The sequence below is a fragment of the Petromyzon marinus genome, chromosome 7, assembly GCF_048934315.1.
Source record: "Petromyzon marinus isolate PM22_M1 ecotype Great Lakes invasive population chromosome 7, UKy_Petmar_22M1.pri1.0, whole genome shotgun sequence".
NCBI lineage: Eukaryota > Metazoa > Chordata > Hyperoartia > Petromyzontiformes > Petromyzontidae > Petromyzon > Petromyzon marinus.
The window spans coordinates 13,849,731-13,993,909 of record NC_133673.1 but is presented as its reverse complement, the minus strand read 5'-3'; the positions used below and the strand labels follow the sequence as shown (position 1 = coordinate 13,993,909).

The 144,179-nt window shown below is 44.3% G+C and overlaps 1 protein-coding gene across 6 annotated transcripts; it reads right to left on the bottom strand.

The window, feature by feature from the left end:
- Window positions 1-31,629: 31,629 nt before the first annotated feature.
- Window positions 31,630-141,544, bottom strand: AMBRA1 (autophagy and beclin 1 regulator 1). Of its 6 annotated transcripts, XM_032949245.2 has the most exons (22): window positions 141,145-141,543; window positions 133,533-133,968; window positions 130,870-130,928; window positions 129,421-129,604; window positions 127,806-127,978; window positions 126,429-126,495; window positions 119,777-121,607; window positions 118,983-119,289; window positions 114,911-115,033; window positions 106,617-106,781; window positions 100,263-100,346; window positions 94,942-95,042; window positions 67,709-67,819; window positions 65,330-65,518; window positions 61,475-61,629; window positions 54,800-54,939; window positions 51,082-51,186; window positions 48,937-49,100; window positions 45,916-45,987; window positions 40,243-40,551; window positions 36,848-37,044; window positions 36,289-36,432 (listed from the first exon to the last, which is right to left on the bottom strand). In XM_032949245.2, the coding sequence occupies exons 2-22, from the start codon at window positions 133,665-133,667 to the stop codon at window positions 36,418-36,420; spliced, it is 4,686 nt and encodes a 1,561-aa protein (XP_032805136.2). In that variant the 5' UTR covers window positions 133,668-133,968; window positions 141,145-141,543; the 3' UTR covers window positions 36,289-36,417. The 6 variants fall into 6 exon arrangements, with proteins under 6 accessions (XP_032805130.2, XP_032805134.2, XP_032805133.2 ...); XM_032949239.2 differs by having other exon boundaries at window positions 31,630-37,044; window positions 141,145-141,544; XM_032949243.2 differs by lacking the exon at window positions 106,617-106,781 and having other exon boundaries at window positions 31,630-37,044; window positions 141,145-141,544.
- Window positions 141,545-144,179: the final 2,635 nt, after the last annotated feature.

Here is a 144,179-nt window from a genome sequence, read left to right as displayed (position 1 = left end):
AATTCTCTAACGAAAAGTGTCAAATTCACGTTATTTGTGACATTTGCTCTGGTTAAAGTTTGGACCTCCATGCTCCTGCGGATGGTAGCGGTGTTACATATGGCGTTCAATACATTTGGAAACAGGGGTTGGTGGATCGCGTCGAGATTTGTAGAACTCCCAAACCCTACTGGGCTGTGAGGTAACCATGGTAACAGCTATGGAGGACGTGGGTTCACCGAACCCGTCTGTGTGGACCATTCAATGTTTTTTTTTCATATTTTCGTCTACCCTGTACTCTGGTTTTCTACCCACTTCTTCACATGGAAATGGCCAAACATCTCGGAGTGTATGATAGGACTCAGGCTAAAGTACACCGAGGTCTTCCTAGATGAATACATTTCATGATAATAAAAAGGGGAAACGCGTGGATTCGGGGAACGTAAGCAGGTTATCGGCATTAAATAAAAAAAATAAGTGCCTTTGGCAGGGACACATCGCGTGGTCGTGGATGATGCTTGGAGCGGCAGTCGAAGAATGGAAGGCACGTAATCATAGTTCGGTTCCGGCCTCCAGCAAGGAGATGGAGCGATGTAATCAGCTTGTGTGCAGCTGCTAGGTGGACTATTACGTCGCAGGATCAAGAGAAGTTGGGGGACGGCATTGGGGAGGCATTCATCCAGCAGCGAATTCATCGTGGTGGATGACGATGAATTGTAGTGTGATTGTGTTACTCGAGTGAGCAGCGGTGTTGACACGTGTGGGTTAATTTTTTGTCGCCCCCCCCACCGCACCTCCGCTTAGCACGGTTGGCTACGTACGGTACAAAAAAAGTTCAACATACAAAGATCCCCATAAAGCCTTAACAGACTGTAGGGGCAAGGGCTGTTAACGAGCACCTAATAAAAGCCGGCACGGCACACGAGGGGGTGTGTGCCCAGCACCATGCCAGAGTGCCTTTGTCTCCCCAGTGGCGATGTTTACACACCGCACCAGGTACTCATTTGAGGCTGTGTCGACCTAGGGGAGGCCCAAGACCGTTTCAGATAATCGTCACCGGTGTTGGCCGTGAGCGGGAATCGAACCCGGATCGCCAGGTTCGTAGCGCCAAGTCACGCACATCATAAAAACACACACTACGAGATCACTCTTCGTCTTCTTCTTACCTTCAGGCTTTGGGACAATGGCTGTTAATGAGCATCTAATACGCATCCCACATTCAACCGTTCTCGTCCTAACCCAGTGCAAACGTTCACACGCCACACCTGTTGCTCATTTATTTTCGTCTCGCTCCCACAGAGTGTGAGACTCCCCCTCACCCAGACGTCCGTGTTGTCCACCCCCCCTGCCTCTCCGTGTTCGAGTCCAGGCTCAAGGACTTCCTTCCCCTAATTTACCTTGGCCCATGATTAATCCACTGTCTCTGTGCCCCAGAGAGCTGTACCCACCGTTTTTTTATTTTTTTGGTACAGCGCATTGAGATGCGGCCCCATTTTTAAATGCCAATATATAGATCGAAATGCGATTGTTAACAATGTAAGGTCAACCTCGGGGAGGCTACGCTGTGGTAGCAATGGTGTTGTTGTAGCGTGAGGCCCTGAAGTCTCAGCACAGTGAATGAGCAACTCTGCCAACTGACACCCACGCACAACCAAGCCTCTAAACAGACTGTTGGGGCATACACTGTTCGCGAGCACCTATTAAGGCTGCTGCGGTGCACGAGCGGGTAGCTGTCCAGCACCACGCCCGGCCGCCGTTGTCTCCGCAGTGCTGATGCTTATACACTGCAACAGGTAATCAGTTGGATGCGGAGTCGTCGACCTAGGGGATGCCCAGCACCGGTTCAGATATTCGTCGCTGATGTTGGCCGTGAGCTGGAATCGAACTCGGGTGGCCGGGTTCGTAGCGCAGTGTGTTAACCACTGCGCTGCCTGCTCTCCACACGAACTCGGACACGCACAAAACCGCACGGACACACACAGATACCTCTACACCTCCACACACGCAGACAAAGACCCCCCGTATAGCCGTAACAGACTGGCGGGGCAAGTGCTGTTAACGAGCACCTATTGAAGGCCGGCACGGCACAACGATGGGGTGCGTACACTGAACCACACCAACACACAGAAACCCACCCCCCATCCCCAAATAAAACCACACAACACACGGATGCCAACACCCACTAAACGACGCAGACGCTCACAAAGCCACGCGCGCGCAGACGCCTTGCGGTGGCTGCTGTGAAATTGCCGGGATTTGGCGTTGATGGATAACGGTGACATTTGTGCCGCCACCACCACCACCTCCTCCTTCTCCCTGGGAACAAGCGGAGCTGGGCTGTTGCGTCAGCGCTGCGGCCGTCACGCCCGTCACGCTCGCTCTCCGCAATGGATATTGCTTTGAGGGCGGTTATCTCGGCCAAGTCGCCCCGTCCGGGGGATATGAAAACAACCGCCGGCTCTCTTTTTTTTTACGTTTCCCGCGCTCCGTGAATCAGCGAAATGTCATTAAATCAAAATAGAGCCCTTGCCTCCCCCACCACCACCGCTCCTCCACCCCTCCTCACCACGACGCTCGACCATCTTCTGCTTAGATCTCACTCGCTGGTGCGCCCACCGCCACCCCAGACACCCAGCAAGGAACGCCACCCGCGTGCGTTCAGACGGCGCACGAGGGCAGGCCGCTTTGTTGGGTGCCTCGTTTCAGAAGTCGTTTTACGGAGCTCCTCCGATTTTCTTTGTTTGGCTCTAAAGGCGAAGTTATTCCATCTGCTCGCACCGAATGCGGAATCGTCGTTTTTCATCATCAAGCCATGGTCTGCCCACTGCTTGCTGAACGCCCGTGTCATCGCCGTCCTTCATTGGCTCTCGATGCCAAAAAAAATTCATCCAGCTCCTGCCTGGTGAGCTGAGTTCGTTCAGGCATCACTCGCCTTGACCTGAAATTGAACCTAGGTCACCGTGGCTCGTAGGAGCAGTGAAAGACCGAACGCAGAAGATTCCTTGAACATCCGCGAAGCTCGTGGTCCACCCTCAATCGCAACCGCATATGCCACGGGCAGTAGATGCGGATAACCTGATGCACAAATGGAAAAATAAAAATAAATTCTCTGGTCATCCGGAACAGACCGTACAACGCATAACGGCGCAATGCCCGATTGACAAATTCGAAGAAGGGAGACATCGCAGCGATGATACACTCCGCGGCTCCCTGACGCGGTTATCTGGCTTGGCCACCTTGCATGTGAAATTGTAAGTTGTAGCTCTGCGTCTACATCAGCCGCCGCACGTCGACAAGAAGAAGATAGCAATGTGCGCAAAAACCACCGCCGCACCGCTCGCACGCACGCCCGCAATTAGCAAATAGAAAATGCAGACGTCCGTCGCGAGCTTGTGCGGCTTGCACCCTTGACCTCCAGGGCAGCCGAAAGACCAAAAATGTCCTCTGCGGATTTGTATTCTCGCCCCCCCCCCCCCCGCATAGAAAGGGGAACAAACGCGGCTGACATGGGCATGGGGGGGGGGGCGTTTGAAGCTGCTGCATGGGGGGCTCACACGAGGCCCGCTTTAAACCCCCCTTTATCTGGCCTTGCCCCTCTCTCTCTCTCTTGTACTATATAAATAAGTAAACACATCGCATCTTTAAAAAAAAAACTATGTACGTTGAACTTTTTTCGCGCCGTACGTGGCCAACCGTGCTAATCGGAGGTCATCATCAGCCGTGATCAATCCACTGCTGGATGAAGGCCTCCCCAAGCCACCTGGCACCTGCACATGAGGCTGATGATTTCATAGCTCCATCTCCTCCCGTTGCCATACATTTACAATATTACCCATGTTTGATGACGAATGAAAATTTCAGGTAAATATTGTAATTTGGTAAATTTTATGATTCCCAATTAGTTTATTTTCGGTTAGATCGTCGTGTAGGTTTAAACGTTGTCTGTTTCACCATAAACCCTCGACCACCACAACCGACAAGAGCCAATCAAATTAAGTCGCCACGTGGGCAAATATGGCACCTAATTTTTTTTTCAACAAAAACCGGAGATGTTGAAAGGCCCCGAAGCAAAATCGTGACAATTTTATCCGACGTTTCGCTGGAGATTACATCTAGCATCGCTAGGTGTTAATGAAAGCTCAGCAAAGTCACGTAGTTAAAAAAATAAATTAAAATAAACCAAAAATGAAAACAACTAAATTTCATTTTTGTGTAATTTTATTATTTTTTTATTTTATTTTTTACCTGCGTGACTTTACCGAAAGAACCAAAGAGTATGGATCCTTGCAGTCACGAAAACTTCAAATCTAGAAAGCTCAGCATTTACGAGACCCTGAAACCTGTTATATATCCAGGGTGCTTCAAACAAATGTTAACACTTACACGGGACTATCGTTTTAATGGGAAAGGAATGAAAACACTGTAACATGATAACAAATATAATGTTAACAGTTTCAAAAAGTCAAAGAGTCTCCACTTGTTCGCCGTCATTGTCAACGCGTGCCTGGAATCTTCTCCAGGTGATCTCCAGAGCCCGGAGGCAGCACCACACTTCTTATGGTATTGTTGCAAATTCTCAGAAGTGTTGTATATAAAAAAAAATTGTAGCAGATTTATTTGAAGTCCATCACTTACGTGCGTGGGCTTTTTGAGCACCGCACATCCTGGGATGGAGGACATGTAGAAACATAATCACACTTGTATTTTTTTTTCAATTACTATCTCTTAAAAAAAAAACCCCAGCACAAAATGTACAACATAAACCCTTACAGACGGACCTGCGTAGGTCGTTGCCTGTGCAATTCAAATTATTATACGGACGTCAATCTGAAACATGAGACATTTTGGTTGACACGCATTCCCCTCGATCATTACGTTCCCAAAAATAATGAATTCTTAACCTATTTGTTTATGGCCCCCCAATGAACACCACTGCCCCCCCCCCCCGCGCGCGCCTCTTTCTCCCATCCCCTCGAGGTTGCAGTACTAAGGCCAGGATACATAGAGAAACCACATGTTCACGCCTATCGTCAACGCGCTGGTACTAATGCATTTCTTCCACGTTGTGTATTGACATTTTGTACCCACGCACTTTTGAAATTCATCCTGCACAATATCCATGCCACATCCCTCCCCCCCCGCCCTCGCAACTCTCCCGACATTCCCCGTGAAATCGACAGGGGTTGAGAAATGCCGATTTAGGCAACGATATAATTTTCATAGACGAGCGTTCTTGCTTTGCACGTGATCGTTCATGACAAACAACTGCGCGAAAATTAGTTCGCCTAAATGAAATAACTGTCACGTATCATAGCAGCCATACAAGTGTCCTTGTCTCGAAGGCTTCGTCTCGGCCAGATGCGCGCGCGCGCACGCACGCACGCTCGCCCACGCACGAGGAAGAATACAATCAGTGTGGGTTTTGTTTACGCTGTGCTTAAACCCCGCCACACACACACACACGCTGACTTGGGAGGGAGATAACACAAAAAACCCGCTAGAGCTCCGACCGTGCCAGCTGATAGCGGCTCCAGGGTTTGTTGTGTTAAGCCCACCTGGGCACTGCCAGCGAGCTGCAAGTGACGTATCGCAATGACCTTGCCGGCATCTGCGCGCCAGTCTATCATCCGGGAGGCATCGTTAACGCGTCCGCTTCGTGCGAACGGGGGGGGGGGTGGGGGTGGGGGTGGGGGTTTGACGCTCGCCTCCGTGGGCAGCGCAGAGAGACTCACGGTGGATCTTCCGTAATATCCATGGCGAGCGAGAGCTCTGCAAGCCCAACCCTGGACAAAATGGTGTTGTGACATCCCCATGAAGTCACACCTCCTCCTCTGCAAAAAGGATTTGTTTTTTATCTACACGAAAGCACAATACCGTGACGGCCAGCTGTGCGGTTAGTGGAGAGAAGCCCACGGGTAATCAGAAATTACAAAACATGTTTAATGCACGCTTACAAATTCATGATAAATCCGGAACACTGAAATATTATTAGAATTAAGAAGGGGGTGGGGGGTAAATAAAAACAAATATCAGTTCCATAATGTACGCATTGATATCCGGTCAGTCGAATCGTGGTCTTGAATGGCCACGATTCATCGGATCACGGTGGGGTAGAGGGTGTATCATTGTACCCCGTCATCAGCTTGTAATTTACACAAGCGGCAAATAACCGAAGTAGTGTGAACTTAATAAATATTAATCGATTAATCAATACATAGTTGCATATTCTAGGACATATGCAACGTTTATTCCACGCCGAGTAATGGCAGCAAAGACAGTCCTCCTCCCAGAGGCTGCACTGTTGTAGATTAAAGCACGCTGCCTCCGTTTACTAAACATTGCCTCCGACTGACCGGATATCAATGCGTACATTATGGAGAATCGATTGTCACTGCACAATTTGCATTGTTTTTAATTGATATTAATTTGTGAATCATTACAGGGTAAATGATACCGCAGCGGCTACATTTTAGGTGAAACGGAGCAAAGAAAACGTAGAATGAGAACATCAACAGCAAAAATAGATGGAATGGAGGAATTCCAAATTGAATCATGACCCCCGAATCGTGATAATTAATTCCGTCGTGAGCGGGGCGGGGGGGGGAGAGAGGCGACTCATTTACACGCCTCGTAATTAAACAATGACCCCGATTCACGACGATCCATTGAGTCGCTGGAGGGCGCACGAGGGGGGGGGTAAAGAGGGGGGGGGGGAAAGGGAACGTGGAATTGGCTATAATTGAGGTTGTTTTGAGTTAAATCGCGTAAATATCAATGCGTCGTTAAATCCGCCAACCCCCGACACAGCCGATTGGTAAGGTCGCGTAAACAAAATATGCAAAAATGAGTGACTGCTTCAGCACGCCGACGACGGTGTTGAAGAGTAAACCAACAGGATTTACAGTGCGGGGTGTGCTCTCCAACACACCGGTGTGCTGAACTTGTCACGAATTGCCATGTTTTGATTACGTGACAAACCTTACTAATTGGCTGTGTCGGATGGTGGCGGCTTTAATGACACATTTACGCGCTCTAACCTAAATAAAAAAACCCTCGTTTGGACAATATTGGTCACGAATGCTTTCGTGTGAAACTGGGGGGGGGGGGGGGGGGGGTGGGGGGGGTTAGCTGTATCCCTCTACATTTAAAAATCAAATCGTCGCGCAAAATCATGCAAATTTCATTGCATCGCCAGGGTGTGGTGGTTGGTGGTGGTTTGGTTGGTGGCGGTGGTGGTGATCTGAGTAGTGCATGAGCGAATTGTTTACATGAGTCACATGGCAGCGGTCACATTTACGAACCGGGCCCCCCCTTTTTTTTTGCTGCGGTGGCAATGCCCGCGGGTTTCCCCGGCCACGCGCGCCTCCCATCGCGTCTCGGTGAACGCGGGGGGCGGGGGAGGAGTGGGGGTCCGAGCCGCCATTGATCTTCGCTGCCCGCTTTGAAGTGCGACTAGGAGATTAAAATTTATTTTTATTTTTTAAGTCGTCGCCAGCCTCTGCTGCGAGCAAAAGAAAGACAAAAGCAGCGAGGGCGGAGAGGTACAGGGTAGAGGGGGGGGGGCACATCAAGGTGCCCATGCACTGCTTCCTCCACCTCGTCCCGCGTAATTGGTGTGGTTTAAAAGAGAGGAGAAGACCTTGCACCACAACAAGTTACATTTTTAATGCGCCCATAAATGTATCAAACGTCTCGGACGACGTGATCTCAGTTCCACCAGCATCGTCACCGCCATCAGCCATGGTCAATCAACAGTTGGATGAATGACCTCTCACGACGGTGTGATGTGATAATCCACCTCGCACCTGCACAGGAACTGATTTCAATGCTCCGTGAGCTCGGATTATAATAACAAAAATGAATGCATTTTCTGAATCGTTTGACCTAATTATTGTTAGCCCTTTTTAGCAATCTGCTGATGGATCGAAATTTACTTTACTCTGGTCAAGCAACTCCCATGACTCGCACATACTTCACGCTGGTCGTGTGCGGGTTGTTGAAAGTGACAGGTTCAGATATAATCTGCCACTGATGTTAGCTGCGGCTTCGAGAATGGAATTCAGTTCGCCAGGTGCATAGTGCAGCGAGCTCACCATTGTGCCACCGCTCCACCCAAACGTTGGATTGTGACTATTTAACTCTGCCTAAAATGTTATTCCCAATTGCGCTCTCATCGGCAGCGTGTCACAATTAACGAGGATATGCATTTATTCAGCAGCTAAATGCAACAGCATCTCGGAGTGATCTTACGGAGATTAAACGTTTATTTTGAACTCGAGCAGGGCAATGCGCTGTGCCGCGTGTAAGAGAATGGCCCCGCTAAAGGTGGTCTCATCGAAGTGATCACGACGTATTTGTTCCGTTTTTCTCTGTCCAGTGTCAATGTTTCCGATCCACCTCCGATTGTTGACTGGGGGAGCGAGGGGACGTCAACAGTTGTTGTTGTTGTCCTATGGATAGACTCACCCCTGCCCATAGAATCGTGGGATTTCCACCACTGGCTCACGGCTGTAAGACAGGCGATGGGCACTGCCTCAATGCTCATTTGAGCAGGAAACCACTGTTCTATATTATTTGGGTCTTTCGGTAAAGTAACGTAGGTTCAAAGAAAATAAAATAACAAAAAACTACGACGTTTTGATAGCAACACATACGTTCGTCATCAGGTTTTTTTTTGTTATTTTTGGTTATTTTCTTTGAACCTATCTACGTGACTTTACCGAAAGACCCAAAGAATATGAATTCCTGCAGTCACGAAAGCTTTAAGTCACTGCTCTATGTTTTTTAGTTTGTTGTCCTTCCCCTGCACCTCCGATTAGCACAGTTGACTACGTACTACGTATGGTGCGGAAGATGTTCAACGTACATACATACATACGTATGTCGCGGCAGGAAATGTGTACTGATTGAAAACGTTCTCCTTATGGCACATTGGCACACCGCTTTTCATAAACACATTTAATTTTTCAGACGCCCTTCTGTTCTCATTTCCCTCTTTCGTTTTGATCCAAGTCTGCCCATCATGAATGCCATAGCGACATTTACTACTATAATGAGCTAAGAATGTCTGTGTGTCCCGTGCGTGACGTCACTCCACGTCGGCCAGACCCCCTCATTAATAATCATGAACAAGTGACGTCCTCCACATTGATTCCCCCTCAATAGTAATTAGCGGGTGACGTCCCTCCTCAGCGTCAACTATACAAACCGCACTACGAAGGCAGAACCCTCACGTCACGCGATCTCCGTAACGCTATTGAGACAAAGAAGTAAAAAGGACGTCATGATGAGCAAGGGATCATAACCTTTAAAAGACTTTACAAATTGCACACGAATTGATGCAATGAATATATCACATCGCGGTATGCTTTTCACTTGCAAGTTTCAGATTAACTGAAATACACCCGTCCTTGGACGGGCAAAAGGCTAGTATATATGTATTGTATGCATAGGTACTTTATTGTTTTTGTCTGTGTCCTTGCAACATAACTTTTGTTTAGTAAACTTACTGTACGTGACTTTTATTTTGCTCAGATTTTTTAATCAATACCCGACAACCTCGAATGGCTCTTTAATCATTTCCTGTCGTGCTTTTTGGTTGTTATAAAGACCGTGTCGTCAGTGAGTCTGAGATTGTTTAAAAAAAATTCACCATTTTTATTTACGCCTATACCTCTGCAATCCAACTTTCGCCAATTATCTTCTTGTGTAATCCAGAACAGAAGATGGAGCCTTAATCGTAATGCATGGCAGTGACAGAATCATGAAACCAGCCGAGGAATGCCATGCAGACTCTGATAGCAAAAATAAATCAATCATATACACCGGAGGAAACAAATGATTGCTTTAGAAGGTTACAGATATCGTGCCCGTAAAGGTAACCACGGCCGTTTTCAAAACGAAACAATGGAAAGCTCCCAGACCAAATGGAATAACTGTGAACATTATCATAGAAGCTGGAACCAATATTATGACTCGTAGTTTTTTCTTTGCGTGAGACCACACGATTTGGCCAATCGTGTGTGTCGTTAGGACCCTCCATCACCCTGACAAGGCCAAGGAATTGAAGTTGTCACATCCGCAAGCATTTTAATGATGCACTAATTAATTATTGTTGCTCAGGCCCACCTCCTGTGAAAGCCGAAGAACAATTCTCGCTAGCGAATGTTTAACAATTAGAGACAATGTTTTCGCTTGAGACGACGTCAGGCATCGTCGGGACAAGATACACGAGGTGGAAAAATAAATTAACGAAGTCGGACTGAAATCTCGTATCTCAGGGTCACTAGTTTGAGGCTTATTAATGCGACACTTCTCCCGCCCCATCATAAATAACAATCAAATAATCACATTTAAGGCCCTTTGTCAAGTCCTCCCCACGCTGCGTCGAACACGGGGGTTTATTTGACCATTCTTCACCACGCTGGACGTGTGCGGATTATTTTCAATAGGGAAATGGTATGAAGTGTAAACTATCTGACGACCTGCCCCCAGGTTGCTTGCGTGCATGCTGATCGCGTTGGCTTCCACATATCATTCGTGCAGCCGGCAATGAGGGCCCAAATGAGCTGTGTGCGCGTGTCAACTTTAACGCGTAAGTGGCGGCTGTTTGAATTTCAAATGAAGTCGTTCATCTCCTGTTTATGGGGCCGCTCCTTGCGATTTCACCGTCATTTTCCGGGCGGGGGTCGGGGGGGGGGGCACGGCACCCGTTGTCCTCGTGCAGAATTAACCGCCGCATGGAAATCGGTCGGAAAATAAGGCCTGGAATTCAAGATGCATTTGATACCGACACACACATATGACTCATCATGAAAAATGTGCCCCATTCGGCACAGCAATGCACGCCCACACGCGTTGTTTTGTGATAAATATAGGCGGAAAATGAAAAAAAAAACAGCCGGATTTTCAACGATGAAATGCATCCACGCGGAATTTCTCGTTAAAATCACACGCAGGCCACGAGTGGATTGGCCTGAGGACATCATGAGGCTACAGAATTGACAGCAGGAAACTGGACTTTATCACGCGACGCAATTTCGCTTTGTGCACCCCCCCCCCCCCCCCAATGCCGGATTATCCTCGTAGCAAAAGTCGCTACACATGTAGCTACGGGCCCCGCACTTTCAAGGGGCCCCGCGTTAAATGCTTTCAAGCTTACAATTCCGGCTCAGTGATTCTGTACTTGCTCTATTACTATAGTACTATACTGCCTTCAACTTTTTATGAACGACTGGGTGTTTAAGGTTAGCGATTTGTCGTATTATCTGGCTGTATAGCGAATGAAAAAAAATGTGTTTTTATTTAGGTCCCCTTTAGAACATAATTATGCTACAGGCCCCGCACTGGCTTAATCCGGCACTGCCCCCCCCCCCCTCTCTCTTTTTTTTTGTAACGCATCTACTACTACCACCGCATAAAGTGAGGGAAACCTCGTCAGGTCACCTCTTTGTTTGTCTTCCAAACAGCCGCCGGGCACCGTCCCAAAGAAGGCCTAGCGGCACAACAGCAACGTTGCAATCGATGAGCGTGAACACCTTTTTTGTGAATTGAGCAAAGTTATTAAGAGGGACTTTGGGAAGTAAAAAATGAGAGAGACGTTGGCAGAGGGAATTCCAAAGTGGGGCAGTGCGAGGGAAGACTTGTGGCGTGTACGATGGTTGAACACACTGCGCGGAAGAGACCAAACGGTCAGCCTGCTAGGCTTGAGTCTAGCAGAATCAATAAGTGAAGTTCACGGGAAGAGAATACCATGATGGTACTGGCGGTAGAGTAATACGGAGGTGACTTAGCGCCCATGAGCAGGTGACCTGGAGTCAATCGGTGAATGCTGGATCGTCAGCCAATCGACCTGCTTTACGTTGAATTCTGTCCGATGCAGTGAGGTCTGCAACTGGTTGCTCCACTCACGATATGGCAACAGTATTTGGCCAGACTGAGCAGTTGCTCAGTTAGAGTTTTGGCACAGAAAAGAAAACCAAGCTTCTTCGATGCCTCTTTAGCCAGATAAACAACACAGATGTTCCATCACAGCAGGTCACATGAGATTATGCCAATGGATTTATATATATATGTTTAGCAAGGGCTTAATCTCTTTTTCGTGTCTCTGGTAGACTGAAAGACACCCACGACGAGTAGCTCGCATCTATAGCAAGAGGCATACTGGATGAGGTATGCCGGGTGCAGATATATTTCCCACGGAAATTCACGATTGTCTGGCCATGAGGACATTGGAATATCCAGAGAAAACTCTAACATACGAGGAGATAACACTCAAGGCTGCCAGCTCCTGGCTACCTTGCAGCCATTATTAAAAAATAAATTCTCGAGTAACAGGCTGATCGGTTTAACACGTAGGCTTTCGCGACCACTATTATTCATAATAAAGTATTTTTTGGCTTAGCAAGGGACTTGTCACGTAAACAAACGCCAATTGGTTACTACTTCAGCGCACCGGTGTGTTGGAGAGTAAATCCACGACATTTACAATTTGAGTACGACGTTTCGCTGGTAATTACATCCAGCATCATCGGGTAATTTGCCAGAATAGTGAATACTAATTGATGGTGTCGGGTGGTGAAGGGTTACTACACATTCGTATTTACGCGATCGAACCCAAAAAAACCTTTATTATGAATAGCAGACTGATGTTTGCAGATAACCTCCTGGGGCGATCCCTGTTCTTGTAATTTTTCCGGCCTGTTAATCTCCATGTGCCAGTGAAAACCATTAACAGTTTAACAACGAATTATCTTACTCTAAGAACGTGGATGGAAACAAAATCTCCCGAATGTATCTGTAGACCCTTTATAAATGAGTCCATATTATGTTCATGTATAATTTAAGGTATCATCTAACGCCACAATACGGAGTCATTATTTGTTTTGTCTTGTTTTTTTGCTTTGTTTTACAATGAATGCCTCCTTTTAGTGCTCCACTTGAATGGCAATTACTCGTGAACGGGACATTAACTGGCACGAATGTGGCCCAATTATGTTAGCAGCGTGTGCAGCTGTGGTACCTAGAATAATTCAAATGTTTCTTGAGTTTTCTCATCATGCTGAATATTTGCTTAACTATATAATTCACAGCTTTATCAGTCCACAGTTGTATGAAGACCTCCTGCGATGTCACGTCAGTCGCGAGGTTTTGTTTTGACCATACTTCACCACCACCATTCATTGTGGTGTTGGACACCCACCTCCTCGTCTGCCGTACCGGTCTTTATAGGCGCTCGCAAACAGCACTTGCCCCAACAGTCTGTGAAGGCTGTACGGGGGAATCTTTGTTGGTAAAGTGATTGGCGAGAAACGGTTCGGATATCGCTCGCCGCTAACGTTAGCTGTGCTCTTAAACAAAACGCGGGTTGATATTGCAGTGCGCCAACTGCTTGCAACCACCACTCCACCCCGATTGTTGAGTGTTGTGTAAGGTCGCACTCATTGCACATAAAGTGCTTGACACAACGCCTTGCTCATCTTGTCAAGGAGCATAAAACCAGCACGTGCACTCCGGTCATCATCACAGCAGCGGCTTTTGGCTCCGCCATCGAACAAAGACGGTCACAGCATCGCGCGGCACTTTCAGATGGGCTTCTGCGGCCGTCTGGAACGCTCTTCCTTCAAATATTAAGAGATCACTGAAGCTATGCACTTTTAAATCTATATTGAAAACTCGTTTCTTTAGAACTGTATTTTGGGATTAGTTTGTTGTCCTTCCCCCGCACCTCCGATTAGCACAGTTGGCTACATATTGTGGGACAGAAGTTCAACGTACGTACATACAATGGCCGTGCTATGTTATCAAAGATGCTGACCAATGAGACTGTTTTGACAATTACCACCACTCCATCCTTTCAACAGTTTTTTCCCCTTTGTCAATCTACTGCTAGATGAAGGTCTCCCCACCGCCCTTGTCAGTCGGGGGAGGGGGGGGGGTGTTTTATCATACTTCATCGCGCTGGGGCAGTGTACATGGTGATCCAGATGTCTTGTGATCCCCACCCCCCCCCCCCCCATTCAATTATCTGACTATATATTTTTAAAAGTAAGGTTTATTTAAAATAAAAATGAATATCAAAGGGGGGGGGGGGGTTGAGTAATGTCAGGGGTCAATTAATTGGGGGAGGTGGGGAGGCCACATGATATCTGGACCACCCTGTAGGTTGGTGACTTGCCTCCTTCTACCAGGCACGGCTGGAAATCGAACTCTGGTGGCTGGGCTCGCAGGGCAGGGGACTCGCCGCGACGATGCAAACATCGCGTAGGCTTTGGAGAGCAATCATCATCATCATCACTGGCAGGTGTGTCACCGGCAGAGCATTTACTCTGACCAAACTTTGGAAACTTGGCACGGCAAGGGCAAATTGTACCGGCAGACGTCTGTGCCAATGAGAGCGGAGTTTGTTAAATGCGTGCCGACGGACAGGGAGTGCGTGATCGCTCTATGGGGCCACCACCAACGTGACCCCTGTGCGTTTTGTGTGTGCGCTGGGGCCAAAGTGTAAAATGCAGGACGAGCGTCGCCACGGCACTTGTGCTAAGCGCGGTGCACGTTGCAGTGACCGCACCGTCACTTTGTGGCGAGTGGCGGGTGCTGCTGTAGTTGTAATGCACACATCATGACATTTATGTACAGTAAGTCAGTATTTGTAGTAAATATTGTGTTTCCTGGAACACTTCCTGTGGAAACCCAGAGGCTGTCTGGAGAAGATGGTGGTGACTCTAAGCATGTCGATCTCAGGAAGACCGGAGGCCCAAGCCAACCCAGAAGAGCTTGGGATTGGTGAGGCAGTTTTTTGGACAGGGCTCGGTATGGGACAACTCTCAAGTACTGCTGAGAAGCCAGCGGTCTGTGGCGTAGGACAGTCCATCTCGTGGTCAAACTCTTGGATCGAGGAAGGCGAGGGAATGTAAAGCAATGAAGCGGCGTATTTTTGCGCGTGTCTGCTTCACTCGAATGCAAGATCCTCACAGCTATGGCAGCACTGAGTCAGGAGAAAATTGATTTTTGTTGTTGTTGCAATGTCCTTATGGAGCAATTTTCTTTTATTTTAAAAAAAAATTCTGCCCCTGATAGTGTTTACCGGTCACATCTATCAATAAATGAAATGAAATCAAATTGTCCTTCATGTAAAGCCCGATGAATACTGTGCTTTGTGAAATCCCAATGTCTCTTGACAAGAGAGACCAGTGATAATAATAAGATACTGATAACACAAAGAGCAAAATGAATATAGCAGAAAATGTGAAATTACATTTTCCAGCACCACCGATCACAAATGTGGCACGCTAGTCAGGCGTTAATCTCACTCTCTTAATTGCCTTTTGCATGGATTTCATAATGCTGTAATTTAATTATCCAGGACAGCCCCCCCCCCCACCCCTTACAACGTCTGATGATTCATTTTAAGGAAGTTCCCCGCAATAGAAGCTTTACCCAGATGCTTCCCAAATGTCCTAAATTCCACACTTTGGGGGGCAGCACTTTCCCATACGCTCTACCACTGAGAATAATGATTGTTGCATAACAGTCGCATCTCTATTATTCATTCTCAGAGGTGGAATGTAGTCAGAAGTGCAGAACAAATCTTTTTTCGTGATGGTTTTTGCAGAGTAATTGGCGACCCGGCAGACAATTAACTCGCTCGACATGAGAACCTGGTTGAATCACGGAGGCGGCTGAAACCCGAATTCGAATCTAGCATCTCAGTAGCGCCGGCGAGGCAATCTGACCTCTGACCTCTTTGGCACCCAGTCAGCTCCCATAATATGAGCGCGCAAATGTGACACCGTGCAGTCAAAGAGATCCACACAGGCGGAACCGACTTGACTTCTGGCCCCATTTGCACTTGGTAAGAAACAGAACGGCTCAATGGTTGGCATGATAACATTAATTAACAATGTGATTGGGAATATTTCACAGTTTGCATAAAGAACATTCATTTATGTTTGCGAGCTCGCTTAACAACCGCCCTAATAATTGGGCCGAATGTTTCGTGTATGTGCAGCCTGATGAGCGCTAATGACCAATGCAGTGTCAGAGCTGATTTGGCCCCTAATTCACTTACCGACGGTGAGCAACCCAACGTATTATTTATTCCGGAATGAGATGTACTTATTAGCGATTAGGTTCTGGATCGTGCGGAATTACTCTCTTCGATACGAATTGTCTCGAATGTCTTGCCGTCGCCGTCTCTTCACACCTCAGGTCTAATCTTACAAGTCCATCTGCCGCACGAATCCATTTCACCTTCGCCTGACCTTTTGACCCCTCTCGGGACCTGGTGGCAAAATCTATAACTTTTCCTCTCCTGAGCCGCGTCTTATCTGGATGAATTATCCCAAAACACTGTTTATTCTGACAGTGGCAATTATCCGTCTGTCATGCCGGCCTCGCAAATTAGAGATGCTAAAGATCGGAGGGCAGTGGCGGCGGAAGGGGTGGGGAAGGAATTATATGTTTGGCTGAAGCCTGATATGGGACGTCAGCCCGAGCCTTTGCTCGTTGTCATGTCACGCAGAATTCCTCCTGCATGGAGTGCCGAGATTCGAGACCAAATTCGAAGAACGCTTTGATGCCCTTTCCACCCCCCCCCCCCACGATGCTTTCACGTACCTGAGACAGCCTGGTAGCTCAACTCTTCCACACTAGCCCTGCCCAGGAATCTATGTCAGGTGACTGGATTTTCACTATTACCGCTGTGTGTATATGTGTGTGCGTATATATGTATTATATAACAAAGATGAATATTCACCCTATAGCCTTTAACAGGCTGTTGGAGCAAGTGCTGTTAGCGAGCGCCTATGAAGGCCAGCACGGCACACGAGGGGGTGGGTGGCCAGTGCCACGCCCGGGCGTCTTTACCCATTGCTGGTGATTACATGCCACACCAGGGACTTATTTGAAGCTGAGTCGACCCAGGGAGAGGCCCAGAACCTGTTAATATAATCATCACTAATGTTGGCTACGAGTGGGGATGGAACTTGCGTCGCCTGGATCGTAGCGGAGCGTGCTAACCGCTGCACCACAGCTCCCCACGACACGCACGCACACACACACACATAGCACTTTGCACGCGCACAACAAACGCTTTGATGCATGGCGAGTGAAATTCGTGGAGCCATGGAATAGAAAAGCTGCTTCACCAACACGGGCAGAGCTGCGTAATGGCACGTCTCATCGTCATGAGCCATGGTTCAGTCCACTGCTGGACGAAGGTCTCCCCAAGCCGCGGCCATCATTTGCGATAATATCTCAGGATTCTCTCAGTTCTGCGATGTAACAATTCATCTAGGGCCTCCACGAGATTCCATCTCCTCGGTGGATAATCTTGAGGTTGTTCCATTCAATGGCTGCCACTCATTGTTCCTTTAGATTTACCATTGTGCCTTCTAGCGACGTGTTCTGCACAAGCCCACTTCTATAAAAGTAAGTATGATGGCATTAACCTGAGAATATTGTCTCATCCATATATATGTAAACACATTTACCGCACAGAAATACAGAATCATTCATTTATAGATATCCCACTGAGTTCTAATGACCCCTCTTACTCCTTCTTGACAGCTGATTGAATATTGTGACATCGACGGCTCCATATCTTACAGAATCAATCGGTCGCAGGTCTCGTCCGGGTGTGGCGGTCCTCAGGAGACATCGCGACGCCGCCCTGCCCTGCGCCCGACACCACGCCGAGTGCAGGCCGTCGAGATCACGATGTCTGCGACGGGCCTCAATCGTGCGCGTTCAGGTCAGCCTCGGCCTGCCCCTGGGCCGCCTTCTGTTACGAGGAGGGCCGTCGATGATCGCGCGCACAGCTCCGGTGTGATCAAGCCACAGACGTCAGCCCGGAACAATGTATCCACAGAGCCGGAGCCTCTGGTGCTCTGGCTACTATTTGAGACACCGGCTGATATGCTGCTGGACTTCGACATTTGTTATACGCTCGCCGAAGTTAATACGAATTCTCTGTTACAAACACCACTGGTCAGAGGCGGGCTGTTTTATTTACGGATGGTCTTATATGAAGACATCCTGCCTGCAAAGGAGAGTATTGCAAGATGGAATGAGTGCATTGAGATTGAGAGATGTGTAGAGGCTTTCAAAGAAATCCTGTTTGCCCTATGACTGTGCTTCCTATTATTTTCAGAAGAAAAAAAAATTCGGCCACGTGCCTGAGCAGTAGAGTGAGCAGCTCGCATTCCCAAAGGTTACGAGTTCAAATCCTGGTTTGTGGGTTGACCCAGTCCATCATCCCTCAGGGGTTAATGGAAATAAGTACCACCTTTTCGGCTAAGTCGACAATGGTCTTTCTATAGATATCGTCAGCCCCGCCATAGGAATGTGACATTTCCCCCATTGGCTGGAAGCTGTATATACGAGATGAACAACGCCTATTTTATCGTTATTTTATCGTGGGGTCGAACAATGGACAGTAATCTCACGTCAACCTCGACACGCACACACACACACACACATGGAAAATGCCGAGGTAGACAAATCCGCAGTTGGTAAAGAACAGGGCCTATGGGACATACGGAGGTTAGGGGAACCATGAAGTTGGCTGTTTATTCACTTAGCACCGAATACAATGCAGCACATTACACAATAACATAATAAGAACAAAAACATTACGTTAGCTTTACATACCTTTTAATATTAACGATGAGGATGATAATGAGATGATGGGGGAAGGGGTGGTAAGAAGGAGAAGGGGCTCAGTCCACCCCCCTCTACTTTTGGGTCTCTGAGCACGCCTATCTAACGCTTCCACTTTTCTCTGCAAACCCATAAATTTTCTTACTCTCTCGCGTTTTTTTCTCACCTTCGCCACTCTTTGCACCGTTCGGCGCCACGATTCATGGCAAAATTAATGTGAATGACCAACAAACAAGCAAATGTCGTTGCGATGCCACAAACAAGCAAGACGTCTGATACGTTTCGTAACGCCACGGGTGGCGCTGTGGCACAAGCTGTGCACCACGGCTCGGCAAAATGTGTTAATGGGTGTTGCGGGCACGTGCTTACCAATGGATACTCAAATTTCGAGGTCGCGGTTGTTGGTATACAAATAATAAACCGTGTATCCATAAATTCTGCGGTTGGCAAGTGTGCGGTTGGCTATTACGTAAAAAGTAAAAATAATCGAAATGCTAACCGAAAAAAATTGCCATTTTTTGCTTTATTTTTTTTTATTAAAAGTGAATTCCTGCTTTGCCTTTTGGCCGATTATGCTGTATATGACGTAAAAACTGTAAGTAAATTAAAAAAATCACGTGGAAAAATGGACATATGTGAAATAACAAGTGGGAAATTCTCTTATTTTTTCACGTGGAAAATGTATATACTAACCCATGTAATTTTTCGCAATGAAAAGTTCATTTCTGCATTGCAGTTTGGCCTATTATACTGTATATGATGTTAAAGGTTACAGATTTTCACTGTTTTCAGCAACAAAAAAATGGACATACTAATCCATGTAATTTTTTGCAAAAAATTCCTAATTTTATATATATTTCTTTGCAATTAAAAGTTATTTCTTGCATTGCATTTGGCCTATTATGCTGTATATGACGTAAATTTTTCACAATGTTTTTAGCTAAAAAAACATACCGATTTTTTGCAAGAAATGGCCACATTTTTATAGCTTTCTTTTTCAATGAAAGTTGAATTCCTGCATTACATATTTGCCTATTATGCTGTATATGACATAAAAAGTGTGAGTTTTAAAAACAATTCACGTGGAAAAATCGACATACATGTCATTTTTTGCTGAAAATGGCCCATTTTTTATAGCTTTAATTTTCAATGAAATGTTAATTGCTGCATTGGGTTTTCGCTTATTATGCTGTATATGACATTAAAAACTGTAAAAAAAATGTTCACGTGGAAAAATAAACATACTAACCTGTGTCATGTTTCGCAAAAATTACCCATTTTTATGGATTTATTTTTCAATTAAAAGTGGATGCCTGCATTGTATTTTGGCCTATGATGGTGTATTTGACCTAAAAAGTGTCAAATGACCCTATTTTTCGTATGGAAAATTACACATTATAACCTATGTAATTTTTCGCTGAAAATTATCATTTTTTCGCTGAAAATTGCCATTTCTTTGCTTTATTTTTCTATTAAAGGTTAATTCCTGCATTGCTTTTTCGATTATGATGCTGTACATGACGTGAAAAGTGTGAAACTTCGCTATTTTTTTGTATAGAAAAATATAAAAAATTACAGTTTTTATGGCTTTATTTTCAATGAAAAGTGAATTCCTGTATTGAATTTTGGCCTATTATGCTGTATATATCATAAAAAGTGTGACTTTTCACAATTTTTTTCCCATAGAAAAATCGGCATTGCCCTTTTTGGCATTAAATGGCCATTTTTATCGTTTTATTTTTCAATGTACTGTAATGTGAATTACTGTTTTACATGTTAGCCTATCATGCTGTATATGATGTAAAAACTGTAAAATTTCACAATGCTTTCACCTGAAAAAATGAACGTACTAACCCATGCCATTTTTCGCAAAAAATTACCAATTTTTTATAGCTTTATTTTTCAATGAAATGTGAATTCCTGCATTGGGGTTTGGCCTATAATGCTGTATGTCCTTATTTTTTCATATGGAAAATTCCACGTACTAACCTATGTAATTTTTCGCTGAAAATTACCACTTTCTTCAGTGAAAATTACCTCATATTTATTGTTTTATTTTTAATTGAAAAGTGAATTCCTACATCAACTTTTGACCTATTATTTGTATAGCTTCATTTGTCAATGAAAGTTGAATTCCTGCATTGCATTTTGGCTTATTATGCTGTATATAACATAAAAAGTGTGAGATTGAAAAAATGTTAACGTAATTTTTGATAGCTTTCTTTTTCAATGAAATGTGAATTCCTGCTTTCGGTTTTCGCTTATTATGCTGTATATGACGTAAAATCTGTAAATCAAAAAAAATATTCACATGGAAAAATGGACATACTAACCCATGTAATTTTTCGCAAAAATCTTTAAATTCTTTATAGCTGTTTTTCAATTAAACTTAAATTCCTGCATTACATTTTAGCCTATAATGCTGTATATGACGTAAAAAGTGTGAGTTTTAAAAAATACATTAACGTGGTATAATCGACATACTAACCTATGTAATTTTTGGCTGAAAATTACCAATTTTCAATGAAAAGTGGATTCCTCAATTGGGTTTTTGCTTATTATGTTGTATATGACTTAAAAAGTGTAAAATGTCCCTATTTTTTCATATGGAAAATTCCACGTACTAACCTATGAAATTTTTCGCTGAAAATTGCCGAATTTTTATAACTTTATTTTTCAATGAAAGTTTAATTCCTGCATTGCATTTTGGCCTATAATGCTGTACATAACATAAAAAGTGTAAGATTTAAAAAATGTTAACGTAATTTTTGATAGCTTTCTTTTTCAATGAAATGTGAATTCCTGCTTTCGGTTTTCGCTTATTATGCTGTATATGACGTAAAATCTGTAAATTAAAAAAAAATGTTCACATGGAAAAATGGACATACTAACCCATGTAATTTTTCACAAAAATGTTTAAATTCTTTATAGCTGTTTTTCAATTAAACTTAAATTCCTGCATTACATTTTAGCCTATAATGCTGTATATGACGTAAAAAGTGTGAGTTAAAAAAAGTTATTGGAAAAATCAACTTTATTTGTTGCTCAAAATGGCCATTTTTTAATAGCTTCATTTTCAATAAAATGTGAATTTACTGCTTTACATGTTAGCCTATCATGTTGTATATGACGTAAAAAGTGACATTTTCACGATGCTTTCACCAGAAAAAATTGACATACTAACGCATGTAATTTTTTCCGAAAATTACCAATTTTTAATAGCTTTAATTTTCAATGAAAAGTGAATTCCTGCATTGCATTTTAGCCTATTATGCTGTATATGACGAAAATGTTAGATGTTCACTATGTTAAATTTCGATTTAAAGCTTTCGTGACTGCAAGGATTCATCTTCTTTGGTTCTTTCGGTAAAGTCACGTAGAATGAGAATAAAATAATAAATTAATGAAATATAATAGCATCATAACATTCTCACGACGTTTCGGCCACAACACAAGTGGCCTTCTTCAGGTGAAAGGAACAGACCTGTCGGGACGACAGAGCTTCAATGAACGTTGTTAAGATTCGTAGCGTCTTTTAAGCTGGTTTAGAGAGGTGAGGCACCTTGACAAAGAGGTTTACATATAAAACAGGAGAATTTGGCATTGAAATAGCTGAGTGATTAGCTTGTGACTGGTCATAGAAATAGCTATGTTAAAGTCAAAGCCTACACATCCACAGATGCACCTAGTACAAATCAAACAGGATAATTTAGCATTGAAATAACTGAGTGATTAGCTTGTGACTGGTCATAGAAATAGCTATGTTAAAGTCAAAGCCTACACATCCACAGAGGCACCTAGTACAAATCGAACAGGAATATGAATTCCTGCATTGCCTTTTGGTCTATTATCGATATATAATGTAATCTATATAAATAAAAGGGAAATTTGTGAATGTGTGTCTGTTCAAAATGTTTAGCGTACTTCCCGACATGCAACAAACTTGAAATTTGTCATGTGGGTACTTTCCAGACTGTACACCATGCAAAAATTATAAAAATATACTTTTGTATTATTTTGGGGGGGGGGAGGGGGCGCAATAATGGATAAATTTTGCACGGCAAGTGAGCTGTGACGTCACATCTGTCATGTCACCCGCGGATGCGGAAGCGTCACGCAGTGTGCCTGCTGACGTCACCCCCCCAACCCTCCGCGAGTAAAGTGCCATCCAAATGTGTTGCAGATCTAAAGCGTTCATCGCGCGGCATTGCTTTATTATTTGAGTCGTTTACTGCCGTACGCACCCTGAAAGTTGCGTGTGTCTGCAGCGAACGCGTGTATGTGTACCTATGGACGCGTGCACATTTGTGTGTGTGGGGGGAGCGGTAGTGTAGTGGTTAGCATGCTGCGCTACGAATCCCGGTGACCCGAGTTCGATTCCTGCTTGCAGCGATTATTTTAACCGGTCCTGGGCCTCCCCTAGGTCGACTCAGCCTCAAACGAGTAACTCGAACTGTATATAACACAAAAAGTGTGACTTAAAAAAGTCACATTTAAAAATGGACATACTAACCCATTTTCATAGCTTAATTTTTCAATGAAAAGTGAATTCCTGCGTGGCATTTTGGCCTATTATGCTGTACATGACGTAAAAATTGTACATTTTCACTATGCTTTCTCCTGAAAAAATCGACATACTAATCTCAGTAATTTTTCGCTGAAAATGGCCATTTTTGGCTTTATTTTTCCATTAAAAGTGAATTTCTGCATTGATGTTTCGCTTATTATGCTCTCTATGACATGAAAAGTGGGAATTTTCATGATTTTCTTTGACCTGAGAAAATCAACATACCAACCCACGAAATTATTAGCAACAAATGGCCATTTTTTATAGCTTCATTCTTCAATGAAAAGTTACTTCCTGCATTGCCTTTTGGCTTATTATGCTTTACAGTGCACGATTACTCCAATTATTCTGACCACCGGAGTGGCCTTGTACTGTCAAAGAAAATCTAATCTTAGATATCTTCAATATATGCCCATTGGCGATGGGTCATAGGAACCCATGGGGAATCAGGTGAATTTGCAAAAAGGTTTCCTCTTTAAAGTGACAGATGGGAATTCAGAAACGATTGGAACCAAGCAAAAATAACATTATACTCTGTTGTTGTAATTCCTCCCCCCCCCCCCGCCAGAAATTACCCCGTTTGTGCCACTGGCGTCATGTTGTCACAAGACGAAGACCAATTTCGGATCTCTAAAAGAGAAGTGCAGCCCCTTTCTTATTGGAGAACGGCCCCGTGGAGACGGATATTGCTGACCTGCGTCTGAGATCTGATCCAATCATACAGAAGAGGGCAGCACCTCGCACTCACTCTGCATATGAAGGCAGGTTCACCGCATGAGAGTCAAAGTCGGAATTTCAGCTCGTCAAGCCAAATTAAGTGTAGAACCAAATGTTACGTGATGAGGTTTCTTTTGCAATGGTGGCCGGGCTGAGACTATAAATTAATTACACTTGAGAAACTCGATTCGAACCCAGGATCTCAACAGTGCCAGCTCAGCCGAACCAGCTGGCCCACCTAGAGATATTTCTTATTGTCATGTGCAGAAGACAATGCACCACTGCCAAATCACTGTAATTTTTTTACGTATTTATTCACAGACAAATTGGCGCTTTCCGAAACTCCCAACGTACATTTATATGGCACGCAATGCCATCACAAATCCTGCAACATATATTTATATGGCACACATGCCATGACTAAGCCTATTACGTATATGAAGGAAGCAGGTAATTACGAGGCCCACAGCAAACAACACATCATCAATGACTCAATGGTCGTGAGCAGGAAACCGCTGGGAGCTTGTGATCAATAATTACCCGGGAGGGGGGGGGGTTAATCTTCATCTTTTATTGTTTACGGCTTCGAAATAATGTCTCTTGCACCAATTAAGTCTCCAAAGCACACGTGTTGGTGGTGGCAGGTGACTGTCATACAAAGCAGGCACGGCAAGCACATGTAGAGGCGTGTATAGTGCACAGTAATCACATGTCCTTGCGTAGTAGTGTATAGTGCACGGTAATCACATGTCCTTGCGTAGTAGTGTATAGTGCACAGTAATCACATGTCCTTGCGTAGTAGTGTATAGTGCACGGTAATCACATTGTCCTTGCATAGTAGTGTATAGTGCACGGTAATCACATGTCCTTGCGTAGTAGTGTATAGTGCACGGTAATCACATGTCCTTGTATAGTAGTGTATAGTGCACGGTAATCACATTGTCCTTGCATAGTAGTGTATAGTACACGGTAATCACATGTCCTTGTATAGTAGTGCATAGTAGTGTATAGTGCACGGTAATCACATGTCCTTGCATAGTAGTGTATAGTAGTGTATAGTGCACGGTAATCACATGTCCTTGTATAGTAGTGTAAAGTGCACGGTAAGCATATGTCCTTGCAGTGAAGGGTTAGGTAGGAGGGATCATAGGATGTAAAAATATAGAGGGTCGTAGGATGTATGTGTTGGACTTCTTTTGCACCGTACGTAGCCAGCCGTGCTAATCCGAGGACGGAGTGGTTATGACGCTGTCCCTCTGAACTTGGTCCCTGAGTTCAATTTCCGGCCAGCATAGGTGGCAGATGATATTTGAATGCGCAGTGATCCGCCTCCTTAAACTAACCTGGACTGACCAGCGTCGTCAAGTATTGTCCATAAAACCCCCATGACCGATATGGCTTTGGGAGCTCTTCATACAGCAGTGGATTGACAAAGGTGGTGGTGCATTATAATTGTAAATTACAGACGAGGCCTAAATTACAGGCAGTAAGTGAAAACCACGGTGGTGGGTGTCCAGTCGACTTTGGTCACTGCGAAATTTACAAACGGTCAGTAATTAAAAAACTAAAGTAACCATGATCACGTCTGAGTCCATCGCACCAGACATGCTGATGAGACACTGAATGTCGAAACCGGTCCAAGAACAGGCTCGTATTTTAATCAATGCTACTGAAATTATGCACTCCCAGAACGTCTTGAGACTGATTTTGTTTCGTATGCGGAGAGACAGATATGCGAAGGAGAGGTATTGCCTGCTTATATACTTTGTTCGTAATAAAATAAGAAAGGTGACTGTAGCAGTTATGTATCCAACGTTGCAACTATCGCAACGAGTATTGCTCTGTAATGCTATGCCGCCTCACACTTGCATGACGCACGCACGGCAGAGCTCTTGTGGCCCGTGTTCACATTTTTCTAAACATTCCTTAAAATAGGTACTGCTGGTAGGGGGGCACTGGGGTTAGATATCTTCACAACTTTTGGACAGGGAGAAGCAATTCATATGCTCTGCCCCCGCAATTAATCCCCCCCCGCCCACCCGGCCCACTTGACATGACCGCCCATGGCTTTAATTGCCTCCCAACCTCGAAATTGTCCCCCTGGTGCCTGGGAGAGACGGGGGGTGGGGGTGGGGTAGGATGGGCGATGACGTTCGAGGGCCCATGCGGGCGCCGGTAGCCCGGCCGGATTTGCACGTCGGTCCGCGTTCTGCCGCGATCGAAGAGCCATGGACCCCGAGCGCCGTTTGCCTGCTGCGATGAGCCCGGCGTGGACAACGTGGCCGCACACCTTGAGCGCGATTGCGAAGAGCGTTAAGGACGAGCGGTGTGGTTGGCCCAACTCGAGGTCGATTCGCCGTCTCGCTGAAAACTGTCACCGACCGAGCCGCATCGCGCGCATACGCAGCGCTGTCATTACCCCGACGACGTCAATATTACTCCACAATGTGGATAATTAAGTCGAGGGGCCGTCAATGGAGAATGTTTTTTATTATTATTATTCATGCCTGCCACTTAGCCCGTCGTGCTAAATGCCTCTCTGCGTGCGGAGCACGTTGCGTATACATGACGCTGGTCACCGTCACACAATTGGGGTTAGGTACAAAAGGCGTCTTCATTATTCTGTTCCCAATCATAGTCGCGAACAATTGATGCGTATGCGATTGGAGGCCAATGGGTCTGGACTTCTTCAAGCCAGCTTTGTCTACATTTTTCAATAGGAGAATGATATCGGCGTCGGTTTACGATTGAGGTATTGGATTTCTGTGCAAAAATAATAATAAACGGTGCCGTGAGTTTTGTTACAACGGCTTACCCGGGTCTCCGATGATTCCCACGATGATTGGTCATGTTGAGAAGGGTAAGGTGATACGTTGTTTACAAAATATATTCGCACGAGGTTAAATACATTCCAGCACTAAACCGTTCATGAGGAAAATATAGTGTCAGCCATGCACACATTCTCATAGCACAAGCCACCGTGTAAATGTAAAAACAAAAAAAGGTCACTTGAATAATTGTGCAGGAAAAGTGATGTGAAAAATAGTTTGTGCAGGAGGCTGATGAGTTGTGTAAGATATACTTTATGTATATATTATGTGGAGAGACAGACACATGGAGATGTTTTTTTTAGCCCCTTAATGTTTTTAAATTTATATTGTTACCGTATTTTTGCGCAATATTAACTTCAATGTTGAAGATGTTACTCAATAACAAATTACATTCGTTGGACTAACAATACATTCTAAAACGAGAACAAATGAACTTGGTGACATCTTACCCACTTTCATTATGGTGAATATTTTTTTTCCCTTTCAAGCTATTATTTTCGAAAGTAATTCATACGCAACTTGTCTATGCAGTGCGTATTCTTATACAGCAACAAGCGCCATTCGCCACTCAGTGGCGGTGACGTCACCACGACGCTTGTACCAGGCTATGTGCACGTTGAGGCCACGTTAAGTGTCAAACGCCCGCTGGCACGAGGTCACGGGGCAGACCCAGGTGCCACAGGTCGACTGACTGAGATGACTGGCTGATGCACCACCTGTGCCCCCTAATGTGCCAACTTGCTGTGCTTTAGCCACCCGGCGCTCCGCTCGTTGTTGTGAGCGTCGCTTCTCCGCCCTCTGTTGTTGTTGGACGGCGACTCCCTGCAACTGCCCAGTAGCGTCCTTCACGAGCCTCCTCCACAGAGGCCGATCTTGACACCGCTGGTACCAGTCATCGGCAAGTCCACTCAGTTCCACATCATCCTTACCACATCACTCCATCTCTTCTCTCCGGTACAGCTATTGCAGGCTTCACGAACTACGTGGTCGAAATAGATGTTAAATAATGTGGGAGCCAGAGGACATCCCTGTCGCACCCCAAGGTGAACAGGGAGTGGCTCCGACTCCGGGCCACGTAGTTTTACCCGGGCCCGCTCACCATCATGAAGGTTCTTACTGATCGTGAGCAGAGGGTCAGGGACTCCGAAAGCACGAAGAACAACCCAAAGTCCAGGCCTACTGATGGTATCATAGGCCTTGGCCAGGTCAATAAAGAAGAGATCTAGGTCTTGTTGGAATTCCCTATACTTCTACTGTAGCAGACGGATAGAAAATATGGAATCTGGGCAGGACCGCCCTTTCCTGAAACCGCATTGGAGCTCCGCAAGCCTCTTCTCAGCATGCCGGGCAAGGCGATGTTGAATAATCCTTGCCAGGACCTTTCCCGGCACACTGAGGAGTGAGATGCCCCTGTAGTTGTCACAGTCTGTGCGTTCCACCAGGGCATCCTTACAATCATGCGGAACCCGTCCAGTGGTCCAGACTGTTGTCAAGATCTTCTTTGGTTCTTTCGGTAAAGTCACGTAGAATGATAATAAAATAATAAATTGATAAAATAAAATAACACAATAATATTCTCACGACGTTTCGGCCGCTTGTGTTGTGGCCGAAACGTCGTGAGAATATTATTGTGTTATTTTATTTTATCAATTTATTATTTTATTATCATTCTACGTGACTTTACCGAAAGAACCAAAGAAGATGAATCATTGCAGTCACGAAAGCTTTAAATCGAAATTTGTTGTCAAGATGTCATGTAGGGCAGTCTGTGAACAAACGCCACCCTCCCTCAGCATTTCGCTTGGGTGATCATCTCTGCCCGGTGCCTCTCCTGGTCTCGGACTCAGGATCGCCTTCAGTACTTCCTCAACAGATGGCACCTCAGCCAGCCACTCACAGGGGGTGACTTCTTCCAATATTTGAGGCACCGCAGCCTCAGCAGGGTCATCCCCACTTTGTCCTACGATGTTTTCCAGGCAGAGGGATTTCCCCTCCCCCAGGACCTCACAGAAATGCTCAGCAAATCTGCAAACCTGTTCCCGGGGGTCGGAGATTGGATCACCGTTCTTTCCCCTAATGATGGTAATAGGTGTGGCGCTGCAGGTTCTTTTTTTGATGGAGTTAAAGAGCGATTTGTGATTGCGGGCCATTGAGGAAGACCATCTGCTCAGCAACCCGCGACCACCACCCATCCTTGCAGAGCCTCACGGCTCTCTGAACTTCTACACACCCGCACGCCTATTTTGCACAGCGCGCGCGATAAGATAAACACTTGGCACCGGGCATTATTTAAGAAAATGTGGCCCGCGAAACTTTGTTCAGCCGGGTAAATCTGGCGGCGAGACTATTCTCGTGTAAATCAAGAATCGAGGTAGCAACTCTGCCTGTAATCTGTTTGCGGACTCTCCATGTCCCCGGTGGCACAAACTTCATCACAACTCCCGCGGAGGAACCCCTTCCCCGGGCAGGAGCGGGCCAAACTCATCTTCCGCGCGGCCGCCTTTGTCTTCCTTTCCGTCTTGGGCCAGCTCCACGCGTGCTCCCCCCCATTCCCCCCATTCCCCCCCCCCCCTCTCGGCGCTTACAGATGCGTTTTCACTGAAAGACATCACGGCGATAACACTTCGCTCGCTACTCCTGACGCGGTTATCTGGCTCGACCACTTGAATGTGAAATTGTCGTACTTCCTCTGCATCTACATCAGCAGCCGCCTGAAAGAAGGAGACTGTTTACGCAGTTGAACGTGCAATGATTCACCCGCCCCTTCCCTTGCGACTGCTGATTGTCGCAATTCAGGATCAAGATTTGAAGGTGCATTTTTTTCAATCATTGTTATAACCTGTATATATTTTCTTTACTTTATAAATTGTGTGTTCTTAAATATATGGCATTGTCGTTATTGCGACGAGTCAAGCACTATCGACGCGTGTGCTCTCCGGTTGCCTGGGTGAAAAGTGGCCCATGCCCTTGCCCAATCCCAGTCAGCTGGCTCCAAAACTCATTAAACGAATCGTGATTCAAGGTTTAAATCTTAGTGGGTTTTTTTTTAACAATGCGGTGAATTTAGTGGCCTCTAGTGGCTGGGGCGGTCACGTGAAACCCAAAATATATCTGGCCAGCAATGGAAGAGGAGGCCAAAGAAGACCGCTTCCATCAAGCAGTGATGTAATCAAGAAATTGCATAGGCTGCACATTTAGCTTTTTATACTAATCAAAAAGCATGCACGATTTCAATATACGCATCTCGAGTGGGGGAAAAAAGCAATTTTCTTAATCGATAAACGGACGCATCGTTACACCCGGAGTTGTCACGCAAACTGCTGTTGCATAACATTCGCAAAAGCATTGACTGGGTCACACATCGAGTTGCAGCAGTCGGTGGGAACCAGTGCCTGGGTCATGGTATTATGAAATGTCATGGCATACAGCTCTTTTTATAATATATATTTGTTGTCATGGTAAACAATAATAAAGGTGGCAATGCAGGCGTGTGGAAGGTGCATTAAATCTGAGCTCTGCTGGCGAGAGAAAGTCGCTGTGGTAATTGAAACGGGTATTTCTAACAACCTTGCCCTGGTGTTGTGTCCTTCTATTCTGTCCTTCCCGATGGCAGAATGTTCATGAGCTCAATGCCAATGTCGAGATCTGCTAGCCACGAATAGGGCTTCAGGAGAGTTCGTAGAGTTTTTTTCCTTCTATTTCTCCATCGAAAGGGAACAATAATACATTGGTTTAAGACATGGGCCGTAGTTTTTGAGTTGCATTGCCACACAATCGCACTGCTGTGGCTTGCCTTTGGTGAAGGGGGAGACGTTGCGCATCGGGCCTGTTGATGTTCTAATGCAGTTGATGGTTGCACCAGCGTCCTTGAGAAATGTCAAAGCCAGGAGGTGCGTTACTTGGATGCCCGCGTTCCTCCACTCTTGTGATATAGTGAATAGGATAACTCCCAAATGCCACCAAAATACACCCACATGAAATACCGTATTGTCCGGATTATAAGACGCTTTTGTAGTATAAAAAATACGCACAACAAAGTTGTGCTCGGTGAAAAGTCGCAGAAATCTGGTCACGCGCGAACATCTAAATTAGGGGACGCACCACCCCACTTTTCCTTTCAAATATGAGGGGGGGGGGGGGGAGTGCAAATTTTAATCGACGTCTGCACCATCGCTCCACGCTGATGAAGTCGCCTCTCGTGCAGGTGCCAAGTTGCATTTTTACATCGCCGGGCAGCGAGAGAGGGCAAATGTCGTGGAGGAGGCCTTCATTCACCAGCGTATTGATCATGCCTAATAATGATATTTCCGTGCCAAAAAAATACCAACTTTTTTGTCCTTTTTAAAATGCAATGTTTAAAAAAAACTATCAGTATCCATTTGAAGGAAACTATATTAGATACATGTAAACATTTCAGTCTGAAATTGTACGCACTGCCGTTTTAAGAGGCAAAGTGGCTTACATTTTCCAAGCTTAAAACATTGAAGACGTGTGAAAAAATCGAAAACATGTTTCTACAATTAATCTTAAAATGTAATGTTAACCGCTGAGCTACCATGGGCTTCGGCGGTAGCACATTTGCGGCTTGTTGAGGAGGTTCAAGATTGAAATCCAGCGACCACTCCCGATTAAATGCCGCGGTTGCATGAACCGTACAAATACTCCGCTGTCCATGACGTTAGAAAATCTCGCGGTGTCATTTGCCAGAGTAGTCTATGGGTTTGATGGTGTCGTGGAGGACAAAAAAAATTAAATTGCCCGCAAACGACTCAATTGGGATTGGACCCTGCTGGAAAAGACAGGAGCCTCTGGTGAGGCTTCCCGGGATAAACAGGCATTAGAAAACGATCATGAAGAAAAAAAATTCCAACACTCTTTTTCGGCCAGTCGTACAGCGCCATTTATTCAACTCATAAAACGATTGGGTTAACGAAACACAGCCATCGTGATATACGTTGCATATACATAATTTGGACACAATGTACATTACAAAACCAGCTCTTAGGTGGTTGTTAGACGTTATGTACATAGCTTAGCACTCACATTTATGACAACCAATGCTTTCCATTTGCAGGTGAATAAACGAAATTCAGAGCCAAATTGTTTCAGACACAAACATTTTTTTTTACCAGACTTGTGCAAAGCATGCCGGGACGCAAATATACATTACTGAGAGAGAAAAAAATCAGACTTTTTTCCCCAAGTCAGTAATTTCAAGTGTTGAAAAATAACTCTAGTCTCACCGAGCTGACTACAAGCATAATTTTAACTCCCCCCCCCCCACTCCACTACGAGCGTGGCAGTCTTTAAGGGACAATTTTAAACACGTCCACTTGTCAAGCCTCCCTTATTGTCCTATCGAAGATTGTGTTCCTCTTGTGAGACAAGGCAAGAGGCTCTCACCGCGGGCTGCCTTGGACCCACAAAACAAAGATTTGCCGATCACACGTAATAATGAAAAAATAAAAAAATCCCGGTTTTATGATGCAGTTGAGCTACGATGGCCCCTAATCAACAACCGGCCTCGAAGTTGTTTTCCCAACTTCTTTGGCCACAATTAATCCCGAATAGAACACCACGACCATGTGGGCTTTGTCTGGTAGAGGATGGCGATGGTTCAGTTGTATTTGTTTGCGTGATTTCTTTACCCTTCTTGTACGTTGCACTATCATGTTTTTGTATTGTTGTTACATTCTTACCCGCCCCGACTGGACATCTGTGAACAAGAGCTTTATAGCTCATCGGATTCCGCCAGTATAAATACTCTAATGTAAAGTACACTAGTGATGCGAAACTAATTTCATTTCTTTTACCCTCGTGTAACTGAGCATCGCACAGTTAAACACACTCCTGGCCATGTTCACTGGTTCTCATGCACAAAGTTAATTTTTAGTAATTTTTGAGTGATGCTGATTCTGACAATCTCTGACGAAAAATGGGCTGAGGCAAGACACATCACGAGAAGGGTTGATGGCCGACTGTTATAAATAACAATCAATGGAGGGCAGTCAACGAGTGGAAAGCGTCCTGGAGGACACCCACCGAGGAGATGGAATGATGAAATCACCTCGTGGGCGGTAGTTAGGTGGACTACGAACATCGCTGGATTGTACGAGATGGTGGTGGCTTGGGGTAGCCTTCATGCGGCAGTGGATCGAACATGGCTGGTGATGATGCACCTACGTCTCCTTCGCCTGAACCTCTGTGTGCCTCAAACAAACGACCGTCTGGTACACTCCCGATGGCTCAAGTAGGCCTGTGTGAGGCACAAGAGAAATGGCATTCTTTCTTGGCTGAACGTCGTTGCTCATCTTAAACGAGCTATTCAGATGATAGCAATTGCAAAACATTACATAGACGTAGGAATAATTGTAACTTTTGCATTTTGTGGAACTTAACGGCTTTTCAATTTGTTTCAGCCCGATTTAAATAGACAGGAAGCGTTGCTTTGATACCATCACAATGATCGTGACGCAGGTTTTGCAAGTGAACGGCCCTCGCTTTCACCGTTATTAGACTTTGCATTTCACGGTGGAATATTGTTTTTTTTCCGCGTGCACAAAATGTGAAATGTATCCTCTCCGTTTTAAAGTCCAGTAGAAATGCACATGCACATATAAAAAGAACGGTGAGCAAAAGGCCATAAGTGCTTTCGGTGGAACGTGCCACAGTCTTGAGGGTCCGGTGTTTCATAAAGAAGTCTGCACACGATAAATGCGAGACTCAATGTACAACCTTTCGCGTCAATAAGCATCGCGTGCAAATCAACTCATTCCGTGAGTGAACCTGTCATGACCATCACAGATTTGCGTGACAGTCCGATAAAAAAAAACGCTTCCAACACATCGTGAAGACCACCGCAGTCAAAACGTTGCCATGAACAACGCGGCAATCGAAACATGTTATTCACACTTTAAAACATTTGAGTAAGACACTTAAGTCTCGTGTTAACTTTCAGTTAGAAGTCTCTCTTAATTTGTATAATCTCCACGTATCATTTATATTATCAATGTTGAGCGAATTCACATTTTTAAAAATTTTAACCAAGGTATTCCAACCAACTTCACCTTCACTATATGCGTCTGGGTTCCGATAGCTCTACTGATTTGTTGGTAAACTTGCCATGTGTCTAAAGCACTGGTCTGAAGTGATCATGCTGTCATGTAGAGGCTTTGGCTTATTTTTCACAGGTAACATCCCAAAGCCACAGCTTGCTTTAGCCAAGATAAGGCCTGCAATAATTCACCCACTCTCTCCCGAGAGAGCCAATGAATTGTCATGTGTCTGGATCGAGATTCGATTCAAGAATTGAATAATTTGTATGCGTTGTAATCGATAAGAGGTTCACCAATTATTTTGTGGGGTAGTGGTTCATGCTGAACCACCACACTCGCCGCATATGGCCATGCTCTTATACATGCAGCCAACAACATTCAAAGCCGAGCATCGGTCAGCAGTGGTTTTTAACCTGTGATAAAAACAGGGAGATGCCAAGTATAAGATAACTGACGGGCCCAATTCTATCAAGTTTCACAAAGCCTCAAATGTATTGCTTTTGTGGATCGTGGGAGTGAAGACACACAGACACAGCACGCCCGTCAACTCCCGACACCCAGCTATGGGGCCATGCATTCACATGCCGGTCACGGAAGTTAACGTGAACAAAACTTGAGTTTAACGGGGTTTTATTCGATGCATTTGTGAAACCGCACAAGCCACCACAAATCTACTGAAACGTAATGCTGTAACCACAAAGTACTGTAAACAAGTGCCATTCGAGTTTTGTTTACATGTGAAACCGGGGTCAAACATCCAGCTCGCTTTACTTGATAACCAAACGTATACAACGATTAATTTCCACGAGTAATGCTTACAGAAAGTATCATGTGCAAGAAATATTATTTGTTGTATGTAGACGGTAATAAAATTAACTTTCAAAAACGATTTTAAAAATTATTAAACGTGGCGCACTTTTCAACGTTGCAAATTCAGCATCAGCCATAATTTACCCACTGCGGGGATGAAGGCCTCGCTCAACCCTATTATGGACTCAAACACAAGAGCGACGACCACCCTTTCTGATGAACACAACGAGAGAACGTTGCCACTCAACCCGTAAAAAGAATCTCCTCCGGCTTGAATCAACCCACGTTTGTACTTTGATGGGTTAGTGGAAAAGAACAAAAAACACACTTACAGATATGAAACAGTCGATGCAGTGGAGCAGAGCGGGGGGGGGGGGGGCTTGGGAGCGCTCCGAAATTACAAACACGCATTTGACCGTTTGCGCCACTGCGCTCGCGCATGTACCTGTTCGGTGGCTGACACGGGCTATATTAAATGCCTCCCTCTCACCCCCTTTAAATATTAACAGCTAAAGACGAAGGCTCTTTGTACATCGCGGGTGCATCGAGCGGCAAGGTGGCAGTGAAGTGCAAACGTAACATTCACAGAACTTGCTGCTGCCCTCGCTTCGGTCAATAAATGGAAGAGACTTTGCGCATCGTTAAATTATATTAGCACTGTATCATAATATGCACAATACAATGCTGTTTGCTAATGAAACACAGTGAAAGCACAAACTAAAAACAATAAAAATTGTCAGTAAAACAAAACCAGTGTCGGTTGAATTGTGTAAGGAAATCATCCCTACCAGCCTTAGGATATGCCAAGGCGAGAGGCACAACAAACTATTAGTCAGACAGGTCCATAACGGCGTTTCTGTTTGAAATGAGACCTTAAATGTACTTGTTTTCAGAAATGCCCTTTAACCCGCAAGTTTTCGCAACTATTGCCGGAATCAAAAAATTCCGCTTTGACGCCACATTCATTTATTCAACCTCAACATCACTTCGCTTCACCATTTTTACTTGTGCACGTCTGGGTGGGGCGGTGCGCCGTTGTGGTCAGCCTCGCATTCCTGCCGGAAGAGAAGCTGGCTTTTCAGGCCTCACCATTCCGAATACTGACTGAAGTACATGTCCTCGATGTGTCCGTCAATATCCTCCGCGCGCCCATCGTCGTCGTCGTCATCGTCGCCGCTCTCCCTGCCCGCAGCGTCCACCACGTTTATGGCCGGAGACTCCTGCTCGAGCGAGGAGAGCACGAAGCCCAGGCTCTCCCTGAGCGACGCCTGGCCGCCGCCAGCCTCCGAGCCGGCCGTGTCCGCGTCACTGAATCCCAGCCACTCGTCCGAGAGAGAGAAGTTGCTCTGCAGATCCGGCGGAAGTCGCTCGCGGAAACCGGCTTCGGCCGTCGCAGCTGCGGCCGGTGGTGGTTGCGGCGGCAGCAGCACCCTGTTGCTCTGCAACGAGCCGGATCTCTCGCCCGCGTCCGTGCCCGTGCCCGTGCCCACAGCGACGGACGAGCCGGCCGCAGCCTCTTCCCTTTCTTCTTCGTCGTCGTCATCGTCGTCGTCGCTTGTCGACTGGCCGATCACCTGTGGCGATCCGTCTTCGGAAGATGCGATGAGGTAGGGTGGGGGGGAGCTGGGAGGGTTTCCCATCTCCATCCCCAACGCGAGGGCATCGTACAGGCTTCCCGAGCCGACGCTCTCCGCTCTGGACGGCTCCTCGTCTGCTCGCAACGAAAGAATGAGCCGGGCTTCGACCGAGGCACCGTCGGACTGCTGGCTGCTGGACTGTGCAGCGAGGGCGGCCAGGCTCAAGTTGTCCGTCTCTGTCACAGTGATGGGAAAATGAAGCCCCGTGTCATTTTGGGGCAAAGCGATCGAGTGAAAGGCTTCCGCTTCCCTTACAGCATCAGTACGAGTCTCAATCACGCCGACGGCGCTGGCTGGAAGCGCGGCTAACAAACTGCTTGGGGGCTCCGCGTCAAAAACGGCCGCGACGGACGAACCGCAGTCGGTCCGTGCGGCGGCGGCAGCAGCAACGGCAGCGAGGGCGGAACGCAAGTCTGTGGCGTGCGGGGTCGGCACCGCAGCGACGTGGCCCACCGTCTCCCCGTCGGCGCCCGTGCTCGTCTGGGAGCTCGCGTTAATGACGTGGCTCACCACGATCTCGTTACCGAAGCCACCCATGGAAGCCATGGTGGTGACCCGGCCACGGGTCACCACAGCCGTCATGCCGCCCACCGTCAGTCTGTGGCATATCGCAGTGGCGTCCTCTCGGCCGGAACCCAGGCCGGCGTCCGACGGGGGACCGGAGCCGACGGTCACGGAGGGGGGCGGAATCGTCCCATGATCGGAGTCGGTCTGCGACACGGAATCCGAGAGGCCAGCGGAGCCCAGGGCTTGCCCAGCTGCACGCAGGATGCCCTCGGTGCTCGAACCTAAAAATAAACGGGAGAGAAAAAAAAAATATTGTAAAGCAGCATCCACAAATGTGTAAAATGCTTTGTCCATAATTAGCTCTCAGCTGAATCATTACTTTCATGATTCAATTAATTAATGGCTTAATGTGTTTCCGGCTTGATTTCCACTGTTTTTCTACATGCACCACCAGGCAGTGTGCGGTATCATTCGAGACTGCTGCTCGGCATCATTAAAAACACGAACGCAGTTGAGAAAGGTGGGTATGGCGCATTGCAGGTGTCATTTGATATGAGCCGAAGAAATGCTCGACAGTGGCTTGCTAGAGACGAGCACTCAGAGTGCCCTGTGCTGCGTGATGGCCAGGGTGCTAAGCTGCACGCAGTGACCCTTTTTAATGGGACACTGTGGCTTTTCCCGAAATAGCACTAACCTTTTGTAAGCTCCACTCACAGCCAAGCAAGAAACCACTGCATTCTGTTCGCCGTATTTAATTAAATAAGACAATAAGCATTCACCACTTCATCTCTAGAGAGACAAACAAATTACATTGTCCGTATCACTTTCAGTTTTATTTATCAAATTTCAGCAATGTATCGAGCGTAAATAAAAATGCCGCTAAAACTACAACAACAAAAAACGCTCACCAATATTTCAGAAAACATTACTTACTTCCATATCCGCAGGCTTCTCATAAAAAAGGACTCGTTTCGTCACACAAGTACACGGACCGCAATTTAAAAGCATGTTCATTCAAACTTGACCGCATTGTAACTGTGTCGGGTTCCCTTTTAATAAGTACCACAAAGAGCAGACACATCAATACACAATGTCAGCGCTCTGGGCTAGCACGCTGGCACAAGCACTGGAGTCTGATGGGAGGCGGGGAATTGGGGGGGGGGGGCGATGGGGGAGCTAGGGAGCGACACAGATCGTGCAAAGTGGGTAATGAAAAGTCACACCTCTCATGTGCCCTAAAACTTTTGCGAAGCTGACCGGCTGACCCAAATTGTCAAGCTTGCTTTTGGCTACGCCCAGGCGCCGTTGCTTTTTTAAAAGTCTGCGCAGTTAATGGAACACAACACAGCAGGAAAAAGCACTTCTACAGCCCAAGCCACACAAGGACCGCTATGAAGATTTTTTTGTTTCACGCGTGAACAAGATTTCCTCTCCCGCGGCAAGCCGAGTTTCTTGTGCAGTTAAGTAAGCTGGGATTAGAGCTGGCTCCGAGGTCATGAAGTACAAATTAATTAAGAGGCGCATTCTGTGAGTAAGGTCTACAAAAACACAACCTGGTTTCACTCGGCTTGCCACGTGCGCGACGCAGCGCTTGCGTGCGACACGAGCGGATGCTCAACGCGTGTCAGCGAGCCGTAAATCCCCATTATTGTACCTCGGTGACAGCAGGGCATTAAAGTGAGTTTACTTTAAAATGCCTTTAAATAACAATAAATTCGTATTGTGTATTAAAATTCATGGGGTACGAATAATACGCTGTCATGGAAACCCACACAGGATGCCTTGCAGTACGCCTGCATGAATGCAAGAAGAGGCTCCCAGTGGTGATGATTCATGGAGGCTGCTTAAACCGTTATTAATATTGATGGCAAGGACATTGATTTCCTTTTGAGCAGCACAAAAGCAAAACGTCTCGCAAAACCAAAGAAACGGTCTAATCGTTATCGGGAGCATTTTGAAAAACACTTACTGGAAACACTCACGTTGTGGCTAAAAATACACTCGAGAAGACAGGGCTTTAGTCTTGTTTGCATTTCACTGATAACTAAGAGCAAAACAAAAATATATTTTTTTCTCCTCGGTCAATATGTTAAACAACGTTTCCATTGAGAGCACACCTAGACCCTTTTGATACACTAAGACTGTGATGATGGTGATATTAATAAGTACGCTGATAGGATTGTCAAAACATTAGGCTAACAAAAAGACAGATTGCATGGCACACAAGTAGAATTGAAAGCTTTAATTGCAAACAAGCACACTGCGGTCAACAAGCATTGTTAATGTTCAATTGTTAAAGAGTTAACATATTTCATTGTTAAAGGCATTCAATATAGTTTTCTAAATTATCCATGGCGCTATCTGAAGTATATTTGAAAAATGGTAAAACATGGGAATTTCATTGATAATAGCGTGGTCTTCAGCAGCCTAAGCATCAAATCACTTCTCAAATCAATGTTTAGTGCCACATTCCAACGGGCCACTATGGGTGTCACAAAAGACACACTTGGAAAGGCCGAACCATGGTTCAGCGACGGAGCAGAACTGTCGGGGGCAAGTAAGAGCTGCCAACTAAGGTGGCAGTGAATGTGGTGTTTCATTGTACAAAAAGGAACAGTTTCCACTCCTGGGTTCCACAGGTATCACACGGTGGCCAAAAGGTTAAGGGGTCCCATGCCACGAGAAGGGGGGGGGGGGCGCAGGGGGCTTATGAAAGTGCCTAGAGGAAAAACTATTTTAATTATTTATTCTTGGTTCTTCGGTAAAGTCACCACGTAGAAGGGAAACAATAAAATAATAAAAATATAAAACAATAAAATTCTCACGACGTTTCGACTGTGGTGTTCACACCTGATGATGATTGCTTGTGTTGCAGTTGAAAAACCGTGATAATTTTATTGTTTTATATTTTTATTATTTTATTCTTTCCCTTCTACGTGACTTTACCGAAAGAAACAAGAATATGATTCCCTACAGTCACGAAAGCTTTAAACCAAAATTAATTTTAATTATGGTTACGTGGTTGAAAGGGGCTATACGCCAGTCGGCAGTTCAGAACGGTGGCGACATTGTGAACGCAGTACAGTAATTTGCCTCCGATGTTAACACATTGGGCACAGTGACTTCATTAGATCTGCGCCTTACAACTGGGCATCTGGCAAATGACCCCAAGTGAAAGTTTCAAGTAGTCTGGGCACAAACGATTTTAAAAGACGTCAAGGAGGCATTGTGCAGTGGGGGGAGCACAGTTATAGCTATTTCACACGTCGGCTTTAGCGACCAATATTATCCAAAATGAAGGGGTTTTTTTAGTTAGATCGCGTAAACATAAACGTGTCGTTAAACCCGCCACCGGCAGACACAGCCAATTCGTCAGGTTTGCCACGCAAACAAAACGTGCCAATTAGTTAACTCCTTCAGCACACCGGTGTGTTGCAGAGTAAACCCACGACATTCTACCTGCCTGCGGCGTTACAGACCTGCATCACTTGCAGCAGGAGGCTGCGGCGGTGGGGAATCGCTGCCCGTGGCGCGCTCCTGCCGGTACAGCGTGCCGTAGCTGTCGATGACATCCTGCACGGGTTCGTCCTGCCGGGGCGGAGAGGTCGCCCCCCCCGGCGGGGGCAAAAGCACCGACGGTGCCGGGGCGCCGCCGACGTCACCCGGGCCGCCGTCGGTTGGAGCGTTGTCCGACCGCCGCTCGTGTTCCGCGTGTGCGCTCTCGGCCGGCGCCACGCTGGGACGCAGGGCCCGCACTCCGCTAGGGCCCGGCCTCTCTCCGTCGTCGGCTTCGCGGTCGAAAACACACACGAGAGACAAGCGCAGCACAGCGAAAACAGTGCTCGTGTGAGCTCATAAGTTTGATTGGACGTGAAATTGCAAAGGTAGCATTCAAACGCTGGCAAGATCTCTGCAAATAGTACCAACATGTGTAATTAGTAAGCATTTTTCTGACATACAGTAACAAAGGCGAGTATAGAGGGATTCAAACTATGTCTTCGTGGACAATATAAATGGATGTGAGCATTATTAAGCTGACATCAAATAAAGTGCCACGGCTCTTCGCGAGCATAAAACAATGATCAAAAGAGCAATGTCCCAGAATGTCAGACTCCCATGAATAATGGTAGATCTTTATATTGTTCAGCGTCGATATCATAGGCGACTCAAACAATCAGACAGCTATATTCTTGGTTCTTTCGGTAAAGTCATGCAGAAGGGAAACAATAAAATAAAAAAATATGAAACAATAAAATTCTCACGACGTTTCGACTGCAACACAAGCAATCATCATCAGGTGTGCAGTCGAAACGTCGTGAGAATTTAATTGTTTTGTATTTTTTTTATTGTTTCCCTTCTGCGTGACTTTACCGAAAGAACCAAGAATACGAATCCCTGCAGTCACGAAAGCTTTAAATCAAAATCAGACAGCTATTTTATTTCTGCTTTGAAGCTTGATTACACAGGACATAAAATACATCCCCTGACTATTTAAGCATGTGTAGGGCCCCCAACAGAGCCCAAGTGTCGCAGCTCAGGAGGTGATAGGTAACGTTGCAAACACAACAAGCATGTCCTTTGCTTATAATGAGTGCGAGCTTCGTCACTTTTACCTGCAGATACTATTTTAAGCTGACAGCGGAACCCAATTGTGACAGCCGCCTAATGAACTAGGTAAGCACACATCGTGCTACCGGAGACAAAAACCATGCATCATGTTCACCATCAGGCGCACTACTGCAGTCGTATACAACGGGGTGAAATTATACTACGTGACAGCACAATAAAAAAAATTGTCCTCTCAAGGCAGAGACCTGAAAGCCATAATTGCTCTTGGTCACACAAGCACGCAATCCACCAAAATTGTTCCTCAAACAATTTGCCCGAGGCTATTTGCCAGGGTTGTTCCTTTTAATTCATGCATGAACAGGTAACGTGTTGGGGTGACATGCCGAGCGCTCTCACGGACCGTCACGCTTGCCTCTACATCTGAATTTCAAAAGGCAACGCAGACTCAAACAGCGCATGCCGACTAATTGCCTGCGGACCTCAGAAGACCCCGCACAGCCATCCTCACCTGCAGAACATCCGTCTACCGCTGTCGCTTCCAAATGTACGACCCGCGATATTACCGCATGTTGATAGAGCAACCCTTCATCAACCAAGACCTTCCAAACACAACTTCCGCGTGTAAGATGGCACAAAAAATGCCAATATAAAAAAATCACGACCCAATGGAACTGCCAAATTAAATATTTCTCAAACCAAGTCCTGCAAACGTTTGAATCTGGAGACAAAAGAGCTGCAAGTTATTTCTGGGCCCCCTAAGTCTGAAGTGACACAATCAATTCCCTGATCTTACATCATGTACCACATGCGCCATTTAGCCACGTGAAATGTCACATGCTCACAGTACTCAAAAGTAACGATGCTCCACATTATCACTTAAGTGTTAAAAATATAATGGGATTCTTGATAATTAGAGGCCACAAAGGATTTATAATCTGCCAAAGTTGTGAAAATGATGTAAGTACCTTCGGGAAATGAAATATGAGCTTTGGTACGTGAGGTGTATAGCCGAGTTTGAATAATAAATAGAACATATTGCAAGCAGTATTTGGTTTGGCTCTGGTACAGGGGGGTGGTACTTAGCAATGAATCACGTTGGTGTCTGTTATAAGCAATTTCAGCCTCTAACATGAGTCTTGTTAATTCTATCACCATTTCACATTGCATATGAATTCAAATACACCGGATACTTGGCAACACCCTGTCTGCCATCACCCAATGCATTTAAGTTCAGTGTCACACAGTGCACACAATGTTATAATAAAATAAAAATATAAAGTGCCCAAACTGATTAAATTCCTGTCTGCCATTTCTCTGCCACCACCACCGGCCTCTTGGGTGGTGCATAACTGTTTATAAAACGTAATTACAGACAATCAGGGAATCTATTGCGGTGTTCATAGCAGATGCATTTTACCTCGGCTGGATTAAATATGAATACAAACGGGGCCAAAACCCCTTCCAACGTTCAAATTGCTGGCAATAGACAGCACTGTGCCACCATTCCGATCAGCACGGTTGGCTACGTATGGTGCAAAAGAAGTTCAACACATATATATTCCCCGCAGCCACTGGTGAATCCCAGAATTACTCATTGGTTTTTTTTTCGGTAAAGTCACGTATGTAGGAATACCATAAAATTATATTAAAACAAATCAATCACGATGTTTCGACCGCAACACAGGCGATCTTCATCAGGTGTAAAAAAACAAATCACGGAGGTAAATACAACAAGAAGATGAGAGACGAGAATTCAACAAACCCAAGAAAAAATATGTGATGCACAACCAGTCAGGTCAACGACACAGTTAGACACTTACCTGGCAGACCACGAATTTCATATGTATTTCTGACTTGTACCTCGTATTTGTGCACTCTGTCTATGCTGGTATATTCAATCCAGTGGTTGAACACGAAATTTAACACTTCTGAAATTCGTGGTCCGCCAGGTAAGTGTCTAACTGTGTTGTTGACCTGACTGGTCGTGCATCACATATTTTTTCTTGGGTTTGTTGAATTCTCGTCTCTCATATTCTTGTTGTACTTACCTCCGTGATTTGCTTTTTACACCTGATGAAGATCGCTTGTGTTGCGGTCGAAACGTCGTGATTGATTTGTTTTAATATAATTTTATGGTATTCCTACATACGTGACTTGACCGAAAAAAACAATGAGTAATTTATGCAGTCACGAAGGCTTTAATTCTTTATGAATCCCAGAATTACCAAATGGTGGAAGCAGGGAACCTGTGAGCGGGTAAGGGAGGTGCGTGGGGGGTGGTACTGAGTGTGAGCCACGAGCACTCGAAGGCCTCCCCACCCCATCTGGACAAGTTCCTGGGTCTACATAGCAAGCACAGTCTTCAATTACCCTCTGCCAAGCGTTTAGAAACATTCTGGCTCCGAGCTGACAGGGGAAATACTAATAACATTTCACTTAATTTATTTACTGTGTAAAACAGAGCTTTATCATTCTCTAATGTTTTAATGTTGCCCTTTTTCTTTTCCCTCCCAGGGAATATATTAACGTATTCCAATTGCTGTGCCAGCATCACACCGGAGACAAAGGCGAGCAGTGGTTCACCGTGTCCGAATGGTCCCGGAAGATGACGTCACAGAACTATTCATGAAAAGTCACGTCAGCAGGCCTACGTGCCCACACAAGGACGCAACTTTTAAATATAGGCTTTGTAAAAAGTTTGCTGCATTTAAAAAAAAGAAAAATCAATGCTCTGAGTTGGAATAAGCCGAACTAAATCTAAACGAAAGGCAGCGTGATGAACCAAACGTAATGCGATAATTTTTCATACAACCAAAGGGTGACGGACTTGAAACCATGAAAGTTGCTTGCACACGTGGAAATCTGGTTGCTTATTTTTTTTCATGTATTATTATCGTTCACATTATTCCTATATCTTAAGAATACGGCGAACGCTGGAGAAGAAAAGTGGCATTACCACAGACTCGGTGCAACCAGCCTCAACTCAATGCGGGAACAACGTCTAAATGTGTTTGCGTGGTACGTGCATCCGTTGCAGGAAAATAATAACGCATGGGAGAGCGCCCATTGAACGACCTCACCCAAAAGCAGCCGTGAACTAAACGCCATGCCATGTTATGCAAGCTATTTGACTGTCCATCACAAATGACAAGGCTTTAAGTATTTTTTTTATTTCTCAAATGCCGAACGTGGTATATTTAGGGCACTCCATTTCATCCGCGGCTCAGACCCGCAGTCGTGGTATGATGAATGAATGGTGGCGCCTTTCAAGGGGTATATTAAGCGTGTGTGCTTTAAATATACTCTTCTAAACCAACACGCGTTAATGAAGGTACACAATGTACCTTGTAAAACTATCGAGGAACTGAACGTCATGTGTATGCATCTGTATTCAACGTGACGAATAAAACACCTCCCGCTGATGCATGGATGATCACCTTGCATGATCGTTAATTATTAATTCACACGTAATATCAGCCTGACAATAGCACTGCTGTGAGATGCCGACTCCTTATAAGGCAATAAGACTGAGAATTCAACAGTTGCGCCTCACAACACTAGGAAAGCCATACCAAGCAGCCTTAATGCGACCATTTGAATGTACTGCAATATATGAAACAAAGATGCAAGCTGTCAACATGCCGTATATCACCTAAAAAAAACTGTTAGGGGAAATACTGTTAGTGAGCACCTATTAAGCGCAGAACGGAGCATGAGTTGGTGGTGGCTTTAGCAACATGCCCAGTGCCTTTGTGTCCCCAGTGCTGATGTAAAAGCACACTACCAGATACTCGTTCAAGGCCGAGTCGATCTAGAGGAAGGCGCAGAAGTTCAAATATTCGCAAATGTTATCCATGAGCGGCAATTGAATTCAAACTGCTGGGTTCATAGCACCATGCATGCCGTAACCATTACACTACCGTAACCACTACACCACCGCTTGCCCCAAGATGTAACGCAAATGTACACACTCGTCCTATACTAAGCCCCGAGTTAAATCCACCGGGCAACCAAAAACGATTGAATGTGGTTGGGGCTATCGCTGCGCCCGCACCTGCTGCGGCCGTGCTCACGAAACACGTGCCAGTAAAAAATCAATACAGGTCACAGGAATCAACACCAGAGCATAGTCCAAGGATGTTTGAGCATCCCAACATGCCGAGACGACGCACACAGCTGTGTTTTCATCCTGGCAGAATGCCAACAATGCAGTCGCGAGGCCAATGTTCGATGCACTCTTTATATTTTCTTTCCCAACCCAATTTGCAGTAATGCATGACCTGTGCACGGCCCGTCTCAATGCTTGTTATTTCTTCTTAACGGCGCACGGTCCCATGATTCCAAGACGCCGGCTGCGAGGGGTGAAGGGGGGGGGGGGGCGTGCGTTGTTTCCAAGGAAACTTAACAAACTGCAGTGGTTCTTTGCTTCCCGGCGGCCAATGGGAATGGGGCAATGTGTGTGCCTTAGAGTGAAGGGTAAATAAAAGAAGACACTGCCACATAATGGAAGGCGATGATAATCATGTGAATAATAAGCCAATAAAACCCAGGGGAAAATGTAAATAAAATATATCTGTGCTTACAATTATTCAATGACTGCCACACAAATGGACAGTAAGATGTGGCACCAGGAGCTCGGAGGCCCCCTGCTAAAACTGCAAAATCAAAGGGAGAGGGGGCGAGAGATGGGGAGAGAAAGAGATTATGGGGAAGGAGCAAAGGGCAAGCCAATCTCAGTAGGATTAGGGGAAAAAAAATCTAGTGGGATCCCTCTCCATTAGCATCACTTACAGTCTCCAGCGCACTACCCACACCCAAACCCGCTGCCCCGTCAGCGCAGCACAGCACCCGCATATAAATTGAACCCGTCATTCGCCAACACATGGCTCGGGGTTTTCCTTTAGCTGCTCTTACGCTCGTCCACACGTAAACAAGGAAATAAACAATAAAAACAACCCCCCCTGCCCCCCCCCCCACATTTGCTCGTATAGGTACACGGAATTAAAACGCACAAACGGGGGGGGGGGAGCTGTCAAAGTTGGCGAATTCTGAAACTTTGCACGGCGTTGTCTTCGTACAATTCCAAAATATCAATCGTTTTGCAAATAATGCTCAGCAGATGCGCAAATGACCGGCATGATCAACAAAGCTTGGTCGAACAAACTAACAAAAGCGAGCTAAATGAAAGAAACATGCAATTAAAATTGACGGTGGTCAACCTCATAACAATAATGCACTGATGGTACGGGGGGGGGGGAGTACAAGTGAAGTCGTTGAAGTCGACTCGGCTCATTACCGCATTTTAAGCAGGATGCAATAATAACGCAAGTGGCAAACATCAAACATTTGAAAGGGCTGGACCCAACTCCTTTCATTTTCAGTTGCTGAAAACAGGCTCATTTATATTCAACGTAAGTTAAAAGAAAATGCGTTGATTTGTAATTGAAGGAGTGCTACTTCCCTGTCCTTTCATTACAACGGCTAGGGTGTTGTGCCAGTCAGTGATGGTTGGTTTTTCCATCACATCATTTCGAAGATTAATTTTTTTACAGATCTAACTAAAAGGGTCTAACTAAAAAATGGCAAAGGACTTGAAAGAGAGGAACTAGGGTATTTCATCACAACTATCAACAAAGTGGTGTTCGATACCATATGCATGCACGTATACTTACGTCCGCTCGGTTCACCGTGTCAAATTCACAGACTAATTCAGGAGCTTCGCTCTTGTAATTTACCAATTTGTGTTCCACAATGTCTTTTTGTTAATTAGTTTTGTTTACCCTGCATGTAGCCAGCAATACAAATGAGTGTGAAATACCCTATGTACTTCGTATAATGATTTTCAAATAATTGAAGTGGAACATGTTTAATCACCCAATAATTCTATTCTGCCCGGTTATCATAATTGTATTTTCATTAGTATATGCGACTTTCGCAGGTAAGTCGGATCTAATTATTTTATTACCATGATATTCTAACCCTATGATAATTATAGATGCTTCTGCTGTGCATACAAATTAAGTTTTTGTTTCTCTTGCATGAACGGCTGCTGAGACAATTGACCAAAAAGCGGCACAATTAATTGTGTGAAAGTGCACATTGCACGATATTACGTGCCGAATTAAAACAATCATCCACAAAATACTCAATTGAGATCACACATAGCAATCATTGCCCCCTACTGGCAGACGAATGCCCGTTTGGAGGCCAAGCGCCGAGTCACCATGTGCCTACAAGGACAGCTGCCACTTGGAGGGTGCCCTTTCAAATGTTTGAGAGAGGATGTGATATGACGTGCTCCGAGACATGTCACACGATAAACGGTAGGGTTGACATGAAGGGTCAAACAATCCATCGATGCATGGTTTCGCCGATATCCATTGTTATGCTCACGATATTACCCATCAAATATTACGCTTTCAGAATAATTATCAAAGCATATGCTTTACAATACAATCATGTTGACCACTGCAGCCAAGGCCACTATGTTTAACACACTAGGACAAAAAATATTCTTTAATGGAATCGCGACTCCAAATCGTAGCAATTCATAGAATTGTGTGGGTGACGAGAATCCTGACAAGACTAGTTGATGGCAAGTGTTTTAAGCGTGCCACGTTTTCATAAAACAATTAACCAGCAACCAAAACAGAAAACAATATATTGAGTACATTTATTATATTGATGTAGTTTATACTTAGTTTGTTTACATCGGTTTATTGTATGATAGTTGGGTAGTTGCAGTCCTTTAGCGTCAATATACTAAATGCATCTGTTGATATGTAAACTCTGACTTTAACATAGCTGTTTCCGTGATCAGTTACATGCTAATCCCTCACATTAACATCATGCTAATCTCCTAGTTACATGCTAATTTCTGACTTTAACACCCTGCTAATCCAACACTTTAACACAGCTATTTCAATGCTAAATTATCCTGTCGATATGTAAACTCCTTTGTCAAGGCGCTCTGCTCCTCCCACCTAGCTTAAAAGACGCTGCGAAGCTTAGCAGAGTTCATTGAAGCGCTGTCGTCCCGACAGTTCTGTTCCTTCACCTGAAGAAGGCTACTTGTGTTGTGGCCGAAACGTCGTGAGAATTTTATGTTATTATATTTTATTTTTATTATTTTATTTCCATTCTACGTGACATTACCGAAAGAACCAAGAAGAAGAAAACAAGCAATCTGCATAAAGTACTTAAATTATGCTTACGATTTTATACTCAAATCAAACCTAAATGAAGATGCCAAGCAGCTTCGCCCTATTAAGTGAAGGTCCTGGTCATCATCATCATCGAGGATGAATCCACTGCTGGATGAAGGCCTCCACGAGTCGTCGCCATCTCTCACCATCCTGCCAGGTAACAATCCCATCGAGCGCCTGCACACGAGCCGATTTTTGGCTCCATCTCTTCAAGAAGAAGTCCTGTTTCCTTATGCCTACAAAGTAATTGCTAACGTCGCTTTGCCCTACATCCTACTGTACCGTCCGCCATGGTTCGTGATATTGGGGGTCCCGGTAAAACTATACAACGGCGCCGATTAATGGACAACTCTGCAAGTGCCGAGAGTTGTGTCTCGTCGGCACACCTGCCGCGCGTACCGTGCTCGGCGTCGGTCTGTGTGCTGGCGCTGAGGAAGTGGCGCTGCGTCTGCGTTCCCTGAGTGGTCACGGACCAAGAGCCTGGTCCGCGTGGCTGCAGCCCGATGGCGCTCATGAGCGCCAACTCGCGGTCGGGCCTGAACGCATCCGACCTCGGCGCAGACCTGTGACGCACACACACAACATACACACGGCACTGAATCAGACGTGGCAACCGCTACGCGATGGCTCGCTCAACGCCTCGCCGAGACTCGCTGAAGCTTATAGGAAATGGATAAACGTTACATGCCGATGCGTGAAAATCGACGTGTCAGTATTTTTTTTTTAAACGTATGTGATGTAGAGAGCGCTTCTTAATCGGCGCAGTTCACACCAAATATCTGGACCGTGGTCTCTCAAACTCACAGGCCTCGCGATCCATCATGGTCCGCCATTCAAATACAGATTAACTCAATAATTGATTTGATTATTGGTTTGGCCACGTAATGATCTGGCCAAATTTAAGTCGTTAAGACCCTCCGCCACCCAACATAACAACACATTATTGTTTCAACACACGCACACCAAAGTATCCTGGAAAAATTATTCTCACAACCAAATTAGTCAACTAGATACAAGACGTTTTGTTTTGAACTACTTCAACCATCTTCTGGACAAGATCCAGGAAGGCAGAATAACTACATCACCTGACCCTGGCTTCCGAAAAAGTTGTCATGTCGTCAAGGAACAAAAGATTATTACATGGCCCAACCCTAAAATTTCATTAGAAATCGTAATCTTGGTTTCTAAAAACCTAAATGTCAAGTTCATAGGTTAAGCCTTTACACACTGCACGGCCTCATTATTGCTAAACAACAATGCCATGCCAAGTAGAGGGCACTTTTTAATTAGTGTGCTCTCTCAGTCACCTGAGACGCGCACACACACACGATCTCAATACAATTTGAACGAGGTCTGCACGTCACCTGTAACCCACAGGCACGTGCAAGATCTCAATCTTAATTTTATCGAGCTTTCCTGAAGCTCCCCATTCCACGCATGCGACCCCTCAATCTTGATTTAAAGCAGCGCTCGTGTTCGTTTCCAAAATGTGTTTCGCGATTATCGGGTGCGCACGGCCTGCTATCGGCTTAACTTGTATTAGAACAAAGGACACATTGGTAAACTTGGAGAGATGCACCGTGGTGGATCGTTAATGGTTTACCAAGGAACCACTACCACTTCGGAATAAACACTTAAATGTTGAGTGGCAGTGGCGGCGAGACAGCTGAAAAAGAAATTGTGTAGCCCATTAAATATTCAACCAAAAACCGATTCACTCATATAGTAGATATTTAACTTTGGATGTATATCCTCGGGTGTCCTATACAGGCATTATGAAGCTTTGTTCACGCGAAAATAAGACTTTAAGATTAGATTATGTCTTACATTACTGTGAACGCTGCACATAAAAAAAATCCTGACGCCATCGGATGGATTACCAAAATGGAAACAGTGATAATGTTTTATCAGTTGCTTTTCAAATGCCACGCAAAAGGAGAAATGTGAAGTCAATACCATAGAGTATAAAAAAGTGATTGTAGTAACGTCACTAGAGTACACTATAATGGCACACATGACCACGATTTTAATAAAATTATTTTATTGTTTTATTTTTATTATTTCCCTTCTACGTGACTTTACCGAAAGAACCAAGAAAATGAATCCCTGCAGTCACAAAAGCTTTAAATCGAAATTTCACGATTTTAATGTTATATTTATTGTTTCAGGCAGTCCATGATACGTAGCCTCCATAAAGCTAAGTGTTTTTTTGGGCAGCATATTTCTTTATTGCAGCCTGTACATATTCTATGCTGCCATAACTTTCTGTAGACCGGTTTTCATCCCTTATTCATTTTCAAATAAACCTCACAAAGTGATGTTATTTATTCCACTTGATATAACAAGCTCCCAGAAAGCTCTGACTGAATGCAAAAAAAAAGGTTTTTTTAAGCCATCAATCTTGCAAATCGAAGCGTTCATGTTATCCTCGGCCCTTGTGTTGAGCAGCGAGTAATGTCGGCCGTGAGATGCGCTCAGTGCGAAAGAGCCAACGGATGGGAACTTGTCGCGGCGATCATAACGACGACGGTGATGGGTGCTCACCCAGGGCGCACAGGCTCTCGACGGCTCTGTAACGAGTCCACGGCCTCTGACAGCGTGTAAAGATTGTCCCAGCCCACATCGCTAGTCAGGCTTGGGTCCACTCCGCTGGGGTGGGGCGGGGGAGGCAACCGGCAACGCACAATTGCAAATGACGACACACGGCACAGTCACAAAGTGCAGATACGCATCATATACAACCTGCAGTGCAACACGGGATACGCCACACGCGCTCGACGCACAACCGCAAGACAAAGTGTGGCCAGAAGTGTAAATCATATGCGGCACGTAACCCATCATAAATAACACACTACGTTGATGTTAAGCTCGCAACAGGCAGCTCGTAACACACAGCCACACAAATCACCATGTGACACGCAGCACTTAAAACCAAATAAATGACCATCATTCAGCGTAGCCCGAACTTTCCTTAAAAAATTTACAGAGAAAATTATTTAAATGTCTGCAACAGGTAATTAATTGAAAAAGGGTTACTTTTTTCCCATTTTTGGATTGGAAACAAAAGCTAAAAGCATTCTCCCCATACAAAGTTCAGAGGTCAAACCACCGCATGCCCCTAATGGAGTTGAAGTATGTCAGGCTCGTGCTGGACGCTAAACAAAAACGCAAACAAAGAACGCACATTTCACTTTGCCAATTACAAGCCTTCTAACTAAATGCACACATTAGAGGCAATCAGAACAATCGACAGAATTTTTTTGCCGGTAACACACGGCCATGCACCAAAACGCTGTGAAATTTGTTGTTCATCGTTTCACCCACTGCAATGAGCTGCTCTGTATTGTTTCATACCTATGAACATTACTGCCTTCATAAAAACGGTGAAACTCCTGTTATACATTTTAATTTCAAGCTTTCGTGACTGCAGGGATTCATATTCTTGGTTCTTTCGGTAAAGTCACGTAGAAGGGAAACAATAAAATAATAATATAAAATAAATTTCTCACGACGTTTTGACTGCAACACAAGCAATCACCATCAGGTGTGAAAACCACAGCAAGAAAATTTGAAAAAAGTGGCGTTTTTTTAAAACGTTAGCACCACGGAGAGCGATTTGGCAGTTATTAAAATGGACGAGTCCATCTATGTTCGGAAAAGAGGAGGGGGGAGACGAAAATAATGGATGCGGTCTGAAAGCCACCGTAAGCGTGAACACTCAATTAAGAGACCCAAAATGGTTTATCATATCCTTCCAATGATTGCAAAGCCAGAATCCATCTTCTTGGTTGAAATTGTCTCTGTTTGTATATGTGGATAGCCTCATGAATGAATCTCTCATGATAGCCAGATAGCTTGCAGAAAACCTCTGTCTTGGAGAAGTCAATGTCATGTGAGCCTACTGAATTATAACAGTGATCTGTCACGGCCGAGGTGTTGGTCCTACCGTGTTTTTACCCTGGCGTCTACAAACTAAGTTGCCTCTGTGGTGGTAGTTACATTGGAGAAACAAACGACATGTCTCGGACCGCATTCGTGAACACAAAGCAGACATGAAACATGGTAGGACCAACACCTCGGCCGTGGCAGATCACTGTTATAATTCAGTAGGCTCACATGACATTGACTTTTCCAAGAGAGGTTCTTTGTAAGCCATCTGGCTACCATGAGAGATTCGTTCATGAGGCTATCCACATATACAAACACAGAGACAATTTCAACCGAGAAGATGGATTCTGGCTTAGCAATCATTGGAAGGATTTGATAAACCATTTCGGGTCTTAATTGATTGTTTATGCTTACGGTGGCTTTCAGACTGCATCCATTATTTTCGTCTCCCCACTCCTCTTTTCCGAACATAGATGGACTCGTCCATTTGAATAACTGCCAAATCGCTCTCCGTGGTGCTAACGTTAAAAAACGCCACTTTTTTCAAATTTTCTTGCTGTGGTTTTCACACCTGATGATTGCTTGTGTTGCAGTTGAAACATCGTGATAATTTTACTGTTTTATATTTTTTATTATTTTATTGTTTCCCTTCTACGTGACTTTACCGAAAGAACCAAGAATATGAATCCTGTTATACATGTTGGTGTGGGGTGGAGCGTGGAGGAACCAATGGGACAGCATTTATTCGCTGAAATTATTCCGATTATCCACATGGTTGTCCGTAGTTCATACAATTTAATCTCTCTCGCGTCCAAATGCAACTTATCTCAAGTCAGTGGACTGTGTTAATTACGGCGAACAAAGAAGCATATAGAGTATATATAAAGATTAGAAAACAAAACTGCCAAAGGTAGCGATGAAGATAAAGGTCTTGGGATGGTCTGGAGCATGGACTTGAGGCCAACGAGTCAAGAGCACATAGTTGATGGCCTTGACTACAGTTGCCAATGTTCAAAAAGACCCATCAGGTTAAAATTAGGTTTTGCACTTAATGTGGCTAAACTTTCATCTCTTGAGAATTTGAACTATGGTTTGTTGTGTAATAAACAATCACGTCCTGTCGCAGGGTGGAATGGAAAGTTCTTCCCGCTGGTGTTGAGAACAGGGCACTTCAACAGAGAAACGTAACTTTTTCACATTTTCCCCCAAGAAAATCACGCTCACAACAACAAGTTGTGAAAATTCAAAACTTAGAAAAACCCATCTAGGAGAGTGTATACTGCGTTAATCGTTTCGACTCTTCTAAAGCATGCCTTCGGCTTTGACTTGGACACAATGGTAAAAAGTTGTGCATCCGAGGCGTTTGAATATGCAGCGCGCAACAACAATCTGCTCGAGCATTCTTCACAACGACCCGCGTGACACAAATCAGGTCATGCAGTTAGAATATCTGCAGACGACAAAGAATATATTTGAACTTTTTTTTTAGGAAATTCACCTTACGTATTTCCACCCCCTTCAACATTTTGAAACATTTTCATGATCCGAGGTCACAATTTGATTCCAGAATTGATTCTCTTTTGTAAGCAATGCGGTGAAGAATATAGTGCCTCTATTAGCTGTAGGGACCACGAGAATCAATTACATACAACACAGACGGATCGAAAATAATCGACTCTCACACGCATGATTTGATGCATGTATTGTGAGCATAAGAATCAATTTTCATTGACAAATCAATGCACAGTTACATGCCTACTCAGGAACCTATTTTTGCTGCTTGATGTATCTGCGTTGCTGTTTGTGCATTTTTTTTTTACCTGGGTCACCCCTGAAAGAGACTTCTTGTCTCAATGGGCTCTTAACTGGTGCAAAGGTAATCAATCAAAATGGAGTGTAGCAGACCAATGCATCTTACGAACACGAACAGCTCGATGTCCGCTTGCCTCCCCGACGCCATGCGGGTCACTAGGTTTTATTAGACTGTACTTCACACCGGTCCAGTGCAGGTTGGCAAAGGTGGAGAGCATACACATACAGTACAATAATAAAATCTGCTGCACCGCCGTCTGCCGTGCCAGAAGATAGCATTACAAAAGCGGGGCCACGTTCAACATATTTCCCCAAAATGGTTTAATGATTCGGTATAAACCCTGACATATTTGGTGCAGGCCTAACCCGACTTTCTTTCCACATGTTGACAATCGAAAATGAGCCCAAGGGACAAGAGGAGCGAGAGTGAGAGAGTTTGGTGGAAGGAGGAGTATTCAAGGTAGCACACAGTGTACAGTGCGAGTCAATGGGTGGGCGTACGACTGCATTGCGTTGGTGGGATGCTATGGGTTCGGAAAGCGGCGGGGGGGGGGGGGCTTACATGGGTCGGCAAATGATGAGGTCTCCCCGGTTGGTGCCGTAAGCCAGGCCCAGCCCCACGTCCGGAAGCCAGCGCGCCGAGTTGATGCTCACGTAGCGCCTCTGGTCGGGCGGCATCGGGTACACCACGTTGAACACCCGCTGTAGAGCAGAGAGGTGGCAGGGATCAATGACAGCGGCAGATACAAAACGACTCGAGTGCTATCGCAAATGCAAGCCACCGCGATTTGGTATGCAAAATCTTACGTGTGATGCGACACCATTGTCAGCAAAGGCGAGATAATTTAATCACTATTCACAAGTGTCTCGCTTATGATTTTAAAACGCGCAATAATGGAGATAAAGAACTAGAGACTCTACGATCCATTAAACGTTTATTGTTTGTTATTTTGCGACTTGTCAAGAAAACGAGCAGCAAATGACAAAGAAAATTTACCAAGGAATCGTCAAAATACTTCAACAATAAGAGTGAAAGATAAAAACAATGCTGAAAAACGAACATACGAAATACTACGTGTGTAGTTATGTCAACAAATGATCACTGCATACCAAGGAAATGGGACAAGTTGTGAATGACGTGCCAAATTTTGAACTGCACGTAAAGAAAGGCGTCCACACATTACATCACAGCATTGAACCCACAACGCAATTCTGCACACGACAAAAAAAAACTTCCACTCTCCTCACTATTATGCCCCGTCACTTTCGATGCCTGCAACGTTTCAAACACTCCTGAGATGCACGCAGTCGACTCGTTTTTGTCGGTGGATGTGCTCAAAAGTGTCCTCGCAAGTTTATTGTTTGGCTACTTTTTCCATTTCTGCAAAGAGATGAAAAGGCACTCCCTGCAAAGGGACACAGCCGGGGAAAGAGCTATCCGAGTTGCTTTAAAAATGGGGGCAGTGTGAGCTGCCAATCTTGCAGGAAATGCAGCCTTAAAGGCATCGGTCTTGTTCCTGTGAGCCAAGCATTATGGTGCCGCGTGCAGTCAGGGGTAGGTGGTAGCCAGGGGCGGTTAGTTTGCAGTGGCTAAAATATGTAATGCTTCGCTTCTCCGCGCGAGTCTCTCTCGCAGGATGCAACACCCATTTATTTTGGCGTCTCTCTGTACAGTTTTTGGGTGAACGCTACATTGCCCGTCCCCTTAGCCATTACTCCTCGGATCAAATATTTCTTGTTCATTTCACAACGGAAGAGGGCGGGGGGGGGGGTACCTTACCGAGTTCACCGATTGCCGATGCCTGCTTTGTATTGTGAAGGAACATCATTTAAGTAGTCCATATTCTTGGTTCTTACGGTAAAGTCACGTAGAAGGGAAATAATAAAATAATACAAATACAACAATAAAATAAAATTCCGACAGCGTTTTGGCCACAACGCAAGCAGCCATCCTCAGGTGAAGAAACAGAGCTGTCGGAAAGACAGCGTCCTAATGAACACTGTTAAGCTTGGCAGTGTTCCTTCTACGTGACTTAACCAAAAGAACCAAGAATATGAATCCCTGCAGTCACGAAAGCTTTAAATCGAAATTTAAGCAGTCCAGTTTTAAAACTAATCTGCATGAATGAGTGTGCTATGGAAACCTGTAACACTGGTTACGGTGTGAAGAACAAGCCCTAAGTTTTGTTTGCTCCAGGTAAGATAGCTGTGTATGGTGACAAAAGGCTGTAGACATCAAAATGCACACTACATCATATATCCAGATACAGCACACAAGGACACACTTGGAAATTCCCACAGGAACGTTCTCCGCATTCAGATCAGAAATGATACGTGTCTATATATGTAACCCCACCCGCCACGTTCCCTGGATACCTGTTGACTTATTGAACGTATGTGGGCAGGCTCAGTGAGCAGTCCCTTAGCCCATAATCCCTTTAGGAAATCAGCTCAAAATTGCATAAGTACAGCAGCATGTGTCCACAGCAGACACGACCGCCGGCCTCTGCGGTCCACCACGAGATGCGTATTTTATTCCCAGCGCTAGAGAAACCCTACATGATGCACGCATATAAAGAGGGAAGTGTTGGCTGGATGGTGGTGGGGGGGGGTTGGTTTGGGGGTATTTGTGGTCGGGAGCGGGGGTGTGGCCCTAGCCCTGCACGCCTAGCCCTGCACGCCTGTCACGGCATTTAATATAATTAGAAATGAAGAGGAGCACTTCTCGCCCACACCAAAGAGACGAATGTCAGATTGTTTGCCAGAGTCTGCCGTCATTAGCGCCTACCATGCTGCTGCCACGCGTTAAAATTCCGACGCGCGAGCACAAGCCCTCGTCCCGTGTCAAACAAGAACGGCCAACGTCTCCCCGGTGTAAGCAGAACCCCTGGGTCACTTGAACTGTCGAGGCCGTAATGCCTGTTCGCTGCACATCCATCTTACAAACACCGAGCCTGCTCCATAAGAAGACGGGGTCGTATTATCGCTCACAGTGTCAGCCACAAGTGGCGATAACTTTGCTAGCAACACCAATGTCGCTAATGGCAACAATTTGTGAAATGTGTGCGGGCTGGTCTCCCAACACCACCAGTGACAATAAATGAGCAGGTTTGTTCCAAGTGACAATTTTATGTAATTGGCTGCATCGGGTGGAGGGTTTATGCCACACCTTTTTTGCTTGCACCACCCTACCCAAAAATGCATTATGAATTGTGACAACAATTGGGGCAAACCGGTCTACATCTCAATAAATGAGACGCTTTTATCACAATAAAGGGAGACCCCCCGTTGGTGTTCATCAGTCACGGAAGACAATGATCACTGCGTCATGCGCCTCAGAAGATGACATTCTTCCCCACTGGTGTAGAAGCGGCGGCCCATATATTATTGAAGCATAGGCTGTTTTGTGGGGCAACTTTTTTACAAGAGCGTAAATATTACCAGCAGCCTCACTTGAGTATAACTATTTGTCCAGAGTGAAGAATGCTTGTTTTTACGAAATTTTAAGTAAACCATGTAAAAGTATTATTATTCTTTTGATTTAAAGCTTTCGTGACTGCAGGGATTCATATTCTTGGTTCTTTCGGTAAAGTCACGTAGAAGGGAAACAATGAAATAATTCAAATATATATAAAACAATAAAATTATCACGACGTTTTGACTGCAACACAAGCAATCATCATCAGGTGTGAAAACCACTGCAAGAAAATTTGAAAAAAGTGGCGGTTTTTTTAAACGTTAGCACCACGGAGAGCGATTTGGCAGTTATTCAGATGGACGAGTCCATCTATGTTTGGAAAAGAGGAGGGAGAGACGAAAATAATGGATGCAGTCTGAAAGACACCTTAAGCGTGATCAATCAATTAAGACCTGAAATGGTTTATCAAATCCTTCCAATGCTTGCTAAGCCAGAATCCATCTTCTCGGTTGAAATTGTTTGTATATGTGGATAGCCTCATGAACAAATCCTGCCATGTTTGCAGGTAAATTTCCAGCAGTGGGATTTTTGGCCAATACCAGTTATGCACCGTTTTTTTTTTTCAATGGGAGGAAACTGGAAAACCCATGCAGAACAAGGGGGAGAACGTGCAAGCTCATCACAGGAAGGCACTTGACTCGGGAATCAAACCCAGGCGCTGCTTGCTCTGAGGCAAGAGTGTTATCACTGTGCGACCATGCTGCTCTAGTGCCCTGTAATGTCTTAATGTTTTTTAAAACTGGAAATTGTGTTCTCTTTATTCCTCCAAATGCAACACAGTGCATTAGAATTTCTTGATATGAGCAATTCAATTAGGCAGCGGCAAGAAAAAAAGCTTGTAATCAAATGTGTTTGCCCAAGGTGGATGAGAATTTTTGCACAAATACATTTCAAGCATCAACGAAAAAAACATTTTTATGGTAGCCAATTAGCTTTAATCACAACTTACTTTTTAACGTGGCAATTGTTTAATTTGCAAGATGATCCTGGCAAATGCATCATGCCATAAACCATTAACATGGCAATAGCCATCTAAAATATAAAAATAACTAAACACAGCCTTTGGCCTTAAAAGGAAAAATATATAAAAGGAGACATTAGGGCAAATTGTCCCTCTCCATAGAACATTTTATAACACTTCATTATTAAACTTCTTCCTGAAACTTCACCTCATTATTTCCTGAAAGGGAAATAATAGTGTTATTGATGAATGTGTTGAGTTTTTTTTATTACTTGCGCACCACTGCCAACGCAGCATCACCAAAATCGTCACATGAGATATAGCTTGGGAAAAACAACCCACTTATAAACATGCGATGAATAGAGACATTTAAAGGTCTTTCATGGTGCAGTATGACTACATTCAAGAGCGCCTAGTCTCACCCAGGAGATTTGAGGACAGCAATTACTACTAAATGCAGGAGCACAATAATTTGCGGTGCTAATGTTATTCCATCAACCTTCGGTGATAGCCAAATCAGTGTCTTCCAAAGGGTATGTGAGCACATGGCAGGTGGTAATAGCCACAGAGGCATGAAGTGTGGTATTGTGAGCATGTGCTGCAGATGTTCCAGAAAGTAGTCTGGCCAGATGGTTAGATATTAAACACCCTCCCCGATAGTTGTAGACAAGTGGAGTAAAGTGATATTCACAAATCTCTTGTAGTGCATCACTTGTGAATGTTGTTGTCACATTTTATGTGTTAGCCCTCCTGCTACACTATTGCGAGTCGCAGCAGGTTTGCGGGCTGTGGAGTACATTTGGGAATAGATGCCACTCGGCACTCAAGCTGTTACAACACTGAAAAAAATTATCGGTGTTCAATATTTACATTCCGTACACCTACAGTAAAAAGTTGCCAATTAAGCAGCACAAATGGCTGAGTGAAGAGAAGGACAGCCAACCTAAATGTTCTCGTCTCCAACATTACATTGTGAACTTCAAGGCAAAATGAGGACATTCCCAGCGGCAACTTCAAGAAATACCTACGAACGATGGCACCCAGTGGGCTATCCCCTATCCCACCCCCCATGCGAGCTAGTTAGCCTGGCAAGCCAGGCTGCCTCAAACACGCTGCTGCCCACCTCTCCCACTATAACCTCCTCCCCTGGAGCCACCTTCCCAACAAAACAGCACCACCAACACAGCAACATGGACTCCCAATTCAGAGCTAAAAGACATCAATGGAAAGAGAGAGGAGAGGGGGGTGGTCTTTGTTCTGTTCGGATAATGGAAACGTGCAACTCGTCAAGTGGGCAGATATTATCCGCGCAGGCATCACGCTTCGGGCGAGTGCAAGACGCTAATGTGATCGGCGCCGAGGGTTCGTCCATGCAATTTTTGTCGCCACCTCTTATAATGCAACGCCCGCATTTTTCCCCAAACAATCCCATCCTCTTCAGCAGCATTTACACGACTAATGCCTGCATGCACAATCAATACTTTTTAGTTTTTTTATTGCCGTCGTCTCTGCAGGCGCTTCTCTCGAGCTGCATTCTCCAAGAAGCCTCGCTCTTTGCTCATTCCCGTACCGTGCAGGTGGCTTTCATTGAGCACATCCAAACCCCTTAAAGCGGGTGAGATTTCCGCGGAGCGAGCACACCTGCCAATTTGGGCCCGTTTGCCGGGTGGTTTTTTTTACAAAAAGCTGTGCAAACAATGCGAAAAGAGCATGCTTCAGCAAGGCCAATGTTATCAAAATTACGTTTTCGTGTAAAGATCATGGAGGGGTCATGGTCGTGCCAAAACTTCAGGGACATGCACTTTAATTTTAAAATGAATGCCGTCAGGAATTCACAGACGAGAACATTTGGTACATTAAAAAAAAAATTTGTGACTTGCCCTTAAGTGTATACGCGCCGGATTACAAGCGCTGCCAGCGATAACGGTGCAATGCAGAAATTTTGTGCACATTATGTGCACGTTGCTTGTACATTGGAAGGCGCGCGTGCACGTGTGTGATGATGCTTTTATTGGGTGTCCGGCAGTGCGCCACAAATGTACGCAAACGTGTCCATGAAGCAAACTTTCCAATCGACGTGTGCAAACAGCGTGCGGGCACTAACACGTGCATAAACAAGCAGGCACCACTGGGTTATTCACACACAGCCATACATTATCAGCCATGATCAATCCACTGGTGTACGAAGGCCTACCCAAGCAGTCACCATCTCACGTTCCTGCAACGTAATATTCCACTTAGCACCTGCACACCAATTGCTTTAATCACTCCCATGTCAACGGTCAAATGCCTTCTCTCCTCGACCCTCTGGCGATGATCCCTCCTTGCGACATGTCCTGCCGAAGCCCATGTATGCATTTAGTTTGTCGTCTTCCCCCGCACCTTCCACAGGGTATGTGAGCAAATGTTGCACTTCTTACGCACCCATTAGTATGGTGCGAAAGAAGTTCAACGTAAATGTAATTTTCACAAGAGTCGAAACGTTGTCGTTTACCTGTAAACGCTCTCCAATGTATGCGTTACTGTTTCTGTCTAAGTGCAATTCCAAGACAAAAGACAAAGATCCCCTGTATCAGCACAACAGACTGTTGGGGCAAGTGCTGTTAGCGAGCACCTATGAAGGCCGGCACGATACACGAGGGGGTGGGTGGCCAGCACCACGCCTGGACGCCTTTGTCTCCCCAGTGGCGATGTTTACACACCGCACCAGGTACTCATTTGAGGCCGAGTGCAACTCCAAGGTGGCAAACACACACAAAAGGGCGTGTGTGTGTGCGTGCATATATCGTGGCACCTACCCGCATGGACACTTCTCCCGCGTGTGGCTGCTGCAGGCGGAACACTTGGGCGACCATGTGCTTGGTGGAGGGCTGCAGGAGCACCCTGCGCGAGGCGAGTCCCACCATTATGTATCGCCCCATGGGGGACAGGCTCACGGATATGGCATTGGGGCCTGGCGGGCAAACACGGGGGAAGGGGAGGGGAGGGGAGAAATAATTCTCAACGCATTTTGATGGTGCCGGGGTCCCCAATGGGACGGCGGGCAAACAGAACCGTCAGGAGATATGACGGGGAAACCTTTAAAAGAAATTGAAATCTGCAACAGGCTGCCAAAAGATTCGAGCGCGTGCAGTGGAAATATGAACCCAGTAGCATACGCAGACAAAAACCATTAACGGAGAGAATCTGAGGCTGCGATACAATGACGACACCCGGGGCTAAGACCCTGGGGATTGCAACGTACGTTTACAAGGAGGAAAAATGGAAAAGAAATAGAATTTAATCACCTGGCTGTCACAGTTGGTAGACAACCAGCCTTCGCAAACACTCAAGTGGAGAAATAATGAGTCATGTTTTACCCAGTCTAGAGACTTCTACTCATGATGGTGATGCATGCCTAAAAATAACAATGGAAAATAAACGCGTATAAAGGATATAATGATAATGTATTAATAACACACTAACTTTTCAATGGTGTTGCTTTATATTTTTACCGTCTCGCACAGTGTAATGGTAATTATTTTCTTAGTGGGAAAAAGGTATACCAGATCATCTGGAGAAGGTTAAACATTCTAACATTTATCTCAGAATGTACAAAACAATGTATATACACCTGCAAGCAATAAATATTCGAAGCGACCATTAATTAATAATTATCTTAAATAATTACAGTAAAACCTTGGATTGCGAGTAACTTGGTCTAAGAGTGTTTTGCAAGATGAGCAAAACATTTAAATAAATATTAATTTGATAGACGAGCGAGGGTCTTGCAATACGAGTAGTACGTATACACTTTGTCTGCCGAGCGTCACGTGATCACAACTGATATACGAGTGCTTTGATATACGAGTGCTATGGATTACAAACACGTTTCCAGAACGAATAATGCTCACTATCCAAGGTTTTACTGTACTGGAAATAACAATGTGTATGTACATGCAGTCGACCACAAGTATACTCATTGCTAACTTGGCCACAAAAAGCTTGTGGTGATGATGGGCTGGGATGCCCAACACATTTAGGCAGAATGCCTTTTCTTCTGCTTAATTATGCATCCTCCAAATTACGTGCCTCGACAACTCCGATTATCCGTAACCGAGGTTCGTCCCAATGACTTGCACAATCAACTTACGTAAGAACCCTCTCGTGCCGTTGTTAGCGCACCCAGGTGCGCTTACGCGATACGTGTCCGTGCCAACGGAGAGCACAAGCGTGAAAATAAGGCACGTGCCGTGTACTCCCATTTACACGCGCACAATTAACCGCACGGCGTCGCTCGCACCAGCAATGGTGAGAGTGTTGTGTGGGGGAAAAAAAGGTTCACATGAGATAAAAGGTAGGAGGCCATTAGTGGCACCAATGTGCTATGCTGAACAGTTGCCACGGTAACACATCACACCCACATCTGCTCCACTACTCTTTGCTTTTTTCGGTAAAGTCACGTAGGTTAAAAAAAATCAATAAAATAAATGAAAACAACTAAGTTAAATCACGACGTTTCGGAGGCAACACAAGCTTCCGTCTTCAGGTGGAAACCGTCACGTGATTTAATTTAGTAGTTTCCATTTATTTTTTTATTTTTATTTTTACCTACGTGGCTTTACCGTAAAAACCAAAGAGTATGAATCCTTGCAGTCACGAAAGCCTCAAATCTAGAATCTGCTCCACTGATTGCAAGTGCAAATTCTGCACGCTTTAAAGTAGACTTATCACCTGTGTTTTTGTTTTAAATGTAACTTTTTTTTTATTTCAACTCCAGTTAGAAGTCAGCACACGCACATAACTAATTTCACGTAATTATGCCCAAACAAGCAACCCTGTGTTTTTTTTATCTTGCGATTTTTCTACCCCCCAACACCTCACACCCCGTCCCAACTTTCCCCCCTCCTCCCCCTCCTCCCCCTCTGTCCCCTTTCACGGGAAAATTTTAATTACACCCGGAGCGATGTGGGAATGAGGGCAGGAGGGACGGAAGCAGCACCACACGCTGGCCCCGAGCTTTGTTCACCGACATAATTCACCCAAGATGTCAAAAGATCCCAGCCTATAATCTGCTTCCTTAGAAATCTGCCAAATTTAGACATTTATTAAGGGGAATTTTGTTTAATTTGGATTTCTAAAAAGCACATTGCAAGGCACACCTCTGCAATTTCGCTGTCCACATTTTTGCCCGCACCATGAAATTTAACACATTTGTCACAGGAAATTATTACTTTCGTACCTTCGTATTGACCCCGCAAATGACTCAGAATTAAATATGTATCCCTTAAAAGTTGACATGATCTCGTGCATATTTTTGCCCCAATCTCTACATATTAAAAAAAAAAACGCTGCACATTCATAATATTGTCGCCTTAAAAGTGAGAATATATAGTAGGTGGCATATCAAGCAATGGGCCTTCTTGATCGCATATAAAGAAGAGACATAGCCCCGAAATGTCACCTAATATATATTTTTCTTCTCAAGGTCACGGAGTGCCATTGACGAGTGTTGAATTTTTTTGTTATGTGTCCGTGCACCACTGCCAAACGCAGCATCACCAAATAATGTCACATAAAATATACTTTGTTTCGCATGTCGATAAAGTGCTAACAAAGAAAACGTACTTGTCCCTTGCTGTGAGAAAATGGAAGAGAAGATACACGCAACCGTCCACTTGAGGCCGAATAAGATTTGTAATTCTGCTTCACTTTTATAAAAGCTACAAGAGGTTTGCACTGCAATCCAACATAAAATAAACGTAACACCCCTTCCATGCATCACAGCGTGGCCATGTCAGCACCCAAAGCTACACTGAATAGCGGGCCTGGCCGCAGAGAAGTGGTAGCCTCTTGGCTGAAACGAATTTGTTTGCTAAAGAAAGCAAGCACACTCAGGCAATTCGAACTATTTTATAAGGATGACCACGATCTGGGGGGTACAAAAATCAAAGTCGGGCGTCACGCCACATCGGCAAAGTTTTTCTCTCAGGCGGTTACCAAGAAATTACCACGCAACGTTCATCTGATTCATTAATTCCACATTTATATTCTTGTGATTTACGATATGCCTCAAAATCCCTGCAATGTCTCAGGAGTAAATACTACATGTTGTTATTTTATTGTTATTAAGTTCCTTGCAGATGATATAACTATATTCCTTCTTTCTCATTAAAAAATGTATTCCTTCGCCAGGGTTTTTAATCTTTAATTTGTTCCTTGGTCACTCTGAATGGAAGCTCTTTTGAAATGTACCCTATGCAGTTAAAATAGCTAGAATGCATCTTATTGTAAGGTGTTATATTTTCAATGTCTACATTATCAACCTCAATCAATCCACTGGATGAAAACCTCCCCAGGCGGTCAACATCCCCCCACGGTGAACATCCCCCCTCCCTCCTTTGGCGAGTCACACTATTTAATTGCCGATTCATCCATGTTGCACTTTGTTACGAGTTTTCTTATAGTATTTCAGCTGTGAAATGCATGATTTTGTGACCCAGCTCCACACTGAAAGCAAGACTATCAGTCTCAACGGCGATCTCGCGTCGCTTCAATGACGATGACAATCAAGACGGACGCACGAAAGAATACGTCGTAACACACACACACACACATTACGCACGCCGTTTCGTCGCCTAAAAGCTGGGTTGGCCAACCGGTAAAATCCTCACCGAAGCGGCGCTGGTAAAGCACCTCCCCGAGGTTGTGTGGCGCCAGCGAGTAAACGTTGAGGACGCCCTCATCCGGGAAACCCCGATGGCTGCCCGGCACGAAGGCGGCCAGGTGGCGACCGTCGCCCGAGATGTCACAGCTCGCATCGTTGTAGATCTTGCACTTGGTGACCAGAACGTTGATCTTGGCTGCCGCAGAGACAACGTCGGAGTCAGATAGAGGGGGATCACACCACAGTGAGCGCTGACCGACGGGGGCATTTTATACTTTGGCACACACGAAACACACTTTGCACTGATGTGCGTTTCGTCGAGTGCCGCGACATCGCCGAGGGGGAGCAAGCGTGCCACTTTGTTGCAGAGGCTTTGCGCATTGAGTCCGATGCTCATCCTGATTCATGCTGCCAAATGAATTGACCGTGTGCAAATGGACTGACAGTTAAACTATGGAATGTTAAAGATATTACATTTGGCATCGCAGACCAAATTTCATTTTTTTTTTTAAATCATCTGCATATTACTTAACTGGGTATTAATCACTCTATCGTTGTCCCCTAATGGTAGACTACATGATTTGTGAAAATTAATATATTTTTGTGATAGCCTTCTATCATAAGAATTGCACAAATAACAAATGTACTAAATATGTTAATTATTTATCATCTCCATGCTTCAAATGGCAACCGCAGTGTTCAATTACGGTAAAAAAACATACAGGAGGGATATTTAAGGCACAACGTAATACTGAGGGACATTTTCAGAAAACATCTCATTGACGCAATAATTTTGCTATTTCTTCTACAAAGCAGTTCTCTTTATAAATTCAGCAAACAAAACAAATATATAGGAAAATGATATGGAAATCTGAAATCATGGTTGTATACCACCAAATTATCAAATATTATAGCGGCAGCTCTGCAAAAACCACTTTACTCAAAAATGCAAAAATAGAGAAAGCACTCAAGTTCCACATTTCGTCTGTCAAAAGGAAAACGTGTCCAATTTTCACACGGTTGAATCAATGCATAAAAACCAAGAACCTCAGCATTCATTAAACGTAAAAACATCTGAAAGGTGAAGAAAAATAGCTTTAATGGGCCAGTGTTTTTCTGCCATGACAACTGTGCAATCGTTCGTCGCAAGTTGCATTTCAGCCCATTAGCGCATATCATCAAGCCACTCATTACGCGAAACAGATTTGCTCTCACGGCCATCGATCTAGCCAATGTGTTGCGGCTACTCGGCCAATGAGGTATAAGCACCCAAATGGGACTGGTGCAGCATTGTGACCTGTTGACAAATGAGCCGCTGGATGACAACAGTGAGAATATAATCTAAGAGACACCGCAACGCTTGTTTCGTATTTCGATGGCACGGGACATACAGCCGCATTGCAGTCATGATGTACATGCTGCTGCGCGAGGCCAAGCGGAGCTGTACGCACGTAAAACTTCGCGAAGTACCCATTGTGATAATTATATTTCGATTTAAAGCTTTCGTGACTGCAAGGATTCATCTTCTTTGGTTCTTTCGGTAAAGTCATGTAGAATGAGAATATTATTGTGTTATTTTATTTTATCAATTTATTATTTTATTCTCATTCTACGTGACTTTACCGAAAGAACCAAAGAAGGTGATAATTATACTTAGAGAGTTAAAAGCATGTGAAGAATGGACACAATGTTATCCATGTATGATTCCCAGCAGCACAATCATCAAAAGCAGAATTTTGACCAATAAAATATTTTGAATGGACATACACCCACTACTTTGCTAACTCCGACAACAAATCAAGTCTGCTCTCCAATAAATAGGATCTCTCAGCAGATCTCCATGTACGAAATACATTTTCAGAAATTTTGCTTCTATAAACTTAAAAGGCAAACCTGTGATTACGTGACAGGTATATGGTACATCCACAATCTTGCATGATGCGTTGTTCTTAAAGACCAAGTATTCCTGTTTGTAATTGGGAACCTGTGAAACTAAACTAATTGCAAAAATGACAATTCTGAGCATAACATTTAATTGTGTATCTACATGTACATGCCTAAGTGAATCCACTGCGGGCTAAGGACCCCTCCTGTGCGGTGTAGGCAGAGGGGGTTATGATGAACCAAACTTCAGCACAATAGTCTTTTGCAGATTCGAAAAGGCGGGTGGGAAAATGTACTTCACGGCAAAGAAGTAAAGTACTATCATGTATTGAGCTGCACTGCCCACCACGAAGCCTCACAACATCCTGCTGTGCACGGTGGTCACCCATCCAAGCACTATCCAGGCACAATGCTGCTTATTAAGCTTCCGCGAACTGACGCGATCACGGTGCATCCTGGGTGAAAGCGGTCGTTTTTGTGTCTGCTGTGAATTGGTGCTTACAATTGCTAATTTCAGGCAGGTTGTAGCTGGCAAAGTCCCACCACTGCAGGCGGTACGTGATATCGGCGATGTTGTTAGCCACCGCCGACTGACCATCTCCGACCACCGCCCCTGCATAAAAAAAACAAGAAAGCATGGTAAATTTTGACACATTCGAAATGCACCATCATCGTAAATGCACATTCACCTTAAGTGACTGCCCGGAAAAGTGTAATTGCACATGCGTGTATTAGTATGATAGAGAATAGACCAAGAGCAATGATGAATGAGTGAGGACACTAGCAGCAATAAGACACCCACGTAGCAGAGAATTACTGGTGGAGGGAATGTGGTGTAATCGCAAGAGCGAGGGGATCAGCAAACAACATAACAACTCTCAGAGTCATGTAAAACAAAATCAAAGAGCCGATTAGTCAAACAAAAAAACAAGTTTGTCTCATGTCACATTAAGATTCATACTGTTCAACACTTCATTGATGCGGCATTGAAAACAGTCCACTGCATCGGCTTCACATTTAAATCTGCTCATCATAAAGATAAATAATATTTTAAGGTAACCACAGCCCATCTCTGCATCCTAGCTGATTCAGAGATGGGCAAAAGAAAATGACCACAAAGGGGACATGTTTGGCCAACATCGGGATGCGTTGATTTCGACGTACGAGGGCTACCTCAGGGATTTCACTCAGGATAATGCTTACTGTACATCACAAACCTTTTGACCTTTCCAACGAAGGAAAGTTAAGCAAGTTCAAGTGGATGTAAAAGGTCATGTGATGGGATGAACGACTACGGCAAAAGTACAAGTATGGCCTGGAGACTGGATCTAGTGCACGGCCGGTTACATGCACTGGTCTTATGGGGACTGGCTCGAGAGTGGAATGTCAGAAATGGGGCAGTTTCGCCCTCCCGAAAGTTGGTTGGGAATGATTGCCCTCCCACGAGATATTTTGCACATGCATCCGAGTGTAGAATTCTCCCGACCCCCCCCCTAACAAAGGCTCTCTTGAGAACCATTTTCTCCCCACACACCTATGCCTCGACTCCCTCACTCTCGCTAAGGATGCCTCTTGGCCGCGCTCTGCATGAAGCCACAGCATTTGTAACCGCCAGATTCTGCCAGAGGAGATAGATTAATGAGGCCCTTTTCATCACGCACGTCTCTCAACAACGTCTCGATGCAGAGGCTCTATGGTTCCATTAAATAATATTTTTTTAAATAAGCAACCTCGTTGCAGCGGACTCAAAACGCTGAATCTCGGTTAAGGATGCAATGTGCCGAGTACTGCCATTGGGACCAAATTATATAACAAAACTTTTAACGTAATTTAAGCAGCCTACGGAGCTCGACATGAAATCCTTGTGCTATACACAGTAGTGCCCTCCTTCTCTATTCAGGTGCAAGACCAGTGCTATTGGTACTTTGGTAAATATGGAAGAGGACCTGGCACTGTAGACAACAGCCTGGGGAATGAACTCGGAGATTCCTTCACAACAATGCAAACGCTAAAAAACTCCCACTCAACCATCCTTAGTCCTTACAACACAACAGTCATAATGTATCGTCGTTTCTCGATAAAACAAACATAAAAATCTATTAAGCAAAAAATCAAGCTTATAGAAAATTTCAGTGGATAAAGGTAAACTCCAAAATAAACAGAGGATGTGGATGCATGTTCAGACAAACTAAATGTGGGTATGGTTACTATATTTTTATTCTTTATATGAAAGGGGAGGCATATCCAGAAATTGAAATTGGAATTTCTGTTGCATGCCAAATAAGCGATCATGAAATCCATATCGGTTTGATGCATCCAAGGTAATTGCACTTTTATGCGCATGACTCAAGATTTTAATGTGTATCCTTCTGAAAAGGAATTAAAATCCCATCAACAATTCAGATTATTTACAAACAGCCCAGCCATAATTCATTTTGACATTTTTAAGAGCCAATTCTAAGCTGTAATAATAAATTAAACAGATAGGCAAGGTAATTTTACAATGTTTTTTTCGTAGCAGTAGCTTTATTTAATGCAATGTTTACTATCAGCACTTACAAAAAGCAAAGGATTGCTTTACATAAGTATGCAAGCCTTCCTTTAAATACAATATACCACAACAATAAAACAAATTTCCTATATTACTGGCCTATAATGCCTTTAATGTCAAATTTCCCCAACAAAAAAACAATCTAAGGCGTAATAGCTCTCCCCTTGAGGAAGCGTATAGTATTAAATTTACCCCGAGGCTTTCGGATAAGGTGGTGGTGTGAAGGGGGCCTGATCGTTTGTGAAGAGTCTAAGAGATGATGTTGGCTTGTGATGCCATACAGAGTAAAAATTCAGCCTTACAAAGGCAATTGGACAGGGTGGGACCCTATGGTTTATTGATGGTTATGACTGGTATAAATAGCATGCATTATATATATATTTTTTTAAACAAATACTTGGAATGTTTTTGTCCAAAACAGAAATAACAAACAACAAGAGGCAACTCTCTGCCCTTTCAATGCACTGTGAAAGATCACTGCCCGAAACGTCACTTATCATTAGATACTTTTCCTTCTAAGAGTATGAAAGTAAATATTTTTTTTGCGTGCTTGTGTACCACTGCTCACGCAACAATGAAAACAAGATGTTTTTATTGTTGCAAGAAAGCCAAATAGGTTTCCTCGTTTTAGAATTGATCCTTCTGGCGGTACCCAGGGTACCAAATAATACAAAATGGCCGAGGCAATTAAATATTTTATATCTGGGACACTATTTTTTCCAGGGGTGTTCTCAACTCCGCGACTGGGGTACCAATCAATCCGAAACCAGTGCTACTCCGCGATGTCGAAACGCAGCGAGGACGATTGCGCCGAAACCCTGAACGCTCGCACGCACCAGTTGATCAGGTGAGATCTTAGTGATTGGGAATCCAGGCCATTATCTGCCTTTCTCGGGGCTCTCGATGAGATCGAGGACTTCAAAAGACTTTCGAATCCAACTTCATCGCGACTAGCTGTGAGAAGCACATCCTCGCGTTCATGTCGAGCGTGTCAGCATCAGCGGCGGGAGCGGCATCCTCTGCGGCAGGTGCCTCTTCGTCGGTGTCAGACTCGTCACCTTCGGCGGCAGAAGCGGCGACATTCGTGACGGGCGCATCATCGGCTTCCGGGACGGCGTCCTCGCGATTGTCCAAGTTATCAAGCATCGAAAGCATTCGTCGGATGGGCGGTGCCGGTGGTTCGCAGCGGACCGTGCCTTGTCGCATTGTTCGTGAACGGTGCAATCGCCAAGATGACAGAGCAGCAGCGTGTGATCGCCAAGCTGGGTCAAGAAGCAATTAACAAGATTCAGAACGATTGGGCGTCGATGGAGACCATCCAGAACGGATCGGAATGGCAGCAGTCTGCGGGGATCATTATTAACATGATCCAGTCGGGGCTATCGCAAATTGAGATTCGTTCGATCATCCCTGTCGGCGGTTCCAAAGTCGCGCGTCTACGCAAGGTCCTCAAAGATGGAATTGACACTTTTCATACGCGGCACGCTCCTACGGTCCCACATCACGCACTTGCCGATGCCATCAAACGGGACTCCGAAACATAGGAGGTTAAAGATGGCTTTCCCCGCGCTCATCGACGACCCAAACAGTACCTCGTCGAGCCAAATATCACATGGACGCAACTCTATCGGCGATACAAGGTCAAGATGGAGGCCCAGGACTCTTGTGTCGTGTACTTTTCAAGATGAATTCAGTACGTCCACATGTATCCCGGTCTTAGCTTGACGCACACAGCCGAAGACATTGGTGACTGCTGTGTTCGAATCGATATCCAGCTCGAACGCAAGGATCTTCCGGATGATGAACGTCAACGCCTACTGCTGGAGAAGAACATGCATCTCGACGCCGCCATCTGCCAGCGCAAAACGGTGTCCAAATTTGTCACGGAGTACGTCAAACAACACGCTCCTGATCAGCTTGTCCCCGACACCGTTACTCCAGAACACTACGACGACAACGACGACGCAACCAGCGTCGACCCGAGCGGACTGCCGTCGGTGCAGGAATTGAACGGCCTTCCCAGATTGAGGATTTTGGCGGTAGCTTCACCATGCCATACCACGGTCACATTCGCCCATCCGCGGATTACTTCAATTCCAACCTGATGGTCCAGAATTTCCTCCTAGCGGACATCACGAGCGGTGTCAACGTCATTTTCTACGACGAGCGCGCACAAGGAAAAGATGCAGACGCACTGTGCAGCCTCCGCTTCGTGTACCACGTGAAGCTGCTCACCATGAAGACGGCCCGCATGATGCCAAGCACTTTGCTCGTTATTCTCGACAACTGTGTCGGCCAAAACAAGTCGCAGCTGGTGTTGATGTTCTTTGCGATGCTGTCCCTATTGTTCTTCAGCAAAGTCGTTCTGCTATACTTCACACCAGGGCATTCGAACAAGCAGGCCGATCGGGTCGTCGCATGGTGTCGCAATGCGATGAAAGGTAAGAACTTTTACACCCCGATGGCCATCGTGCAGGCCGTCAACGACGTCAACAGCATTAAGGCGACATTGGTTAATCATCGCGATTCCAAACGCCCATTCTATATGGGCAGGGACGCGAATTTGAAGAAGCACATCAAGCAGATCGATGAAGGGCTCGTTAACTTAAGACACCTCAGCTCAACGCCCGACAGCGAGGTCATCCACGTCCCGCTGTTCAAGCAGGAGAATGTCGAACTCGTCCGTCGATCGATTCTACATGATCTGTTCAGCGACAACGTAGACACAATCCAGCAGGGGACGTTGCAATAAATCCATTTGCCGACGACTCCTGTCGGCAGCCTGACGATGAAGAAATTGCTCTCGCTCTCAAAGAAGTACTTTTCTATTCCTCCGGAATACCTGCCATATTACTCGGAAATCGCGAGCGAGAACAGCTCGCAGATCGACGACCCGATTCAGCAAGTAGTCCCGACCTGCTCGAACAAACGCCAGCTTGTTTCGATTGTCGCGATGGTGGATCCGGACACCGCTGCGGCACCGAAGGTGAAACCTGGGCGTCCCAAGAAGAAAACAGGCGTCGCTCCAGGGCATAAATCGATCCTGTTCTTCTTTGCCAAACAGCATAAAAAAATCCGTTATCGCAAAAAATTAGTTTGAATAGTGCAACGTGTACAGCTCGTTGAGTTGAGTCAATTGCCGCATTGCCGACCATCAACAGACTAAAAATGACTGCATCACGGACATTATGCGAGAGCCGGGGTACTATGGTACCCTGGGGTACCGCCATTAGGTTCAATTGTTGATTGGCAATAAGGTTCCGCAGTACATTCAAAGCAAACGTTTATACATAACCTTCTGTAAACATGGCACCTTTGAACAAGCACAATGTGTTCAGACATAACAAAAGCCGTGTAACTTGGTGTGAAGCATCTAACTCAAGGCATTTACCAGCCGATAAGCTTGCAAATTTGCCATCGGGTGTCCCAAAATTTCAATCTCCATCGTAAATGGAATTGCATTTTTCTCTTTGTTTAACTCCTGGGTTTTTTGGCGTTTTTTTTTCTCTCTTGGATAATGAACTCGTCAGCACAGCATGCCTGCCCCCTCACTTCCCTGGCTGTGGGCAAGTCTGCATCTTCGCTTCATCTAACGAAGCTCATCTGCAGGTATGTGCCACGCGACACGGCATGGGAACGTCGTTTCTCGAAACTCGACAAGGGGTGGGGGGAGAACAAGTCTCCCGGCAAGCGTGGCATGTTCACATAAAAAAGTGACATCATCCAGGAACAGGCGAGTTACCTCAAAAGCGATGGGGGTCTGAGATTGGTTTCCAAAGACGAACTTAAGATAAATGTTCCATTATTTCACTTACGATTAGCACGGTTGGCGACGTATGGTCGAAAGAAATTCAAATTAACTATCTATATAAATGTAAAGAAAATTTGAAACCGCTTTACTGGGGTACTGTAAGGTGGTCCTTTTCCTTGGCAATTCGTGTTTGATATGAATGCCAATATAAGGTATGGAATGTCAAATGTTACTTAAGGTCAAATCAAAGGCAAGCATGACATTTGTTGAGAATAAAATGTATGTTTAATTAAGAATGCGGTTTTAGGCCGATACAATTAATATCGCAACAGATGACTGTTTAATTTGTAGTATTAATAAAAAAATAAAATGGAACGCAAAATATATTTGGTGGCAAAAAATATGCTACAACAAATATTTACAGCGTACTTTGTTGTATACATTACCTAGCTTTCAATTATTTCAGAATAGAATCATCTAAATCTTGACTTAAAAAATTGAAGTGAAGGCATCATCTAATACAGCCTCATCATCATGAGCCAGGACTAATACACTGCTAGATGAAGGCTCCCTTATGCGAGAATCTCTAAGAGAACTGCGAAAGTCACGATCCATCCATGAGCTAACTGTATTAATCCATCACCCCCCAAGATACCTGTCCGTCACAGATATGTTGACTGCTGGTCCGTTGTTAATCTTGACCACTGACCATCATCCCTTCGAGTGGAGTTATGCTCTCCAATCCCATTTATTTATTATGAACAGCATAAGCTTCCAGTAGCTTGGTCTTTCAGCAGAAGCAAGACACAGCAACAGACTTTCGTATATAACAAAGCAACCAGTACATTAGATTGCTTGCTATTGCTATAGGACATGACTGAAGGCAATTTGTGAATGCTGCTTTGGAGACAATGGCTAAAAGGCAAAGTCGGTGTGGGAATGGGAATACAACGTATTCACAAAAACAAACATACAATTTGCAAACTGCAATAATGCGGGACAACCATTTGTTATTGGCTAAATCACCCGAGACGCAATCACATTTCTGAATCAGTCCCATTCCACTTATGTGCTCCTCGCGTACAAACGAAAATGACACCAGCAGCGGCATGCCAGCCTAACCGTTTCCTGAACATAACATTTCATGACACGATAAAAGGGTTGTGCAGACCCCGACTGTGTGTTCTGCCTGCACCCAAAGTTGGCTGCAGTTGTCTATCTGTCCCACTGCTGCCCATCAGTCGGTCACATTTATGACCATTTTGATGGCGATTTAAGACAAGAAGACCACAATGCAGTTCTACAGACGCTACTGATGGTTTTTGCATAAAGCGCAAAGGCTGGGTCCTTTTTGTAGACGTTTCTGCGTGTTGTTAGAAACTCATGGCTTTCCAGCCTGAACTATCTTTTTGTGACAATGAGTCACTTTGTCACTTACAGATTTGATCCAAAGTTGCGCCGTTATGTGTGTGGCTACATTATACCAGGAGCAAGCCACTGTTAAGTTGGATCGACAGGAATATTGAAATGCATGTTAATGAATAGATTGATAGGTACGAGATGAAAAAATTGGAATTAAACAAATACGGAAACACTGACATTGCACGAAGTGCATCTTAGGAGCATCAGACGAGGAGGCACACTTGCAAAGTAATTCACATCGACATTTCTAAGATTTATCTTCTTTGGTTCTTTCGGTAAAGTCACGTAGAATGAGAATAAAATAATTAAATTAAATAAGACAATAAAATTTTCACGACGTTTCGGCCACAACACAAGTAGCCTTCTTCAGGAGAAAGAACAGAACTGTCGGGACGACAGTGCTTAAGATTCGTAGCGTCTTTTTTAAGCTTGGTGAGAGGCATGAAACGTCTTGACAAAGGAGTGTATGTATCAAAGCAGGAGAATTTAGCATTGAAATAGTTGAGGGATTAGCTTGTGACAGAAATAGCTATGTTAGAGTCAAAGTTTACCTATCAACAGAGGCATTTAGTATATGGACGCTAAAGGCCTCCAACTACCCAACTATCATACAGTAAACCGATGTGAAAAAACTGGGTCTGTATTACATCAATAATAAATTTACTTAATATATTCTTCAATAAGCTTAGCTATTAATCACAAAGCAACTGGGTATACAGTACACTATATAATGATAAAACTAAAATATATACTACCACAATGTTATCAATGAACTCTACATACTCTCCAATCAGCTGAGCAACACAACAATAAATCGATATATATCACAATGCCATATGGCGAGAAATGGCAGTTTTTCTTCCCCTCAACGTCAGCACCACGGACAGCGAACGAGCCCCGTTCAGACGGACGAGTCAATCCATGCTCGGAACGGAGGAGGGAGGAGAGAAACAGCCACAATGCGCTGTTATACTCCATGTTATAAACCATACCATTAATCGTGGTGTGAGAGGTATTAAGAGGTAATGCCAGCGAAAGAGCTGCGGTCTGACGGTCACCGTAAAATACAATTAATTAAGAACCGAAATGGTTTAAAACATCTTTCCAATGGTTACTAAGCCAGAATCCATCTTCTCGGTTGAAATTGTCTCTGTGCTTGTATATGTGGATGGCCTCATGAACGAATCTCTCATGGTAGCCGGTTGGCTTGCAAAGAACCTCCGTCTTGGAGAAGTCAATGTCATGTGACTTCACCGAAAGAACCAAATAAGATGAATCCTTGCAGTCACGAAAGCTTTAAATCGAAATTTCTAAGATTTGTTTTTTAAGTTTAACACGTGGGCTTTTTTTTATTGGATTGGAGAAACAAGGGCATAAATATATTTTTAAAAACGTATTAATCGTCTCCAATTTGCCGATGACAGTGATTATAATAAGCCATATAAATGTAATATAGGAAATGATGAAAATGAGTCAATAAACGAGAAATGAGAGCAGGTTGGAGTGCTTTTGGAAAAGTAATCTTAATAATGAAAACATTCTTTTATCATTATTATTTTACTTGTTTAACCCAGGACAGCCTCAGCGTACAGACATAACTTGCTTGGATAGTATGAATCAGCAGCATGGTCAACCACAAAGACCATTGAAAAAAACTAAAAAAGTGTGCAAAGCGTAAAGTGCACGCTTGGAATTACACTTTTAGAAAGAAAGAGGAACACATGGGTCGGAGAACATACATAGATAGATACAGTAAAACCTTGGATTGCGAGCATAATTTGTTCCAGAAACGTGTTCGTAATCCAAAGCACTCGTATATCAAAGCGAATTTCCCCATAAGAAACAATGGAAACTCAGATGATTCGTTCCACAACCCAAAAATATTCATATAAAAATTATTAATACAAAATACCTTTTATATATTTTTTTTATTTAAATTTAATATAAAGTAATCAAATTTATTAATTAGATTTCATCGTGGCTGGTGTGAGGGAGACGAGAGAGAGGAGAGGAGGAGGAGGGTTATTGTGTAGGACGACTTTCACTGTCACTAACGGAATCACTGCTATCTGTTGGCTCACTGGAATCTTTTTCTGCGACTTTAACAAGGAACCTATCCAATGACGCTCGCTTTTGCCTCCTTTTGAGGATGTCGCGGAAATGTGATATTGCATTGTCACTACACTTGGACACAAAATAAAAAAAATGCTTTACGCATGCACACGTGGTCACAACACTATAGTAAACAGTATACGCTCGCACGGATATTGACTATACGAGCGAGGCACGCCGACTGAGACTGAGCATGGGAGACGATTACCCACAATCCCGCAGCGAGAGAGAGAGAAGAACCATCGGCTCAGTTGTGATCACGTGACGCTCGGCAGACAAAGCGTATATGTACGACTCGTATTGCAAGACCTCGCTCGTTGACCAAGTAAAAATGTATTTAATATTTTTGCTCGTCTTGCAAAACACTCGCAGACCAAGTTACTCGCAAATCCAAGGTTTTACTGTATAATGTTGATGGGGAAATAAAGCGAGCGGGCTCAGGCAGGACGCGTAGCTAGAAGTAACGATGGCCGGCGGCTGAGCTTAGTGAGGGAGTGGCAGCCAAAGGAGGGAACGCACCCGAGACTGCATCCAGCGTCTGGGTGGAACAATTAAAATCAGCAGGCGCAAGGTGGATTACTAGCATGGCAGATGCACAGGCTACACGCTGGTGGATTACTAGCATGGCAGATCCACAGGTTCACGCTGGTGGATTACTAGCATGGCAGATGCACAGGCTACACGCTGGTGGATTACTAGCATGGCAGATCCACAGGCTACACGCTGGTGGATTACTAGCATGGCAGATCCACAGGTTCACGATGGTGGATTACTAGCATGGCAGATCCACAGGCTACACGCTGGTGGATTACTAGCATGGCAGATCCACAGGCTCCACGATGGTGGCGATGGCTTGGGAAAGCCTTGATCCAGTAGCGGATTGATCATGGCTGATGACTGATAATGATGATGATGATAATGCTGTGGTAGACACAGAAGATTTGTCTAAAAAATACTTTTATCAACTTTGCGCCATTTGGAATTCTTCAATTGTCCTCCACGGGCCAAACGAACTGCTGGGACCTCATTTAAGTTTTTCAAATGTTCAAAGTTGGTTGGAGCTCTCCATTACATTTGGACAGGGGGGAATTTATCCAAATGTATCGACCTGAGGTGACCTTGTAAAACAAACGAGAGAGAGAGTAGAAAATAGCGCTATAACATTTGCAAAAGCAGGGCTTTTAATAGGATGACAGAAAAAAATATAATACCAACATGAGCAAAGAGGTTATGTAATTATAATTGTAATAGCAACATTATGAATAAAAATGAAAAAATAATAAAGAATGAACACCACTCCAGTTATTAAAATTCATGACCAGGAAATTGTTAGCGCATCACCTGCCATGAGCGCGCAACCTGCACTATCCCAGGCAGAGGAAAAGAAAGATCTGTAAAAAAATTTGATTTAAAGCTTTCGTGACTGCAGGGATTCATATTCTGCAGTTGTCTATCTGTTTTTAGGTCTGCTTCGTGAGCACAAAGCAGACCTAAAAAACGGTAGGACCAACACCTTAGCCGTGGCAGATCACTGTTATAATTCAGTAGGCTCACATGACATTGACTTCTCCAAGACAGAGGTTCTCTGCAAGCCATCTGGCTACCATGAGAGATTCGTTCATGAGGCTATCCACATATACAGAGACAATTTCAACCGAGAAGATGGATTCTGGTTTAGCAATCATTGGAAGGATTTAATAAACCATTTCGAGTCTTAATTGATTGTTCACGCTTACGATGGCTTTCAGACCGCATCCAATATTGTCTCCTCCCTCCTCTTTTCCGAACATAGATGGACTCGTCCATCTGAACAGTCAAATCGCTCTCCGTGGTGCTAACGTTAAAAATAACCGCCACTTTTTTCAAATGTTCTTGCTGTGGTTTTCACACCTGATGATGATTGCTTGTGTTGCAGTCGAAACGTCGTGAGAATTTTATTGTTTTATATTTTTATTATTTTATTGTTTCCCTTTTACGTGACTTTACCGAAAGAACCAAGAATATATGTAAAAAATATTCTTGGTTCTTTCGGTAAAGTCACGTAGAAGGGAAACAATAAAATAATAAAAATATAAAACAATTAAATTCTCACGACGTTTCGACTGCAACACAAGCAATCATCAGGTGCGAAAACCACAACAAGAAAATTTGAAAAAAGTGGCGGTTATTTTTAACGTTCGCACCACGGAGAGAGATTTGACAGTTTGTTCAGATGGACGAGTCCATCTCTGTTCAGAAAAGAGGAGGGGGGAGATGAAATATAATGGATGCGGTCTGAAAGCCACCTTAAGCGTGATCAATCAATTAAGACCCGAAATGGTTTATCAAATCCTTCCAATGATTGCTAAGCCAGAATCCATCTTCTCGGTTGAAATTGTCTCTGTGTTTGTATATGTGGATAGCCTCAAAAAAATCTGTAAAAAAGTTAATGTCCCACCAATGCGCGCACGGAATTCTCTACAGCGTTTAATAGTAATTGGACATCATCTTCGTGGAAATGTATCATAAAGAAACATCTCAGAAATATAATCCTCCTTTCTATTTTTCACATAAATTGAAGTATAATTTTTTTTAACGAATGCAAACCCTAAATGCGGGACTCAGAACACATTATATACGGGTAAAGTGCCTCAGAGCTACGTATGTGCTAATGCGCTGATAAAAAGCAGATACGATGTGAATTCCAACATGCCTTTCATAAGAGGCAGGAATTAATCCATGTTGGTGCTTATCTATAAACACACATTTGTCAAAGGTTAGCTCCATATCCTTAACACCCCCTCTTCTCTCTCAGTCTATCATATTGCTTCAGGTCTCCAGCCCTTGGATTATAACACCAACAAAACACCCACAGAATGGAAGGAGAAATATGTAAACTGCCTGAACGGGAAAGTTTAAAACAGAACACAGGAAGATGCGAACTGCATTTACAGATCCTAAACCATCTCACACGACCGGTCTAACAACGAGCTCCGAGAGCCACCAAAAGTTGGTAGCTGTGGTCGTAATCTCCCTCGACTTTGCCCAGTCCCCCCTTCAACATCGTGGGGATCAGCTGGACGTGGTTTACGCCTGTCCGGTCTGTGATATTCCGAATCCTGGTCTTCCTTGGGCGCCCTCTTACTGATCCCCTCAATGCTGCCTTGCAAGGATGGTTATGGGGAGTTTGCTGGATCTATTGACGTGCCCAATGAACTCTAGTTTCTCTCTGTTTAATGACACATAGGTATTTGTAGAGTACTACCTGTGCATTTAAAGACCCCCCCCCCTCTTTGGCTGTAATTATGGTACTGCGTGGTGTAAGGTCTACTAGTGTTCTTATAAATTCCTGTCCAATCCCATGCTAGAGATGACTGTGCTGTTGATGTCTCGGCCAAAGAGGTTTGGTCATTCTGTTTGAGCACGGAGTTTTTTTTATTAGTTCTCAAATGCCATACACTTTGCAAACGGACAGAATGACACATGGGTCTTTGAAGCCAACTGCAACACGAGACATCTTTTAGAAGTTATACATACAATGCATTAAAATGTCATTATGCACTGATATGAGTTGTTCCAGGAAGAGTACAACCCGTAAGCACTCACGGGCCTGCGATTTGCAGACGCAATATCCTTGGAAAACATATTGAGTTGATAATAAAATAGGCACCGAGGCAGATGACATTTGTGTCCTGCTAGGTCCATAAATATTGATAGAAGACAGGAAATGGTTAGGAAATATAGAAGCAGCAGCTGCTCTTGGGATTGGCGACATCTGTACATTAAGCAAACCCACACACGTACACCCAGCCGCATACAATCATACAAGTGTGCGCGCACGCAAAAAAACAGGCCGAAGCGCAAGCGCGCGCACACACAGACCCATGTGCGCATGATTCACACAAACTAACAATCTGCCTGTGGCGTGAAAACGTCTATTACCCCTGACAGCAGCGCAAAATGCAGTGCCCACATTTTAAGCACAGTGCATATATAAATTCAGATGTAAAATAAGGTCATGTCAAGTATTTGTAAATTCGACAGGATATTTATGATGGTTCACATGAATGAGAAAAGATAATTAATAAATATTATTTCACGTGAAGTAGGATAAGTATGATAAATATTCCTATAAAAACGAAGCACACATGTTTGACATGGCTTTCCCATGACCCACACGGGAGTGTGGTAAGTGTGGGGGGGGGGGGTTGGTGGGAAAACCTCATCCAGCAGTGGATTGACAAAATAGCTGTACGTAATGTTTACTTTCGACATATACGGTCTAAAGATCAATCTCTTCAAACAGTGCAGGATAGGGTAAGAAGGTGTTAAAAAGGACAACATTTAAAGGGCCCTAAAAGCATGTCGGTCAGCCATTGATTCGATATTCAAGTTTAGCTTTTTATGCATAATCTAGTTATATGGCAGCGACAGAAGAAAAAGAGTCAGCCATTGCTTGAAATACAAGAGCTCTGACGATGGGCATTCATCCAAAAACATAATGTGGCCACGTATGTGATTTATTAAGATTTGGGCCACTTGTGTCCAAACCTGAAGCCAACTTAAGCTCAGTGCCATGGCAGTAAGATAAAGTTTGCATGTGTGTTTTTGTTTTGTTTAAGAGATAAAGAATAATGGTCAGTCACAGCTCAGACGAAAATCTAAAAAAATAAACTAACCAGGGACTATTCAATCTGATTAAAATATGATTAAATGGTACTTGTGTCTTTATACCGCCAATTTGTACAGCAATATCACAAAAGGACGTTTGCCGCACATGCTCCAAAAGGACGTTTATATAACAATAACCATCACAATAAAGAATGCAATGGTAGGCATAAGAAAACAAACATTCATGTTACTTTTGGCGGTGCCCTGTTTGCCGAGCCAAAACAAACGCATTTAAACATCTAGGATCAACACGTTCCTTTTGGCAGGAAAAAAAACCCCGAATCGATTAATTGTTGCCAGGCAGTGCTCTCCCACGTTATTTTTTTACGAAAGAAAAAATACAGCTACATCGAGCTGGTGCCTGCGGAAAGAACTGCGGTGCAACGAAACACGAAGCATTTGGGAAACTGTCCGTTGATCAACCGCTGTCAGCGTAAAATACTAGTTTTCTTTATTTTAAAGCAATCAATAGTGTATTTAATGTGGCCCTATACAAGGTCAGCTTGCTTGTCAATAAAAAAAGCTAAACACCTATAACATGCACCAACAATCAAGAAGATTAACAAGCTGGCATTGACACATAGCCCCCGTATTATTGATAGCGTTTACATAGCACACTTGGCAAATTTACCATGCTTCACATTCCTCGGCATTGTAATCCACCGTCATCAAAGCCACATCTATCAGTATTGTTTCTTGTTTAAGTTTTTTTTTTGTTTGCTCCATTAGCTTAAATGTAACATCGGTACATCATGATAATCGGCCACTGTGTCAACCGCTGGATAAGAACCTCTGTATGCTGTCACCATCCCTCAACCAGCTCACTTGCCGCACGTGCTCGCTCCATCACCACAGCGATGGTGCATTGCCTCCTTTGTTCTGCCACTCCATTAGCGGTCTTGACCATCAACCATCATCCCTTCCAACAATGCATCTCGCCCAAGTCCACTTATTTGTCTTCAACTTAAAATAAAACATTGAACATTTGACACGGCATCTGCATACAACGTAAATAATACATTCCAATGTACACGATTCGAAGCATTAGGTAACCTCGAGATTTTTTTTGTTGTAAACATTTTACTATGGGGTGCTCTGAAGCCCTTGGTTGGGTCTGCTGCGCCTTATAAAATGCAAATTAAAACATGTAACTAAGTACATTTGCACGCGAGCACAAAAAAACGTTTTGACAAATTCAGTACATCTGTAGAGACCCACAAAGTGTTCCCTACGCTATTGCGCCAGCCACGCTGAGCACCGGGCATCTCACTTGGAGGACTGGCGGACACGTGACCGGGAACGGGGAGCTCCGGTCCGGAAACAGGAGGGGGCGAGGCCGAAGGCGGCGGCGAGGGAATAAAGGGGCAGCCCCGAGGGTACTCTGGACTCTTCGTCGTCGTGCAGATTTAGCTGGGAATCGAGGGTCTGTAGCATGTGTGCTACATACCCGTTCGATAGCTAACTCACACACACACATAGTGAACAGTCTAGAACAGCATATCCACACTTAACAATAGAATCCAGCGATCAGCGAGCTGTTTTTATTAAGCGCGTTGCCTCTACAAACAGTGCTTGCGCGCCTCATCTTTAGATGGCGACTTATGTCAGTAATTCTACTCTGAGCCAATGCAGGAGGGAACGTTGTTTTTTTTGCTTCGTTATTTTTTTTAAGACACCGTCTCCCAAGCCAATTTGGCGCACAATGTAAACAAAACAAATAATTTCAATAGGCAGAGACATCTCCCCCCCGTGCCTTTTGTCTTTCACAAGTGAACAGTGGCAATGAGATGTAGGCTACAACATCAAGCCAGCTGAACTGACCTGGGCCCCATACCAATTGGGTACAGATGGCGAAAAAGAAGTCGGGATGAAATCGATGTCTAACGGCCGTTATTTGACAGTGTTTAGGGCGCTTATTCTGTCAGCTAGACCAGACCGCAAAGCTAGGCAATTCTCTTAGGATCAAGAGCAGACTTGCAAGTTGTAAGCATACACCGATATGATATTTTGCACTGCTCTGTGATAATGTGGGTACGTATTCAATACTTACAAAGGCCCCATGTATCCCACACAATCTGTTTGGAAAAGTGCTGAGAAAGTACCTGGGAAGGTCGGCACAGCACACGAGGGGGTGGGGTTCCTAGCGCAGTGCCCCCTTACCCACTATACTACCGCTTTTCACACATTCAATTCTCAGCACATATGCGCATGTAAAGGCGTGAATATTTGTAACAGAACCAATGATATATGAGTGCGTCGAGCAGTTTACAAGTTCTGAAAACAGAATGTGCAAAGCAGAAACTTACACTTGTAAATGTATATTTTAATGCAGCGTATTCATTGCGTAGTAATATTCACACAGTGAGATATGTTGATACTAATCAGTGCGATTCCTCTTTTGTGCTGTACACTGTTCTCAAATCTTTTCACCAATTCAGAAGCAAACGGATATTTTTTACATTTAAAGCAGATATCTTGTACATTTTACTTAAGGCCTATCTGGTTTGTACCTTGGTGAGGATGGTTTTCATTGCAGTTCGAATTTTTTGTCTGTCAATTTGCCTTTTTATGAGCTATGGTGCTCTTTGAAGAAATAACAATGAGTGACCGGCACAAATTACTTGACTTCAAAGGGCATAATGACATGTTTTTTTGCATCTTTGCCGACCAGATGAAGTAATATCGTGCCAGCAAGCATGAAGACTTAAAAGAGGGAAACAAGTCAAATAAACTGGCGTTGCAGAACCTTATTCACCACATATGCGAACAAGTGTACAGGAGTATACAAAGCGGTTTCGCAACAACACCGGCCCAGAAGGAAAGATCACAAACAGGGTGTTAACACTGGACCGAATAGAGGGACGATGGAACCTAACATATACAGACAATACGGCCAATAACGCGAATCAGTCACTGCGTCAATGACTTTCAAATACATGCACGGTAGCATCTGCTGTTTGGAACGCTACCGAGGGGGATGCACATTCGATGCACTCAAAGGAAGGCATAGAAAAACACTTAAGGTTCACTCACAGTGTTGCCTGGATGGTTGAAAACTACAACGTCAGACACCCCACTAAAATAATACAGAAAAATTGGAGAGAACAACATGTTATTGTTAAAAAAAATCCTCTAGACATCTCCCACCAAGCTCGACATTCATTACACGTTCTAACACACTCCCCCTCTCTGTAAGATACGGAGCAATCACATTCACAAAATTCAATCACCTGCTGAGAAGAGGGGTCCAGTGGAAATCAGTGGGGTATCTACAAATGATAAAATTATTTGGCAATGCTGCGCTGGCAGTGCTGCAAAAGCTCAATTAACAAACACGCATCAAAAACACTGACGTAAAATAAATAACTAGATAGGGAAAAAATCGGCATTTCGGACAATGGCACCTTCTTCATTTGTTGTGCTATGAAGAAGAGCCACTAACTGAAATGTTGACAAGTGTATTGGGCATCTATACATGGAGCACCCCTGTATATTCAACACACTTTACGGCACTACACTTGAACCCCGAGCGTTCCAGCATGAGTGACTGTTATTGAGCAGTACAGCACAGGTAAATTCTCGACAGGCTATTTCTTCAAAAGATATGTGGTCAAGCAAATACCGTATGTAGTGTACTAAACGCACACAAAAAACAACGCCCAACTGGGGTAAAATATAGGCAGTAAAAGCAGGCAGGGAAAGGTGTTTGTAACTCGTATGTCAATTGCATGTTTGACACCACGCATAGTACCTCTTTGTTACATGCGATGGAAATGCGTGTAAGTTTTGAAGGCACATTGCGGATGATGAAACGAGATATTTTTGTGCTAAAATAAAACGCGTTCTCTGCTTCCAGAGAGCACCGAACAACACGCCTCTTGCCAAAATGCCTTTTGCATGTTTTTCCAGCCTGACTTTTGCTTTGGAACACTCTCTCCGAAATTACTTCAGAAAAAACCTCATTTGCAGCAAACCTAATTTTAGACGTCTGCTTCATTGTGCGGTTAATTTACTTACGGGAAACTTGACAGCTATTCAGCTTTCATTTGCACAAACCTCAGATAAGAAACAAACTCCACGTCGACCAGACAAAAAGACTATGTTTTAAAACATCCGAGAATGTCACGTTTTTTTTTTTACACGGCCAATGAAGGTTCACAAAAGTGCAGCTGGAATTCCTCCAGACAGATTAATGTGGGCATATATGTGTGCATGCATGGGGAATAGTAGCATATTGGGTTTCGCATTGCGCGACAAACCCGGCGTCCCAACATCGATGCCTGCCAACGGCTGATGTTTGTGGTGATAATCTGAAATAGTTCTGGGCCTCCTTAAGGTCGATTCAATTGTAAGCGAGTACCTGATTTGTCATGTATATAGCAATTCTAGCACAATAAAGGCAGCACGGTGCGATGCTGGCAATACCAACCTCTTGCGTGCCGTTTCAAGGTTCATGCGTGGCTCGCTAACAGCGCTTGCCACAACAGCCTGTGTAGGCTAGACGGGAGGGCGGGGGGGGTATTTGTCTTGTGCGCGTGTGTGGGGGTGCATGTGTGTGTGTCGGGTGAGCGCAGGTGCCTATGCGCGTGCAAGGGGGTGTTGCGCGCATGCAGGAGTTGACGCTCGCACTCCTGCGCAGAAATCTGACAGCTCCGCCGGTAATGAGACGGCAGAGCAGAAGGAATTGCAATGGGAAGGTCCGCAGGTCAAATCCTTGCCTGCCTAAATGAAGGCAGACTATTACAGTGACTGCCCAAATTATTTGAGCAGTAATGGTGGTTTGGTACAATATAGGCCAAGCACTCTCCCCTTATTCTGCTAAATTTATTTCCGTGAATGCCAATTACTAAAAGACAATTGGTAAGCGAACGCAGCGGACTGAAAGTAACCACTGAGTAAACCGACGTTAAATTTAGAAAGCGCCCATAGCTTTCACCACTGGGTTTCATGAACGTTGAGATTAATAAACAATTAGAGACAAAAATAATACAGTAAATTAGGCATCTTAAAATCACCCAATCATACACTTTCAACTATAATAACAAAACAAGACAGCTTCAGATTTCATGTATGATCAATAATTCTCTTTCAGCAAACGGAATTGCTGCAGACATTTTGGAAAGCACCCTACAAAATTCTGTTTTAACTGAAAGATATAAGGGAAATGAAGCCAGAGTACGATTTTAAAGTGCTTATCTCTTCAGCACATTGCAAGCGATGTGTCCGATTCTCAAGCTCTAATGAGCTCTCGTGGCACTGATATTGGAACCACCACACGGCCCTCCCCTTGACAGCCATCAGTGGGCGTTCCGCTTCGCGGAGAGTGATATTTCTCTGCCCTAATGACAAGTGTGGCATGCAGACTTGGCCAAAGAACCGGCTTCTCAAATCAATAAACCTTTGTTAATCCCCACATGGCCCAAACAGCCAACATTTATCAATGGCTACAAATATGTTAAAGGGATGATGCCCCCCCCCCCCTTTCTCTCTCTCCTCAACCCTGGCTGAGTGCACAAGACAAACAACCCTGGAGTAGCCTTGGATTTTCACCAAGAGATGGTTATGGGGGGAGAAGTTTCAAAATGCAAATTTAGCATCAGCAGCAATGGCAGAAGACATTATTGATAAGATCATCATCTATCTTGGGAAATGTAAAATTGGTGTTTTCGGATTCAGTTACAACATTATATATTTGTGGATAAAAAGGAAGACAAAGCAGCCTCCACAGAAACGGTGTCCTCGGGGACAAATTTATGTTCTGGTAAATAAATGGAATTCCACAAAAAATAAGCAAATAGAGGTCAGGGTATCCGCCTTTTACAGAAACAAATTGCAGCCAAACTTGGCTGTTAAATGGAATTTAAATGTCAGCCTCGGCAAGCCGCCCATGCGCACCGCACCCCACTGCGAGCGTGCACACGCTCGCACGCCGACTCGCCACAACAAAAGAAAATGAACGTCCCATATTCACGACACTACCCATTCTAACCGGCGAGTCGATGTTCCTCAATGCAATTAAACGTGCGGCTACACGACATTCCCGGGGCACGTGTGACACGCGAAAGCAGGAGCAAGGTGCGGCCCCGACAAACACCCAGGATCGGGACACGTCGCCGGGCTTGCAAAGGGCACCCACCCCCCTCCCCCCAACCGCGCAGCCCAAGCACAGCGAGCGCCATCGATTACGGCTCGCCCTTTTACGGCTATTGATCCGCTGTTACTGGTCTTCATGAGCACGTGGAGCATCCCCACCTTACTTTCCAATTTCCCCCTTAATGCGAGTCAGCAGGCGGCATTCGGGTCACTGCTGGGTGCTCTGCACGGTGGGATAAATGGGCAAGCGTAGAGAGTTACTGGTGCGCACGTGCAGATCCGCACGCCCAATCTTTGCAAAACAAACTGAGCGCATCCAGGTGGTTAACTTGGCAGCACTGTCTGGTTTGCACTTTAAAGGTGAAGAGTTCAACTGCAGCTTGCTCAAACACATACGGGATGACGTTAACGGCGAGATTAAGGCACATTAGCTATGTCCAGGGTCAGGCACGCGTTTAAACGTATTCTGGCAATTGCAAAAGCTTAAACAGGTTTTGGCAATTTACAAGGGGCAAATGAAGCCAAACCAAGATGTGCACTTTATTCGCATTTGGTGAGAAAAAAAAGTTGGCAAAAGTACTCATTTTTCTGGTTCTTAAAAGTCTTTGGGGCTTTGTCTTCACTGCTGACCTTAAGGGGCCAAGTGGGGTGGTCTGCTTGAACAGGCTGGGGCAAAGGGTACTCCAGAGATAGAAACATTCCCTTCGAAACAGGCGACCAGTCACATAATTTACACACCGGTCTCACAGTTCTCAAGGGAACTAATTTAATGAATGCACGTCAACCATGGCGGTATTTGTGAAAAGAAATACAAAGATCCCCCTCACCGTTAATGATTTCACCCTCCACCAAAGTACAGCGGAAGAACAATTTCAAGATTGCGTTTGCATTACCCTATGCTGCTGGGTTCAGTGGTCTGGGAAGGATCGCCACTGCGATGTAACTGATGTAAAATAGGTTGTGGAAGAGAGGAGAATTTTATGCTAGTGCGCTAAATTATAGTTTATAAGCCTTTAAATGTGGACAAGGCAAATTCAATTGGAACTGACTTAGGTTTAACATTTTATAAGCATTTTTCATGTAATGCATTTTAATTTAACAACGAGACCCATATACATGCTGGTCTCTTTTTTTGCCTTCATTCCAGGATACTCGTATAAAATATGAAAAGGCTTTTAAATATAAAAATTACTGCAAATCTCTTGAGCGGCGAGAGAGCATTAAAACTTTCCTCTGTAAAACGACAAATAATCTCCCGAAGCCTTACCTGCGCTAACATCAGCCACCTGCCTTTAACGGGAAAAAAAGTAAAATCTTTCATAATTAAACTCTGGTAATTCATTGCCAGACAGTAATAGATACCCCCCCCCCCCCCCGCCAGAACATCACGCTCCATCTTCACTATGCCCCACTACTGACGACCGCTGCAGCAGTTTGCAAAGCGGGACACTGACCCAAGCAGACACCCAAAGGACAAAGCGGATGGATGTGCCCCACACGCCACACATAGCTCTCCCACACGGCGGCAGTAAACTCAACCAACCGTGCCCACGTGCACACATTGGTTCATAATTCTTAATTGCATGCCAAATCCAGTGTGCACCCACAGAAAACTGTGCCCAGCGTTGATAGAAAACACCACCCTGGCACGGCTCTCTGTAACTCCGCAGAAAAGACAGGGCTCTGAGGCTGTGTGTGTTTTGTGTGTGCGCAGTTGGAAGAGTAATATAACATCTCCCTAAACAAAATATACGCAGATTGCCATGACTCAACTGCAGTAAAAAGTTGGGGAGACCCTTGACACTCGAGAAATTATTTGAAAGCACATTGTAACCTTTGTTTTATAACCCACACACCTGGCTAAGCCCCCTCTCTCACCTTGGGAAATGAATGTGAATCCAACCCAAGTGGCTCCGGCTCCCCAGTATGCTGATAATTAGCTCTTGAGTATATGGCTACCCAATGAGAGACCGCGGCCTAACAAGAGCTCAAGAGTGAAGACTGTTAAAACAATCTACATGCATTGTTAAGAGGGCTCGAGCAATCACACACAGGTTGATAAGTTGAATAAAATATTCTATTGCTATTTATATTTTGCCAGGTAAGGCCCACTGAGCTATATAGCTCTTTTCAGAAGCGACCTGGCTGCAATGACAGCTCAATGAATGGTTTGTCACGTGAACATTTAAAGCAGCCAAATACTCGAAAAGGCATGTTTCTAAATGTGGAGGGAAAACTCCATGTGACCAGGGGGGAGAACACGTAAACTCCAAATATACACGCGTCAGGATCAGTATCGAACTCACAATCTTCTGTATACCAGGCAAGGTCGTTAACATCTCGCCACTGTGGAACCCACAGTGGCATAGCAATGCGCTAGCACGTTTGCTGCTTGTTGCAAAAGTTGACTGTTCGAATCCAGCGGCTGCCCTGGTTATTACTGCGGGTGTATTGACCGTAAAGACGCACACTGTATGCTTCAGAGTTGATGTTTAAAGATGCCCTGACGTTATTCGCCGGAGTAGGCCAGTGCTGGCGTCATGGTCCAAATTTGCCAAATTTATCAAATTGGCCAAAAAATTACTCAATTGGAGTAAATACAGCAATCATCACCCCCCGTCTAGAAAGTATTTGCAGGTACCTCCTTAAAAAAAGTCAAGAGACTCAATGAGACTTTTCTTGGTAAACAAGATGAGAAATAATAAAGCTAACAGAATATTTATTACAAAAATCTCTCTTGAAGAGCGCAAGGAAAACTGCTTGCACAATTTATAACCCGATCCTACTGCCATGTAGGCAACACAAATCAATCCAAAAATAATCTGGAAGAGTTAACGGCGTCAGTGTGGTGTCTGTGAGCCAGGACTGATACAACGCAAGGGACATGTGGGGGGGGGGGTATGCCCACACCATTTTCAATGCTGTTCAGCATTGAATGTGCTGGGGTCACCGAATGCAGCGGGCCCTCCGTGCTGCGATTGTCACGGTGTGACCACCCACCATTGCTCAATGCCATCAAGCGCAAGCCTCCTCTTAAGAGGTCTGTGCAGACCATGCCGGTACTTTTTGGTTGCCACAGCAATGGGGTCCAGGATTTCACTGCACCACATTAGACCCGTCGCCTCTCGCATCGCCAGCACTTTCATCCTGCGCAAAGAGGATTCTAGAGTCTACAGTGGCTGGAAAAGGGAGCCACTTAACCCAGAGATATACAGAAACACACATGCATTTTCACATAAAAAGACAAAGATTCTCCGCCCCCCCCCAGCCTATTTCGTAAGCAAGACTGAGGGCAAGTACTTTGAGGAAAGCACAGTCCGTGGAGTGGGTGGTGGGGCCACCACAACGCCCTGCCACCTTTGTCTCCCAGTGTTTACACATCGATACAGATATTTTAAGGCTGCGTCGACCTAGGGGAGGCCCAGGAATATTTTAGATAATCGCCACTGTTTAATGGTCGTAAGCAGGAGTTGAACCCAGGTCGCTGGGTTCGTACCACAGTGCACTAACCACGACACCACCGTTCCCCCACTTTCACATTCTCGGGCACACAATGTGGTGCTTGTGTGACTATTCTCGTGAATGCTACATCTGATTGAAAACATTATGAATTGGACGCTTCATAGAGTGGCTGAATTCCACACAGAACCATCAATGCTTGCACGCGAAACTTTCACGCTTGCTTGAGAATAACATTAAAATGATCAAGACGTTGCTGGAGAAGACTTCTATTATTGGCACGGTAACCATGGTTTTAAAAATAATGTTGCTTGCAAACGATCATTGCTCTTCATGGTGAATGTTATTGCAGACAAAAAAATAACACCTGCCAGAATTTACAGCTCTTATTTTCTTCATGTACAGTGGATGTGTGTATATTTCATAAGTTACTGCCAATGATAATCCATGAATAAAATGCAAATTAGTAAATGATGTTCTTGTTAGCCTATTTTAGCATCTTCACTATTACGTGTTGCCCTCTAGTGTTGGCATTAAGACAGTCCAATTTCTAAATACATTTACGAGGAGCATAATCTTCTTTGGTTCTTTTGGTAAAGTCACGTAGAATGCAAAACGAATTCTAGCTAGAACTAGCTTCGCTCTTATCTCAGAAAAAATCAGACTGACACGCACCGAACTTGATCAGTTAGACAAGACACTCTAAAAATCACACTTAACATTGACAGCAACAATGTCTACATCGGATTGGGAACATGTAGACAATATGACTACCTCTTCAGTTGCCACTATGTCGACCAAATGTAGGGACAATTTGATCTACGTGACTTTACCGAAAGAACCAAAGAAGATGAATCCTTTGAGTCACGAAAGCTTTAAATAGAGGAGCATAATATTTTGCTCAAAATCTTGGAAATATTTGCACGTGAACACACCGACCAAAGCGAAATTGATCAAAAATGCACCCAAGAGAAAAAGACCCTATTGACAATTGCTACGATTTTATTGCCACTTTTTATCTTCTTTCGCTCACTCATTGGCATCTGTGATATCTTGTACATTTTGAGAGCCTATCTCAAGGGATACAAGATTGTCCCCCCCCCCCGGTGTGTCATTAAAAACCCTGGAAACAGTGCAGATGATCTGGACGGCACAGGACGAATACCAGAATGACCGTGGAAAATCTCTTCACGATGACTGTTTCGGAAATAAAAACGAATTGATGGCACTTAGAACACCAACTGATGCTTGGCAAATGTAAACTAATAACCCAAGGTTTCCAAAACAAAAAACACAATCTATTATTAATGGAGAACCATCGAGGTTTCGTCACAATAACTGAGAATTTGTCTCAAGAAGTACATGGAATAAAACTTGGGGGGGGGGGGGGTTAGGTACAATTTCAAACAAATTTCACGCCAGTGTCATAACACGTCATCATAATATATCATCACCATCAAAGTTTAACACACTCTTCCCAATACTTCAATGACTTTGCCAGAGAGCACAATTTCAACATTCGCCACCTTCAAGCTTGGAATTCAAGGGGTGCGCAGTGGTTTGTCGTGCACTCTATGATCTCCATGTTGGACTACATGGGCAGGTAGCCAGCCAGAGACGTATGAACAAGAAAATATGTAATTACATAGTGACAAATGCATTGAAAGAAAAGTTGATTAAATACATTTTCACTCAAAAGCAAAAAATATAAACCAATGCCAACCATCCAAAGCAGTGAAAAGTTTCTTCTATAAATGTAAAATCTTGCAAAAAAGTGCATAATTATAACACTAAACTACAGACATAAATAATATTGGTGCGTGCACACGTTGTATGCAGTCGAGGATGTACATTAAAATTACAAACACTCGTGTGGAAACCACCCGAGACGGCAGCCGTAATTGATTTGTGGTCAGCACCCATGGGGACCTGTGAAAATCATTTTTTTGTGGCCATCACACGAGATCTTGCTTGCCTCAATATCGCTGCAGCAATAGCAATATAAACACGGTTTATTGCAAGTGCTGCAAGCCTGAACTCCCACAGAGGGCAGAGACAAACAAAAGCACCCAGCAAATGCTGAAAGATAACAATCTTTAATTTAGATACTTCAAATGCCAATAATGTCACCCAGAATGCACCTGATCTCGCAACCTAAGCAGGACTGAGCGTGGATAGTGCTTAAGATGGGCGATCACCAAGCAGCAAGCCAGGTTGCAAATGGTGGCACGAAGTTGTGGTATGTGGCTGTCAGCAGTGCATTCAAATCCAGTGCTATACTGTACTTCTATGCTCCTGCGGTTCATCTCACTAACCACGCTCCAAAGACATGACTATCCTTAGCAGAAGAATGCCAAATTGGACGAAGGAAAAATCTTGGTCGGTCATGACAGAGACGTTTAGAAGAGAATCTTTAAGGCAGCAACTCAAAGGTAGGAAAGTGCATGAATTGTAAGTATTGATGCTCGTGTGAACGGGGGAGCAAAGATTTCCATCTGGGCGCATACGTAGAAGTATGTGGTGGGTGTATATGTATAGGGCTCAATTACCACCAAATGAGGACAGAAATAACTTATAGCTGCCAGGAAAATGAACAAACCCACAGTTATTTGGGCACATCAATAGATCCAACAATCAAACCCATCCACAACAAGGCAATATCGAAGGTACTAGAAACAGAGGGAGCGCCAAAGGAAGACTGAGTACAAAATACATTCTAGTCTGTTTACATTACGGCACAATAGTTACCCTCTATCTGTTGAATGCTTCTGTAACTTAATTTTCTAACTGTATTATGATCGGTCTAAAAATAATCTGCCCACGGCCGACTTATGCAAGAGGAAAGGAGCCATCCATTTAGTACGTACGCACGGAGGGGGGAGTTAGCCCAAATGAGTAAGCTTGCGTATTGTGGGTCGACTGACAATATACATAAGCATAGGAAACGGGGGGGGGGGGGGTGAAGCCTCGATAATAATTTGTCCACATTGGCCTACAAATGAGTTAAATAGTCCGGCGGTGGACTATCTGTTTGCTTAAACACGTTAACATAATTAATCCTTGACCATTTCTGCGTGGATTAAATACCAGCCGTTCTATAGGATTCGGCAGGGGGGGGGGGGTGCGTCAAGCAAACGTACGCAGGTGTGGGGGGGGGTGTGTAAAGAGTACGCGTGCGTACAAGGAGGGGGGGGGGAGGGGTCAATTTTTGACATATTTTGCATACATATTAAATGGATGGCCCCGAATGTATTATTTAATAGTGATTTATGTTCGTGCGACATTTCCAATTTCTCACGTGACACAGTTGTGTTTGTTCAGATTTCTCATTCCTTCACTGGTGTACTTTATTTGCTTTGTATTTGTTATGTTGGTGACCCAGATCACTAAAGCATATGAATACAATCCTTAGTCTTCTGAGTTCTCACCAGATTAAATAACCACCCCCCCGACCCCCCCAGTAACTTGAAACTCGACTTGGATTCAGATCCTTGGCACTGCAGCCGGCTGCTGATTGGCAAGGCCGACGACCGAGGGAGGGGGGGGCAAGGTGAAAGGGGAGATCGCGACCAGAGCTGCCCAACGCGCACAGTGGCCCCCCAATGACCTCGTCGTTTAAACCGGGCATGGGAGACGGATGAACGCAAGCAACATCGGGATTCTGCTGAATCTCGCTCCTGCGTAGCGGCGTCTTTACCTGCAAGCACGCGGTTGACGGAAGCGTGGGTGGCGAGGCCCGGCTGCCCCCGCTCGTGAAAGATGCCCGCGTAAGGTAAGTAGTCTGGCAACAGGAACCGCCTGTACAGCACAACACAGCAGAGACGAAACAGTTTTTATAGCACCTGCATTTAAAAACTCAATCCAGCTCCAGGGAGAAGAGAATGGTGGGTAAAGATCATCCTGTCACAGTGGATCACATGAACTCGCAGCGTCTCTTCAAAAGATGTATAGCCTTGAACAGACTTTTGCGCCGAGTGATAGGTGGCGAGCACATATGAATGCCGGCATGACACACAAAGGGGGTGGGGGTGGCCAGCACCATGCTCAGCCACATGTCTCCCAAGTGGCGATGTTCACACAACGCACCAGGTACTCAGTTTAGACTGAGTCGACCTAGGGGAGGCCCAGGACCAGTTCAGATATTTGTTAATGGTGTTGGCTGTGAGCGGGACTTGAACTCGGGTCGCCAGGTTTGCAGCGCAGCATGCTAGCCACTGCGCCACCGCTCCCCATACCACACTTTATATACACACACACGATGTTTCTGTGATACTGCATTGGTCGTGGAACACAAGCAAAAATAACAAAAACATTAGTCAATAATACTGCCCTAAGAGAGTGACTTCTCTGCTTTGGAGGGCCACTTCCTGAAAATGTCAACTTTTGTATTTTTGTTCCTTTTAGGACAGGGTTATTGGTGAATGTGTTAGAGCTCTTTGATATTTATCACAATATGCACGCGCTACACAACCAACCGTGCCCTCTATTAATCTATAGCATATATCCATACACACACATTAAACAGATGCCTGACGGATGCATGTTTATTCTGGGATAGTGTGTATAGGCTTTACTAATGCCCAGAGCAAAACATTTTTAATTACGTGCAAGATTCGGCTGTTCGTGCGCCTGAAACAGGTGTTCACATTCAGAATTTGGCGAGGCCGGCAGTAACATAGCCACAGGCTCAAACCAAGCAGTTCCCTGGATTTAGTCATTGACCGAAATAATTTGCTCTAACAGATGGAACTGACTCATGTCCCAAGCCAGTATCACGCAATGCAGTTGTAGAAGCGCCTAACTGCCTCGGTGGGATACACGTAAGTGTTGATGGAGCGTTTGTCTCGACTATTAAAACGAATGTGTCATGTCTTAAGCCCGTGGTGATGAACAAACGAGTATCACTCCGACTCTCATGAATTACCCACACTTTGGACCGACATCCCACTAATAATCCCACTATAAAACAGGGCTTTAAATACGACGGCTAATAAAATGAACATATATACGGACAATGAACTTTACAAGGTGACAAATAAAATAGACAATGGTTCCAATTGAACGAGGTTAACCACTTCACCACCCATGAAACAGTGGAAACATTTTTAAAGAGGCCGTTATGTTTTGGTAAAGAGACTTAACTGTCAATAAGACAACACACTGAGGCGCTGCAAGAAGTCGATAAACCCAATGAAAGCTTGCCTCAAACCCGGCCAATCCGCAGTCGTGGAGGCCAAGTGGTTATGCACTTTCAGAGCCAACGCAGGGACGCATCAGCCCCTGCGCGTTATCGGATATCGAGGTGTATATACAGTCACGACACCGAGCTCAGGGGACACAGGGACTGTGAGTCAGTGCCTCCATCTCAGTTAATTTTCCCCACTCGCTGCGTAGACCTCCCGGTGCCTACTCCATCGGGCTTCACGTGCTGCTGGTGCAGTGGGGCTGGAAGCTCGCCTCCGGCAAAAAAAATTACCGGTTGGAGTCCCACGCCGACGCTTCCATAGCATCTCCCGATGTGCAATAAATGGTTAGTCTACAGCCAAGTCCCCCCACAAAGTGGAAATTACACACGCTCGCCGGTGTAAATGCAAAACACCCCACTCTAAGAAACTGTAAGCCACTGCAGTGTTGCTCGTGTTGTGGCCATTTATGCAAAGAAGTATTTGTCTTCAGTGTCTAAATGTCCCACAAGAGGGTAATGCGGTGATTATAGTTTAAAAGATATTCAACTAAACACTCCTTATGAAAGCACTCATCACCACATAGCCCGCTTGTGTCTGGCTTAATAACGAAACTTTCCTTGGCGTTGGTGGGGTATTTACAGCTGCTTTAAAAAAACACAAATACACACATTTCGGTTATGGGAGCGGCATCTGAAAGGTCCACCATCAACTTTGGCGACTGAAAAATTGCGGCCATAGAAATAAACGTTTTTGGCTCCTTAAAATAGTTGCGTAAAGATACGTGATGCAGCAGTTATTTTGTTATGTAAGCTTGCCAAAGAAGTTAATCAGCAGGTCTCGACATCATTGTGGGGCACTGTCCCCCAGCCAAAGAGCGTGACTGAATTTTACGGCTTTCTATAAAGCATTGTGACGGTGGTGGGGGCCTGGTGATGATATGCTGGCGATTACGGTGGGCTCCACCTCGGGCCGTTTTAACAAATGACCTGTCGGAGGTAACGTCACGCACGGAAGCTCGCTTGTATAAATGGCAGGGCTTAATCTCTAAGGTAATCTGACAAATGCACCTCTGCCAGCTGGTCCCTCACCTTCCTCAACAAACCCATACAACCTCCACACTACAGTGGCACGTATAGGTGAGCGCAATAAAAACGTTCATTCAGAGCACCTTTGTCAATCCACTGCTGGATGAATGTCTCCCCCATGCCGGGTTTGGGCACTTACGATACTTCACCACGCTGGTCAGTGTAGGTTGGTAGAGTGGGGAAGCAGGGTAACAACCCACCACCGCTTCAAATTTCACTTGCCACTGATATTAGCCATGGTCTGGAATCCAACTCAGATCACAGGCTTCATAGCGTAGTGCACTAACCACCGTGCCACCACTCCCTCACTAAAAACTAAATTGCGTCTGCCTCAATAGAACTACACAAGGAACGGGAGGTGGTGAAACAAATCACCTCCCTGGCACTTCTATGAATTTCCATGATACAATTAGATTTTTTTTTTTACATTGTGGCGACTGTAGTGGCCTCTAGTGGCTGGAGAGGGCACGTGATCCGATTGCACACATTTATGAATCTAAAAAATAATTGATTCTTCGACGTGGTTTAATGTTATTGTTGGCTTACGAATCGATCTTAATTGATGAATTGGTGCAATGTTACTTACAACCCTACTAGGAACCCACCTGGGGCTTTACAGCTGAACATCAATTGACCAATCAAAGTGCTGCCCAAATGCCAATTCCTGTTCTTGAACTGAAGCACACGCTCGTGTTTTCTTTTTGTACACAAAGATTGCAATGGCAAAATATGATTACAGGGCCAATTCAACCCACACAATGGAGAAACCTTGCACTCACATCACACTGCAACAATTTAGCATCTCATAATAACGGCAGATTTCACAGGACACGATGCTCTCGTGATTATGGCAAAGGCACAACCAACGATCATTACCGCTCGGAACATTGAGAAATTATACAGTTGCCAACATCACACACAAAAACGGCTTTCCTCGATTTACCATATTCAGTAGTGCCTTTATCGCATCGCGGCGGCGATTAAAATTCGCCGCACCGTTGTTTATTTATTAATCTTCTAATTATCCGGCTGCATATTGAAATGCAATTAGTTTTACCACGCACGTTTTTGGGGAACAATAGTCTTCCTCGGGAAGCGTTTATTTATCGTCTCACAAAATCCAATGGTCGTCTTTCACGGGGGAACTAATCAGCAGCAGCATCCTTGAGCATCTTACCCTTTGGCAGGACAGTGGATGTGTGTTTATTCTGCAGAAATGTGTAAAATGCTTCTCATAAGATACGCCCATGGAGAACTCATAATCAGAAATTTGACAAATCACACCTCTCCGCTCACCCCGCTGGGGGAGGGAAGTCTTAATCTTTCTTACCCCATCTCTCCCAGAAGGCTAAAGCCATTTCGGCACCGTAATTCAATTAGAACAAGAAAATGTTGACTTGGTTATTGCAAAGTATGGCTCCAAAATCTCTAGCACCTGCTGTTTTTGGATCTTCTACCAAAAACAGGGCAGAGGAAAAAGGCTACGCAGATCTGTTACTGTGATAGCCAACACGATGAGGAATGTTCCCTCTACATAGTTCTGAAGTTTTGGGTCTTCACAACACGCAGTTATTTATTAATTCGGTGTTTAGCACAATTGTAGAAGAGCTGGCTAGCACAGTTTTTAAAATGTACATGTTGTAGATAACTAGGACAGCAACCTTTGTGTGCCAAAACAACCAGGCCAAACCTGGTTCTCAACAATATGCTGACAAAAACCCATTGAAACTTGGCCCTCTTTTTTGGCCTTTAATAGAATATTAATAGCGCCTATTATGGCCAAACTAAATGATCGATTAACGATTCACCTGGAATGCACCTGAACCGGTCTGATCTCGGAAGGTAAGCAGATTTGTGTCTGGATATTGCAAGGATGGGCAACCTCTCGGAAGGTAAGCAGATTTGAGTCTGGATATAGCAAGGATGGGCGACCACCGTGCATAGCAGGAATTATATGCTGTTGGGCTACGTGGTGGTCAGACAGTGCAGAGAAATCCATTGTTGTACTGTACTTCTATTCCCCCTCATCTACGTTTCCCCGCATTCACCAACCAGCATGGACCAGCGTGGCAAGTTTTGGTCAAATAACCCCCACAATCTGCATGGCTGAGAGGAGGACCTCATACAGCAGTGGATGACATGGGGGCTTTACATGTACAAATGTTCATATTTAGCCAATACTGTAGTTTCAATGGAGCCAGCCCCAGGCTCAGGACCTTTTGACTCCCATGTGCTGATGCTGATGCAGTGTTCACGGGCACTTGCGTTAGGGGGCCACACACAGGTACATGCGGAGCCAGGTGACGGTGATTAAAAGCAGTAAATCCAGCTGTGCTTATATCCAAAGTGTGCTTGTATCAGAAGTTGCCTTTCATCTTCCCTGCCCCCACCCCATCAGTAAAATGGAATATCATAATGTGCCTATATCCAGCTTCAACTGCACATGGAATTTCAGCAATGATAATGTGTACTTAGCAGGAGGCGGCAAAGTGGTGGGGGAGGAGGAGTTGCACACCTTTACTTTATTATCTTTATTCAATCACAAAATACCTTGCTCAGTAATGACAAGAATGCGGGATCATCAATGTCCGTGAAGAAACCCGACTTAAAATTCCGAAAATCAAACATCAAATCCGTGAAACAAACAAGATTCAGAGCATCCTTTTCGCAGTAGACGATGGAGGGGGAGCCCGTCGCAGGGCAATGGACGGAGCGTCACCTGGCGCGGAGGAGTTTTCTCGTCTCACCTGGGGGTGAAACGGCCGAGGGATGGCACAGGCAGGCGCGATCGGGGAGCAACACGCGGCCGTGACCGCTCGCTCCCGCCATCGCTAGAAGTGGGCCACACACACGGGGGAGAGGAATGGAGAGAGAGAGAGAGAGACGGAGGAGAACAAGGGAGATGGGCGGGGGCAGACAAGGGAGAAAAGGGGTTGGACGATTGGGAGATGGATCGAATGGATGATGGAATTGGGGTGAAGATCGTGGGAGAACGAGGTAGGGGGGGAAAAGGGGAACCGGGTGACTGGAGAAAAACGATCCAACACGTGTGTGTGTGTATGTGTGAGCATACAGCTATCTCGACCCACAGGGGTCAGCAGAGACAAAAATTATGTCTGCAGCCAAGCTGTAAGGCCACGAGATAAAGGCCAGCCAGCACACAAGACCAAATTGAACATAATTAAATAACAGCAAAATCACAAATAATACCCTTACATGTGCTTGTAGTTACGAATATTTTTTGCTTCACCTAAACTTTAATGGCGTTAAATAACGCCCGTGGGGTTTTCCTCTTAACGCGTGCGCTTTTCCAAAAAAAACAGCAGCGCACAAAACAAAACCAATGAGTGCCATTTACAATATTACTTGACAGTGTTTTATGAAAAAGGATGACAAAGAAAACAAGTGGCAGGAATGTTCACACAAACCCATCGCACCGCCTTCTGAACTGATTAGCGAGCGCACAGGCGCCACCAAACTGTGCCAGAGTTGTGCCGGCTCCCGCGGGGGACAGGGGACTACGGGGCGACCCTCCGGCACTGCCGAAACCCACCGAGCGTACCCCGCTACGCTGGGATAAATCAGGGCTGTTCACTATCATCCTCCGGGGAGGCGCTGTTCTCTCAAAGCACCATCTTTTTTTTTAAACCTTCTATTTCATAGCCACCGGCCCCAGCCTGCCTGCTGCACCCATTACTTACTACGACAGCTTCATTTTCCGAATGCTGCTCTGCCACATCAATCACGGGGGGCCTCATCGCACAAGGCAGGAGTGCTCAACCACTCTCCATCGAGCCTCCGGCTTGGCTCCCGAAACTTAAAGAAAACTCGCAAAATGACACTGGCATATCTCTCAATGGTCAGTCACCGTACCCCCCAAACCTGTCAATGTGGTTGGCCCAATGAACTTCCTCCAAAACCCTTGGAACAAAAGCGGTGAATCTTTCTACACCAAAACCATCCACTTCTCATATGTTTGCCTTCCATTGAAAAACTAAAACTCAAAGAGAATTACTCAAATTTCTCACAATCCATGCGCACTACTTAAAGATTACGGCAAGTACATCGCTAATGTGGAATGTTGTGCATAACCATCAATTTTGCTGGAAGCTATCACAAAGGGCATACAATATGATTGAGTACATTTCAAAATAAGTTCTGAAAGAAAACTACATTACAAAAGCAGAAGCCACAACTCAACAAAATACAGCTGAATAAACACCATAAGCCTTTGGCTTCTGTCATTATAGGCTACGTTAAGCTGCATCAACTGCCGAGTTTCATTATACATGCTGTCTCTTGCATTCTCATAGCGTGATAGACTTCCGATATTATAGAAAAATGCATTCAAAATTCTGCTACATTAAACACTATCTCTCCTTGTCTCGCTATTCTTGTACATGCTATTTCTATCAAATGTCCTTCCCCTCGAATGGTAAGAAATTGCATCCCAGCATTCGTCAAGTTTTTAAGAAGCCAAAAAAACAACATTCAAAACACCGTCAAGCCCGGCAAAGTACAAATGCAATACATAGTAGCTGTACAAGTGCATACAAAGATAGCACCCTTGGATAAAAATGTATATAACATGTAGAATTAAAAAATATTGGTTTCTTTCAGAGAGTAATCAACGTAAAGCGACTAATGAAACAATCAAGTTCAGCCACCATCTGCCAGGTAATTAGTTTCATTTATTTTTTTATCCATGAACAGTTTTATTAGCACTTCCCCAATACTAAATTAATAACAAGATTAAAAGCTCAGCATATATTTTAATAAAGGGCCTTAAAATTCACCTGCATACATGATGGCCTGTGAGGATTTGTTAACATACAGATCATGCCACTGTTCTTGTGTACATAGCCAAGTAAATTAGATATAATTATGCATAGCAGCTTAAAAATACATATAAAACATTTACATAGAATTACACAAAAAACATTCAAAACCTATCACCAATTATAACACCTCCGTTGGCCTCAATAACGAATACAGTAGAGCATTATGCACAAAACAAACTGGCGATTCCTGCAATATGTATTCATACAAACATAAGACGCTTATGTTTTATTAAAGCAGTGCTACCCTCGATGTAATTGCAAAACTGCCCGCAAACCGTCACAGCGAATGACGTCACCTGGGCCCGCTTAGCATGTAGAGCTTTGCAGGTTGACCTAAACAAAAATATGCGGCAACAAGCAAACATTGGATTTATTTACATGCATTTTACATGCATATTGGATTACCCGGCCTTGGATCATTTAAATAAGCAACAGCCCTTCACAAAAGATTTGCACAGGCATAGAGCCCCCCCCCCCTTTGTCGCACAGAAGTCACGACGGCGACTCCACGAGCGATCACATCCAGTCGCTGCTGCTGCTGCTGCTCCGCCACCAATTTCAAAGCTGCGAAGGAGCGCGACATTTCTTCGAACGTTACGACTTGGTCCGCGGAACATCAACGCGTTTATTTTTCCATTTGACGCAATTACATCGGGAGCATATGGTGGCAAGTGCACCCCCGGTTGGATTGGGTGACATTTAGACACCGCCACACATTCTGTGGGATCTGGGGGCCTTGTAAATAGAAATGCAGTACACGGCGCACAGCTGCAAACACCGTGGGGGGTCCCTATTATAGCTAATGAGTTTCCACGCAACAGGTGTGCACACGGTATAAATGGCGCACTTATTTTACGATGCTAAAAAAAACCTAATATAATAATAACAACGGCTTCTAATAATTGCTTCGAAAGATACAGAGTCCACTTGCGTATGGCAAACGGCAACTTGCTAATGGGGCAAGCAATACATTTTCCTAAACGGGGAATGGCTTGTTGCGGTGTTCCTCGCGCAAACTGTCGGGGGGAAAGAAATGGGTAACCGAGTCGACGAAAAACAGCTTGGGCGTGAGAAATAGTGTCGACAAGAAGCCAAGACAGATGGGCAGGCGGTAAGGGCGGGGCGCCACGGTGGGATAACGACGCAGAAAGATGACACGGGGGACCTAAGTGAATTACACTTTTATCGAGCTTGATGACAACGGAGATAGATATGAAATTGAAACTTGTCCCCAATCATATTTTTTTAACTTGTTATCTAATTTCATAATCAACAAATACATAACCAGCCAAATACATTAATATATAATGGGGGCCTTTGCAAGTTAAGCTTTGGGGACACTGAGCAATGTGGCAGGAAATAGGGAGCACCTGGTACGCTAGGCCACGCGTGAATCACTTGAGTCAATGTAAACGACCTCATGTCCCTAGGGCACTGATTGCCAGGCATTACAGTTGATTGACTATTTAGGTGCTAGGAATAATAAACTACTTTAAAAAGTCCGTGTTTCAAAATGATATACACTTTGTTTTTGCTATGGCACAAGTCCAAGTCGAAATAATATAGTGAACGGTCAAATCAATGTTTTTTAATGGAGACCATTTCGAGACGATTACATACTAAAGCTCCAACAGTATGAGGACACGATATGCTCATACTGATGAAACACACACTATATCCCCAGCACTTAAATGTTGTTCGTGCACGGGACTTCTTCTCGTCCATTTTCAATACAGAGCAAGTCGCCTTGCCGATTGAAACGCATTAATTTAAATGTCACATTGAATGTTTAATGCTCGCCACGAACAGGCAGGATTAATGTCACGACATCCGCACAACGGATTATAAATGAGAACAAATAATATGGTGCAATACCATTATTGGCATGCTGCTTTCAAAAAGCATCGCGGAAGGCAACGTTGTTGCTAATTTGCGGCACAATGCCTACACGTGAGCTGTGCCTTAGGCAGGCCAATTCATATTTTGTGCATCCTAGCGAGTCCCTTGTGGCCCTTCAGGAGCTTCGTCTGTATAACCCTTCTCTACCCAAGCCGCCCGAAGGAGTGAGAGGTGATTTACTTTGAAAGACAGCAGTTTGTAATGAAGTATATGCCGGCCAAACGCATGCCCCCGTGGGCTAAACACGTTACTTTGAACAATCAATGTGCTTTTGTAACGCTACAAATTCTAACGAGGACAACTACAACAATAGAGGAAGAACAGGGTGGGGTGGAGGGGAAAGAGTGGCATACGGGAGGCAGTGTCATTTATTCACACATTATCCCTAGATTGGCATGCTCCTTAACCGCCACGGGCCTTTTGTGACTCCTACTCAAGATAAAATAGGCTGACCGGTGATATGAAAATTGCAAGCCGGTCCCTAAAGTAGATTTACAAGCAAAACAGAGGGGCTCAACGCGGCCACAGCAGATGAAGGCCTTGAAGAGCTATATTCTCTTTTTGGCTGGGATAATGGGGGTCACGCTGAGCTGTATTCAAAGTGACAGGCGAGCAAGCGAGGCTCCGTGCACCAATACAGCGCCACCAACACCTTGTTATGACTCGAGATTGTATGCGCCGGAAAAAGGCACCCAACACTGTTTGGAGAGAGAGAAATCCTGCGTGCGCTTCTAAGGGTAAACAAAACGAGCAAGCAGCTCGCCGTTGCGCACTTAGGTCGTGTCTAGCGTTGTTCGCTCGGCGCGTCCGACGTTTCGCTCTAAGCGCTGGAAGCTTGTTTGGGAACTGAAGAAGCTCCCGGGCTTGCCGTAAAACACATACGGCACAACCCAAAAAACACGTCAGAGAAGTATACAGCACGACCGTAAAAAGCTACGCACGCTGTTTAAAAATGAGGAGAGTCTTCTTTGTGGATGGCATCAAGAAGCCTGTTTGCATATCTAGACTAAAGGTGGACTTACAGATTAAAGATGTAAAGGTGCGAGAATGGAACCCAGCAAGAACTGGGACAATGTAAAAAACAAGTAAAAAAAAGTACAAAACTTGTCACGAAACTTAAAAGTGCACGTCAAAAAAAATACCATTTCACAAAAAGGGAACTCGTGTAAATATTTTTAAACGGATATTACATAAAAGGAAACAACTCAAACACAATAAACAAAATAACAAATAACTACATCGAAAAATCTAAAAACAGGATAATACATGTTTGAAATGAAAATCTTCAGAGGGACTTCAATACATCAAACGAATAACTCTTCTACATTCGTTTTGGAGTTCTTGCACTCAAGTGGGAATGTGCTGCATTTTTCAAGAGTCAAAATGTGCATCACTTGATACAAAACTAAAAGGCAATTTGAACCTATCTGCATAGGTTCATCCGTCTTGAGAAAAAAAAACGACGAAAAAAGGGATGGGTATCAGAAAACAAATTAACCTCTTTTACAGCTGCATGGTATACAAATTTTATCAATTTTGGTTTGCTTTTGATAACTTAATTGGGTGGCAAAACAGCTCCACTCCTGTTAAGATACAATTAAATAACAATTTTCAATTTGTCTTATTTATCTACCTAAGGGCATGCGGAGATAAAAAATAACACTCATTTGCAAAAACAAATCAAGGAGGATTATACAAAGGCATACACATTGTATTAACATTTAAATGTAGGTATTGATCATAATGCCTTTGACCAATCCCATCCCATCCTTGGAAGCTAAGCAGGCCTGAACCTGGATAGTGCTTGGATAGGCAGCCACCAGGCAAAACAGATCGTTATAGGCTGTGGGACTACGTGGTGGGTGGCAGACAGCTAAAAAATACATTGTTGTACTGCACACCGATGTTCCTCGCCTTCACTCACCCACTGGCCAGTGTGTACACCAAAAACACCCCCCAGCGACACGCAGTGTTGGGGAGGCCCTCATCTAGCAGTGGATTGACAAAAATGACTGTACCGCACATGCGGAAGAGATGCAAGATGAAATTGGAGAGTTTGGAGGTCAATAAAGGACAAGAAATTAGTAAAATAAAAATAGACAAGGAAATGGGAAAGGCCTTTGCCAAGCAGTGGGGAGTTAAATGCTGCCAACAACAGCAACTGTCTATCCAGCGCCGTTTTTGCACGTTGAATTTGGCCTGCGTGACTCCTGATTATCTCAAATTCCCCCTTTTGTTCTGACGTCGTGAGATGCGCTCCGAGGCACAGTATGAGCAATAAACTATGATGGTGGTGGTGCTGTCAGAGAGGAAGGGTGAAGACAGGTGGGAGAGGGGGCGGCAAAATGTGGCGGCACTCACTCGGGTTCATCGTCGTCGTTGAGCCCCGTATGGGACACGGCTGGGGGTGCGGCGCCCCCCTCCCCGTGCCGCACGTGCTGGTAGCGCAGCACGCGCTGCCGGATGCTGTCCCTGCGCGTCAGGTGCTGGATGAGCCGCTGGGCGTAGTAGGCAGCGGGAGACAGCCTACCCATGGCAGTACCACCACCACCGTCGATGACGGTCGATTAATAACACCAACAACAGTTACAAACACGCCGAGTTGTCTTGGGAGAGATGCAACCTCACTGGATTCTATCAGAATGTCGAATCGTCTGGCGAAGGCATAAATTGATGGCCGACGTACATCGTCCTCCTTTGTCAATCAACTGCTTGGATTGGTTCTTTTTTAGTTACGTTCATTTTGTTGAAACCAGACGATAAAAAGAGGCCAGGATGGTCTCATTTTCAAGGGTGGTCTGGGTCATCAAAACAACAAGAGTAAAGCCTTGGATTAAGGTTTTCCCACACCGTCATGGAGGCTGTTTGACCATACTTCGCCAAGCTGATCAGTGCACACTCGTGAAGTGAAGGGAGGGGGACTGGAACCAGCTAAAATCACTCGCCCTGGATATTAGCAGTGGCCAAGATACAAACTCAGGTGACCAGTTGTATATCTCTATGCACTAACACACTGAGCCACTGATGAATTTTATAACGCCAATACAAATTTCCACTACATTCTGGAATTTTTTTAAATGCAGAGCCCAAACCACAACTTAAAATAATTGAGCATATACCATACATGCATAATTAAATCTGTTGTATCCCATATAACAATTATGTTGAGAAAATGTCAACAAATTTTGTTATACAATACTCTACCTATAGTCATACTTTAACACATACATTATTCAGAACAACAAAGAAGCTATAATATCAAATTAAGTGTTCCAAGAGAACTATATCCTATTCTCACTCACCTCTATTTCCTCAATTTGACACCATTACAGCTTCAATAATCATCATGGGTATACATAAGCCGCTGTTTCCCAGTTGAATTCCCCAACAATGATTTATTTTACGAGCTTGTTGCATGCAACTTCTATTTTGGTCATATTTACCCAATTTTGCAGCCCACTTTCTGGGCTGTTTCAATCACTTCCTGCAGTTCCATTTGGACATCGGTGAAAAAGAGCTTCATAGCTGAGCAGATTCCTCGAGTCTAAATAAAGATTCTGATTCTGCACATCCAAGGCAATTAATACTTTGTCCAGGCATTTTCATCCCTTTATTTCTGGAATGTTTTTCTGAAAATATCTTTAAAAGTTGCTTGTGAATTGCCACGGTGAGAGCGTGCGTATCTCCTTGCTTCACTCCTCGTGATTTTTTTTTTACTTCGCTAGTCTCATCACGCAACGGCAGTGTAGCGCATTCTATCTTTAGAAATGGTCTTAATAATTTCCCAATACTCTTTTTGTGATGGCCTTGGATCTGTGAGAGTTTAGTTGACTAACCAGTTTCCACTGAATAAGGTCTTTTTATAGACTAGAAAAGGCTGATGCACAATGGTATTTGAAAATGTGTCCTTTTACCGACAACCAATTTGAGAATGAAAAGCAAAATACCACTGTGCTTCAAGAAGAAATTCTTCAATCGGCGCACATTACCCAGTATGACATGGATCAGAAAGAGACAAGGACAAAGAATATGGAACAAATTTTAACAATGAATAGACAAAAAGAGAAACACGTATTAGGGAAACAAAACACAAGTTATGCATTTCAAATTGACCGTGAAGAAAAAAACAAGGGCTTTGGGGGGGGGGAGGCAATATTGCTAGAAGGACTGATGGGCTATGAATGACACCAAAAGGTAGTACTCCTGACAAAGCAGCAAACACGCCTAAGAGTATGACTGCCGTGAAGATGGAGCGACGAAATCTGCTCGTTTGCAAGAGTGACACAGACCGTGTCATAACAGCAACGCGTGGGATGACGAAGGCGTGGAGAGGGCTTCCTGCACCAATGGACAGAACTTGGGCGGATAATGAAAGAAGCTGTATTGTGTTCAGAATTTTCAAGGCGACTTTTTTTTAAGCGCTAAGGCTGTTGCGGTTACGTAACACCTGACACATTTGGACAGATAAATAGATGCAGTGAACTATGACATCATGTGGAGGCTTAAAAGCAAGAGATTCATAAATGAAAATTAATAATTATTCCATGCATCACAGGGCATCTGACACAATCGTCATTCATAAGAGCACACCCATTATCACGAGGCACCTGAATCAAGGCCATAAGTGACACAGCCAAGGGCATTACTTTCATCTTCACTTCTGGTTGTTGTGAAGAGTGGGTTGTTGTCTTAAGTTGAACGCTTTTTTCTCAATTGATGTCACACACAGCTCTCTTGAAATAACCAAATGACGTCAAAATCGCTTCAAATTAAATTCTAATTTTCTCCGCTGCAATACGGAATGTAACATATTGTCCCTGGGTACAAAAATTTCTGGCCTCTTATGAAGAATATTTAGAAACAATGCTCGATTCAAAATTGCTCCTTCGGTGACAGAAAAATTGGCTCAATTGCATGCTACTGCAGTTACCAATATTTACCCGGGGCTCTTTTCGTACTCATGCCAAACTTTATTCGAAATAATAATTCAGTTAAATGTGGATTACTGAGATGGCTTGAATAAAATCCCCCTTGAGAAGTGGCACATTGCATGCATAACTAAATCCAATGACCAATTACCCAACAATTTCCTGTGTGCAGTGGGTGGTTTGGGCACGAGCTTACCAGTCTTGCAGTTACCGGGATTGAACGTTGCACAGAAACATGCACTTCAAAAGTTAAACTTCGTATTTTTTTGGTTAATTCACCAAAATTAATTATTTTCAGAATGTATGCATGTATGTTGAACTTATTTTGCACCGTACATAACCAACCGTGCTAATTGGAAGTATGTGTTTTTGATATGTATCTATTTATTTATAAGATTTAAAAAATTTAAATGGCAACCGATTATTCTTTTAAGATTTTAGTCCGATACTAAATGCTATTTTGAGTTCATTAATCGTTTTGTAGATGACCTCCTGGTTCCTAGGATGGACGTTACATGTGCCCTCTGTTCCAAAGCAGATTATACAAATTATATTATTTGCTGATGCTGCATTGGCAGTGGTGCACAAGGAAACATTACCAACAACAACCGCCATACGCCACTAAGTGGCGGTGACGTCACCACGGCGCTTGTGCTAGGCTATATGCACGTTAAGGCCACGTGAAGTGTCAAACGCCCGCTGGCAGGCGTTCACGGGACAGACCCAGGTGCCATGGGTTGACTGACTGGGATGACTAGGCGATGCACCACCTGTTTCCCCTACTGTGCAAACTTGCTGTGTTTTAGCCACCCGGCGCTCCGCTTGTTGGCTTTTCACAGAAGATGTCGAACTTCTTTCACACCGTACTTAGCCAACAGTGCTAAGAGGAGGTGCGGGGGAAGGACAACAAACTAAACACAAAAAGCAGTTCTAAAAAAGATGAGTTTTCAATTTAAAATACATTCATGGACTGCAACGCACCATATACATGGCTTGTCCTAAATTTGCAAGATAATTATATTTGGAGGTGTGTTATATGTACAATGTCAAATGTGCATTGTTTTCCAGTGTTAATTCTAAAACAAATGTACGCTTGTGATAAAAGTATTTGATTGAGAAATAAAACTTGTTGTAAATCAATGCGTTCCTTCATGTTGGAGGTGACTGCGGCAAAACTATAAATTTCCACTAAAACTACCAATTAGGGAGACCCTAAAGATGATCTAAGGGGCATGACAAAAGAGATAAAGTCACAAGCTGCACTAAAGTCACATTAAGGTACATTTTATAGTTACAGTGGCATTATAACAGGGGGGAAAAAAGCTTGAACGCATAAAGCCAATTTTTAAGTTTAAGAACAGATAATCTCACTCGAAAAGACGTAGCCACAAAGGCAATTTGACACTTTCATATGCATGACTGCAAGCATGCTTATTTCCACACACACATAAATGTTAAGATGGCCTCTCTAAACTTGAGCGCATGTATTATTATTAAATGGCATTTGAGAGTATTATCTCGCACTCATTTTTTCTTTCCTTCCTTCCCGCCCCCCCCCCCCAAGTGTTCCACGGTGCAATGAATATAATCCAATTTTCCAGCCACAGGCGGCAGGGAACGTGGCAGAGAATGCAGATCTTTTTTATCGCCAACCATTAATCCCGACATCAAAACCTGCCTAAAGAGGTCGCAGATGTTCCTATGAAAGGTTACAAGCCACAGCTTCAAAAGTGTGTCACCGAAGCAGAACTGCGCGTTATTTCGGCCCCAACAGGGATGAAACAACTCCCTCCTTGAAGGAATATTGGAAGGGTTTACTCCTGAGAACTGTTTTACACAATAAGATAACCGCACGGCCCTGCATCATACCTCCAATTACATAAGGACGTCCCCGTCTGCCCATTAATATAGTATAAACTTTTTTAAAGCAATACTATAATTCAACGCGTTATTTAAATTTCAACAGGCCGCGTCTTTGCTGTGGATATACAGGAAAACCTCGCCGAATGCGGGGGGGGGGGGGGGGGGTTGCGTTCCTAGAAAACGCCGAGGTTGGGCAAAACCGTCTTCGACAAATAACAGATAAGGTTACATTCTTGAGTCTGAAATGATCACCCCCTCCCTCTTTGCTCAACTAATTCTACATGATGTTCCTCCACTTTGTCTCAAGTAAAAATAAAAATAAGAAACAGACTACATGCAAATAGAATAACATTAAATACAATCAGACGTAAAATGTAATAAAAAATAAGTGAAAGAGGTTTTTCTTTACTTACGACGAATGATGATGGTGAAGATATAACTTGACACGCTCATGCGCAACACAAATTGTCACACGCACTGCCACCATGCATCTAACCATCCCCTTGTTGAAAGATTCGGCGTTACGGGGAAAGCGTAGGTTTGGCAAGTCGGTGCGAGGGGGTGAGCGCGTTGGGCTGGCAAGTCGGTGTGAAGGGGTGAGCGCGTTGGGTGCCAATGCGTTTGGTAGGAAAAGTGATGGAGACGGAGATTGTGTGTCGAGGTAAAATTGGAAGAAAAAAAAGTGTACACAAACAATAAATGGGAAGCTACTCAGCATCCTTCATTACAAAGATGATGATATTGGTGGGGGGGGGGGGGGGGGTGTTGTAGGGGGTTCAGGTTTTAGGGCTCAGTTGAGAGAACCCTGAAACAATTCAGGAGAGTGCCGAGACGGCAGATGAAAGGGTGAAGTGGCTGGAGACCTGACGTGTGTGCGCGCGAGGCCGAGGGTTGCGACGATGCTGATGGCGGTGGGGCTGAGGGAGCGTGCTGGCGGTGGGGACACTACTTTAGAAAGACACTTGACGATTGACCTTCGTTCGCAAAATATACAGTACCCATAATATAGGGTTTCTGTTTTTGGGGTTGGATTGCGTAAATATAAATGTGTCGTTAAACCCGCCACCACCCAACAGCCAATGAGTAAGGTTTGTCACGTAAACAGAACGTACCAATGTGTTACTAGTACGGCACACCGCTGTGTTGGAGAAAAGCCACAACCTTGACAATCCCGAGTACAACGTTTCGCCAATAATTACAACTAGCATCATCAGGCGACAGACAGTTTTGTGGAGACATCCTCCTGTTTCGTTCCTTAGAGGGATAGATGTGATGATGTCACTTGTGAGCCCTTCACGTGTGAAAGGGGGATATTAATGAATGCAAATACATTACAAGGGGTATACATTGCCAGTTGGGCTATTCATATGGTCATCAACGCACATTATGCATGCATATTATGCATGCAAATTGTTCTTGTACCTCCTGTCATTTGCGTGCAATAAAAAACAGTACCTGTTATTCTCTCCGTACAGGTAATCCCCATTGATGTACAGGTCTGTATTTAAACAATAAATTATATGATGATTCGCTTCCAAGCAGCACTAAGCCTGTAGCTATCCGAAAGGTTAAAATTATTTTAATTTCGATAGATTATCTAATTAGTCTTGGCCAGTAGTAATTAGTTTTGCACAGAGCTTCAACATTATCAAAATAAATTGAACGTCCTTCTTGGCACGCGTGTGCTGCCACTGCCGGCAGATGTATTTGGAAGTATTTAATACTACTTTGGGGGTTCTTTTAGTCTCGTGCTGACCATTCGTCCTGTCTGCCCAACAAACATATACAGTAATGTAGAGTACAAGCGGACCGCACAGCATATACGGCACAATACCAGCAGACTGCGCACTATTTTTCGACGCGGAGATGAGAACCTTAGCAGCGACAAACCGCGCAGAGCCGAAATATCACCCGTGTGTGTGTTCTAGAAAAGAGACCCCATTAAGCAAACCGTATATAGTCGAAAAATGCGTTCGACAAAGCCGCGTGTTCAGGGAGATTTTCCTGTACCAAGTCCCCACGATTTCATTGTGGGATTTAAACTCATTTTAATGCGAATTGTGTTTTGGACTGAAGCAGACGAGTGAGTGATCTCCGTGTACTTTAGTACCAAGGGCACGACCATTATATATTTCCTTCTCTGACATCAACAGTGGTTTAGGATAAAGAATGACCAAGAAATTACAGGCTCTTTTGTTCAATTGAAGTAATTACGAAGCTGTTCAGACCCTACACGGTAACAAATCGAATCGTAAAGTGGTACATTATGAGAACATACTTCACTTGCAAGTAAAACAAAGATTACGTTTCATGCCAGTGGCAAAGTTTGCAATTTTATATTAAAAATCATAAATTTAGATTTAACAATTTCCTACGAGAAACCCCCTTTAAAAAGTATTCATGCAGAAACAAGTGCAGACCATTAAACCACAGACTTTCATAGCTGCAGCAACTGCACTTAGATTTTAACTAACACCCAACCTTTGAAATATTTTGGTGAAAAGCAACAGTTCCTTTCTAGAGACAATTCTGCTTGTAGACGTCAACGACTCACTTGTGCTTCAAACGCAAATGTGGCTGATAAAGCCGCCCATCTGCAGAGCAGTTCATGCGGCATATTCTCACGAGGGGAGGACAGAGCTGGCCACAGAACTTTGCCACTAAGAAAAAAAACACGTCGCACCTCTTTGCTCAGTCACAATGTTGGCAACAAAACGATTACGATTTCGTAATCGTGACTACTATTTCGGCATCTTAGGTCAGCAATTGAGTGGCAAGGTTACCCTCGTCAAAGTAGGGTGCAAGTTCATCTCAATATACATAAAATAAGTACCTTATTACAAACAGCTATGAAAATCAAATACTGATGTGCAATACAATTTGGGGCTTAAACTAAGGACGTGTAATTTGCTACTAAAATGTCCTCTAGATTTCAAGTTGCAAGTATAACAACGACCTGAACTGAAACACGAAGTGCTCTGACAGTTTGAAAATGTCATTGTGAAGGTTTAATAAAAGCCATTCTTTCTACTCACAAAATTCAGTGGATGCAACTCTAAATGTATAAGTAATGCTGCCAGGTTGTGAGGCCAGCACATTCATTATTTTGTCCTTTAAAGGAGGCAATAACGCTTTTGTAAAAAGACAGTTCTGAACAACAGTCATAGCCACGAAATACAAACGACAGACGTGATCATCACTTTCAATACCGAAGACTACGCCAGGCACAAAACAAAACGAGGCTCAATGAGAAGATGCGTCACTGCTCGCATTTCCTTTTTAGGCAGGTTTCGGTCGTGATGTGAACAACGGAGGACCCCTAAGTGACAGTTTCCAAGCAAGCGGCAGTGGGGATTCATGGAGTGCAAAGAGACACGTGGGATTGAGTGATGGTAGAGTGCATAGCACACGACACTACGAACCTGGCGACCTGAGATCGATTCCCTATCATGGCTAACATCAGTGACACAGACAAACTGAACAGTGGTCCCTAAATGGTGACAACAAATCAAATAATCATGAAAAGGGATGATACATCAGTTTTAATTTCAGCCTATCATCAGTCTATGAAAACTTCACACAGAACAAGCCCAATCTTGTCAAATTTTGGAAGCAAAGCAGGCTTGATGCTGGATAATGCTTGGATGGGCAACCACTGCGCATAATACACGTGCCATAGGCTAATGCGGAACTACAATGTCAGCACCACGCAATCCCACTTACGGTAACGCAAAAAGACCAGCGTGCAGCGCCCTGACCGGCAAGCCATGGGAAAGCCCTCATCCAGCAATGGACAGATAAAAGGGCGGTGCATGTGGAGGCAGACAACGCTATCAGGCACAGGGCAGAACAGCTGGCGCCCACCTGGCTGGGTCGGGGTACAGAGGGTGCTCCCTGGCCCCGACGCCATCGAAGCTGGTGATGGCACGGGCGAGCGCGGCCGTGGACGGGCTGACAGTTTCACGCTCCGTAGCCTGCAAGAGCCTCCTGTAATGCAGCAACATCACGGGGCATAACGCCACACGGCCAAAGAGAAGTGACCGCATCGCACTGGTAAATCAGCACAGGAAATGAAATTCCACAGATAATTGCAAGTTTTGTAACCGGTAGGCAAATAGGAATCTCTTTGGCAAATTTACCATCACTGTGCGTACTTACACCATAAAGCGATTTAGTTTCAATTTGCGGAAGGCTAGAGAAGACTTATTACGGTCCACGCTGACCGCAAATTCTCTGTATGATCTTGAACGTGACGATAATCAAGGGCGACTCCTCGGCACCGTGCTTATTTTTAACACTTCAGTTAACCATCAGCAACTGATGACATGCCACCATATATGGATACAGGAGAAAAACATGAAGCCAGGTTTATGTAATGAGCTGCATATTATATGGGGTTTTTTTTAGCTGTGGGCTATCTTCCATTTTGATTTAAAAACATGTTTTATGACACTTGCATGCTAAAATAAGCCCAAACATTCAAAGACCCTGATGTAGGCCCAAAAAGAGATTGGCTATAACAAGACGAAAAATGTAGGGCTTGGGAGAAAAGCTCATTAGCCACTTAATAAAAGACTTCCTCAGGAGGTCAATTTAAACCAGACAATTGTAGCAGTTTTCACTTCACAAATGCAAAAGCAATTAGGTGACAGCATAATTCACCTTCTCAATTATTCACCTTAAATTGACCTCATTTAAAATGCTTTTACAATTCATTTTGGCACAATTCATGTTCAGGAAACAATTCACCAAGCGGGCTCAATAAATGAGCTTCAGCACGCGGGGTTCAGAACCACTGCGGTCCTCAAACAAAGGCGGTGGAAACACGTTCATTGGTTGCGCAACATTTAATAAGCGGACAATTAACACACGGAGATAAATACGGATGCAAACATCCAAAAAAAATATGCAACATAGTTTATAAATTATTACATTTCACCAAGGTTATGATTTAGAGAACGCGCAAAATAGCTTTTGGTAACATAACAAGCGTGTCCCTTATTAGTCACTACGGGTCTATGTTTAATTACTTGCACCAGTGCAGGGTTTGCCAATACATTTAATATCGGGGAGGCCAACAAAACAGGCTCCTTGGAAACGTCTGTTTTGCCGAACCTCCCTACAGCGGCCTCACCAATCAATCATTATCAAATTAATGCAGGCCACCACTGCCACCACGAACAAAAGAACAGCTGTGTCCAAAGAAGCCAATTCTCCCAGCACTCTGAGACACTGGATTTAATTATAATGGGACCTTTATGCCAGTACCAAAGTATGAAAAAATATAATTAAAACGTGTGGTTAATACAGTAACTTGATTCCTTGAAAAAGTTATCTATTTGGTGTTTGAACATCTTAACACCTGTTTTATTGCCAGAAATGGGTAAAACATATTCTTATTTTTCATACTGGATTTAATTGTTTGTGGTCAACATTCGTGGGTGCTTAATCTAGGCCTTGCCACTGTTGCCAATAAAGTTATAAATCATCGCCACAATACGTGACTTTACCGAAAGAACCAAGAATACCAATTGTATTGTTATTATTTTATAATAAAAATATTAAAATATAAATAAAAATATAATAAATTTATTTTTATTATTTTATTTTATGATAAAAATATTTTTTACTATTTTATTGTTTCCCTTCTACATGACTTTACCGAAAGAACCAAGAATATGAATCCCTGCAGTCACTAAAGCTTTAAATCAAAATTTAATACAATTGGTGTTATTTTTTTATTGTAATAGTTGACAAAAACACATTATCATCACACCCAACTAGTCATTTACACCTTAAAATAGCACACTTTCAAAAGAAGGCCAGCTGCGCTGGGCCAAGTGAGTGCAAGCAATTTGCAAAAAAGGTCAGGATTGTGCGACATACAGGCAATGTCGGTAAGCCCATCTGCAACACTCATTCTGGGAGGACAAGCCATGTTCGTGGCGGCTCGTCAAAAGACCTGCTATTTATGTCCACTGACCACGTGCAAAGTATGTTTGCAATCAACATTTGCGAATAATCGTAATGCCCACCGCGGTGCAGAGGGTGAGAATTGCAGATGTATGGAATCTAATCAGGGGTTTCCCAACATTCTTCAGTGACAAATTGGTTCAATGCAACAGGACATGATATGGTTGACATATAAAATTGACCAAGTGTAACAAAACTATTTTGCTCAAGCTCGGGAAAAATTCAATAAAGACAGGGCAACATTAACGTATATTATAATGGACTGGAACATCTGAAGGACATAACAACACGATAAGCACCCGCTACAATAAGCAGCTGTCACATGCCTTTCCGCAGCTCATTCATCACACACACAGCACACAGGAAGACCAGGAATAATATCTTGGACATGGTTTATAATCCTCCTACTCGTATCACACAGGACAGGCCCAGGCATTTGGCCAATAAATCAAAAACGGGTTAGACTTACCACAACTTATAACAAAAGCAATATTAACTGAAATCGAAATCCAATTTCGAACAGGTTAAGTCCAGGGACGTGCAGAATCTTCCAAGATGTATTACACCTACAGAGTACATGCTGCATTCTCATCCATCCCATGTAATTCAAAACACCTCTGTGGGAAAGATGCTCAGTGTGCATCTGCTGCACGTTGCTGCCCTCTGCTGGCTGGCTACGTTACAAGTGCAGCAAAAAAAAATACTAAAGTTGCACGATTGTTTATATTCCACGAGGCAAACTGAAAACCGATTAGCCGTCAAATGCTGACGACACGTTAAACAGTCCGTGCGCATTAGTTCTCCTTTCTTTCAAACGACACTGCTTAGTTGAAGAGCGGTTGCGTCATGACGTTTATGTCGGCGTCAATCTCGCACTGGTGATTATGCCAAGCTGCCAAAAGAAACTATACGGCAGCTTATTGCCTGAAAGCCCCTCATTTTAATGCAAAGATTAAAAGAGATATTGAAGACAAATGCTTTACTTTGATTCAAAGCAAAACCTAAATATAATTAAAGCAGCTAAGGCATTGATCTCCGAAAGTTTCGTTTTATGACAATATGGGCATCATTTTAAAATCGTTTTTTAAAGTTTATTTCAAAATCAGATGTATTATTTGAAAATGTTTTGCTTACACGGTGCCAAGGGTGATTTGATGGCATGAGCAGGTGCCCGTTTATGAGTGTGAAAAACACTTTCAAGTGCTAATTCACAATCTAAGCAACCTTACTAATGGCAGGGTGAAGCCAAATGAATATCAACATGCAGGAAAGGAAAAAAAAGTACAACTCCAACCAAACTGACAATATGATTACGATGGACTAGAATCCCTGTAGATAATTGAAGCCATTACAAAGGACAGATGTCTTGGCAATAATTTTCAACCCACGCTCCTTATCCGTTTGTCAGCTGCAATAAACACTTCACCACCCCCACCGCCGCCCCCCCCCCCCCCCAAATTGTCTGCATTTAGAATTTCCAAACATCTGCGTTTGAATCCCACTGCGACATACGGTGTTCGATCGACATCGTGATTTCGCAGTGTCAAAAATATATTTCATCAAGGTCTAAAAGTAGATGAGGATTTTAGATTTGAAATACACACGGGTAAAGCATGCAATGGAACAAGGACAACCACATGAACTATATTAAAAACAGCCCCATTCCAGATATTTGAAGTACATAGCCCCAAGCAACAATTACATTTTATGACAGAGGGATGTTCGGTATTACCAAGCATAACAAGCTATTGCCAGGGTTTGTTATCAGCCCACCAAGTCGACGTGAGCCAAGCCCCAAATTGCCCTAAGGGGCAGCACTTACTGACAAAATTAAGTTAAGGAGGTGCAGCCGGGGGAGACGCAATTAAACAAAGGTGGGATCACCTCAAAAAACCTCGCAAGGAGGAGCGGAAAGGGAAGCGTGCCCTCCCTTGGTTTCCGATGGCGCCTACGAAATTCCCACCTGTGCAGAGGATCGTCGCGCTCCGCGTCGTGGTCGTCCGTCTCCTCCCTCGCTCCCCTGCCGCCGCCGCCGCCGCCGCCGCCACCACCCGCCTGCGTTCGTTCCATGGTCCGCGTGTACGCCCGCTCCCTGGGCCTTCCGTCGCGGACGCTCACCGGACCGCCGCCCGCTCCCAAGCCGGTTACGGCTCCGGATCCGGCGCCCGGGCCGCCAGAGCCCGAGAGGCGATCACTGAATTGCCGAGAACCGTAGAGCAGGCCCAGGCGGTTTCCATAGCGCGACGGGACCTCCATCCCGGAACCGAGGCCTGTGCATTCGATGGGAATCCACACGGAAATTCATGGCTGCTCCACTGCTAAGTAAAATGTGTGCTGTTATACAGATGCGTTTCTAGTAGACGTGTAGTAATAATGGCATGCTTAATTTTTCAGAAGGCATTCTTGTGCTCATATAGACATGCATCGAATAGTGTGTGTGTGCAGGAAAATAAATCATTTAACATGTATGCACATTGCATGGTAATGTTATATTCGGGCTAATTCAGTCAGCCGAACTGCAAAAACTAGAGTAAAAGAGCACTGCAAATGAAACGGTAAAAATTTGACAAAAAGTTGATTCAGTCGAATTGTGACCACGAACCTTAACAGTTAAAATATCTAAAGAGGGGGTAACTGAATAGTTATGTACCAAGTTACCAAAGTGTGCACAAAGGGAACAGGAACGACTTTAGTGCTCTTTGTGATTGTGGGTGCTACGAGCAATCTACGAAAAATTACCCCACTTGCGTGTCTCACCAGCAGGTGTAGCGTAGCGTCCCACGGCCCCCCGTGGAGGCAGGAAAGGTGCAGTTCCTCCCAGGCCAGGGGCATCGTATGAGGAGGAGCTCACGTGCGCCATGCGCCCTACGCCCACACCAACGCCTTCGTCACTGTTGTCCGGTCCAGGGTAAAAAGGAGACAAGTGCGGCGGTGGCGGAGGAGGCGGCGGCGGCGGCGTTGGCGCCGGCGGCTGCTGCTGCTGCTGCCCGTGAGAGAAGCGTTCCCAACGACGAGCGTCCGAGTTGAACGTCAAGAGGTTGTGGCAGGCGCGACAGCGATGAAAGTGAACGGAGCCTGAAGAAGAGCCCATGGCTGCTGACTCATCCTCGTCACGATGCTGCTGCTGCTGCTGAGGTAGGTCATAAAAGTCAGGAGACTGAACAGGAACGTCCAAAAATGACTGCGACGGTTGGAGTCTGCCCGAAAAATCTAATTCCGCTCCGTTGTTGTTGTTAAGATTATCGTCCACGGTGGAGTCTCCGGAGAGACTGGGGTATGCGGGAGCTGGGTTTTCTAAATGTGTCGTTCCTAGGTACATATCGATGGTGCTCTGCACGTCGGCGTGGTCTTCCCTTACCCCTGCACGGTCACTGTCACGGCTGGCGCCAGCGGTCCAGCTCGTGCCCGAAGCCGCGCCGACGCCGTCTGGTGCCGCGTCTCGCAACAGAAAGCCAGGCTGCTGCACTGCGGTCTCCGAAACTGGAGGGAGTGTGACGGCAGGATCGGCGGTCAGTGCCGACAGCAGGCGGGGAGCGGTGACCGTGAAGTCGGGCCGGGAAGACTGAGCGCCGTAGGCAGCCTCCTCGTCGTCCGCGCCTTCCGCTTCGACCGCGACGCTGCCAGTGGCCCCGAGCACAGTGCGCGTCCAGCCGGTGCTAGATATGACGCGGTTCGCCTGGCTGGCGCTTGATTGACGAGCGCTGCCTGCCACCGCGAGGTTCCTTGGCAGACCCGAGCCCTCGGACCTGTGAGGCCGAGGCGGCGTGGGTGGAGAATCCAGCCCGGAGCGACTGGTGCTGGGAATCGCCTGATCGGCCTCGTAGGTGGCTGCCGCAGAGTCGCGACTCGCGCGGGGCATTGAGATGCGGGGCTGCGGCACCGTGGAGTACGGCAGCCCCACAGAAGCGGCCGACGTTGCTGGGTATGCCGCAAAGTTCGGTGCGCTGCTGCCGCCGCTGCCACCGCTTTGCTGCGATGAACTCTGAGGCTGCGCACTGAACTCGGAAGGAAGCGAGCGCTGCTGCGAAGCAGACAGGCTCCTCGAGCGGAGCAGCGGAATGGAGGGAGCGGTGGTGAAGTGACCCTGGCTTGTCGGCATGGTGGACGAGGAAGATGTGGTGAGATAGCCGAAGCGATCGCGAAGCACCGTGTAGACCGATGTACGACTTGTTTCCCGAGGTGACTGGAACGAACCTACGAAGTAAGGGGACGTCCTGCTCGCCCCTTCCATTGGCGAAAACGAAGCGGACTGACTTAACGAGTTGTAGCCGAAGGGCAGGCTGCTACTGCCGCCACTGCTGCCGCCACTGCCGCCACCACCGACATCGCTCGTCGGAGCGAACATGCTGGAGGAGTAAGGAGGGGTTCTGCCCCCCGCATCCCCGTGCAATGAGGAGCCTCGGTCCGGAGCGCCCGCATGGCCGGATGCGCCGTCTGCCCCCACGCCCGAACCGGCCCCACCAGGTGGCCGGAACGGAGGCATGTGCAAGTAGTTGTGCAGCATGGGCGCTCGGCGGATCAGCTGAGCGTGCAGCATCAGCCGCTGCCGGATTGAGACGTCGGGCGAGATCTCGGTGTCCTCCTCGGGCTGTTAAAACACACCACACGCATGCGCACACACACAGGCTGACAGTGTTAAAGTTGCATTTCCACATCTGCTATTTTACATGCAGTCAAATTTTCGATTATACGGGATAATCAGGGGGTGGGGGGGGGAAGAAATGGCCCGGATAAAGTAAAAACCCATCATGCAAAATATAAGCAAATTAGGCTATTGAAAAAAAATGTGTTTCCTGTGTAGAATTGGGGTGAAGAAGATATATGTGTCGTCTGTGTTTATTGCTTCAAGTAATCGGTTTACTTTGCTGCTGACGTGTTTGCAGTCACATCTGCAGCAAGCCGCTGACCTCCAGCGAGGAGCAGCTAATAATTAACAAAGTGAGCATAAAGTAATTTATGTAATTATTCGCAGGTACCGTTAATCCACAATCGGGATATTCTACGTATAAATAATAAAACGTCAACAAAAGGTTGATCAATTAAAAAGTTTAACTTTGTTGTCTGCTTACTACACCAGCTTTTATGCTCATTTCACCAGGTAAGATTTCCAGAAACCAGGATGAGCTCCATTTGCAAAAGTAACATGTGGCATTATTTTTCCAGTGGGAGGGAGGGGCAATTATTACTATGTATGGCACAGATTGAATAATTGCTCGTCATTAAAAAATTGGCCTACTTTTGCGAGTGACGTCGGGAGAGGAACTTTGACGTCGACTGTGGAAGCATACTATGGTGCACATTTGTACGGTCGATATACACGCAGTAATCACTAGGGCAGCCGCTGGATTCGAACCGTGAACCTCTAGTCCAAGCGGTCAACGCACTACTTCTAGGCCACATCACTACCCATAATAATGCAAAATCAAGGCAATGCATAATCAAGTTATCATGCAAACATTCATATCGCAGCCTGAAATGCCGGCATTATAAGAACCAGCTACTAATCAGTATACTAAAGGACATTCTTAAGAGATTATTCTTGACCGTGTTGCTTCAGGCAACCAAGTAAAACAATTTTTTACTCCTATCGATGATTACGTACATGTAATACTTTCAACAAAACCAACATAGAAAAATAAAAACCAAGATAGAGGATCACCATGTCCGGTATAGGTGACCAAACTTATTTAAAAAGGCATTCTCTGTTTAGTTTTTCATCTTGCTTCTTTAGTCTTTCTCTCCCTGGTTACATCTCAATTATTTTCCTCTTTCACATGCATGGCACTCCAAGATGTTTTAGGGCACCTTATAAATCAAAATTATGACCAGACGAATGGATTTAAAGACAGACCTGGTATGCAATCCAACACAAACGAAAAATACACAAGAGCGCACAGGTAAAGTTGATTTTTCAAACTTTTGTAAATGTCTCCATATAAACCTACTGTCCACATCCCTCCACTTTCCTGACAGCACAATTTAGATGAATTAGAAAAATGTGTAACGCACTCAAAAAAAACATGAACATTTTTATATTAATCAAAAGATGCATCAATTAATGCACGTGCAGACAGCACACGTTTTCGAAAATTGCAGCAGTGAAATCTGTGAATTGGCTATAACAGATAAAACCCTTCTGTAGATGCTTTACTCCAATGACTATCCATCAATGAAAAACTCCAATGTGTGCGCTCTCCGGAACACATATTTACCTCTTTAGTTTTCTACTCAATTTAGCATATTAATTTACTCAAATTAATTTATTTTACAGCAGATAAGTGTACTCTCTCGATACACAAAAGACGTGTGACACGAAAGCAAACACCTGCCAAGTATTTTGCATTATCTATCACCTACAAATTGCAAAAGCAAGATAAAAAATAATGCGTTGTGCAAAACTGCCGCGCACAGTCCTTATCTACGTACATTAATCAATGCCTTATTTCATCACAGTTTTCATCACAAGATAATTAAAACTTTAAAAATTCAACTGGAATAACACAAACAAAAAAGCCAACAAACTGAATGCGACGCTGTACGGACTCGCAATTCACAACCCTTCAAACGACTATGCAACATTGCATAGAGTAGCATTACGACGCATCATGCAAGCGATGCAGTTACAAGCATGCAGAGAGGATACCAGACCGCCCGGCAAGTAAGGGTAAAAACTGCCAGTACATACACGTCTCTCTTGAGGCTGTGCGAGAGGTGGGAGGGTATTTTTACACAGCATTTATGCACTATGAAATCATTTTCGAAGCAAGTCAACCTGCAGAATGCCCCCGCCAGATACAAGGGCCAAATGAAATTTTTGCAACTTTTGGCCTTGAGAGACTGGATCAAACATGGGTCACTGAGATGGGAGGACAATTCCCTTGCCACGCAAGTCTATTTTCAGCCCACGGCTCAAGATAAGCATGTGTAGATGTGTGCGTGTGTGCGTCTGGTTCCATTTCCGCTCGCATCTTATTTATTATTTTACAAGTAAATTCAAGTATTGGCTGTAACAATCTAATTTCTTAAGACCGAGATCAGAAGCCGCGAAGGGGCAAAGCTCATTTTATTGAAAAATGAACATTAATAATTAAACACCATTGCAAAAGAGACAAGGCAGTTATTACCTTCTACACATCAAAATCTATTTTACAAAGGGCACTCTCCATCCATTTGAATATGCATGCCTGACACCATCTACATCCTTGCTCATATTTTTGCAAAGCTAATCAAATAAAGTAGACATACTGCCTTTATTAGATTTTTGTGTAATTTATCCTACTTGAGCGAATGTCATTAAGTTACAATTTGGCAAGAATAATATATTTAAATTTACGAAGCATGCTTAAGCTGCACAAACCTTCACTTTATTCAACAGTGGCTATGCTGGAACAAATGGCTCGCAATCTGACAGTTGCGAGTTCAAATCAAGGTTGAGGCTCAACTCGGCCCCATCATCCCTCAGGGGCTGATAAGACTAAGGTACCACTTTGTGGAGATGTTAACGCTATGTTGTCCAAAGGAGACAAACAACAAAGATCCCCCATATAGCCTCAACAGACATTTTGGGCAAGTGCTGTTAGAGAGCACCTACGAAGGTCGGCACGGCGCACGAGAAGTGGATGGCCAGCATCACTTCTGGCAAGCTTCGTCTCCCGAGTGGTGATGTTTATACACCGCACCAGGTAGTCATTTGAGGCTGTGTCGACCTAGGGGACGCCCAGGAGCAGTTTAGAAATCGTCATTGGTGTTGGCAGCTACACTATCGCTTCCCCATGGCCTCCGGCAAAGGAATGAGGAAATTCCACTACCGGCTCAAAGGCTCAAAGCTGTATACAGGAGATGCCCACTGCTTAAATGCTAATTTGAACAGGAAATCACTAAAGTTTACTTTTTTTGAGTAAAGAGCCTCGTCAATCTGTTCTGGCAACTTCCCATCACGCCACGGTTTAACAAGCCACTCTAAACAATTGTGAGGACATGGCAGTGCAACTGTGTCAATGCTGCAGGGCAGCTTATGGTGGGTTACATAAGCATATTTGTGCAGCTAAGTCAACACGTGAATACGGATAGGCACATAGCCCACCACAATACACACCCCATAAATAATTATTTAGATTATCAGATTATAATCTGTGGTATTTAAAATGTAAATATCGGGAGCTCATCGGTTGCAAAGTGGCAAGCAACAGCATTGCGTGATTATTGTAACAAGCATTTTCAAAGGAAAATTTGTCAACCTTTCGCAACGTTAAAAACACTACCTCGGCAACAGCAACTCGTGCACTTTAACGACAGACAATACTGCCCTCTATGGTTACAACACGAAGCTCTTGTTAAGCACAACAGCCCGTTAGAAATTCTATAAAGTGGCATAAGTCCATTCCAGCACTTCACCGTTATCCATTACGGTTCTTGAGGGCTCGTAATAACTGCGTGTGTAAACATCCGTCGAGGCAAGAAATACATTAGAGTTGTCTGCTGTCGCATGGCTTACGAGCGGCTTTTCTGTACCTATAAACAAAAACGCAAAATGCTTGGCATGTGCCACGAATGCATATGCCAAGTGCTGTATATGCAAATGCACACAGGGAGGCAAAAAAACGGCATTATCTAAAATAAACAAAGGAGCACGGCACCACATGCTAACCACATGCTTGGGCTTGCCAATGAGAGCAGGGCCTTGAATGAAGCGTGGTCGTAAATTTGTTTGGCAGCTGCTATGTGGGTTTCTAAACGGTGCCAGAAGGGGACTAAATTATCTATGTTTTGCCATTACAATCACTATCACTTAAAGTGAAATTGAGCTGCAAACGACTCATTTATTCATTGCTTGTTCAAACGTACACATTTGTCTCCTCTAACAAAATACCAGATTAAAACAGGCAAGTGTTGTACTTGTATCCAACTCGCAGTTTTGTGGATTGTCCAGCAATTATAGGCGAAATGTTTCGAATACCGTTCCAACTTTACCAATAGAAAGTTTGAATTAGGCATTTAGAAGAGGCTAACTTTTCCCCATATAACATCCAGTGAAATCCTATCCCCGGTGCGTTCGAAACACACACACTCGCCACCTAATTATGACATGGCCCTTTCCTTTACAGGAAAAAACACAACTCTACCAAGTTTGATTCTGCGGCCCCATTCTGTCAACGTTACAGGAAACACATCACATTCCCCCAATGCCAATAAACGGATGTTCCAACTTCAAAGTTGAGGCAAAGAAGTGAATCTGTCATATGGCAGGCTCGGCTGAAGAAAAGCTCGACAGGATCTTCCCAAACAACATTCTTCTCTGGTGTTGCAGGAGAAATTGCAAGGTGAGCAACAGCTTCAAAGTGAGGCATCAAAAGAACGGGAATGCCAAGGCCACCAGAGAATGCCAAGGCCAGGGAGTTCTGCACCTCACCTGCTGATTGGAAGGGTTAACGATGGCCGTCAGCAAGTTCTGACCGAGAGGGTCGAAACGCACCAATCTGCAAAAGCGAGCAAAAAAAAGAGGTCAGCCATCGTCGCCGCAACCTCAGTCAAGACAAATATTCAATTCACACCGTTGGTATTTTTAGCTTCCGATAACATCAAAAAGCACTGCATCTTTGCCGACAGCAAAAAGTACCACTGCACACCCTCTTAAAGGCGTTGTATATTATCGCGCTCGTCCAGTGCTGATCAAGGTCAGGACAAAAATGTGAAATGTCCTGCCTACAGCGAGATATCAGCCGCACTCTATTAACTTGTGCAAACAAGAAACCCACTGTTTTAGGCACCTTGAATATCAGTTTACGGGGAGAACAAAAAAAATGCATTATCGTTTCAGGACTGTTTAGTGTCCAAACTGAAACCTTATAACACTTTTTAACTTTCATCTCCCTTTCCACGTCGCGGTTCGATACACAATTCATTTGCATTAGCCGCGTACACACTACTGTAATGTACTCGGGAAGGACTCCATGACATTCACATTTTGACCAGAGGCAAGAAGACCTTCTCGGGTTGCACATGCCCTCCCAATCCAATTGAATTTATGCTTAAAATCAGGCTTCATAACATACAAAACCATTTAGGTTCAGAAATGTATTTCTCGGTTGGTAAGCCCAAGAGAACTCAAAATAGATAAGATATAAGCAGGCATCAGATTCCAAAACATATATTCCAATACGTATATTTTTAAGTCAAAACACAGCCTGTCATTTCAACAGACGATGTTGAACATTTTTTTTTCCTTTAAATCATGAAAGTTCACCTGCAGCCTTAGACAAAACAATGTCCTTCACACCACCGATATGGGTGCAAAACACACAACAGATATTCTTTTACAGCAGTTCTCATTTACCTCTAGAATAAAAGTTTTACGAGCAATCCATCAATGCACAGCCCTCCTTTTTCAATACACTGCTGGATGTTGTGAATGGTCAGTGTTATATAACCATCCTTCACCAAATTGGACAGCGAGGACTGGTAAAGGCAGGAAGCACAGACAATAGGGGCATAATGCATTTTGTTGCACTGCCTTCTGCTGGCCATCACACAGCCCCACAGCCTACAACACCTGTTAAGCATGGTACTCGGCCAATTAGCAACTACCCTTGCTCGATCCTGCTTAGCTTCCAAATTTTCACGAAATCGGGCACATTCTGTGTGATATGATAGTAAGCAGTCCATCAGATCAAAATTACATGCCAAATATGTATTTCACTCGTGCACTCTACTCGGGACTTTTTGGGTGTGGTTGTAGGTTATCAACAGTCCGAGATATTTAAATGTGTTTATCGTGGCGAAGGCACACCGAACTCGCTCCATCTCATTGGCCGTCTTCACGACGGCGAAGGGCTCGGGGCGGCTCCAGTCCCAGAAGTGAATCTCATTGGCCGTGGCCACCACAAGCAGCTGCACCGTCGGGTGGAAGGCCAGCGACGCGATCGCCATGTTGTTCTCCGTGTACCAGCTCTCACTCCCACCCTGTTTTCATATCACGCAAAAGGAAACATTTTATTTGGTGTGTTTCCGCAGCCACTCATAATCCGAGTGGGGTCTTCAAGTGTTAGGGCGATTGTTGAGCTTTTTTTTCTCTCAAGCTTTTGCCATGCACTACCACAGTGTGTGGCACTAGCAACTTTCAGCTAACCATCAAAACAAAGACGGTCACTGCATCGCGAGCTTTCAATTGCACTTCTGCGGCCGTCTGGAACGCTCATTCCGATATTAGGAAGCCACTGGAGCTATGCACTATCAAATCTAGACTGAAAACTAATTTCTTTAGAACTGCTTTTTGTGTTTAGTTTGTTGTCCTTTCCCCGCACTGCCGAATAGCACGGTTGGCTACATACGGTGCAAAGGAAGTCAAAAATACTTACATATGCAGTAATGCTCAACAAATGAAATGCTCAACAAATGGCCTTACCTAGAAGACCACATACTTGGAAAAGCAAATTAACAGCAATTATCAAACTACTGATGCATGAAGGCCTCTCCTAGCTGTCAACAGTCTCACAAACCTGCAATCCAAAAACTCCACCGAGCACCTACACGAGCCGATTTCATCATTGCATCTCTGCACTGGACACGCTCGAGGAAGCACTCCCTGCTTTGGCTGCCACTCCATCCTTAGCCTCGATCACTGTCCATCGCCCCTTATAGCAATGTGTCCCATCAAAACCCACTTACATTTCTTAACGGTCAAAATTCCGTCTAACATTCATATGCGAGGTAAGGGGAGGCCTACTTTAAAAGTAAACAAAGAAAAGAGAAAAAAATCGCCATATCAGCGTAAGGCTGCAGTGTTAACCGGCCACCCTCAGCTCTTGTAGCTAACAATATATTTTTTTCAGTTTCCCCATGGGACACGGGACACTCCGGCAACCAGGAAGACCAGGCAATTGTTCTGATTTCCCTGACTCAAGCAGATTGACGTATACGGCAGCCGCTTTGGCGAAAGAAAACACTTAAAAGTACATATTCTGTGGGCATCCGGAGCTGAGAGGTCAGCACAAGGTTACATTGAGTCAATTTATATGTGAATGGGATTAGCGGTTCAGCCGCTGCAGCCACTCACAAGTATAATAGGGAATCCACCCTTGTTCAAGGACAACACAAACATGTTTTACATCATTAACTGAACTAATAGTGAGTGGCAGCAGTGGACTTTTATTTTACCAGGTGTGAAATCCATTGAGACTGAAACTCTCTTTCCAAAGGGTGACTTGGATCAACAAATAACACCCAAAAAAAACACACATTGTAGGAGGGCACCATAACATTCTAAAACTAACAACAAAAAGATAACAAAAGGAAAAAAAACGTCAAGCAGATGAGAAGTTAAAGAGACTGGCCGGAGAAAAACCTAGAGGCACCAACCGCACGCCAACCCAGGAGCGGTAAATTTGTAAGAGACGGCAACTCACGTGCAGGTCCCAGATGCGAACCTCTCCGTCCAGGCAACCGGACGCTAGCAGCCCCTTTATAGACGGGTGGAAGGTGACGCACCACGGCGTGCGACGGTGGCCCACCAGCGAGTGCGTGCACTGGCCCGTGTACACCTCTGTGATGTAGATGTTGTGATTCACGTGTGTCGATGCCATGAGACTCCTAGAATGACACAAGTGAATATATATATAGTTGAAAAGTTGGCATGAAATTGTACACTGGACAAGAGAAAGACATTTTTTTCCTAAAAAACGAAATCCAGAATTACAACCTAGTGCGATACAACTAAATAGTTTCAACCATCATATCGTCCATTGCTGGACGAAGGCCTCAGCGTCCTTGATCGTTCTGCGATGCAACAATCCACACAGCACTGGCACACAAGCAGATGCCATCGCTCTATTTCCTTGGTAGACATCCTTCTCAAAGACGCGTTCCACGCCTTGGCTGCCACCGTCACTATTTTTTACCATCGACCATCATCCCCATCTAGTGACAATGTCCTGTCCAGGCGCACTTGAGTCTCTTAAGTCCGAATTATGCTTATGACCTGCATTACATTCTACGCCTTCTGTATCTTATGTAAATAGTTTTGACCAGTGGAAAAATACGGAGGCTTGGGGGCATGGGGAGGGGGAGGAAGGGGAACCTGAGGACATCATTTAGTCGCACAATCTCAGCCTGATCCAGCCAGTTTCTAAAGGGACTCGGCATCTAATTCCAAACCTAAGGAGGAACTAAAAGATATGGGGATCATATTTGTTGAAAAATTACATCCCTACCAAAGTCAGAATTTAGTTATATTGATAAAATATTACACACTTTTCTGAGAAAAAAATGTGTCCAAAAACATTGTTGATCCTGGATTACCATGCCATCACATGGCTCTGTGTCACTTGAAGGGCAAGGCAGTTTAACAACTGCCGTAATGTGATTCTGAACATTTCAGATCCTGACGTGCAACACTTGACAAATATTGATAAATGTGAGTTTGTAGCATACTACATATGGTGAAGGATGTTCGTAATTGGAAACACTGCAACCATGGTAATTGGATGCGAATTGCATGGCTAGTTTGTGGTGCAACCGAACTCTTGAGTGACATTTATGGTATCCAGTAACACGTGGCTTCTGCATGGTATCGGACAACAATAATTTATTACAGGATCACTTCCAGATTCAAAATATACACTGTACCATCATTCTTGTCAACTCTTTTTTGTATCGGTTAGGTTTTCAATTTACCTTCATTGTGCTCCAAAACAAATTAAGACGTTGAAAGTTTGAAATTGGCTGGCATTAAACCGTTACTCAGAAATAGATCATGGCCAATATGCTCCCTGTCTACAAACCGCTGGAGTTACAATTAACTGTAACGATTCTCTTAATAACAATGGAGGGTAACGAAATTGGAAGTGTCAGCTCACCTGTCGGGGCTGAAGGCGAGCAGAAAAGTCGAACGCGGACTGTCAGGCAACTCCACTTTCTGCAAATAAATAACTTTTTTTTATTAAATCTGTTAAGGAACAACACAATATTTGCATCATCATCATCATCTTCGTCGGTCATGATCAATCCACTGCTGTATGAAGGCCTCACTCCCAAAGCCATCGCCATGATTCTGTGATGTAACAATCCACAGAGTACCTGCGCATGTGCCTATTTATATTTTGCATGCTAAACAGAATTCAAAGAAGCATTTTTAAATACAAAGCTTGCATTTGTATTCCATACATCAGCTTTTTATAAGGATTTATTTCATTTATGTGAAGTTGAAAAAAATTAACAAGAATATTGGGCATGACAGTATTAATGGGGGTGTGAAATGAAAAATTACTTAGATAAGCATAGAGAAAACAACCGGAAAGTACATTGCGGTGAGAATTCCAATATTTTGTAGATTTACTGGGGTAGTACAAATAAACTTGTGACTACATAGGCAGGAACCTCCAAAGCCAGCCTATGAGCAAAAACTGTGTACCAAATCATTTTTTATTTGTAAAATTTGTATCAGTCTCTACAAGACCCTAAGAAAGCTTGTGCTTATATATTGTAAATATATAAGATACAACCAAGCAGCACAAGATTATAGGTTATTTTTCGCTACAAAATAGTTAGAAATTTTAAAAACACCTGTTCTTCAAACTCTATTCAATGGCCACAAATTATATATTCTTCAATGTGCACACACCACTGCCCAAAGCCAATATAAATCAAACACAGGTGGTGGTCAGCCAAGGTTACACATCTGGTATTTTGGTAGTTGGTTTATTGCTCTTACGCCGCAAATCTATTTGGAAGCACTGCTCATCTAAGTGGAAACAGTCTTCCCTATAGAGACTTAACAAGGGCATTTTAGCACCATAAATCCACCCTGCGCATTCCTGCAGTGACTACGCATATAAAAGCACCAGCAAAAAAAGGGTAAGCCCACAAAATGGCAAAACGCTGACCAATTAAGAACACCGAGTCATATCGGGCAATTATCCGAACAGCGAGCACAGCTTGCGCCGTTCAAACGGCATCGAAAAAAGCTGCGGCGATCGGCGAAATAATCAAAAGCCCCTGCTCGCGATCCATCACGGACCGGCCGGCCGTGATGGATGTGCGTCACATGCAACGAGCTTTCCCGCAGAGCTACTCGGCATGCGGCGCACGCCCCTGCGCTGCTCTGGCCGCATGAGCGGCGTCGTTAACAATCAGCCCGGCGCAGCGGGACCTGCCGCCAGCCCCACGCTGTCCTCGCGCGCCCTCTCTGCACTCCGCAGCCAAGACGCAAAGCCCCCCCCCCACCGCCCGACGGCTCAGATTTCCAAGCGATAAAAGTGTGGCCAATCGCAATCCACTCAACCACCCTTTTTCTTATCAAAACAGTCAAACGTGGTGTGCCCCCAGAATTTGTTACTGAGAAACAAACATTCTACCGTTTGAGTGAGTGGGCGTTCTGTCCTGTTAAGTTGGAGATTGCAGTATTCCAGCTTCCAACTTAAGCACGCTTATTGCATTTACAAAAGACAACAAATGATGCACTCTGTACAATGCTGTAATAAAATACTGTATTATTATTTTTTCAGCTGGTATATGGGTTAGGACTTTCAACACTGTTCAGTTTTTTTTTCTTTAAACCAACAAAAAAAGCCTTAAATCACTCTTTGCCTAAAGCTATGCAGCTGGCACCAAATGGGACTTAAAACCCCATCCTATGACAAATAACCCGCTAGAGTGCCAACAGTTCAGCTGAGGTCAGGTCTTTACCCCGGACTGTATGTGTCAATTCATTTCCACTCACAAACACACTCTGGCACCTTTCCTCCCATGTGAGTCAGGCGGCTAACATTTGTTCGTGTAAATATTAACGATAATAAAGGGCATGAGGCAATTCGTCGAGGTTTTTATTAAATTCAGCACCGAATCATATTTAAAATATAATACAGGATTAGTACACCCTGCATGTGCTCCCATGCAGTTAAGGTTACCCCATTCCTAAACACATTGCACACTGAATTAATGTGGAAACTCCATGTTTATGAAAAGGGTCAAAGCAAGTCATGCTTTCTATATCAGTGAGCTGCATACATATGCCCGTCTGGTCATGCAAGTCTGTGTCCGCACTTAACCTGCTGTAGTCTGACCTGACCTACCCAAAAACAAAACATAAGATCGGCAATGTGTTTGATCTATGAGACAAAATAGCTGGAAAATTTTACAATTTACATATCTTCCAAGTCGCTGTAAGAGACGCATTTACCAATCCATAATTCCATTCAAGACAACAATATTACAGAATCGTTATCATTAACATTGTGTTTTTTTACATTTAGTTTAACAAAATTGGAATAAACTTCCCAGCCAGGAAAATCTCACAGTGGAAGTTTAATTTTATAATAAAACTGTCATTATCCAGTGAAAAGTAGCCTATGCAAGAGGCATAATAAAAAAGTATATGTTGGGAATAATGGGAAAGCCAAAAAAAATCTCACTGATACACAATCAACAAACAATGCTCACAGACCATAGGGGGAGGGATACATATGTTGGATGGAACACAGGTGTTGGGGCGGGGGGGGCATAGGGTGCTAGCAATTAGTACCTGGCTCTCCCACTGCATCTGGCAGGCCTTGTCCTCCGCCAGTTCCTCCAGGCCGCTGCGTGCCCCCATCCAACTGGCGCCCAGCTCACGCCCACTTAGGATTTGGACCGCATTTCTCCGCCGGCTGGGCCCCATTCTTGCCCGTCTGCTTGACTGGCTGCCGCTGTGGCCACCTCTCCCGATGAAAATGAAGTTGGAAAATAAAAAAAACACCTCTCCCTTACTGCCCCGTGTTCATGGAGAAGGCAAGCAGGTGTGTGGGACAGCTGCGAGTCAAATTAAATTGGTGCTCGCGCACGCCGGCATTGTCTCCGGAAGCGAAGGCGCAGCAGGAATTAGCGAGCGCCGCCACGAAGTCGGTGAGAATGGTCGAGGCAGCCACACTTGGACTGTTGGGCCGATGTCCCTCTCGCATGCTACGCACAGAGAACAGCACCTGAGCAAGGGGTTGAAAATTAAAACACGCACAAAATGCATAAAATATGAATGTGCACTCATGCCACAACTGCAGCAGACAGTGAAAAAGTTACAGCTACAGTGAGGGAAAAAAGTATTTGATCCCCTGCTGATTTTGTACGTTTGCCCACTGACAAAGAAATGATCAGTCTATAATTTTAATGGTAGATTTATTTGAACAGTGAGAGAATAACAAAAAAACTCATGTCACAAATGTTATAAATTGATTTGCATTTTAATGAGGGAAATAAGTATTTGACGTCTCTGCAAAACATGATTTAGTACTTGGTGGCAAAACCCTTGTTGGCAATCAGAGGTCAGACGTTTCTTGTAGTTTGCCACCAGGTTTGCACACATCTCAGGAGGGATTTTGTCCCACTCCTCTTTGCAGATCTTCTCCAAGTCATTAAGGTTTCGAGGCTGACGTTTGGCAACTCGAACCTTCAGCTCCCTCCACAGATTTTATATGGGATTAAGGTCTGGAGACTGGCTAGGCCACTCCAGGACCTTAATGTGCTTCTTCTTGAACCACTCCTTTGTTGCCTTGGCCGTGTGTTTTGGGTCATTGTCATGCTGGAATACCCATCCACGACCCATTTTCAATGCCCTGGATGAGGGAAGGAGGTTCTCACCCCAGACTTGACGGTACATGGCCCTATCCATCGTCCCTTTGATGCGGTGAAGTTGTCCTGTCCCCTTAGCAGAAAAACACCCCCAAAGCATGTTTCCACCTCCATGTTTGATGGTGGGGATGGTGTTCTTGGGGTCATAGGCAGCATTCCTCCTCCTCCAAACACGGCAAGTTGAGTTGATGCCAAAGAGCTCCATTTTGGTCTCATCTGACCACAACACTTTCACCCAGTTGTCCTCTGAATCATTCAGATGTTCATTGGCAAACTTCAGACGGGCATGTATATGTGCTTTCTTGAGCAGGGGGACCTTACGGGCGCTGCAGGATTTCAGTCCTTCACGGCGTAGTGTGTTACCAATTGTTTTCTTGGTGACTATGGTCCCAGCTGCCTTGAGATCATTGACAAGATCCTCCCGTGTAGTTCTGGGCTGATTCCTCACCGTTCTCATGATCATTGCAACTCCACGAGGTGACATCTTGCATGGAGCCCCAGGCCGAGGGAGATTGACAGTTCTTTTGTGTTTCTTCCATTTGCGAATAATCGCACCAACTGTTGTCACCTTCTCACCAAGCTGCTTGGCAATGGTCTTGTAGCCCATTCCAGCCTTGTGTAGGTCTACAATCTTGTCCCTGACATCCTTGGAGAGCTCTTTGGTCTTGGCCATGGTGGAGAGTTTGGAATCTGATTGATTGCTTCTGTGGACAGGTGTCTTTTATACAGGTAACAAGCTGAGATTAGGAGCACTCCCTTTAAGAGTGTGCTCCTAATCTCAGTTCGTTACCTGTATAAAAGACACCTGGGAGCCAGAAATCTTTCTGATTGAGAGGGGGTCAAATACTTATTTCCCTCATTAAAATACAAATCAATTTATAACATTTTTGACATGCGTTTTTTCTGGATTTTGTTGTTGTCATTCTGTCTCTCAATGTTCAAATAAACCTACCATTAAAATTTTAGACTGATGATTTCTTTGTCAGTGGGCAAACGTACAAAATCAGCAGGGGATCAAATACTTTTTTCCCTCACTGTATGGGTTCCTCAAACTTTTATTCGAAAGTCTTGATTTGAAGCTTTCATGACTGCAGGAATCCATACTCTCTGGTTCTTTCGGTAAAATCGCGTAGATAGAAAAAATAAATTATTTTATTCGAAAGTTTGATATTGAATTTAAGCACGTACTCTAGCTTTACAATTATTAAAAACCTCAAACAAGGAATAATGGTTACTAAGATGCATTGGTACCGAATTATTGCATCAAAATAAGAAGCCTTTACAGCACACAAAAATGGTGATAAGATTCTCACAAGACTCAGCAAAATATCATAACAAAGCACTTCAGTAAAGCAGACTTTTTGTGTTCTGAGAAGCTAGAGAGGTAAAGAATTATTATCATGGAAGATAGAACATTAACTAGCACGAAGGTTTGCTGTTTTAAAGCCTTTACCACACCAAATGATGAGCTATTGGGTTCCAAAAAGCATGCGTCCCTTGGAGGGACATATATGGAATGATATATGTAGCATATTTTCAATGTGCTTACGTTTGATTTTTTTTTTAAACACAGTATGTTATTATATGCAGTGCTGCAAATGTGTTTGCCATGTAAACCGTGTGTGCAATGAAAACAGAAAAAGGGAAAGCGAGACCCAATAAAATGTGTTGCATAAAGAATTATCCTTTACTATGCCAATTCACTGTTTCTCTAACCCATGCCACAAAATACGTGGAGTGACTCCATGAAAATGTGGATTTTTGCGCAAGGTGTGTTGGGTGTTAAACTGTAGCGAGAAACAGACAATTCCACCGTGCACCGAACGTTACCTGAAGAGCACATTGTCCTAAGAAAAACGCAAGCACCGTGTATAAACAAAAAAATAAGACGACAATCTCGAACGAAATGTCACCTTTGGTAAAATAAAATAAATCACCTTTAAAAATTACAATGGAACAGAAGATGAATGGCAGGGTGCATGTGAAAATAATGTTTGCATGTTGTAATTTAATACAGCCATGTACTACTCCCCGTTGACTTGGGAGAAACTAGGGCACTCTAATTTAGCGTGGACAAATGGTGCTCTGCATATGCAGTCACATGTAAGCAACAATCTTCTGCGCTTGACGAAAGTGGTAAACGTAAAAAATTATGAACGCAAAAAAATGTAAAGAAATATGACTTAAATACACGCATTAAGTTTAATGATATTATGACATTGTATTTTTAAGGATCAGAGGGAACAGAGTCTAATCACATTTATAAGTTACCATTATAGAAAGTACATGGCAAGTACAAACAAATCACTATCCTAAAACACACCATTTGATGATACCAATATTGACTGAGAAATCAATAAAAAAAACCCGGAGCCAAAGCTATATATCAAGTGTTCAACAGCGAAGACAAACACGTCTATCTCCCTTACCAGCGATTTTGCATCTTGACTTCACCGGTAACAATGTTAAAAGTTAAATAAGAGGATCTCGTGCCATTTACGCAAGTGACGAGGAATACAGGAATGTGATGTGGCCTTAAAGCAATTTGTGGCGTGTTGGTCATGAGGTTTAACAAGCAGCTGCAGGTTGAGTAGCACACAACGATATGACCTGGAAAGCCCTCCAAAGACAGTTCCAATTACCTCAGGCAAGGTGCCTACAATGCAGGATGGGTTTCAGATACTGTATTGTGTACACACGGGGCACATGCCTCGCCGCAATGTCAAAGGCTACACCCCTCTGCCGGAGGATGTCATATCTATTCTCAAAAAGTTGTGTCGAACAACACACCAAGGCACTCCGTGGCTTTCATTATGTAATTTAAGTCCATGAAGAAAACAAGTGGGCTTTAGAGGCAACTGCGGCTATTGGAATTCGTATCGTTGCAATTTCGAACTTTTTCTGAAAGCTTAACACTGAATTGATTTTATGACATCTTTCAACATCAGATAGGATAACGAGTAAATTCCGGTGTAACAACTATTTTTCAACATCTCACCCAACTACCAACTTTTTTTTGGGATTAAACTCTTGAAATATTACATACTTAAATATATATTTTAAAAGTGATTACTGCCCCCATAGATGTGGGGAAGGAAAACATTTGAATGTCCCCCCCCCCCGAAAATTATTATGCAGGAACCATAAATGTATCAATTTATAATAAGAATACAAATGTTCGATTATAATGCACACAGCATTTGCTCACTCTCGAAAAGAGATTACTAAAGAGGTGTGAGGAAGCACAGAAAAGCGGGAAGGCAGCCAGTCAGTGTCGGCCCCACCAATTACCCAAGCTCTGTGGACAAAACCCACGCATATGAAGGAGGCAATGCTTTCCCATGCCATGAAACGGATGGAGTCCACATTTTCTGTATCACCTTCACCTGGCAAACCAGGGTATGGCAAATCCATGCCCATGGGAAGGATGTATTATGACATTTGTGTGATCCACCAAATCTGAGCCAGATTTTTCCCCATTCCTAGTTCCCAATTCAGTTGAAACAAAGTGCTATGCAATAATAAACACGTGTTACGTATTAATGTTGTAAATGCCACAAACTTTCTGTTCCATGTGTGATTTCCTTTTTAACAATCCCACTCTTTCACACTTAAAGCTATGATTTATTGCTGTGTAGGTTTTCGTGGCTGTGTTGTACAGTATATAAGTACCAAGCACATGGGGTGAAATATCAGACATTCTACCAAACAACACCAAGTATCACTGAATGAATGACCATTATTCACAAACCAGAAAGCTGTTTTCCTGGTACTTGAAATGTTGAGTACATTTCTTATCTTATTTAAATAGAGATAATAAAGTTGGCTAACAAGTTTATACAGTAAATCAAACTGGCTTTAAAAAACCCACGAGCAATAACTTATTCTGGAAAAAGGCCTCCCCATAGTCTTGCAATTAAACAATCAATATAGCATCTGCACACAAGCTAAGATCTCTTATAACACAAACAACTGAAAAGAGTGCTTAAATATTGTAACATGGCCCACTCTTACCATACATAATTTAAAATTAAAAAATTATGAAAACAAAACATAAGTTGTAATTAACTTTTGAAGGTTTAAACCTATATTTACTTCTCTGGTCTTCTATAAAAATAACATGTCTTTTTAGGCCAAGTAAACACAATGTAAACTGAAATAATACTGTAGGGGACATTTACCAAATTTTTTTTTATTAGCTTAGATGATAAATAACACTAACAAAAAATGTTGTTCCTGAGTAATAAGTGTTATTTCCTAAATGCGTATGCCTCAAAAGTACAGAAAATGGCTATTATTATTCCCCACAAACTTTGCTTTTGTGACCAGGACACAAAAGCAAAGTTAATAATCCACTCCATTAATCACACTGTGTAACAAAAAATAGTTTTTGCTTCTGGGTAGTGTTATTTCCTATTCTTTGGTTCTTTCGGTAAAGTCACGTAGATAGAATAATAATAAAAAAGTGAATGAAAATAAAAATGTATTTCCTAATTGCGTATGCCTCGAAAGTATAGAAAATGCCTATAATTCCCCATAAACTTTGCTTTTGTGACCAGGACAGTTATATTTTAAAATTTACCTATTTGCGATGAGAAAAACGTGGTGTGCATTTGTGTCTTTCGTTCACATAAAGCCCTGGTCACAAAAGCAAGGTTTTGTGGGGATTAGGCATAACCAATTGAAAAAAATAACACGTTGTACCCAGGAACAAAAATTGTGTTACGTAGTGTAATCAAATACCTTGTCCCATTAGCAAAATGTGTACAATCAGTTCGAGAACAACACACCGTGTTTCAAATGAAACAAGTATTTTCTTTATCAAACTAAATAAATACTAGTTTTTCACATGTTATTTTAGAATCAATCTGCCGGGGCAGTCGTGCCTGAAGACTACTTTTCTTACCGCACATCTGCGGAAACAAGCAGTCGTGGCCTGTTATAAACGGCTATGTTCAACAGGCTAATACAGCATTTTCTTTGGTTCTTTCGGTAAAGTCACGTAGAATGAGACAGTCTCGTCCCTTCACCTGATGAAGGCCGCTTGTGTTGTGGCCGAAACGTCGTAAGAATATTATTGTGTTATTTTATTTTATCAATTTATTATTTTATTCTCATTCTACGTGACTTTACCGAAAGAACCAAAGAAGATGAATCCTTGCAGTCACGAAAGCTTTAAATCGAAATTTAATACAGCATTGTTTAACATATGACAAATAGACGTACGACTTATAAGCGTCTACTGTGCTTTTAATATTGTTACAGCACCAATGGCAATAAATTACCACACATTAATACCAATAACGCGTTAACAAAACTTCAAAGAAACACATATGCAAACAAATTTACATTAAAGTACATGAACATAAATCAAAACGAATTAATGCAAATTATTCACAATCCATCACCGAATGCATCTGGACAAGATGTTTAAAGTAATGTAACACGGCCGCTTATGCCCCCACCACCACCACCAACACACCGCTCTAAATAAAGAGCGGGTTGAACAAGTATACATAAACGTAAAATAACGAAACGATAACAACGTTGCGCGTGCAGTTAAAGCTCTCGAATAAAGTGTGTCACGAGATGCTGCTAAGCCTCACAACATGTGTTGCACAGGGGGTCCACGTGAGATGCATTGCAGTATTTAATAATCATCAACCATGGTCAGTCAACTGCTTGATGATCTCCCCAAGCCGCCGCCGCCATCCCTGCGATGTAATCACACACTTAGGCCCTTTTATACAAGGCAATTTCATTGCTCCGTCTCTCTGGTGGATGCGCTCCTGGACGAGTTCTATTCCTTGGCTGCCACTCCCCATCGTTACTAATGACCATAGGCAATCATCCCTTCAAGTATGATCTCTTTTGTAAAGCTTGGTAAAAACAACCCCACGAGGTAACAGCGGTGGCGAACACATTGTCGAAGTTGATTTCATGTACAGTGCCTACTTTAATTCCCCGTTGGGTTATGGCCACCACACTCCTGGCCAGTGTAACGGATCATTTAACGTCCACTCTACAACAAACGGCGAGATATAATCTGATGACACACACGTTACCGTACCTTTATCGGCAGAAATAATAACGAACGACGGCGATCACAAGGACAAAAACTGGTCGACTCGGAAACTATCCGCGATTGCTCAGCAGTGCTCTGCGAAGGAACCCAACCCATCACCATTATCGCCCAGCAACGATCGCGCTGAAGGCACACGTATATTCACAGGCGCTCTGTATTAGCGGTACTTTAAGCAACATCATATGACGCTGGTGACTATTGTAACAATTCTATCAACGAATAATGATCTAGACAGCAAGAGACGGACCCGAACGCCACAGACGCCGCGTCTGCGGCCTTAGGCCTTAGGCTTCTCCCTCCCACCACCACCACCCGTAACAGACCCCCAAAACCCAAGCAAGCTTCTACCGCTCCCCTCCTCCTTCGCGGTCTCCACACACACAGAACAACGAATACATCACGAGCGAGAGCAACTCGCGGTAGAATAAGAAACAAAAGACTCTCGTACCTGCGTCGAGCGTCTCCAAGGGCCCAACCTCCTGGGCCCGCGCAACGGCGCTCGCTTGGATCACCGCCACCGTCACCGTCGTCTAACGCGGCCGACGCAACGGAGCCGTGGCCGTCGCCGTCTACCCGCCGCCCGTGAGAGAAATGGTTCGCGGGGGTTCTCTTTGTCTCCGAGCACGCCGCCAGGTTGCCTCGCGGCTTCGCGTCTCCCGCCCCGAGCCTCGCTGTTTGTGTCTCTCGCGATGGGCGGACGCGGCGCTAGGCGAGGAGCGGCCCCGCTCGCCGCGCTGCCCCGTGTCGGCCCCGACCAGACGACCCAGACCAGAGCAGCCGCGCAGCGGCGGAAAGAGTCGATCGAGAGACAAAATTCTCCCCCCCTACCCCCTACCGCTCCTGCCTGCCTGCCTGCCGCCGCCGCCCCCTTCGCCTGGCTGCAGTGACAGCGACGATCGATTGGTCGAGCCTGGTCCCGTGCGTGAACGGCATAATCGATTAATGTACGCGCGTGGCGATCGATTCTTTCGTCAGTAAACTTAACACCATATTCTTGGGGGATGGAGGAGGTGTCTTTCGGTAAAGCCACGTAGATAGAATAGAAATAAATAATAATAAATAATAACGACGATATCACGACGTTTCGATCGCAACACTTGCAATCGTCATCAGGTGAAAAATATATCGGGAGAGCTGCTGAGAATATCTGTCAATATTTAAACTTAACACAATTCATATTCTTGGTTCTTTCGGTATAGTCACGAAAGCTTTAAATCAAAATTTAACGCCATTCGTCAATAACACCGGGTGTGGACTTTGGCTCTTCATCGGAATAAACACATTTTTTTTTTAAAAGGCGACATTTCGGGCAATGACCCTTCTTAACAAAACAAAAAAAAATCACGGCATTCGTTCGGTGCGCCGTCGTGTTATTATTCGCTTCGAAGGACCGTTGTCCGAAAGTGTTATTGATGCATGCGTTGAAGTTTTATTCTACGTATATACAGTATATAAATTAAGATTGTATGTAATTGTCCTTGCGCATCACGACCAACGCGGTAACCACTATTGTCAGTGGGGAGGCACTTTCGTCGTTTTTGCACACAGCCTTGGTGTACGGTGCTATTTCAGGAATATTTTGATGGGCTTTTTTTTTCCCTGGATTTTCTGTTTGCACAGTCACATAATCACTTTAAGATGTTTTCTTGTTCATGTTTTTTTTGTTTGTTGCGGTTGCACCCGATTCAAGAGCCGAATGGCTCACAGGGCTATACCAAATAAATGAAACTATGAACTAAAATGAACTATCTGTCTTCGATCCGTGTCTTACGATAACAATTTTTAACAGCATGCGTTGGGATGGATTATCCCGCCGCACCATTACGGAGTCGCGTTACAATTCTCCGCCGTGTGCGCTGCCATTCCAATCAATCAATTGTCTCAATTCCGTTAAGATTCCATTGGCAATCGATTACTTCAACACTGCTCCACGCGTGTTCCGTACCGCGTGCGGATGGGGTAGTTGCATTTATAGTTGCATTTATTTGGTATAGCCCTGTGAGCCATTCGGCTCTTGAATCGGGTGCAACCGCAACAAACAAAAACATGAACAAGAAAACATCTTAAAGTGACTATGTGTGACTGTGCAAACAGAAAATCCAGGAAAAAAAAACATCAAAATATTTCCTGAAATAGCACCGTACACCAACGCTGTGTGCAAAAATCCCAGGGGGATGCAAATCAAATAACAACAACAACCACAAGACAACTAAGATTAAGGCCATCAGTCTAACTCCGTACTACAATAAACAAAAACATGGCCAAAACAAAAAAAAACGTTTTCGAAATCAACAAAATAAAAGCCATAAATGCAATGTAACAGTGATCATAGGGACTGTGACCGAATTTTTAACAATAAACTACATAAATTATAACACCAAAATCTAGAGCCATATTTTAGGCCACTGAATAGCAGTGGCAGCTAGGGGTGTACAACTCCTCTAGGGTAACGCATTTTACAAACACAGGGCACGTGTTTGTCGCTGGCAAAGCAAACGCCTCGACGACGATGATGATGATGCTGCTGCTGGTTGCAAGCATCAGCGAAACGTCGACGGAGTAAATCGTAAATTTTGTGGGCTTGCACTCTCACACGCCGGCGTGCTTGAAGTGCTGTAAGTCATAAGTTGGCACTTTCTGTACGCGTTGACAAAGCTTACGAATTGGTCCTCGTCGGGTGGAGGTGGGTGTACGACACAGTTACCTTTAAATCTTGACTTAAAGCTTTCGTGACTGCAGGAATTCATATTCTTTGGGTCTTTCGGTAAAACCACTTAGATTTAAAAAAAATGTATTGTTATTTTTTTCTATCTACGTGGCTTTACCGAAAGAACCAAAGAATACGAATATACATTTACCTTTATGCGATCTACCCCCCCCTTCTCCCACTAACAAAACAACTTTACCATGAAGTACATTCCTTTAACTAATTTAACTCCGTGCCATATATCAATGGTGCCAGTGCCCCACTGTGCAGGTACAGCAGTTTACTACAGTGGTCAGTCGGACAGATCCATGGAACACACATAACGAATCAATGCCAAATTCACAGATACAATGGAGGAGGCGCCACAGCGATGTACCACTCCGCTCGCGACTCCCGATGCAAAGTTCTGGTTCAAGCACCTCAATATAAAACTATCGTAGTTGCTCTACAGCAGTGTTCTTTACTCATTTTCAGACGTGCTTGGGGAGGCACTTTCGTCGTTAAGACATCATCAGTGCGAGGGCCGCCATACATTTGTAACCATTGGGGGTTTGACAGCAGCACGATGATGATGGGGGGGGGGGATGTTTCACATTTGTGTATTGTGGGGAGCCGCATCAAAGGCCACCAAGAGATCGCCAGTGGCCCGTGGGCCTTACAATGAAAGACCCTTCTCGTGAGCCGTACGAAGAGGAAGTTGATCAAGTCTTACATTCTTGTCACCCGCTGATATGTCCACCTCTTCGATTTGCAAATTCGTGATAAGCAGATTTTTT

Bases quoted from the DNA above. Each gene is read 5' to 3' on its own strand.
- AMBRA1 (XM_032949239.2), bottom strand. From the start codon at position 133,667: ATGGGGCCCAGCCGGCGGAGAAATGCGGTCCAAATCCTAAGTGGGCGT. The intron at 130,929-133,532 runs GTACTAATTGCT...ATTTATTTGCAG, and splicing joins AGATGCAGTGGGAGAGCCAG to AAAGTGGAGTTGCCTGACAG. The intron at 67,820-94,941 runs GTAAAGACGCCG...TTTTTTATGCAG, and splicing joins CGTCAACCGCGTGCTTGCAG to GGGCGGTGGTCGGAGATGGT.